This window comes from Rhizophagus irregularis, chromosome 29 (assembly GCF_026210795.1).
Source record: "Rhizophagus irregularis chromosome 29, complete sequence".
Classification (NCBI taxonomy): Eukaryota; Fungi; Glomeromycota; class Glomeromycetes; order Glomerales; family Glomeraceae; genus Rhizophagus; species Rhizophagus irregularis.
The window spans coordinates 2,326,995-2,471,173 of record NC_089457.1 but is presented as its reverse complement, the minus strand read 5'-3'; the positions used below and the strand labels follow the sequence as shown (position 1 = coordinate 2,471,173).

General features: G+C 27.6%; 33 protein-coding genes across 33 annotated transcripts; 14 read left to right on the top strand and 19 right to left on the bottom strand.

The window, feature by feature from the left end:
• Positions 1-2,154: 2,154 nt before the first annotated feature.
• OCT59_019881 (uncharacterized protein) lies at positions 2,155-2,523 on the bottom strand (the record flags this gene model as incomplete). Its single annotated transcript, XM_066143828.1, has 1 exon — positions 2,155-2,523. The coding sequence occupies one exon, from the start codon at positions 2,521-2,523 to the stop codon at positions 2,155-2,157; it is 369 nt and encodes a 122-aa protein (XP_066005539.1).
• A 25,478-nt stretch (positions 2,524-28,001) lies between these two features.
• Positions 28,002-28,544, top strand: OCT59_019880 (uncharacterized protein; the record flags this gene model as incomplete). The annotated part of the gene is made up of 3 exons (XM_066143827.1): positions 28,002-28,053; positions 28,129-28,245; positions 28,318-28,544. 3 exons carry the CDS (start codon positions 28,002-28,004, stop codon positions 28,542-28,544), a joined length of 396 nt encoding a protein of 131 aa, XP_066005538.1.
• A 5,282-nt stretch (positions 28,545-33,826) lies between these two features.
• OCT59_019879 (uncharacterized protein) lies at positions 33,827-35,110 on the bottom strand (the record flags this gene model as incomplete). Its single annotated transcript, XM_025333918.2, has 1 exon — positions 33,827-35,110. The coding sequence occupies one exon, from the start codon at positions 35,108-35,110 to the stop codon at positions 33,827-33,829; it is 1,284 nt and encodes a 427-aa protein (XP_025168257.1).
• A 491-nt stretch (positions 35,111-35,601) lies between these two features.
• Positions 35,602-38,158, bottom strand: OCT59_019878 (uncharacterized protein). Its single transcript, XM_025328085.2, has 4 exons — positions 36,677-38,158; positions 36,438-36,515; positions 36,073-36,357; positions 35,602-35,987 (listed from the first exon to the last, which is right to left on the bottom strand). The coding sequence occupies exons 1-4, from the start codon at positions 37,028-37,030 to the stop codon at positions 35,835-35,837; spliced, it is 870 nt and encodes a 289-aa protein (XP_025168258.1). The 5' UTR covers positions 37,031-38,158; the 3' UTR covers positions 35,602-35,834.
• A 612-nt stretch (positions 38,159-38,770) lies between these two features.
• OCT59_019877 (uncharacterized protein) lies at positions 38,771-40,300 on the bottom strand. The gene is made up of 2 exons (XM_025321644.2): positions 39,382-40,300; positions 38,771-39,236 (listed from the first exon to the last, which is right to left on the bottom strand). Exons 1-2 carry the CDS (start codon positions 39,967-39,969, stop codon positions 39,147-39,149), a joined length of 678 nt encoding a protein of 225 aa, XP_025168259.1. The 5' UTR covers positions 39,970-40,300; the 3' UTR covers positions 38,771-39,146.
• Positions 40,301-40,829: 529 nt separating this feature from the next.
• On the top strand, positions 40,830-42,554 carry OCT59_019876 (uncharacterized protein; the record flags this gene model as incomplete). The annotated part of the gene is made up of 1 exon (XM_025328086.2): positions 40,830-42,554. The coding sequence occupies exon 1, from the start codon at positions 40,908-40,910 to the stop codon at positions 42,552-42,554; it is 1,647 nt and encodes a 548-aa protein (XP_025168260.1). The 5' UTR covers positions 40,830-40,907.
• Positions 42,555-42,854: 300 nt separating this feature from the next.
• OCT59_019875 (uncharacterized protein) lies at positions 42,855-43,647 on the bottom strand (the record flags this gene model as incomplete). The annotated part of the gene is made up of 3 exons (XM_066143825.1): positions 42,855-42,858; positions 43,010-43,038; positions 43,375-43,647. 3 exons carry the CDS (start codon positions 43,645-43,647, stop codon positions 42,855-42,857), a joined length of 306 nt encoding a protein of 101 aa, XP_066005537.1.
• A 488-nt stretch (positions 43,648-44,135) lies between these two features.
• OCT59_019874 (uncharacterized protein) lies at positions 44,136-45,933 on the bottom strand (the record flags this gene model as incomplete). Its single annotated transcript, XM_025321645.2, has 9 exons — positions 44,136-44,209; positions 44,335-44,395; positions 44,477-44,502; positions 44,612-44,744; positions 44,830-45,041; positions 45,126-45,339; positions 45,426-45,497; positions 45,571-45,822; positions 45,895-45,933. 9 exons carry the CDS (start codon positions 45,931-45,933, stop codon positions 44,136-44,138), a joined length of 1,083 nt encoding a protein of 360 aa, XP_025168261.1.
• A 2,760-nt stretch (positions 45,934-48,693) lies between these two features.
• Positions 48,694-50,624, bottom strand: OCT59_019873 (uncharacterized protein; the record flags this gene model as incomplete). The annotated part of the gene is made up of 8 exons (XM_066143824.1): positions 50,423-50,624; positions 50,254-50,339; positions 50,060-50,173; positions 49,726-49,984; positions 49,560-49,653; positions 49,172-49,237; positions 48,962-49,093; positions 48,694-48,798 (listed from the first exon to the last, which is right to left on the bottom strand). Exons 1-8 carry the CDS (start codon positions 50,614-50,616, stop codon positions 48,694-48,696), a joined length of 1,050 nt encoding a protein of 349 aa, XP_066005536.1. The 5' UTR covers positions 50,617-50,624.
• Positions 50,625-51,016: 392 nt separating this feature from the next.
• OCT59_019872 (uncharacterized protein) lies at positions 51,017-51,782 on the bottom strand (the record flags this gene model as incomplete). The annotated part of the gene is made up of 5 exons (XM_066143823.1): positions 51,578-51,782; positions 51,332-51,403; positions 51,264-51,279; positions 51,124-51,178; positions 51,017-51,025 (listed from the first exon to the last, which is right to left on the bottom strand). Exons 1-5 carry the CDS (start codon positions 51,678-51,680, stop codon positions 51,017-51,019), a joined length of 255 nt encoding a protein of 84 aa, XP_066005535.1. The 5' UTR covers positions 51,681-51,782.
• Positions 51,783-52,062: 280 nt separating this feature from the next.
• OCT59_019871 (uncharacterized protein) lies at positions 52,063-54,310 on the bottom strand (the record flags this gene model as incomplete). The annotated part of the gene is made up of 8 exons (XM_025321648.2): positions 52,063-52,671; positions 52,751-52,811; positions 52,880-52,905; positions 52,985-53,120; positions 53,196-53,389; positions 53,496-53,778; positions 53,887-54,144; positions 54,227-54,310. 8 exons carry the CDS (start codon positions 54,308-54,310, stop codon positions 52,568-52,570), a joined length of 1,146 nt encoding a protein of 381 aa, XP_025168265.1. The 3' UTR covers positions 52,063-52,567.
• Positions 54,311-55,937: 1,627 nt separating this feature from the next.
• OCT59_019870 (uncharacterized protein) lies at positions 55,938-57,878 on the top strand. Its single transcript, XM_025321649.2, has 9 exons — positions 55,938-56,080; positions 56,166-56,426; positions 56,519-56,590; positions 56,664-56,883; positions 56,973-57,190; positions 57,260-57,392; positions 57,469-57,494; positions 57,567-57,627; positions 57,704-57,878. Exons 1-9 carry the CDS (start codon positions 56,039-56,041, stop codon positions 57,787-57,789), a joined length of 1,119 nt encoding a protein of 372 aa, XP_025168266.1. The 5' UTR covers positions 55,938-56,038; the 3' UTR covers positions 57,790-57,878.
• A 357-nt stretch (positions 57,879-58,235) lies between these two features.
• Positions 58,236-63,662, top strand: OCT59_019869 (uncharacterized protein; the record flags this gene model as incomplete). Its single annotated transcript, XM_025321650.2, has 26 exons — positions 58,236-58,350; positions 58,436-58,540; positions 58,606-58,770; positions 58,843-58,935; positions 59,280-59,336; positions 59,402-59,476; positions 59,565-59,639; positions 59,705-59,800; positions 59,892-59,951; positions 60,022-60,120; positions 60,192-60,272; positions 60,364-60,420; positions 60,511-60,672; positions 60,738-60,806; positions 60,879-61,013; positions 61,089-61,220; positions 61,291-61,461; positions 61,535-61,653; positions 61,734-62,039; positions 62,139-62,242; positions 62,310-62,445; positions 62,539-62,682; positions 62,753-62,856; positions 62,946-63,133; positions 63,211-63,279; positions 63,355-63,662. The coding sequence occupies 26 exons, from the start codon at positions 58,236-58,238 to the stop codon at positions 63,660-63,662; spliced, it is 3,225 nt and encodes a 1,074-aa protein (XP_025168267.2).
• Positions 63,663-63,966: 304 nt separating this feature from the next.
• Positions 63,967-65,568, bottom strand: OCT59_019868 (uncharacterized protein; the record flags this gene model as incomplete). Its single annotated transcript, XM_066143822.1, has 6 exons — positions 63,967-64,006; positions 64,084-64,129; positions 64,188-64,361; positions 64,528-64,689; positions 64,903-65,359; positions 65,419-65,568. The coding sequence occupies 6 exons, from the start codon at positions 65,566-65,568 to the stop codon at positions 63,967-63,969; spliced, it is 1,029 nt and encodes a 342-aa protein (XP_066005534.1).
• An 8,714-nt stretch (positions 65,569-74,282) lies between these two features.
• OCT59_019867 (uncharacterized protein) lies at positions 74,283-74,820 on the top strand (the record flags this gene model as incomplete). The annotated part of the gene is made up of 4 exons (XM_066143821.1): positions 74,283-74,285; positions 74,375-74,439; positions 74,582-74,677; positions 74,754-74,820. 4 exons carry the CDS (start codon positions 74,283-74,285, stop codon positions 74,818-74,820), a joined length of 231 nt encoding a protein of 76 aa, XP_066005533.1.
• Positions 74,821-77,776: 2,956 nt separating this feature from the next.
• Positions 77,777-78,598, top strand: OCT59_019866 (uncharacterized protein; the record flags this gene model as incomplete). Its single annotated transcript, XM_025311797.1, has 1 exon — positions 77,777-78,598. The coding sequence occupies one exon, from the start codon at positions 77,777-77,779 to the stop codon at positions 78,596-78,598; it is 822 nt and encodes a 273-aa protein (XP_025168269.1).
• Positions 78,599-82,629: 4,031 nt separating this feature from the next.
• On the top strand, positions 82,630-83,922 carry OCT59_019865 (uncharacterized protein; the record flags this gene model as incomplete). The annotated part of the gene is made up of 1 exon (XM_025321651.2): positions 82,630-83,922. The coding sequence occupies one exon, from the start codon at positions 82,630-82,632 to the stop codon at positions 83,920-83,922; it is 1,293 nt and encodes a 430-aa protein (XP_025168270.2).
• Positions 83,923-84,027: 105 nt separating this feature from the next.
• OCT59_019864 (uncharacterized protein) lies at positions 84,028-84,601 on the bottom strand (the record flags this gene model as incomplete). Its single annotated transcript, XM_066143820.1, has 3 exons — positions 84,028-84,090; positions 84,248-84,364; positions 84,434-84,601. The coding sequence occupies 3 exons, from the start codon at positions 84,599-84,601 to the stop codon at positions 84,028-84,030; spliced, it is 348 nt and encodes a 115-aa protein (XP_066005532.1).
• A 5,907-nt stretch (positions 84,602-90,508) lies between these two features.
• OCT59_019863 (uncharacterized protein) lies at positions 90,509-91,812 on the top strand (the record flags this gene model as incomplete). Its single annotated transcript, XM_025321652.2, has 8 exons — positions 90,509-90,512; positions 90,657-90,743; positions 90,846-90,932; positions 91,005-91,091; positions 91,160-91,246; positions 91,327-91,413; positions 91,493-91,579; positions 91,652-91,812. 8 exons carry the CDS (start codon positions 90,509-90,511, stop codon positions 91,810-91,812), a joined length of 687 nt encoding a protein of 228 aa, XP_025168271.1.
• A 1,693-nt stretch (positions 91,813-93,505) lies between these two features.
• On the bottom strand, positions 93,506-100,740 carry OCT59_019862 (uncharacterized protein). Its single transcript, XM_025321653.2, has 5 exons — positions 99,740-100,740; positions 96,481-99,649; positions 95,979-96,402; positions 94,845-95,893; positions 93,506-94,757 (listed from the first exon to the last, which is right to left on the bottom strand). Exons 1-5 carry the CDS (start codon positions 100,108-100,110, stop codon positions 93,759-93,761), a joined length of 6,012 nt encoding a protein of 2,003 aa, XP_025168272.1. The 5' UTR covers positions 100,111-100,740; the 3' UTR covers positions 93,506-93,758.
• A 2,049-nt stretch (positions 100,741-102,789) lies between these two features.
• OCT59_019861 (uncharacterized protein) lies at positions 102,790-104,204 on the top strand (the record flags this gene model as incomplete). Its single annotated transcript, XM_025321654.2, has 3 exons — positions 102,790-103,822; positions 103,871-103,882; positions 104,188-104,204. The coding sequence occupies 3 exons, from the start codon at positions 102,790-102,792 to the stop codon at positions 104,202-104,204; spliced, it is 1,062 nt and encodes a 353-aa protein (XP_025168273.2).
• Positions 104,205-105,450: 1,246 nt separating this feature from the next.
• OCT59_019860 (uncharacterized protein) lies at positions 105,451-106,957 on the bottom strand (the record flags this gene model as incomplete). Its single annotated transcript, XM_066143819.1, has 4 exons — positions 105,451-106,265; positions 106,358-106,441; positions 106,503-106,562; positions 106,666-106,957. 4 exons carry the CDS (start codon positions 106,955-106,957, stop codon positions 105,577-105,579), a joined length of 1,125 nt encoding a protein of 374 aa, XP_066005531.1. The 3' UTR covers positions 105,451-105,576.
• A 31-nt stretch (positions 106,958-106,988) lies between these two features.
• OCT59_019859 (uncharacterized protein) lies at positions 106,989-107,263 on the bottom strand (the record flags this gene model as incomplete). The annotated part of the gene is made up of 2 exons (XM_066143818.1): positions 106,989-107,039; positions 107,108-107,263. The coding sequence occupies 2 exons, from the start codon at positions 107,261-107,263 to the stop codon at positions 106,989-106,991; spliced, it is 207 nt and encodes a 68-aa protein (XP_066005530.1).
• Positions 107,264-112,063: 4,800 nt separating this feature from the next.
• On the bottom strand, positions 112,064-113,431 carry OCT59_019858 (uncharacterized protein; the record flags this gene model as incomplete). Its single annotated transcript, XM_025332708.2, has 1 exon — positions 112,064-113,431. The coding sequence occupies one exon, from the start codon at positions 113,429-113,431 to the stop codon at positions 112,064-112,066; it is 1,368 nt and encodes a 455-aa protein (XP_025168275.2).
• Positions 113,432-118,372: 4,941 nt separating this feature from the next.
• OCT59_019857 (uncharacterized protein) lies at positions 118,373-119,794 on the bottom strand (the record flags this gene model as incomplete). The annotated part of the gene is made up of 1 exon (XM_066143817.1): positions 118,373-119,794. One exon carries the CDS (start codon positions 119,792-119,794, stop codon positions 118,373-118,375), a length of 1,422 nt encoding a protein of 473 aa, XP_066005529.1.
• A 2,751-nt stretch (positions 119,795-122,545) lies between these two features.
• Positions 122,546-123,034, bottom strand: OCT59_019856 (uncharacterized protein; the record flags this gene model as incomplete). Its single annotated transcript, XM_066143816.1, has 2 exons — positions 122,546-122,749; positions 122,957-123,034. The coding sequence occupies 2 exons, from the start codon at positions 123,032-123,034 to the stop codon at positions 122,546-122,548; spliced, it is 282 nt and encodes a 93-aa protein (XP_066005528.1).
• Positions 123,035-123,906: 872 nt separating this feature from the next.
• Positions 123,907-125,484, top strand: OCT59_019855 (uncharacterized protein; the record flags this gene model as incomplete). Its single annotated transcript, XM_025328088.2, has 1 exon — positions 123,907-125,484. One exon carries the CDS (start codon positions 123,907-123,909, stop codon positions 125,482-125,484), a length of 1,578 nt encoding a protein of 525 aa, XP_025168277.2.
• A 4,158-nt stretch (positions 125,485-129,642) lies between these two features.
• Positions 129,643-130,176, bottom strand: OCT59_019854 (uncharacterized protein; the record flags this gene model as incomplete). The annotated part of the gene is made up of 3 exons (XM_066143815.1): positions 129,643-129,668; positions 129,734-129,942; positions 130,106-130,176. The coding sequence occupies 3 exons, from the start codon at positions 130,174-130,176 to the stop codon at positions 129,643-129,645; spliced, it is 306 nt and encodes a 101-aa protein (XP_066005527.1).
• A 1,248-nt stretch (positions 130,177-131,424) lies between these two features.
• OCT59_019853 (uncharacterized protein) lies at positions 131,425-133,145 on the top strand (the record flags this gene model as incomplete). Its single annotated transcript, XM_066143814.1, has 1 exon — positions 131,425-133,145. One exon carries the CDS (start codon positions 131,425-131,427, stop codon positions 133,012-133,014), a length of 1,590 nt encoding a protein of 529 aa, XP_066005526.1. The 3' UTR covers positions 133,015-133,145.
• Positions 133,146-136,411: 3,266 nt separating this feature from the next.
• On the top strand, positions 136,412-136,878 carry OCT59_019852 (uncharacterized protein; the record flags this gene model as incomplete). The annotated part of the gene is made up of 3 exons (XM_066143813.1): positions 136,412-136,583; positions 136,725-136,751; positions 136,844-136,878. 3 exons carry the CDS (start codon positions 136,412-136,414, stop codon positions 136,876-136,878), a joined length of 234 nt encoding a protein of 77 aa, XP_066005525.1.
• Positions 136,879-137,152: 274 nt separating this feature from the next.
• OCT59_019851 (uncharacterized protein) lies at positions 137,153-138,454 on the top strand (the record flags this gene model as incomplete). Its single annotated transcript, XM_066143812.1, has 3 exons — positions 137,153-137,531; positions 137,648-138,025; positions 138,162-138,454. 3 exons carry the CDS (start codon positions 137,153-137,155, stop codon positions 138,452-138,454), a joined length of 1,050 nt encoding a protein of 349 aa, XP_066005524.1.
• A 550-nt stretch (positions 138,455-139,004) lies between these two features.
• OCT59_019850 (uncharacterized protein) lies at positions 139,005-139,884 on the bottom strand (the record flags this gene model as incomplete). The annotated part of the gene is made up of 3 exons (XM_066143811.1): positions 139,005-139,419; positions 139,720-139,733; positions 139,882-139,884. 3 exons carry the CDS (start codon positions 139,882-139,884, stop codon positions 139,005-139,007), a joined length of 432 nt encoding a protein of 143 aa, XP_066005523.1.
• A 1,173-nt stretch (positions 139,885-141,057) lies between these two features.
• OCT59_019849 (uncharacterized protein) lies at positions 141,058-142,647 on the top strand (the record flags this gene model as incomplete). The annotated part of the gene is made up of 1 exon (XM_025328972.1): positions 141,058-142,647. One exon carries the CDS (start codon positions 141,058-141,060, stop codon positions 142,645-142,647), a length of 1,590 nt encoding a protein of 529 aa, XP_025164470.1.
• Between the last annotated feature and the right edge of the window lie 1,532 nt (positions 142,648-144,179).

Here is a 144,179-nt window from a genome sequence, read left to right as displayed (position 1 = left end):
TCACAAGTTTCTTCCGCTATTCTTATCTTTCATCATTTCATGTATATATTTTACTGCGCCATTAATTCAAAAATTATTCTAAGTCCACAATCTCCTCAGACTGCGGAGGTTTTTACTGCGCATTCTAAAAAATTTCAAAAATTTTCTAAGTTTTTACTGCGCCTCAAAATTTTCTTTTATCATCGAAATTTATAATTTTCGCATTTCACGAACTTCAAAATTCCCATAACTTCTAAAGTTCGTGAATTTTTAGTTCTTTTTCATTATATATGTAATCTTTACATCCATATGTTTAATATTACGCAAAATATCTTCTCTGTTTAATCTTGTACTAATTCTTATTATAACCATTATGTCGACACACAACATATTATACTTTATGCGACACACGCATTTACAATTATGCGACACACGCATTTACACTTATGCGACACACGCATTTATACTTATTTAACGGTGTTTCTTCTTATTTATTATCTTTTACAATTTAATAACCTATACTCGGCTTGCCTTTACCTTTACAATGAAGTATAGTAGTTTCGAGGTTTGCTATTCACATTTTATCATTTGACCAGCAAATATTCCTAAATTTCGCATTATTCCATAATATTCATCTTCTTTTCGTGAGTTCAGTTGCGCATTTTTCTAAATGCTTTCAGTTTTATCTGAAGTAGTTATACTCACGATGATTTCTCTTTTTGCCTTGTGAATTCGATTACGCATTTTCAAAATGCTTTCAGTAGGGAGATGTTCCACTCACGTCTGAGTCCAGTTATTTCGATTCCCATCTGAAGAAGTTATATTCACAGCCGGTGTTTTTATAATAGGTTCCCACGTAACCCTTGTGTTTTAAATAGGTTCCCACGCAACCCTTGTGTTTTGGTAATAGGTTCCCACGTAACCCTTGAGTTTATAGCTTACTCGTCAACTTTTCGTTACAACATTGTATCCCCATGAACTTCTGGCATCTGCAAAATACAATGGTGCCCCTCCCAGAATACCACATCTTACGAGGGCTTCCTTAATTTCTTGGTTTTACAATTATTAGCGCGAAAACTTTAAAGACGACAACTTTTGTGACTTACTACAATACTTTTTCGGATATTCTTGTAACAAATCTATTACTTTGAAACGAGTTCATTATTTTCCATCATATCACCGCATCTTTCTTTTTATAATTCCTAAGGTAGGTGTATAATATCGCTATTTCGCCCGTTCCCATTTTAAGTTTTTCAGGTACTTACAACCTTTTTCCCCAATATTATATTTTAATTCTAATACCTCTTTTCTGAGTTCAGATTCTTCGGAATACCACGTCGGTACCATGATCAGAACGATCCTTCCCTTCGCGAGTGATCAATTCACTTAGTTGTTAACCGTTTCCTTCTTAATACCGCATAGGTACTTGACTATATGAAGATAGTCAAAATGTCGACGCAAAGTCGACATTTCCTTTCTCGGAGCATGCACCAAATTGTCACCCCCGTCTGCCACCCGGCGGTAAACAATGTTTTCTGCTTCTGTTATATGTGCTCTCAGCGAAACATTAATATTCTTGCTTGGTTTAGTTTTATTACTACTTAACTTTCAAATTGCGATAGCTCTCGCCACGATATTTCATCCATTATCTTCTTTCAAAATACGATAGTTCTCTTTACAAAAGTTTATATTTTATTCATTTCATAATTCTCGTTATGACATTAAATTCACCATGAATTTGTCCAATTAAAATTAATTAAGCGAACATTACAGTAAAGTTTAGGGCGAACCTATTACCTTTAGAATAACATTACGCTTTACTAACAATTAATTAAACAGAATTACTTTTTCATCATAAGAAAATAGTAACAAAAACAATCGAAACAATTAATTTTCATATAAAGGGTATTTTATTTATTCTTCATAAAATTCACAACTAACTAATTTACTTAAAGTTTTACATCGTATCTGACGACTGTCGAATTCACCTCCCATTCCGCTCCTATTTAAACCAACTTTCTTATTCTTTCTTTTCTTACTTCTTATTTCTTTCTAATATTTTATGTTATGTTTTTCTTTTTATGCGCTATCTTATATGCTATTTATATATTATCTTTTCTAATATATTATACTATTTTAATACGCTATCTTTTCTTCAAAATAATCTTTCAAATATTATGTCGTAAAGATATAATCCATCTTTTGTGGCTGTGCTATCTTTTCTTTAAAATAAAATAATCTTTTAAATATTATATCGTAAAGATCCATCTTTTGTGGCTGTGCTATCTTTTCTTTAAAATAAAATAATCTTTCAAATATTATATCGTAAAGATCCATCTTTTGTGGCTGTGCTATCTTTTCTTTAAAATAAAATAATCTTTCAAATATTATATCGTAAAGATCCATCTTTTGTGGCTGTGCTATCTTTTCTTTAAAATAAAATAATCTTTCAAATATTATATCGTAAAGATCCATCTTTTGTGGCTGTGCTATCTTTTCTTTAAAATAAAATAATCTTTCAAATATTATATCGCAAAGATCCATCTTTTGTGGCTGTGCTATCTTTTCTACTGCGTCTCGTCAGCTATTCTTCTACTGCGGCTGCAGTTCATCAATATTTTACATGTTCCTATTTTTTTGTTCCTTTAATTCGCTATCCTTCCTTTTTATATGATTTATCATTTGTGGCTTATGATTACTCCTCCTAATTGTTCCTATTGTTGAACTTGATAAACTGGTTGCTAAGCCACATCGATCAACTTCCTACTGGATCTATTGGTTCTCCGTTAATCATTTAATAAACATTACATCATGTAGATCATTCCTTCTCCTAAGAGTTTATCCTTTCCGGTTAATTTTATCCAATCATGTGACTTTCTATCGTTTGATCTTTTATTCCATATTATTCCTCCATATTATGCGATTACTCCAGTATCTATGGCTACACCGTCTTTAAATGATTCTTCAAGTCCTTCTCTTGATCTGAAGATTAATAATTTAGTATTTATGGATGACTCTACTCTTATTTCCTCGTCAAAAGCTGGCATGGAATTTATGTTATCCATTACTGAAGAATTTTATCAGCTCAATAACACTTCTGCCAATCATAATAAATATGTGTTAATCACTAATTCGTTACCTTTGACTCCGAATTCCACTTTATCCCCTATCACTTTTAATTTGGGTTTATCCTCTTTAAATAGTGTTCCTTCCATTACTATTACCCCAATTTCCATGACAACTTCTTTTCGTTTTTTAGGTGTTTGGTTTAACATTAAGAGCTCCCGTGATTTTGTCAAGAAGCAACTCAAACGCGAATGCTGCTCCTTTGCTGCGACCATCCGACCCGCAAAGCTCTCTTCTAAACAAGTCGTGTATTTATATAATGCTGTTCTTGTACCAAAACTTGAATATCGGATGCAAGTTACCCACTTGTCTGAATCTGAATGCCACCTAATAACGAGAAGTATACGATCTGTTGTAAAGCACAAAGCGAACTTTTCTCGTTCTTTACCCAACCTCATTCTATTTTTGTCCCAAGCTTTGGGCTTGATTAATTTGTTCGCTCATCAACGACAATGTCATATTACTAATTTATTTTTAATGGCTAATTCTTCTTCTTCTTTTATTCAATCTCTTTTTATTTACAGATTGTGTTTAATTCAATATAATTTTTTGATTCCTATTTCTCCTTTATTAATTAAGGACTGGTCTATATGGTCTTCTTTATTTTCTTTTAAGAAAGATTATATCGCATGCACTATTGCTCTTCTAACTTCTACTCCCTTTCGTTTGCTTCATACTCAACTTTCGAAGCTTCCGAATTTATCTCTGCCAGATGGATGTGTTCCTTTATTCGAATGCATGACGCCTAAAGCCTTTAAAGCTTATTTCCCCATTTTGCGGAAACGACAACTGTTTTATTTATCTCAACTTGTTACTCCTCAAGGAACTCATTTAATTTCTTGGAAGGCTTATTATGACAATTTGGTTGGACGACGTGGCCCTGGCCGTATCCCTTATTGGTACAAAGATATTCAACAAGTTACCACTATTTCTGACTCCAACAATCGTCTGCTGGATCATTTCACTATTACGCCCAAGATTGTCTCTTCATCTTATGAATTGGCTCCCTGTTCATCCTCTCCTCCTACTACAAAAAATTGGATTGTCACGTTGGACGATTATGGTTCTCCCATCTTTGGCAAACAACTCTTGGTCCAAACAAGTCGTGGTACTTGTTCTATTGTTCACTGGATTTCTCCTGATTGTGAATCTTCGCCTGGTGATCTTATTAGACTCTCTCCTTGCCCTGGTTGCGCTGCTCATACTTCTTTGCCTCCTTCCAAAAAACGGAATGCTGATTTAACCCTTTGTACGCCTACGGTCTCTCTACAACATTCGCTTATTTTGCCCACTACCAATGAACGAATTAGACGTACTACTTCTGAAGTGGCTTCACCTTTTACCTGGGCTGATATAGAAGATGGTGTCCGTCTTTATTATAGTAGATTGGATTTTGATTCCGATTCTTCTTCTGCAGATACCGCTATAGTCTCTAATACTCCTGTCACAATTGAATCCTCAGCTGCTGCTGTCTTTGCAAATTCCCCGTTGGTCGTTTTCTCAGATTCGCGCTATACCTTTTTCACTGATGGGTCTCTTATTAATTTAGGCACTCCCGATGTCTCTATGGGCTGGTCTTGGATGCAAATAGTCCCTGATGCAGGTTTTCCTAACTCCATCGCCACTTATGCTCACGGCCTTATACGAGATAATCCCTCTTCTTCTCGAGCTGAGGCTGCTGCTATATATGCAATTTTAACTATTTCTCCACGCGACTCAGAAGTTACTATTTATACTGACTCGCAAACTGCCATTGATGACCTTCGAAGTTGTTCTTCTTTTGTCTACTCAAACAGTCGTCTTTACTACAAAACTACAAATTTTGAGCTTTGGGCGATTATTGAGCGAACCATCTTTTCCAAAAATCTGACAGTTTTTCCTGTTAAAGTTAAAGCTCACTCCGGCAATTATTTAAACGATTTTGCTGATTCCTTGGCCAATACTGCCCATACCGCGTCATCTAGTATTCTGATCTCCAGAATGGACCTGGCCTCTGCTCATGATTTTGTCTTAGTCTATGATAACGATGTTGTTTGTGAATCTAATCCGCGACACCTTCTCAAACTATATTATCAAACGCAGTTAATGCGTGATTTGTTAAATTTAACGCGTTTTCACTTCACTTCTTTATTGACATCTAATATAGATTATATTATTGACTGGGAACTTACTTGGTTTACTTTAAATTTCAAGCCCTCTCATAATGCATCTTTTACTCCTGACCACGCATCAAGACACTTAACCTTTAAATTCAAACTTTTCTTGGATGATTTGCCTACTTTGGAAAGCTGAAACGGACTCGACCAGATTTATACATGGACGAATTAACTTGCCGTTCTTGTATCGACCGCATGGAAGACCTGATGCACCTTTTTATGTGCAAAAATCGTCATCTACCTATGCAACAGATTCTTCAATCTTATCAAAATCATTTGCTTTCTAAACTTCTGGAAGCTGGAAACATGGCTGATATTGACCCTACTCCACTTATCGCTAAACTTACCTCTCTTTCATGCTGGTCCTTTTCTTCTACTAATTGGTCCTCCTATGCCCTTGTCCGTGGTTGTTTGCCTAAACTCTTTATTGACTTATTTGTCGATTTATCCATCTCAAGGAACTCTGCGATTAAGGTTATCGCTGCTATTCACAATAATTTTGTTCAAAAATTCAGATGACGAATTTGGAATCCGCGTTCTTATGATAAAAGTAGATGGGAAAACGCGATGAATATTACCTACCAGATGAAAACTACTCCGATACCTTCTAATTTGCCTTTGTCAACGTACATACCTTACTCATCTTTACCACCTCCGACCCTACACGATTCACGTGACTCCAGAACCGATTGGTTGAAGAACTCGATGAAATATGGTTTGCCTTGGTTTAATCACTTTTCGGGTTTTATGGGTCGTCTAACGGTGCTACTTAATAACAGCTTTTGCAGGATGGAGTGTCGATTTTTATAGTGGGCGCGCTATTCATTATTTTGTTAGCATAGTTGCTTCTACTTTGTTTGAAATATATCAAGGGGGAAGATCTGGGGAAATTTAGTGTAATGCGATTTTTCTTTTTTTAGATTAATTTTTTTACTTTATTTTTTCTTAGGAGACTATATAGCTTTGTTTTTAGTTAGTTTTATTTTTATATTTTTCTTTTTATTTTTGTAAATTGTAAAGTTCGAATAAATTTAATAAAGATAAAGGCTACTATGCCATGTTTGCCTGGTTTTTGACCAGTGTATTGATATTGAGTTGATATTGAGTTCAATATTACGAATAATGGTCGTTTATATATAAAAAAAAAATTGATCATAATCTGCAGCATAATCAAAATCCAAGAGCTAACCATATATTGACATCAAGGAATTATGAATTGACTGGCCAAATATCTAAGAGTTAACTATATATTAACATCAAGGAAATATTATACATTGTTCAGGAGGCTAATTTTTGTGATTATAATAGGAATTGAAGGTCAAAATATATATATATATATATAAAATAGGGAAAATGTAATTGGCGACCCGAATCACCATGGTGACCCCTGATTATGTAATAAATTTATATTTTTTTATTGGCTACACAAATATGATTATCATGTCATCTGATAAATGTTTATTTTGTTTATTAGATAACGATAAATTTTTTCCTTTTTTTTTATTGTAGTGCTATTTCAGCTTGAAAATAACTTTTTTTTAAGGCAATTTTTTTTGTTTTTTTTCATTATTTTATTGTATTTAATGACTTTTTACTTTTATTATTAACGCTAACTTTATTTTTTTCTTTAGATAATGGGATGGCTTCTTTTTATTTAATGTATGTCTTTCTTTATTACTTTTTATATCTTTCTGTTTTTATTACTTTTTTATTTTATTTGAAATAATACTAACCAGTCATTTCTTTGTTCCTTTTTTTATGGGTGGTGTTTTTGATTATTTTTTCTTCACTTTTTTTCATCTTTCTATCATTTTTTTCACTTCTTTTTTACCCTTTATTATTTTATTTCTTTCTCCTTTTTACTTCTTTTTTATTCTCCATCATCCATTCATCCTTTTATTTCTTTTATTTTTCATTATTATTTTCGCTTTCTTTTCTTTTCCTATCACTCTTTACACTTCCTTCTCACTTCCCGTTGTAACCATGGATATTGAACTTAATAGAATAGATGAATAATATATCGAATAGAAGATTACATGGTAGAAAATCACATGATCGAATAAATAATTAGCCAGAAAGGATAAACATTTAGGAGAAGAAATGATCTACATGATGTAATATTTATTAAATGATTAATGACGAACCAATAGATCAATCAGGGGGTCGATCGATGCGGCTTAGCAACCAGTTTATCAAGTTCATCAACAGGAATAATTAGGAGGAGGAGCTATAAGCCACAAAAGATAGATTATGGGACAATATGAAAAGATAATATAAAAGATAATATAAAAAGATGATACAAAAAGATAGCACAGCCACAAAAGATGGATTATTTCTTTATGATATAATATTTGAAAGATTATGTTATTTTAAAGAGAAGATAAAAAAAAAGATAACACAGCCACAAAAGATGGATTATAAATTATTTCTTTACGATGTAATATTTGAAAGATAGAAAAGATAACTTATAAAATAGTATATAAAATAGCATATTAGAAAAGATAAAATAGCATATAAAAATAATATAGAAAAGATCATGTATAAAAGATAGCGTATTAAAGATAACACATAACATAAAATATTAGATAAGAAGTAAGAAGTAAGAAAAGAAAGAATAAGAAAGTTTGTTTAAATAGGAGCGGAATGGGAAGTGAATTCCACAGTCGCAAGTGAGGATTTTAAATTTTAGGTAATTTAGTTGGTTGTGAATTTTATGAAGATCAAAATATAAATAAAGTACTTTTTACCCATTAATTAATGATTATCGACTCTTTTATACTGTTTTCTTATGATGAAAAAGTATGTTAAATAATGAGTTCCTTTACCATTTGATATATGAGAAACGCACGAACATAATAGTTTGGTTAGTCGGAATGTACACAATCATATGGGTGAAGGGTTCATAAATGTTTGTAAAAACGTTAATTATTAAAAGTTATTTCGAATATACTTATGGTTCACCTAAGTTTTAATTAATGTTAAATAAGTATTCAAATGATGAAGTAGATATGAATATAAAGAATTAGAAAATGATGAAAATTAAGTTAAAGCTTTAAAACTAAACCAAGCAAAAATATTAATGTTTCGCTGAGAGCACATATAATAGAAGCAGGGAACTTTGTTTACCGCCGGGTGGCAGACGGGGTGATACCGTTTGTTTACCATCATCTTTCTTACTTCTTTTTTATCTCCTATCATTCTTTTTACTTTCTTTTCACTTCATTTTTGTTCACCATCATCTTTTTCACTTCTTTTTCGTCTTCTATCATCCTTTTTTACTCCCTTTCTACTTCATTTTCGTTCACTATCATCTTTCTCACTTCCTTTTCATCTCCTATCACCCTTTTACTTCCTTCTCACTTTATTTTCGTTCACTATCATCTTTCTCACTTTTTTTTCATCTCCTATCATCCTTTTTACTTCCTTCTCACTTCATTTTTGTTCACTATTATCTTTCTCACTTTCTTTTCATCTTCTAACACCTTTTTCACTTCTTTTACATTTCCCTTTCACTTCCCTTTCATCCTTATCATCTTATTACACTTTCTTTTGTCCTTATTATCCTTTTTACACTTTTTTTCATTTCTTTTCTTTTCATTCCACGTCATTTCTTTTTGTTTCCTTTTTTCTTTCATAATTATTAACGTTATATCTTCTATTTCCTTTTTTTGCTTATTTATTAGCATTTTTTTCATTTTATCATTGTAATTTTTCTTTTTTTTTTATCACTAGTATTTACCATTATTGTTAGTTTTTATTTCTTTAATCAATAAAATATATCCACTAAGTGTATAATTTTATAGTTTTAATATTGTATTTAACAAATAAAATTTTACTGTAAATAAAATATTCTTTAAAAATTAACCGATCAAAAATGAATCAGCCAATTAAAATTTTATTAAGTCATGTGATAGAGTCGCCATGGCGACAGATCGCCAAATAATATTACCCAAATATATATATCCGAATTAAAAATAAATATATTTGAATTTTATTAAAATATATATATATCCAAATTTTATTAATATATTCGAATTTTGTTAAAAATATATATCCAAATTTATTTTGTTAAAAAAAATACATATACCTAAATTTATTAAATTTATTTATGAAAAAATATTATACAAATTTATTTTAAAAAAAACATTATATAAATTTATTTATTAAAAAAAAACATTATATAAATTTATTTATTAAAGAACAAAAGCATTATATATTAAATAAATTTATTTATTAAAAAACATTATACGAGTTTTATTTATTAAAAAAAAAGCATTATACAAATTTAGTGATTATTTAAAAATATTATACAAATTTAATTATTAAAAAAAAATTAACGAGTTTACTTATTAAAATATATATTACATGAATTGATTTATTAAAAAAATTATATACCTGAATTTATTAAATTTTTTTACTAAAAAAATATTATACAAATTTATTTTAAAAAAAACATTATATGAATTTATTTATTAAAATAAAAGCATTATATATTAAAAAAAAAATTATTTATTAAAAAACATTATACGAGTTTATTCATTTAAAAAGCATTATATGATACAAATTTAGTAATTATTAAAAAACATTATATGAATTTAATTATCAAAAAAAAGTTATATGAATTTACTTATTAAAATATATATTATATAAATTGATTTATTAAAAAAAATTATATATATTACACAAATAAAAAAAAAATGTGGACATAGAATCATCCAAATTTGATTTGTGTAAAATAAATTTTATTGAATAATTTTATTTTGAATATGAATATAAATTATAATATACGTTTTATATAAAATTTTTAAAAAGTTTACTACAGCATGGTTAGAAACTGAAAAAATTTTTTTAAAAAAAATTGTTAAATGTTTTTTATAAATTAAAAAATTCAAGCCAATTACAAGATGATTAAATCAAAATGCAAAAAAACAATAAATTAAATTTTTTTTAGATGAAAAAAAAATAAAATAAATTATTTATTTATTTATACTGTATTTATTACCAATATTATTGTTTCTGCAAATAAGTGTTAAAATTTATGGTATATATCCTACTCTTAGTAAGGGCTGGTCATTGGCCCTAGGGTAGAGGTATGCTCTGGTGGAATCCGTTCAATCTGTCATCCGTTTTTTGACTGGATCAGATGATCCGGATTAAGAATGAACAGATTTCAGAAAATCCGGATGGATCCGTTGGATAATACCGGATTGATCGGATGTTACACAGATGATCGGATTGACCGGATTGATCAGATAATCTGGTCAAATCCGGTATTTTTTTTTGCTTTTTTTTTTTTTTTTAAAAAAAAAATATATAAAAATATAAAAAAAAATATAAAAATATAGAGCGTCTTCGGTCATTCTTCCCTTCGAAATTCGGCTTAAACGGCTTAGGATGTTCCCTTTACTTCATTTTTCTAGGGAACACCTTCCTGGAACTGGATTTCAGCTTGAAGGTAAGTTAGAGGAGGTCTTTTTGTTTTTTTTTTTATTTATTTATTTTTCTAACATTTTTCTTTATTCTTTTTTGTAGATTTTGGCTTCCTGAGTTCTTTGGGATAGTGGGTAAGTGTTTGTAAGCGCGTTCTCTTGGAATTTACTTTGAAGAAACGTACTAACGTTTCTTTTTTATTCTTTTTTGTAGATTTCAGCTTCCGGGTTCTTTGGGATATTGGGTAAGTGTGCGGCAACGCGTTCTCTTGGAATTTACTTTGAAGAAACGTACTAACATTTCTTTTTTTTATTCTTTTTTGTAGATTTCGGCTTCTCAGGTTCTTTGGAATATTGGGTAAGTGTGTGGGGGTGCGTTATTTACGAATTTACTTTGAAGAAACGTATTAACGTTTCTTTTTTTATTCTTTTTTGTAAATTTCAGCTTTTCGGGTTCTTTGGGATATTGGGTAAGTGTGTGGGAATGCGTTCTCTTGGAATTTACTTTGAAGAAACGTACTAACGTTTCTTTTTTTATTCTTTTTTGTAGATTTCAGCTTCCCAGGTTCTTTGGGATATTGGGTAAGTGTGTGGAAGCACATTCTCTTGGAATTTACTTTGAAGAAACGTACTGCCCTATAAAAAATATATATACGGTTAGTATACTGTATTTTCGTATTTTGCGAACAGTATATTTATAGTATTATTACCGTATGATTACAGTATTTTCACATACTGTATATATTCGGTATTCTGCATACCGTATCATATATACGGTTTGCGTACAGTATATTTTTCCAGTTTTACCCGTATGTTTTATACTTGTAAACAGTATATTGTTTTATATTTTATATTGTGAACAGTATACTTTTCCAGGATAAACCGTATATTTTATACTGATAAACAGTACTTTTTTCCAGTTTAAACTGCATATTTTATACTGATAAATAGTATATATTATTCAATTAAATCGTATATTTTATATTTGCAAACAGAATTTAAAATGCATTTATAATCAATAAAATTTTTATTAAATAATATTAAATATACAAATATTTTTTATAAATAATATAAATAAAAAACTAGTATAAAATAATATACTATTTGTAAAAAAAATAATATTAGCAAAATATAAACAAAAAAAAAAGAAATTTAATTAGTAATATTATCATTATTTTAAATATAAAAAAGGAATAATAAAAGGTTAGTAAAAAAAAGAAACTTAATTAGTAATATTATCATTATTTTAAATATAAAAAAGAAATAATAAAAAGTTAGTAATATTATTAATATATTAGTTAGATATAAAAAAGTAATAAAACGATAGTAGTAATGTTAGTAATATATTAAAAAAATTAAATAAAATACATAAAAGTAAAAAAAAATATAATTAATATATGTTAACATATAATATTAATATAAAAATAAAAACATAAAAAGGTGTACATATAGTTGTTTAATTAATATTGTTAAAATTCACCATTACAATTCCAGAGAGATATTAGCGAAAGTAATTGTTAATTGATATACGTGCGTATCACTTTTTGTATAATTAGTAGTTTAGTACAAATATATATATTGTATATTATCAAAATAAGTTTTTTATTTAATTTTTATTATTATATGTTAAAATAGTTTTGGTATTCATTTTTATTGTCTTTTTTTTTCTAAAAAAAAGAAGAGAAAAGAATATTTTTGAAAAAATAAACAAAAAATAAACAATAACGTGTTATTAATGCATGTGATCAGCGATCAGCTGAATTTTAATTGGTTAAATATAGAAATGCGAAAATTAAAAAGCAGAAGTATTTTTTTAAAATTTAAATCATACAGATTGTTTTTAAAGTTCAATTAGTTAGTAATTTAAAAGTTCTTTTTTTTAATAAGAAAATTTGTAAAAATTTTTTTTAATACTGCTTAATTTTTAAATTAAAGCCTTAATACTAAATTAGTTAAATTAGAATTAAGAAAAATTTGTAAGAATTTTCTTTGATACTGCTTAATTTTTAAATTAAAGCCTTAATATTAAATTAGTTAAATTAGAATTAAGCAGTATTAAGAAAAATTCGCAAGAATTTTCCTTAATACTGCTTAATAGTTAAATTAGAATTTATTTAGGGAGCTTACACATATTATGTAATTATTATAGGGGGGAGGGGGGTAGTTAAAATTTTACGTTACACTTATTTAAATCATATGATTTATAAATATTATAATTTGATTGGTTATGAAATCTAACAGGGGGGGGGGGTAAGGTTTATAAGAAAATGAATATTACGTGATATGTGTAACTCCCTTAACATATGGGCTGATTTATGGAATTAAGTTTTTATATTCAAAAAACTAACTTTATTAAGCAAATGCAAATACAAGTTACATGAAAATGATAGATTCACACCAGCTGACATAAATAAAATTGATTTGATTATATTATTTTTTAATAATATCATTAAAATTAAAAAATTTAAATATAATTGTCATGACAAAATATTGAATAACTTAACGTGTATCTGTGCTAGATGAATGAATTTATATTCATTAGAAAGAGGTAATCAAGAGCTATCTATAAACCAAATATCGCATGAATTGAATCACAAGTTGCTGAATAATTACGTTCAATGTATTTGTTTTTAACTTTTGACTTTGATCGTTAATATCTTCACATCTAGTAATTCAATTTGAATGATCTTTTTTCGTTCAGGTAGTTTAGGTTCTGGCCTTTCATATGAATATAAATATATGTGTTTAGCATGTATTTACGCTGATATATTAACGATTTTGTTAATTGAATAAAACTCTGATACAAAAATTTTTAAAATTATAATTCTTACCAAAAGATGATCTTTACAGGTATTATTGAGCTCTTTTTACTTTACTTAATAAGGTTTTATTTGCTATTTCTGTTTTAAATTGAATAAATTAATAAAATCAATTTTAAAAAGTAATTAACAAGTAGAATAAAATCAGTATAGTAAAAAACAAAAAAAAACATCTCAAAAACTCTAAAGCATAACTCACATTTTTATTTTGTATATTTTTACTAAAAAAAAGAAGGAACTAAGGTTAAAAATAAATGAAAAAAGATTTTTCTTATTAATATAAATTATTAATATTTGTTTTCTTAATTATTGATTAAAAAAAACCTGCTATATATGCCTATAAACTTTTCTAAGTCACCTAACAAAAATCTGATTGAAAAGTGATTGAAAAGTGATTGAAAAGTGATTAAAAAAGAAAGTAGTTGCCATTGTTATTTTTGAATAAACGTTAAAAAATTTTTTTTTATTTTTTGATAGATTTAAATCATCTGATTATGTAACACATATAATTTAAGCTTGTGAAACATAATTCTTGTTAAAATGTGCAAATCTTTATGAAAATCTTAATTTTGGCTAATTTCACAAATTGGCGAATAAGCAGTATTAAGAAAAATTCGCAAGAATTTTCCTTGATACTGCTTAATTTTTAAACTAAAGCCTTAATACTACTAAATTAGTTAAATTAGAATTAAGCAGTATTAAGAAAAATTCGCAAGAATTTTCCTTGATACTGCTTAATTTTTAAATTAAAGCCTTAATACTAAATTAGTTAAATTAGAATTAAGCAGTATTAAGAAAAATTCGCAAGAATTTTCCTTGATACTGCTTAATTTTTAAATTAAAGCTTTAATACTAAATTAGTTAAATTAGAATTAAGCAGTATTAAGAAAAATTCGCAAGAATTTTCCTTGATACTGCTTAATTTTTAAATTAAAATCTTAATACTAATTTATAAAAATGATTTATAATTGAGTTTTGAATTTAGTATCAATCAGACTTTGAACTTAAAAATTAAACAGTATTAACAAAAATTCTTGCGAATTTTTAATAATTGTGATTTTACATCAGTGAGTTTTTGGGTAGTATATATTAGTGGATACTAGTATTGTTTGATGCTTTAAAGTGTAGAAAAACTTACGTCAAATAAATAAAAACTGGCAAAAAAATCAGATAGCCAATTTTTGGCTATATTTGTCTGATTTGTAACTTTTTGTAGCTGATTTTTTAGTACGAATTGACAAAAATTGGATATGCCAATTTTTAAATTGCATATTCAAATCGGATTGCTGATTTTAGCTATATTTGTCTGATTTGTGACTTTTTACAGCCGTATTACCAATTCTTAACTACATTTTTCAGTTTTTTCACTATACAAAAAAATTGTATATACTGTACATTATGAAATATATATTTTTATAAAAAATTATATTGTAATATTGAATTAAATTTTAAAAAATATTTTATTAAGCAATATTAAATAAAAAACTAATCTTAAATAATTAAATTTTAAACAAAATACATTTAAGAATATAAATTTACTTGTAATTCAATGTAATATGCACAATTATAAAAATTAATAATTCCACAAATATTAACTGTACCTTCATTAAAATAAATATTCAAGTAGATTCTAAGCTGCTGAACAATTTTCAATTAATAAATGAAGTCGATTTGCTTTGGCTAAAGTGCTCAAAATACGCTCTGAAGTGACAAAACGGAAAAAAATAAAATTCGTGAATGAGTACCGTTGTGAAAATCGTGAATAACTCATCAAGTATTAACTGTACCTTCGTGAAAATTAATATTCAAGTAGATTTTACATGCTGAACAATATTCAATTAATAAATGAAGTCGATTTGCTTTGGCTAAAGTGCTCAAAATACGCTCTGAATTGACAAAATGGAAAAAATAAAATTCGTGAATGAGTACCGTTGTGAAAATCGTAAATAACTCATCAAGTATTAACTGTACCTTCGTAAAAATTAATATCCAAGTAGATTTTGACATGCTGAACAACTTTCAATTAATATAAGAAGTCGATTTACTTTGGCTAAAGTGCTCAAAATACGCTCTGAAGTGACAAAATAGAAAAAATAAAATTCGTGAATGAGTACCGTTGTGAAAATCGTGAATAACTCATCAAGTATTAACTGTACCTTCGTAAAAATTAATATCCAAGTAGATTTTGACATGATGAACAACTTTCAATTAATATAAGAAGTCAATTTACTTTGGCTAAAGTACTCAAAATACGCTCTGAAGTGACAAAACGGAAAAAAATAAAATTCATAAATGAGTACCATTGTGAAAATCGTGAATAACTCATCAAGTATTAACTGTACCTTCGTGAAAATTAATATTCAAGTAGATTTTGACATGCTGAACAACATTCTATTAATATAAAAAGTTAGTTTACTTTGGATAAAGTGCTCAAAATACGCTCTGAAGTGACAAAACGGAAAAAAATAAAATTCGTGAATGAGTACCGTTGTGAAAATCGTGAATAACTCATCAAGTATTAACTGTACCTTCGTGAAAATTAATATTCAAGTAGATTTTGACATGCTAAACAACTTACAATTAATATAAGAAGTTGATTTACTTTGGCTAAAGATCTCAAAATACGTTCTGAAGGTAAAAAAATTTGTAACTTAATACTACTGTATTATATAAAAAATGTAAATAATTCCAAAAATATTAACTGTACTTTTATGAAGATTAATATCTTAACAGTTTTAAACTTACTGAACTACTTTTAATTAAAAGAATAAGATTTACTTTAACCAAAATGCTCAAACAATACTTTGAAATATGTGTAAAAAAAATATAATATTTGTTTATATTTTAAATTATGAGTTATTTAATTTAAATGTGTTTATATTTAAGAAAAAAAATATTTTAATTCTATTTTATAAAGTATTTAAAAAGTATTTTAGTAAAGTTTTTGAGGCAAAAAAATAATTATAACTGAAATAAAAAAAAAAATCTAAGTTAATAAATAAATATTAAACCGTAATACATAATCACATGTTATATATTAAAATTAGAAATTTTATATTAAAATCGAAAAATCCTACTACAAATAGCCAAAAATCGGCAATTTCATGTTAAAAATCAGAAATATTATATTAAAATCAAAAATATTTATTAAAATCGGAAATATTATATTAAAATTGCCAAAAAATCAGATAGCCATATTAAAAAGGGCAAAAATCTGATTTTTATTTATTTGACCTGTGTATATCTGTAGAAAATACGTTATAAACGTATGAATTTTAATATACTGTAGAATAATACGTATACCATATCCTTCATTTACAATATTTTTGTGAACCGTATACAAAATACTGATATACAGTAGAAATGGTATACGTTGTAAACGGCCGAATATCAAGCACGAAAAGATGATAAAATTCAACCGCCAAATGTAATTATCAAGTATTAAGAACGAACAAATTAATCGTGGATTGGTGTGAATGGATAAATAATTAGCCGAAAAGGATAAACATTTAAGAAGAGTAATGATCTACATGATGTAATATTTATTGAATGATTGACAAAGAACCAATAGGATAAATAGAGTCGATCATTTGCGGCTTAGCGATCTTTAACAATAAGAACGATAAGAAAGAATAATTATAAGCCACAAAAGATAAATTATAAGCAAAACACATAAAGTGGATTAAAAGAACATATAAAATAATGTCGGAAAGATTAAAGAACACAAAATAACATAAAAGATAATATGAAGAGATAGTATAAAGATGGAATATAAAAGATAACATATTAAAAAGAACATATATAAAAAGATAACACAGCCACAAAAGATGGATTATATCTTTACGACATAATATTTGAAAGATTATTTTAAAGAAAAGATAGCACAGCCATAAAAGATGGGTTATAAATTATTTCTTTACGATGTAATATTCGAATAATAGAAAAGATAATATATAAAATAATATATAAGATAGCATATTAAAAGATAGCGTATTTAAAATATAGATAGTATATTAGAAAGATAGTTCAAAGATAATATGTAAAAGAACATAAAAGAAGTATATTAGAAAGATAGTTCAACGATAATATGTAAAGAACATAAAAGATAGTATATAGATAGAATAGAAAGTAGCATAAAAATTGTATATATAGAGAGCGGAATTCAAAGTAATTCCATAGTTCGCATCCACAGAACTCAATAAAATATAAGTTTCATTTAATTATTTGTTAATGAAGTTTAATTTTAATTAAAGGTAATAGGTTCGCCCTAAACTTTAATTAATGTTTGATTAATTAATTTTAATTAATGAAAATTTAAGAAGAATTAAATATATGTTTTGAGAAGTAATAATTCGTAGCGAGAGCCATTAAAGGTAAAAGTGGATATAATTTGGGGAAAATTTAGAGAAGTTAATTTTATTTTATGTCGTTTAACGTTTTATACTACTAACGTTATCCATGTTGTGAACCAAGAATGTTGTTGTATATTGTTCGTTGATTTTGTTGTTTGTTAATTATGTTGTTGATTAAATGTTCGCTCGTTTAATTGTTCGTTCGTTCGTTTATTCATTCGTTCGACCATGGGAATGCCCGTTCGATGTGGCAACTCTGTAAATTGATGACAGAGGGAATTGGGGGATCTCAACGTTATAGACGTATGAATTTAATATACCGTATCACACAGTATGTTTACCGTATACTTTATTGTATTTTTTACTAAACACATTTTGCAAACAGTATACATTATACTGATATGCCGTATGTAAAAATGCGAACTGTATCAAAAATACGTATATACAGTGTAAAAACCGTATACATATTTTTTATAGGGCTGACGTTTCTTTTTTATTCTTTTTTTGTAGATTTCGGCTTCCGGGTTCTTTGGGATATTGGGTAAGTGTGTAGGGTGCGTTATTTACGAATTTACTTTGAAGAAACGTACTAACGTTTCTTTTTTTATTCTTTTTTGTAGATTTCGGCTTCCCGGGTTTTTTTGGATATTGGGTAAGTTTAAGTGTGTGGGAGCGCGTTCTTTTGGAATTTACTTTGAAGAAATGTATTAACGTTTCTTTTTTTATTCTTTTTTGTAGATTTCAGCTTCCTGAGTTCTTTGGGATATTGAGTAAGTGTGTGGGGTTTGTTCTTTTGGAATTTACTTTGAAAAAACGTACTAACGTTTCTTTTCTATTGTGATATGGGTAAGTGTGTGGGGTGGGTTTACTTTAAGCAATGTAATAATTTTATTTGGTTCAAATTAATAAATAAATTTACATTACTATATATTAAACTATAAACAATAAATATGAATTATGTTTTTAAGAAAAAAAAAATTGAACGGATTGAACGGATTGAACGGATATCCGGTGAACTATCCGGTCAATCTGGTCAAACTGGTAATACAAGGATTGAACAGATATCCGTTGATCCATCTGGTCAATCCGGTGACACAACTGGATCAATCTGAATCCGGTCAATTTTCGGATGGATGACTGGATATCCGGATTGATGGATTTCAGAGCATATCTCTACCCTAGGGTATGACTCTAGTTAGTGATCATCAAAATTCAACTTAGCCATCAGAATCACATGTATATTAAAAAATGATCTTGATGATCATCTTGATCATACCACCCGATTCTAATACAATCCTGGTTAATTAAATACTGATCAAAAAAATTTTAATTATTTGGCGTTAAAATCAATGGATTATTTTTCTATTTTAATAATAATTGAACAATAGACCTTAAAAGCCTTTAAAATACATCAATAAAAATTATAAAAATACAATCCAATCAGAATTTCACGTTAGTATATTTCTGGATTTATTCTAAATTTTTTTTACCAAATTACCAAAGATATATAATAACCAATTTATTCTGGTTCTGGATTTATTACTAATTTCTATTTTTTTTATTTACCAAATTACCAAAAAAATACAATAGAGGATTTAAACATCCAACTTCAGCTGATTCAGATCATCACGATCAAAATTTTCTGAATTTTTTTTTTCTATATAAATGACCACTGTTCATATGATATTGACTCAATATCAATTCGATATCAATATTAAACTCAATATCAATATTAACTCAATATCAATATATAAAAAACACACCTTATACTTAGCGCATAAGAGCTAACTAAATTAATAAAATTTTTCTTCCTTTTCAAGATAGCACAATTAGCATAACAACCAATCACAAGAAATGTCACTATTAAAACAAAGATCACCTGATACCATTAACTATATAGCGCGATCTGTATATGATGTCAATTATTTAAATTTAAGAGCGTAAACTTTTGTAATATTACGTTTTTAGTGTAATATTTCAAAATTTTACACCACCTTCGAAATATTACACTAAATTACGCCTAAACAAATTTCCTGATGTAAAAATTCTGATGTTATTTTTTTGAGATTAATTTGTGACTAATTTCAGTGATTAGTGGTCATTAACCACATATCAATATTGACAAACTTTATATTTGGATATAAATTTATTTTAAAAAATTGCAGGCAAATTTGCTGGCAAAACCGTTTAAGGGATAATATTTTATTGTATTCAGTCAAAGACAGTTTGATGATTTAGAGTATTTTTAGCAAAATATATAAATAAATCAACATCATTGCTTAAACTGAGTTTGAACATGAGCTTTAGTTGAAATCAAAGAGAGTTAACTTCATTCATTAAATGATTATTTGAATGCATTGGAAATGATTCCTTAAATTAATAGAGATATTCAATAATTCAATATGCTCCAAACATGCTTCAATCTTGCTTAGCAATTTATTTTTGATAAATTTAAGCTATTTGTTGTGTAAGCATCATGGCGGATTTATGAAATACCCTAAATTTGTCCGTCATGTCAAATTAAATGAATATTTGCCAGTATTTTAGTCACCAAATTTCCCAAATTTATTAGTAAACAGTCAAAAATGTGCACCAAAAAAATTTCTTTGTGCCCCAAATCTTGCATCTAAACAATTTTCTCACTATCTAACCAATTTTTCCAGTGTTAAAGGCGCGTCATTATTTGACATTCTTTAGAGTCCTGAGGACGCAGCAGGGTTTTACCAAATTTCATAAATCCTCCGCAATGAAAAATTGTTAAGGATGAATCAATTGATATATATGAAATACCAATTGACTTCATTTGATTGATTACACAGGAATTGGCGTTATTTCAGATTTTTCTCCCAGAACCAAATCTGCAATATTAAAACAGTCATGATATATGATACCAAATTTTATTAGTAAAGTCGTAAATATTTCATAAGTCGGATTGATTCTATATATATATCAAAAAAAATTTTTGATATATCGAATTTTTTCGAATTTTTTAACATACCTTTATATTATTGTAATTATGCTTAATTCCAGTTGAAATGATTAATTTCGACCAGAATTAAATTAATCATTTTATACGTTTTATACCAAAATTCTTTACAAATATCACACACAATTTTTTTTTTTAAATCAAAGTTTAAAAATAGCTTCACTTTTCTATATACCTTAATATACAAGAGCCTAACATAATTTTGATATATCTGATGTCTTGATATACCGGATATTTTCTCTAAAACAAACCAATCTAATTAAATCATCTTCAAATATATTATAAGATACTGTAATTCTCATTTCTGTGTTCTGAAATTTAAAACGATCTTGAATCCTTTATTAAGATTAAAATTAATACATTTGAAATGAGAAGTATGTGTGTATTATGAAAGAGTAAAAGAACTGAAAATTATAACCATTAATAGTTTCATACATTTTTTCAATTAACGTTTTTGTATTGTACAAAATGCTTCAAAAATTTTTTTATTTAAAAAATAAATCTTTTATTCATATGGCTACCGGATTTAACCGATATTCTATATAATTTTTAACTAACTCTGAAAAACCATAGTCGTACTGGCTCAAATAAATAAAATACAATCAATATAAATCAGATTACAGTCACACTTTACACACATTGGATTCCACTTGAAAAGAATGTTGCAAATTTCTAAAAAATATCTATAATAACTCTCTTCCCAGAACAGCAAACTTGTAAAATTACATAATTGTTAGCTTTTTATAAACAATATAGATAGTAGTATTCGCTTTTTATAGTTTTTATGTACAAAGTGCCCTACCTTGGTCGTGCAAAAGTTCTAAAATATTTTCTGCTTATTAGTTTTTAGTAATATTTGGGTTGGTAGGAATTATATCTAGTTGTTGTGAATCCAATCGTCAAGTATTCTAACAAGTTGACCAGCAGTTGGTCTCTTTTTTGGATTAGAATCCCAACATAATTTTATTAGTTCAATGTAGCAGGGGGGAGTGGCGGGAGGAAGGCCATGTGAACTGTAACTGGTAAATATAAAAGTGAGAAAATACTTTATGTATTATGATCAGCGTGATGTTTAATTTATTATCGTGAATTTGCAATAAAAAAATATATATAATGCGGTCCGTAAAATAACTTCATACACCGCATGTGTATAAGTAAACTTTGGTAAACTTTATTAATATATATACAATACGAGTGTATAAGAATAATAAACGAGCCATATATTCATTGCAAAAAATATTTCGCAAAAATTTATTCACGCCAAAACTTCATCAGTGCATTATGCTAACCGCATGGAATGCATAATTAAGCAGAGAAAGGAGGCTTAGTGCCTCTTTGATTTAATAAATTAAAAATTTCAAAATTAGGGATGCCAAAAGTTCGGTTATAACCGATCATAACCGGTTTTTATCGGTTCGGTTTCAGTCCAAGACTGACCGGTTAACCGTCGGTTTTATATATAAAAAAAGCCGGTCAAAAAACCGATCGGTTAATTGTAAATTTTTAATGTATTCTGAAAAAAAAATTGTTTTCTTTCAGAGAATACCATTAAAAATTTTGGGTTTAGTAATATCATTACTACATTGACGTATTGACGTACAAGGTAATTAAGAAATGTCCGCAATCCTAGATATGAGCGAACTAAGTGAATTCAACTAATAAAGTCGCAAATGATTTAGATTAAATAATGACATATTCTCAATATTGGATAGATAGTATTTTCATATGATGTGAGAAACCTATTATATTTAGAAGTTGTGATTATACGAATAACTGAAGATACAAGTTATATGTTAGTATTTCATTTATATATATTAATATCATAGAAATTCTGTGGCTTTTCCCATAAAGATGAATTCACGCATAACACTAAATTTACTAATAGTTACGCGTAAAATTAATATCATGTGTGTATTTACTACTACCAAAATTTCTGCCTAGAATTTAGTATATATTAAATATATCTAATAATCTCAAGGTAAGAGACTAATTGAAATATTAAATTATTAAGTCTATTTTTTTAAAAAAATTATGTGATAACGAAAATATTATAAATTTTGATTCATTTCGGTAAATTGTTTGGTTTCTCTTGTTAAATAATTTTCAAATGGACGTTAAAATCCAAGTTTTTTTCTTTTGTTTTACAAATGTTTTAATCAATAATATAATTTTCGTATTATTAGCTGTACGCATTTTTTCAGGACGGAACTATGATAATTTAGGCCAGTATCCAAAAAAAGTAATAACTTTCCACCAGAAATTATCTATAAAAGGAATGATTTCGCGATTTTTTATAGTAATATCAAAATGTGTAACGTGACAACGATTCATTTTTTTTAAAAAAAAATTGAACTTGTGTAATTTACTAAAATAATATTCACATTTTGCTCTGAAGCGCAATACAGCACCTCACTGAGCATTATATTACTTAACAAGCTTAACAGTTAACAATGATTCATATTCGTTTAATTAAATATAAAATCCCGATCTTTTTTACAGCTCTTGTTCAAATATCTGATATCATTTATAATTATGCTGATTCAGTTCCAAGAGAATGCATAGCGCAAAAGGCGTTGCCGTCTGAGCCAACTTTGGGAATATTCTAAATTGTTAAATTATTCTGGATCGCTCAAAATTAAGTTAAATTAACGTTTTTTATTCAAATGAAAGTTTTTTTAATTAAATCATATAAGCATAAATTTACAGTAAATATTCTCTCTCTACTTTTGAATACATATTGCTTGATAATAAATTAAATAAATCATACAAAATCTGAATATTTTATTTTACAAAATCTGAGATAAAATAATTTTTTTAATAAAAAGAGAATTCAGAATCTGTATATCAAATGATTTATCTTCATTCAGCGGATCCCTTACCTTCCATGTAAACAGATACGCATCTCAAACTTTGTTCTACTTTAAGTAGAGCAATTAAGATTGAAAAGTGAGAGTATTCTGATTATGGGGATTTCCCACCTTATTATTACATTCGAAGCTAGAAGCATCGTCACTAATTGCTAGAATTTCATTCAAGGGAGTAGTAGAATCCTGGGAAGTTACGAGTGTCTCTTGATCTCTCTGTTATTTATTTCTCGCTTCCTCTGCTTATTCTCATTACTATCAATTTTCAAGTTCAAGAAAGCATCCACCTCTTTATCCCCAATGATTTTGATTGGACATTAACATATTAGTCTGTAACTAGGGATGAGGACGACTCCCTCAGTTCGGTTCGGTTCCGAACCGACACTATTGAAAAAACCGAGTTGAGCAGAGTCAAACCGAAAAGCCAGTTCGGTTCCATAATCGGTTTTTGTCACCTCAGTCCAGATCCGAGTGAGTATATAAAATTTATTAAACCCTATTTGAAACCCAAGTCGCTCAGCCCAAACTTTTTCCATCAGTATATGTAACTGAGCTAGGAATATTAGTTTGATCTAATGGAATTGAATCAAAGTCCTAAGATATAGGACCAACATTATTTTTCTCAGATTGATCCTCAATAGGTGGCAAAAATTGATATGCATCACCTTGCGCCAAAAGGTTAAATAACAATTTACTCCTGTTTTATTTTCTTGATATCATCATCTAATTTAGTAATAAGGTTGGTCTTTTCTTCATATCTCTGCTCTAGGTTCGTGAATCAGGCTTCATGTTCTTCCAAAACATGCTTTAACTTCGACATTCTCAGCCTTAACTTAGAAAGGAGAATACTCAAGTACTACTCAAGTCAAGTAACCTCAGCTAAGAGCTCCGAATTTAATTCTCTCGACGAATCAATTTCAGATTGCATGTTCGATAATATTTTTTTATACAAGATGAAATAATTAAAACTTTCATCTGCGTAGGCCAAAAAAAAATGAAATGTCATCAGAATCTCTGTTACATGCGACCTTATTGACACAGAATACAAATAAAATGGTTTTCGCTTTCCTACACTACTAATACACATTCTCTCACTCTATTGTCCCAATCATCGATATTCTGGATAAAACAAAACCGGTTGCCAGTTATACTGTTAATACGAGATATGCAGCGTCAGAAATAAATTAACATTAACCTTAGTAAAAGCCCTGCTATTCTCCTTCCATGATTCAAGTAAGTTCCTCAGCGCGTTTAGGCTCAAAGAAAATAATACGACGGCTTTGGTGGTCGGAGTAAGAAAAAAGTTGTATACGTGGAAATTTTACATGGAGGCACATAAACTGTTAATATAGATAAAGAGAAGGAAATAAATCATTGAGCAATCTTACGAAAAAATCAGATACTGTAGATAGGTCTTAGCATAGAAAATTCGTCATGACGGGTAATAAGGTCCTGAAATAAAGCGCAGTAACTCTGTGCCAATAACTATGCAATATATCCGAGAGCTCTTCCAACATTACCTCTCATATTCTCATTATCATATACAACTTACAGGCTTCGATAGTTTGAATCTTAGCCTTTCTTGATCATCGAGTGAACATAAAATACCATTTTTCCGCATCTGTAACAATTAAGCCAAATTTATTATGGCCTGCCGTAAGCACAAAAAGTATATACAAAAGTTATCATTTGAATATACAAAAATGTATATTCAGATATTAACTTTTGTATATTCAAATATCCACTTTTGTATATTCACATGTATAAAGTGGTTATTTGAATATACAAAAGTGGATATTTGAATATACAAAAGTTATCATTTGAATATACAAAAATTATCATTTGAATATACAACATAAAGTTAACATTTGAATATACAAAAGTTGATATATGAATATACAAAAGTTATCATTTAAATATACAAAAGTTATCATTTGAATGTACAAAAGTTATCATTTGAATATATAGTAGATTTCCAAATTAAGCAGTAATTTTTTTTTAATTCTAGATTTGGCCAAATTGGTAGCATATTGAATTTTGTATATTCAAATGATAACTTTTGTATATTCAGATAACAACTTTTGTATATTCAAATGACCACTTTAATACATGTGAATATACAAAAGTTGTTATTTGAATATACATTTTTGTATATTCAAATGATCACTTTTGTATATTCAAATAATAACTTTTGTATATTCAGATAATAACTTTTGTATATACTTTTTGTGCTTACGGCGGGCCATAATTTATCAGTTCTCATTTTACATAAGTGTATAGCTATGATTTAATTAGTATTTGTTGAAAGACTTCATAATTCTCGCTAATTCATAAAAAAAAATCATTAATTTGGAAAAGCAAAAATAAATAAATATATAAAATAAATATAAAATTAATAAAACAATATAAATATAAAATAAGTAAAATCAAGCGTTAGATAGAATTTTAATTTATATATATACAACGAAGTAAAAGAGAAGGAAAAAACGGCTCTCCCGTTTCCTAAAAATTTCAAAAACGCCGACTTGAAAACTTATATAATAAGCTCTTATTTTGTTTATAGAGTAAAGAAAATAGAAAATATTCTTTGTTTCGACCAGCAGTTAATAAGAAAATGTTAACTGATATAAGAAAATCTGAGCAGGAGAGCGACTGGAACAAATCTATAAACTATAAAATTGAATGTATAAAAAGACGTTAACTGATATTTTATATACAGTAATATATTTTCTTTTAAACAAGAAAGGAAATCATAATATATATATATATCCAGTCAAATTCATACAGATTACTTTATATTGAGACAGAAAAATAAATCGAGGTAAGAAATTAGGCGAATGGAAGGAGATACTATACCCCATATAGATACGGGCATTAGAAGGATTGAATACTTTTTGTTTCATATAGAAATGCATTAAATGATCGATACGAAAAGTACTTTTGCAAAATCACACGATTATGCGGTAAATTGTCCGAGCCATTTCCACTGAAGTGGTTGTGAAGCGAAAAGTGAAAACTGATGTAACTTATAAATCAGTCATGGGTTTGATATCATACAATTAATTATACACATGATTTGATATTACCATTTTGAACATAATTTTTTTTTTATCATCTATTCCCACATTAATTCTATTTGGATTGTGGCGCAATGTAAAAGAAACGTGGCAAAAAATACTCTCGTAACGTCTCTTGTTAATAAAAACAACAATTTTACAGATGATTGCGGCTCAAAATAATTATTGATATCAAAATCTCGCATTCTCAAATTATTAATTTAAAGTAAAATGGCTTTGTTCTTCAATTGTAGATTTTAATATGACAAAATATAGTAAAAAGTAGCTAAAATACTCTTGTACACCTCCTTCCCTATAAAAAATTTTCTGGGGAAAATTTCGATAAATGATCATTTTTCTAGTTTTCATTCCTAAAAAACTCCGATATGTGATCAATTTTCTAAAAAATTTTTTATAGGGCTTTACTTCGCCCTCGTTAATAATCTGCAACTTTACGGATGACTGCGATTTGAAATAATTACTACACAAAAATCTCGTATTTTCACATTATTAATTTAAAGTAGATTCACTCTATCTTCGATTGTAAGTTTTAACATGGCACAATGTAGAAAAACATGGCAAAGTACTCTTGTGTACTTCCTTAAATTCGTCCTTGTCAATAACCTATAATTTTACAGATGAAATGCAGTTCGAATAATTATTGTTATCGTTCAGCCCAATAGGATCATGCAGATTTTCATAGACCGATATTTTTATTAGCCATAGCAATAACACATGATTGATATAATAAAGTGGAGTAAAAAAATGGCGTAAATGAATATTTCGTAGGAAAAGTTTAAATAAAGCTTATAAAATGGATTAAAAATGAATTTTTAATATAGATAGCTTATTTATGATGTTATTAATTAATGCATAATCAAAAACGTCAGAACGATAACACACTTATTGGATGTGGGGCTATATCGGTCCTGTGACCGATATAGCTACTCCCCCACCCAATAACTATTTAATATCAAATCTCGCATTTTCACATTACTAATTTAAATGGCTTTGCTGTTCAATTGTAAATTTTAACATGGCGCAATATAGAAAAACGTGGCAAAATACTCCTAGATGTAATCATGAAATAATCATGAAAAATTTGTTATTATAGAAAAATTTCAAAAAATTTCTTATATAAACACTGAGAAAATGAGAAAATGAAAATTTCTTCAAATTAACAAACAACGAATTAAAAAGTTGATATATCACAAAAAAATAAATTACCTGAATCATGAAATTAAAATATTTTCTGTTGATTTTCGTCTTTACTACTGTTTTAGCGAGTAAATAAATATTAAAAAAAAATTTCTTTTTTAAAACGAATTCTTTAATAATATTTTAATTCATTATTTACGCAGAACCACAACATTATAAACGCGACGCAGATGCAGAACCACAACATTATAAACGTGAAGCGGATGCGGAACCACAACATTATAAACGTGAAGCGGATGCGGAACCACAACATTATAAACGTGAAGCGGATGCGGAACCACAACGTTATAAACGATAAGCGGATGCGGAACCACAACGTTATAAACGTGAAGCGGATGCGGAACCACAACGTTATAAACGTGAAGCGGATGCGGAACCACAACGTTATAAACGTGAAGCGGATGCGGAACCACAACATTATAAACGTGAAGCGGTTGCGGAACCACAACATTATAAACGTGAAGCGGTTGCGGAACCACAACATTATAAACGTGAAGCGGTTGCGGAACCACAACATTATAAACGTGAAGCGGTTGCGGAACCACAACATTATAAATGAGCGTCCATAACCTAAGGTGGGGTGTAGACCTTTCAACCTAAACTGGGGTGTACGATAAAATTTTATGAATTTCATTGGTCAAGTTTCGTTTTGTGTTTTATCTTAGAAAAATTTTCGTGATGTTTTTCGCGCGAATCTTATATAAATAAACTATAGTGTTTTTAGAAAAATAGCAAAGAAATATTTATCTAAAATAACTTTCATAATTCTTGCAATTTTTATTTCATTTATAAAATTTGTTTTAAATATATTGTTTATTATTTTTTTTTAAAAAAAAAAAGATAAATAGACCATATTTTTGAACTAGATATACAAAATTTATATATTTTATGTCTTTTACTAATAAAACATGACTAAAGAATTTATGTAAATTTGGGACCTTTAAGCTTAACACTAATAATATATTTACTTTTTTATCCTAAGTTTTCAATAAAAAATATTTCAGTATATTTTATATTTAAAAATTACTTCAACCGTAAAATAAAATAAAAATAAAATAATAAATTAAAAAATTAAAAAAGAAAGTGACGTACCTTTCAAGACGAAATTAAACCCAAATGCGTACAGAGCGGAACTAGAATATATGAATCGAAAAAAATAATAATCAACTTATTATATATACCAAATCTTATCATACATCCCAGTTTAGGTTAAATGTCTACACCCCACCTTATGTTAAGAAGCGGATGCAGAACTACAACACTATAAACACGATGCGGATGAAGATTAAACGGAAATTTGAGAATGTCAAACGTTAAGCAAACCAATAAAATTAAGTTTAGAGGAAATTATTAGGGTAAAGAGAGAGAGAATAAAAATTTTAATTGTATATAGTTTAAACAAATATAATTACTGGTTATTGAGTAAATTCACTTTAAAGTTTTCCAAATAATTTTGCTCACCACTGTACGTTTCGTTAAAGAATAATTAAAAAAGGAATAAAATCCCACCGCCCAAATTTTGTGGTTTTTATTTTTTCACGTTCTGTTAATAAAATTATACAGTATAATCATGTTAAAATGGTTTTTTTTAATTGGCCAACAGTTTCTTCATAGTTCCCATTGTTAGCATTAGCGAGCGAATAAAATATTTTTTTTATATTAACAATCATGAAAATACTTTTTAATTAATACGCTAGAAACTGAACTATAATAAAATCTAGTGATCGTATAAAGTTAAATTCCACTTAAATACTGCACTTCTTTGACTCGCCGAGTTATTTTTTCTAACCAACTGATTTGATATTGATCATTGAAAAAATTTTTAATATTTAAAATTCAAAAACGTACGAGAGCGATAACACGTGACACGCTCACGTGACGATTCCCAAAAATTTTGTTGAAAATTTCCATGTTATTGAAATCAAAAAAAATTTATTTCCATTTTTTTATTCGTAATTAATCAGATAACGTATAATCATATATGAAACTTTAATTTTGAAATTTTGAAAAGTTAGAAATATCCCATTGATAACCTTGTAATGAGAAAATGATTATGCCTACATTACTTTGACAGTGCATAGTCGCTTGATTCTATTTGACCTCGATTATATACAATGTGATTATTTTTGATCATGTGATCAACACAGCCAGTATTTTCTTCGCCAATTATATTTACCTGAAGTGTGACTGCCAAGTGCAAGATTGTAGAAATATACTTGCAACGCATAGCCTCATTACTATCTACAACTTGCCCCATGCTTTCTTATCCTGTGAAGAATACAATATTAATGCAGAGCTTAAATTTTATCAATTAGTGAGAAAATTGAAGAGTTCGGTGCATTCGATTAGAATATACAAACCTCCATTACTTATTTGAAAAATGTTAGTGATATCCTCACTTACTATTCCATATTTCGCCACCACTTCACTCATGGATAATTTAAGCCATTTTCCACTAATAAAAAACCATTAATATGATGCAATTAATTACGACTTGGAATAAAAAACTTAATTTGATAAATTATGAAAGAATAAAAATTTTATTAGTTTAATAAAACCTTGTCAGAAAAATTGCTTTAGATATTGGTGATCCCCATATTTTACAACCTCTATTCCTCTAAAGAAATCTGTGAAGCTGGTAATTTTCTTATTATTATATAGAAAAGGACCAATTATCATGAAAATCAGGAAAACTTGTCCAAATGTTTTGATTTCTACATAATTTATTCCTGAATTCTTGGCAACTTTTTTAGATGGTCGTTTAGTAAAAATTCCGATGCTCTTGGAAATCAGTCTGGTATGGCTATTACTAAACGAATGTAACCAAAATATGAATTATCTGTTATATTTATAAGAAATTTTTCATATTTTTTTATGAAATTCATTTAATGAATAAGACGAGAGATTTTTTTCAAATCGTCTGAAGAAATTCGTAAAGACTGTGAAGTACGCGACTGATCAGCCGACCAGTGAGCTGGATCGAGTCTTTGCAAAATTCCAACTCATTCTGAAAGTTTTTTACTTAAATATATTCACGTTATTGATAAATTAGACTTACTATATAATACCCAATTTCCATCCAATTGCACTACCAAAATGCTTTTATAAGATATCGGCCAAATTTTAGGCGAAGCCAAAATTGAAATTAGTCTACCAGTTTAGGCCGTTTGTTTAAGCGGGCGTTAGGCAGCAGCACTCACTCCTGAGGTCAGAAATGATGCCATGTCTTAATCATATACTTGGATTTGGTGGAAAAAACATGATGTTACCGGAAAATCATTAAGAACGATATAATTATGTATAAATAATCGTTTTTATCCAAGTTCACAAAATATATAGTTCTACTTGAAATCGTCAGTCATTTAAAAGAATGTTTCTTTCCTCTCTAAGGATATAATGTATTAAAATACATCTCAATTGCCATTTCAGCGTTCGCGTAATATTGTTTTATCATTTAGGGTAGTCCACTTAAGTAGCTTTTTGATACTACAACATATTTCTAATACTACTCTTCCGTTCACATGCGGATTAATCGTTAAAGGCACTAAAATAAAGATGTTATCGCGGTCCTATTGGTCCTGCCCGGTCCTTTGCTGGTCTTTGGAATATTTGAAAAAGTAGCAACAACTACGCCTTAAAATTTTGTGGCACAATAGGATAGATTGAGGGCAAAAAACGATAAAATTTGGTCTTAATCAAGAAGAATCTAAGGAAAAAAACATTTTTTTACCCGGTCTTTTAACATTTTATCCGATATTGGTCTTAGAAAAAGTAGGACTGGGCCCAAATTTTGCAACTTGACGGTCTTTGGTCTACTATGACACAAAATTCTAAAGGTACAAACTTTGTTACTTTTCCAAAGACCGGCCAGGATAAATAAGACCGAAAAACTGGCAATACAGTACATAAATGATTATATAAATATCGATACTTGAAAAGTTTCTACGTCCTTCCTATATACACTAGCAAAACTAACAGGATGCATTAAGTAGTGGACATCCCAATTTTTTTGTAAAATAATAATTAAATCTCACAGTTCTATGTGACCAACCGTTAAAAAAAAGCATGTTATAAAAAAAATTATTGTGAAATTGAACCCAAAAACATACATAATATAATTATTTCCTGGCGGGCATACCTCAAGTCACGTGGTCGAGAATATTTTGGACGTCACGAGTTCTGATCAAGTGTCCTTAAAATAGACCAGAGGTTCAGGTTCTTATCCTAGACCGCAACTGTATTAATCACGTGACGATCACTCTGTAAAAAACTTATTTATATAGGGTTTAGGATAAAGAAATTTGCCCAAAGATTACACGATTTAATTGTACTATATATTATAAAATTTTCTTTTTTATTTCGAACAAAGAAAACACATAACGAAGGGCAACCCTTGTCGAGCAGTTATTATTAGGACAGTTAATTCATGGTTTAAAATACTTTGTATTCTTTCTCCTCCATGTAATTACCATAATGACCAAATATATATATTAATAATAACAATTATTAATAAATGTAACAATTTTTTTAGGACGATCAGACTAAATTGGTTCTTAACAATTTAAGACAATAAAATATAAAGATGCATTTTACCTTGGTATAACATCATTATCGTTATTTAATCAATCCATTTAATCCATTATCGTTAGAATATAATTACGATTGAAAGAAAGAACTGGTATTTAGGACACCTTATAATATTATAATAATTGTAATATATACGCTATAAAAGATTTAAAAAAAGATTTACTAATTGCAGTTTCATTTCGGTTAATTAATAATAATTTAATTTTTTTTTTTTATGAAAATTAATGAAAATCTATTTGTAATTTTTTTTTTTTTTTTAAAAGAAAAATATATATAAAGGATTTGAACGTCAAAAATATTTTTTTTTCAAAAAAAAAAACAAATCATCTCTTTTTTTTATTTGAGTCTTGTTAAAAGTAAAAAAACCATGAATAAAATTAAAAAAATTCAAAAAAATCCTCTTAATAATTCCACATATATACTATTAATAGTTTTATTAAATATCAATGTTGTTAAAAGCGAAGATCAATATGAACAATTTCGTAAATATCAACCTTTCATTATAGCAGCATTAATAACTTCTTTAATTATTATAGTAATATTATGTTTAGCGTGCTTTAATAGAGTTTGGAATCGATTAAAACTTTCAAGAGATCCAGGTTTTTGTTGACGGCAGGACCGGCACCTAAAACAACTGATTGATATACTGTATAATATATCCACAGAGAGACGCGAGAATTTCAAGATTACTGTAGAGTGTAGATTCAACCACGATTATAATTTAATAGATTTAGCGCCGTAGATTCCAAAGTATTTACTTTACAATGAGAATAAATTTGATTTGTTGGTAAAATTGTGAATTGGATGATGCTTGAATAAAAAACGCTTACGATGAACAAAGAACATCATAAAAAATTATGATAATTTAATCAAAAAAAGCCGTACAGCTAACGACAAAAGAAAGCCCTACCGAATGAAGCTGATCATACTTGAAGATCAAGATGTTTTGATAATTCTACGCCATAAAAATTAATTTGTAATTACAACGCGATTATTCGATAGATTTAATTTATTTATTTTTTTTAAGATACATCTTAGACATTAGAATGAATAGATTTACATAATATACAATTAAAAAAACTTGATTAATTATTCTAAAAATTGATTGAGAACATCTAATTAATGACATTAATAAAAAAAGGTGGTAGTAATATATATTTTTATACATATATAAAACGATAAAATACAAAATAAAATACAAACACAAATAAAATACTGTACTCTATAATGACACTTCACTTACTGGCTATCTCGTTATTCATGTATTTCAACAACCACATCATTAGTTTCCCTATCTTTTTCTCCTCCACTATCATCAACTTTTTGAGTAACCTCAAATACTTCATATTCTTCAATTTTATAATTCTCACCATCTTGTAAAGGTATAACATTTGGAACATAACTATTATGTTTAAGTCTAATCCCACCAGTTTGCATTAAAATATCAAATTTACCAAAACTTGGACCGGTACTTCTCCATAAATTTAAAGCAAATTTCTCTTCATCTTTTTTTATTCTCGCTATTCTTCCTTGTTTATCAGTAATCACATTTTCGGGTTGAATTTCATCTCGTTGATTATTATTATTAGTACTTCCATCTGAAGAAAAACTAAATAAAAATGCGTTACCATTATGTTTAAATTTAGGCCAATAAGGAGCATCCCATTCGTCCGGATTATATCCACCAATAAAAAAATCATCATGATTTTTTAATTTAAATAGTGTGACGGTACTTCTACATTTTTTAACCTTACTATGAAAAGTAGAAGATGAAAAACCATCTTTACTACCTCTTAATAATAATTTGAAATTATAAGGATTATTTTCCGTAGTATAATAAACATTATCTGTTTGTCCTATATCTTTTCTATCGATCCAACTTGAAATTATTGCTCCTTGTTGTAAATTCATTATTTTAGATATTATCGCTCCACGATTTGGTAATAAATTAATGAATTTTTTTGGTTTAGGAATAGAGGTTCCATTTGTAGAAGTTGTCGTTGATTTATTATGATAAACTTCCATTTCATCATAAAAGTTCGTTCCCAATACCGCTTTTAATGGTGTAACTCTTAAATAAAAATCATTACTCTCCATATGATAAAATCTAATATGTTTAAGTAATTTATCAAGTGTAAGAGATAATGAAGCACAATCCTTTTCACTAAATTTATTAATATTTGTTTGAGTTAAATCTTCTGTATTAGCTATACCCCATTCAATTAATTTTTCGAACAATTGTAATTCACTAATTTCTAAAAGATCATCTTGAACCAATTCTTCTAAACATACTTTTGGTAATGTAATAAATTCTGGTGAAATAAATAATTTTAAAGGATATTTTCGAATCTGATTTATACAATATTCTTGTAATTTCGTTAAAGAACTTGGTGGAAATGTATCCCGATACAATAAAAATAAATTCTCTTTTAACCAATCTTTACGTCCTAAAAGACAAGTTTGTGCATAATCTAAAAATTCGTCAAGACATAATTCATCTGCTGCTTTTAAACAATCAAATATTTTTGATGAACTCATCTTATCGGTAAAATTTATCTTTCCTCCATAAATGAACCTGAAAAATATAAAAAAATGAATTTGTTTTTTGTAATCAACTTTTAATCAAAAAGAAAAAGATTTATCAAAAAAACATCATTCAAAAAAAAAATAAAATAAAATAAATAAATATTTTCACCTTAATATAATATCAAATACATCGCTTTCAATATTTGGTTTACTAAATAAAATGATCCCATTTTCTTTTCTAGCCCAATCTGCACTAACGGCTTTAGAAAAATATTTACTTCTAACTCTTAAAATATTTGAATGAACATGATATTTTTTTACATCAGGTTCTTCACCTACAGTAATTATCATATTATAATCCGATGTATCCGTTAATAACATCGTTAAGTCCTTTGAAAGGCTCGAGTAAAATTCAGCCATATTGAAAGAATTTAGAAAAGATTTTAAAAATTTTTTCGTTTATATTACTGAGTAAAAAAAAAAAATTAGAAAAGAAACTAATTAAGAAACTGAAAGAAGATCAGGAGCTTTATTTACGTTTATATATCCGAAATTCTGAAAGTGATCAAGTGATGATCCGTTTCACAAAAACATTTTTTCTGTGCCATTTTATTATTATTATACCAAATAAAGTTCTATGAAACCCTATGACTATAACAAAAATAGAAAATTTATATTTTTACTTGTTATATTTTTACTTGTTGTATTTTTATTAGTTATATTTTAGTCTTTTTTTTTATTTTAAGCAATCCATGACTTCCTTGAATCGGTTTTCGCAATCTTTTTGTACTTCACATCCAGCTAAATTCACAACAAAATCACCTTTATGCCACTTATAGCGATAATCATTACCACAACTACTATTTAATGGTAAAGAATTCAAAGTTCTCTATTGAAAGAAAAAGTATATATATATATTAATGTGTGTTAATTCTTAACCCCCTTTTAAAAGAACGTCTTTTAATTTAACTTACCAAAGGGACAAATAAAATTCTTGAACCCACTTCAATGTCTTCAAAATCGATCAAAGCTTGCATTACAGTTTCTTCATATTTAAAATCTTTGAATAATCTAGGATTATAAACGGTTTTCAAAAATTTTCTAGACCAATGTGAATTATGTATGAGAAATGATGCTGTGTTAATACCAAAACAATCATTTCCGATTATAATTTCTTTATTATCATATTCCGGTGATAATGTAATATCATGAAGTATAGTTGATGTAAGGCTAATAGAAGGATTCGAAATGAATAAATTCTATCGAGATAAATTCAATGAAAAAGATTGTTATTAATTTATAAGATTTTATTATCGAGTTAGAGTCTGTTATGTCTTACCGAATCTATCCACCATAGCCAATCAGAGTTTGGATATTCATTCATAGTTTTTAATAAAGCTGGTATATTGGCCCAAGACTACGAAAGGAACAGAAAAAAAAAATTATTAACCAAATCAACCAAAATCTATCTCCATTATCAATATGGTGTATCTTATTAATTTGTGATTAGTATACGAATAGTCCGGTAATCTGGTATTCTTTTTATACAAAAAAAATTACTTAATTATTTTAATTTACCGGTTCTCGATCCCAATCTTCAATTCCCTTAATAACAAATTTATACCCATACTTTTCAGAATAATTCTTTTTATTTCGAATACTCGTAGATATGTTATTATTATTCACTTCTTTTTCAGTATCAACCATGGCAATATCGATGTCATTTACGTTGTTTATAACTGTGACGATAGTTATTCTATGATTATGTTTCCACCAAGGATCTCCTGATATGACAGACTCGGGAAACGGATAAATCAAATCCAAAAGAATAAAAGATATAAATACAGCAACGACGAATATTAAAGCACAATAAAACAATTCAGGTCTTTGCTTTGATTGTATAGGAGATCTTATAGATTTATAATAAGGCATTATAAGGAACAAATGTGAAGGTGAAATTATTGGGAAAATTTGGAACGTAGTAAACTTCAATAAAAACTATGAATATATGGTATATATATGAAGAAATAATATGATTCGAGGATAAGAAAATCAAAAAAAAAGTGATTGTGATAACTATTACGATTACGTCAAATTTGATAAGATACTGATAAGTATTCATTAAAATCCTATTGTTACAAAAAAAAAATTTTCTTATTGCAGTAAACTATACATTATATAATAATATTAATAATATACAGTTCGTTCTTTTTGGCATTCATATTACAAATATGTAATAAGTTTCCCTCTGATAAACAAAATTGATATTCGCAATTCATTGTTGGAAAACTTTTGTCATGAAATATTCACGTGATACTGTAGATACTATTTTAATCAGGTTAGAAAGTTTTCGATATCTTTCTTCAGCCCAATGCCGTACATATGACTAATAAACTAAGTTTTAATTTCAGTTGATATTTATAACGAAAAACGTATCAAAAATTTATCACCATTATCGTCGTTTTCTTCAAAATGGTGTATTCTACTAATTTGTGATTAAAATATTCTATTCGACCGGTTGATATCCAGTATTTGTCTTAAAATCATCCAGAATTCGTTCGGTAATTTGATATTTTTTTCAAATATACCAAGCTAAACCATTTTTAAATACTGTATGTTGCGATAAATTAAAAAATAAAATTTGTGCGTAAGAAAATCCTTCATACATAACCTTCGTACCTTTTTTTCATGCACTCAATATAATTTTCTCTCTCTCTCTCAATTTTTGAATCTAATGAACCAATCACTTCATTGTTTTCCTCTTCTCCGTAAATGAAAGAATAACCAACCATCAGTCCATCACCATTCAACATCATTTCATTGAAATATTGAATGACTCATAACCTTCCCTAAATGATTGTCATTGATCCAATTTTTACAAATTTTGTTACTCATTTCATACATCGCTCAAATTACTTGAAATTATGTTGTAAATGATGAAAGATATAGTTTAATCGTTATAATAATTGTTTATCGAAGCTGAAATCTTTTTTTTAAAATAAATGAGAATAAATTTTATGAGAAGTTGAATAAATAATTTTGACAAAGAAATTAAATAATAAAAAAAAAAGAGAGGGAGACCAATCCAATCTTCTAAAAAAACACTAATGAACCAATCGGAAAATAATAAAATATTATTATTTTTCAATGATATATTGCGGATCATTACCAAATTTACTATTGATTTGGGTTTGAAACCTTTTTAATAACTTTTTAACTTGTTATGGTAAGTATTACTTTCTCCTGGTCGATTGGAAAAACCTGGGTAAAAAAGTAATAAGGAAAAAAAAAATATGAATAAGGTTTAAAGGAAATAAAAACATTCGGACTTAAATGACTTTATACGGTCATTGTAAATTTTTTCACTAAATATGAAATAGATAACGAAATCTGTGCCACAAAAGAATGATTACGTGTATATATATATATATATATATATATCGAAAAGGAATAAATAAAAGTACAAACAAAAAAAAAATGGGATAATGATTATATAAAATGAACCTATATTCGGAAATCATATTCAGAGTTGGATAAATGCATACATGACTTTCTTTTTTTTCTTCTTTCAATCGACGATAAATGAGAAAATAAAATTTAGAAATTTATTCTATTTATTTATTTATTTATTTATTTATTTTTATACAGCAATAAATTTTAAATAATAATTTTTTATTTTAACCTTACAAACATATTTATTAAAAGTTGATACACTGATAAAACAATACAACATGACAATGTGACGACTTTTTGTAATTATACTGTTTTTATTATATTGTATACAAGCGTAGGAAAGAGAATATTGATATTCATATGCATTATAAGCAAATTCTAATATTTATAAATGTAAAAAAAAAATGAATGAAAAATATAATAAAAGAATTATATAATAAAGGTAGAAAAAGAAGAAAAATTTAAAAGGATGCAAAAAACATTCTTTCATTAAAATTTTTATTTTTACGCAGAAGCTTAAAAGTGGGCTTTGTTTGTGAATCATTCCATTGCTTCTTAACAAGTAAAGCTAAAATCAAAGTGAATACGTGGCTCATTATTTACCGGTCATGTCGATCATGAGCCTTGAACGTTCGTTCTTCTTGTAAACAGACTTACGTGAGACATACTTCTTATGTGAAGTATACTATTAAAAAAAAAAGAAAGAAAGAATTTTTTAAACCAAGTTTTTTTGTTAAAAAATTTATAATTCTCGAAAAGATTTGTTCACAAGAAAAGAAAAAGGAGAATGTTTATATTAAATGTTTGTAATACTAATTTTTATATATTACCTGTGGGTCTTTATCAGTTTGATTGATACATCGACTGCACATTTTAGTGCCACGATCTATATTCAATACACCTTCTAATCTTTTAGGCATACCAACTAATTTAGGTGGCTTATCAAGTTTGGCCCGTTTATTATTAACAACCAAAGAAGGGGGTTTATTTTTCATATATTCATCATGTTTAGGATGTTGACATCTTTCAAGCTCTTGTGAAGGTTCTCTTCCTTCTTCTGAATCCGAAGGGGAAAGAGGTCTCTTACGTGAGCTTTTAGAAGTTTTGCTTTTGGAAGAAGCTGCTGCTGAACTTTTGGATGAAGTTGTTTTAGATTGTTTAGAACCTTTAGTTGCCGCTTGTTTCGTTGTAGTCTTTGTAGTAGTAGAACCTTCGTTTTTGGTAGAAGATGGTTCTTTAGAATTTTTGGATTCTTTTTTGATTTTTTGTGAAGTTTTTCCGCTGCCGTTAGTTGTAGTCGTTTCTTTATTTTGAGTTTCTTGAGAAGTTTCTTGACCGCTCGTATCGATAGTTGGAGTTGGGTTAAGAATTGAAGATAATTTTCCGTTGGAATTTATAATTTCTTGTTCGTTGCTCATTGTTTAAAGAAAGTGTGTTAAAGGAAGAAAGAGAGAATTTTTTCTGGGAAAGATTATACTGAAGATCTTTTCTGGAGTAACTTAATTACGATTTACAACCTTGTAGTTGATCGAAAAAAATAAGAAATAGAAGAAAAAGTAGGAAAAAAAATCATTGGAATCAAATAGGTTTTGTTTTAAATAAAACGTTTTTTTATATATATATACAATATATATATAAATATATTATATATATTTATATTATATAATTTTTTTTTTAATTTAAAATTTATTGGTTTTTATACAAAATTTTTTCTTTGTTTTCCCGTTTTAATCCTTAATAGAGATAGAACACAATAATACCTTACCTCTTTTTTTTTTTATTTATTTCAAATTTGCAAAGGTTTGATCAGCAGCTAGTTAGGAGAGGGCTTTGCAAAAAAAAAAAAAAAAAAAAATTATAAAATAAATATAGCAAAGCGGAAAAAAAAATGGAATATATTTTTTTTTTTCAAAAAAAGCAGGTTTTTAAAAATATTCAAAACAATAGGGCCGAAAAGAAAAAAAATTTTTTTTTATATTTTTTAAAGTAAAATTTTGGGGGATCAAGTTAGGATACGTCAAGCTTGCGTATTTTTAGTCACTAATTTTTTTTGGTAATCACCTATCACATAAAAATCTACATACTGTACATCATTACATCACGTCACGAATTTTTATATATGTCACTTGATTATCATTCTATTCGGCCTTGGATCTTTCTCTTTGTAAAGTGAATGTAACAAATATTATAACGTTTTAGGATATTTGTATTACAAAGCCCTGCGTCAAATATATATTACCATTTTAATTTTTTTTTTCGGATTTTTCTTTTTTTTGTTATATCCAACATTCTTTTTTTTTATAGGAATATATATATATATATATTATTTTTATTCCCATAAAAAAAAAATAGTAAAATGGCACAAAATTTACCATCACTTTGTCTCTTTAGAATCTTGGAATTTCATTCAAATAATTTATTAATGTTATACAGATGCGCTCTCGTAAATCGGGATTGGTGTCAATTAACAATTCCATTTCTCTGGAAACGACCATTCAGTTTATTACATTTATATACACCATCAAAACGTCTTATAGAAGTTTATATTTCAGGATTTTCAAGTAAAGAACGTAAATTAATTAAAAATTTACGTGAAAGAGAAGAGGAAGAAATACCAACGAAATCATTATTCAATTACGTTTCATTTTTAAGAGAATTGGATGTGGCACAAGCAATTAATTGTGTATCATCATGGTCATTAATTACATCTGAAGAAAATTCTATTTTAAATACTTTACCAATTATAATAATATTTTTAAAACATTTCGTTAAAAATTCACCAAAAATTTCTCAATTAATCTTTAATTTTAATTTTAATAATCATTTATTTGGTTCAATTCATAATGGATGTAATATGATTAATTGGGAATTATTAACTTATAATAATGCTAATAATTGTTTTAAAAAATTAAAAGTATTGGAATGTATTGGAGATTTTAATCCAAAACTTTTATTAATTTGTTCAATGATTTCAAAACAAATTGAAAAAATTCTTATTTCAATTTATATTGATAAAAATATTATTCAATATCCTAATGAAATGGGTAAATTACAAAATTTATGTACTTTAATTCAAGTACAAAAAAATTTAAATACTTTAATAATTAAAAATGTTAGAAATGGTGGTTTGGGTGAACATGGTATACTTGATATATTAGAATTAACAAATGAAATTCATCATTCCCTTAAAATTTTATATTTTATATTTGTAGAATTTGATAATTATAATTTTATAAAATCTATTAAAAATTTGAGAAATTTGGGTACATTAAAATTTGAATATTGTAATTTATCAAATCATCCTTTAAATTTTAATGATGATAATATTGAGGGAAATTATTATTTGAGAGGTCTTTTTAATTTGAAAATATTTAAATCTAAAATTCAAATTCCATTATTAACTTTTATGATATTACAGGCAAATAATAGATTAACTGTATTAGATGTGAGAGCCGAAGATATTAATTATCATGAATTAATTAATCTATTGGAAATAATTTCTCAAAATTGTAAAAATTTGTTGGAATTTTCGACCTATATTATACCTGATTATAATTTATTACCATTACTTTTACCAATTTTATCTTCAAATACAAAACTTGAAAAGTTGGTTATAGATGCAGAAACAGAAAATAATAATATTATTTCTGAGGATGTTAATAATTTTCTTCCAATACTTGGTAAACATTTACCATCTTCTCTACGCGTATTGAACGTTCTTACTAGATGGTTATTTCATTATGATTCTCTTGATAAATTCTTTCAAGAATCTCGCGCAAAACTTGAAGTGCTTAAATTAAAATTAACTAATCTTATCAAAGATGATCATATTGAAGTTATATTGAAACATTCAAAGAATCATTTGAAATTATTAGATATTGAAGGGACTGCAAGTATTAGTTATGACACTTGGGACAAGCTACAACAAGAAGAACATCTTCATGTTGAATTTCATCCCGATATCGAACCAACGATGCTTTCGAGAAATTATAGATTGTTATAAAAAAAAAAGGTGTGATTAATAATTATGTCGTTAATTATATTGGCGATTTGAATTTGAAAAATTTGACATTTGCTTTGGTTTTGGTGGATTATTTACTTTTAGAATTTTGGTTCAGTTGTTCAGTTAACAAACCTCGCAAACCTCACAAACCTTATAAGCACTTTTATATCAACTTAATCGTTATAATCACATTGTTTTGGTGGATTATTATTTTATTTTAACATAATATTGATTCGGTCATTTATTTTGAATAATAAATCTTGCAAATAAAACTTCTTTCTTTCAACGTTCGCTCATTGGTTAACTACAAAAAGAATAAAACAATGCATCATTTTTAAATAAGAATATTCCAACATCATAAATATTGACAAATTAAATTTCTAAAAGAATAAAAAAAACTTTTTTTTTATGTGCTTCATCAGTAATAAATAACGTGACGAAAATATTATACATACCTCATACATTTTTGTGCATGATTTGTTGACTATTATAAATAAAATAAATAAATTTTTTTTTTTAAACAAACGTAGCACATACACAATACCGTAAATTTCCTTATGTATTACTACTACTCGGAAACCATTTCTTCCTTAGGTTTTAATTGCTGAACTTTGGTGGACGTTTTAAGTAACATGCGTGCTCTATAAATCAAAGAATATTGTCTTGAAAACAATTTTTATGCGTTCCAGCCACGTCGTAAATAAATTGATTTTACCTTGCAGGAGTTACGCCATTATCGAAGAATTTTGAACATTGACAACAATGGACACATCGACATAAGGATTCGTAGAAAATACGCAGCAATAGCGACAATACTTACAATAACTAACACCACAATAGTAGCACATGGCGTAATAACGACAATAGATACAATAACAACAATGTTGATTATTTTCAGAATGACAGCATTTTGAATCAATAGAGGAGAAGATGTAGTTAGATATCTCTCATGAATGGTTCCATGATATTCTTTTGGAACGTCAATTTTGAGCTTTTGTTTAGTTTCATGAGTGTTTTCATGTGTTTCGTTTGTAGTTTTGATTGTGGCAGTTTTTTGTACATCTTTTGAATATTTTTTGACCGAATAATTCATAAACTAGGGTTTTTTTTAATTTTTGGTTTCATTTCAAATTTCAATTTTTTTTCTTGATAAAAAGTAGTTTATTTTTTCGAAAAAAAAGTGGTTTGATTTTATTGTAATTGGAATTTAAGTTTTATTACAACAGTCAAAAAAAGTTTACGAGTAGTATGAGTTTATTGGGCTGTTACCGCATTTACCAGAGACTTATACTATTTTAGCATATATAATAGTATAGTCTATATATACGGTTAGTAAATCTGATTTATTATCTGCTGAATACTAAAACTTATTGTAATTAAATTAGACTAATTAATTACGTATATTTTTAATAAATTTTATATGACAAAATTTTTTCTAATGAAAAAAAAAGTAATAGAAAAAAAAATCATTCTCAAATTATACAATACATTAAAAAGTAAAAGTAAATATCCACAATTATAAAGTAATATATACTGTATATATATAGATATATATATACATATATAATTTTTAAATAAGCATTAATCGAGGGAAAGTTGTCTCAATATAACATTATGCCTGTCATCCATTGGAAACTCCGAGTTTTTTTTATACCCTATTAAAAAAAAAAAGGTGGCGTTACAAATAAATAATTACACAAATTTTCATGTAACGATGGGTCGCATTTATTGTAAAAAACGTTAACACATGACATTTTAAAATAGTAATTAAAATACTCACAAATTTCTTTTAACCCTCTATTAAAGTCTTTGGTAACTATAATGCTATATACCCAGGTAATCTGTTTTTAATAATAATATACATTTGATTAATTAATTAGACAAAATTATTATACGAAAATAAAAATAACAGTAATACTTACAATCGAGACCATGATAGAAAAAATAACTATTCGAAAGCAAAAAAAAAATAATTCATGTTAATATTTCAACGCAAAACATACAAGTTTAATGTTTTTTATTTTTAATCTGGGTGATTTTAATTTAAGATAACTTACCAAAACATATGAGGAAATACCAACTATCTCTTGCGGTTCTAATAGAAAAGCACAATATTAAAATTAAATCTACAACTACAGCGATCCATAAAAATATAAAAATCAACATTCCATATCTCCGCTCCCTTCTCAACTGTAATAATAATAAAAATAATTATTAATATATATTTTAAAAACTTAATTTACACGAATAAAATTTTTTTAAAAAAAATACTTACACTTCGATATACAACGAATTCTAAGAAAATAATTGAAAATGTAACTACTCTATGATAATAATAAATTGTTTTTGGAATATAATAAAGACTTTCAAGTCTCTCTGTTTGATCCTCCAAAGTAAATGTCATCCAAGATTCAATGGAAAATAATAATAAAAAGAATAGATCAATTTTAAGTAAAATCACAAGTATAAGTTGTCTTCTGTATATTGCTAATTATTAAAAAATTGAAGTATAATAAATTAAATTAGAAATTTATAATTTATAAGACTATATAAGATATAAAATTTATTTACTTTGAATTTCGATGCTTCCTCCGATCCTTCGATAAATTATCCATCCAAATTGTTGATATAGTTGAAATGCAAGAAATCCCATAACTGTTGCAAATATTATTAATGTTATTACTAAAGGTATATCATATCCTGCTGGATTTGACGCTTTTTCGAAAACATTTGAACAAGATTTATTTAAGTCCATGTACCAAATTCTAATTTCTTCAATTTGAACCTATAAATAAAAATTTGAATTACTTTGTTTTTTTTTTCTCATTTAAATCTTGAAACGCAAATTAAAATATAAACAAAATAATATACAATGCTATATCCTGCACAAATACCATTCATGATCGTTACTGCTATGAGTTGAATCGTATTTTGAGATAAAATCTAAATATACATATATCGTATATGTTAATAGTTATAATAAATTATTTTTTATAAAAACAACTTTATATCTTACCGCATCAAAGCAAAACCATAATTGATAAAGTTGAAAGATAATAAAGATAACATTTTCCTGTTCAATACGTAACATTCGATTTGTACTATATTGAATATTACACGTCGAACTATTCCCGAATTCTTCGACATTTTCTCTTATCGAATCGTTTCGATTAAATACTCGAATTTCTAACGCAATAACTATTATAGTCTGTATAACTGATACAATAATATATAATTTTGTCCATATTGAATCGTTTAATTTTGCCCACTAGATTAAGAATAAAAAGTTTAGTGATCAATTATAATCCGCAGTGTGGCACAGTCAAAGTAGACGAAGTACCTTGTCCATAAACCATTCGTTACTCAGTATTTTTGGCATGATTTTGATTTTAATCAAAAAGAGTTTTTTACTTGAAAAAAAAATATTTTTTTTTATTATTAAATATTAAATTTTTCTCCACTATCAACAAGAAAGATTGAATTGAAAAAAAGTTAGAAAAAGAGAGAAAAAAAAAGAGTAGCAAACATTTAAAATATTGGGATATTAATATAATTTCATAATAATAAAAAAAAAAAATTTTAAAACAATCTATCCTTACTCATTATGCATGATTACTTTTCGTAAAACCTAAAATGTACCAATTTTTTTTTTATTTGTATCAACTGCATAATTTCATGTACATATCGTTTTTATCGGCTCAACAAAGTAATAATAGTTGAGTTAATGTAGGCGTCTTCTAAAACGAGATAAAAATTCTTTAAGTCTTTAATCGGAAAAAGCTATAAAAATTACGAATTTTTTGGTTCTTTTAACAAAAAAATTGGAAATATTAATAGATATTTTAACTTTATTTAGCCACTGTATACGCCACGCACCCGACCATATTATTACGTTTTTAAGGAAACAAACTATTTTAAACTATACTCCCAATGGGTAATAGTAATATTTATTGTGAACCACAATTATACCTAAATATCCAGATAAACATGCCAAGAAAAGTTTGTAAGTTTTTAAAATATGTAATGTAAATTACCTTGCATATTGCCGAATTACGTACAATTTATAAATATCTACTAACGTACTTTCTGTCGTCGTTTTATTTATTATAATTGTCGCAATTCGCAGGTAAATCCATGTGTGAAAAAAAGTTCTAATTATAAACAAATATCAGTTAGAAAGCCTATTGGAATCCGAATTAAACCAAGTTATTGGGTTCATTGACATATGTATACCAAGAAAGTTTTTTTAGCGTTATTAATTATTAGCGTAATGAATTGTAAATTAAATGGGAAATAATGTAATTAGCATTTATTTATAAATAAAAATATATACATATACAGTATATATTTTATGAATAAAAAAAAAGGTTATTTAGCGACATTTTGTCTTTTAATGCATCCAAAGAAATGTATAAATCTGTGTCAATGACGTTCAATGTTTTTTGGATCTAGCTTTAAATATATATTATTATTGAATTTATATATTGGGTACCAATCAATGAACGGTCATGTGACAAACCTAGCATATGCATGCCCTTTATTCGGGGCTGAACGATAAAAATTGAATGACGTGAAAATTAATTTAATATTATTTACAATCATGTGATTTTATCCTCGTGAGATTGGATGGGTGTCAGGGAAGGAAAATTCTAATTGGTAATAATAAAATTTTTTGTATTCAAACAAAATTTATGAAAGCCAAGAAATTCAAAATAATATGGCGAAATAACCTTATTTTATACAAACACTGTAATCGAACTATTTTTTAATTTATTTAATTTATTTATTTTTTTTTTTGGCTGAATCGCATATCAAAAAAAAAAAGGTTAAATTCGGTGTAATTATAAACTGCACGATCGGATCACAATTAAATCAAGGCTGACCCGGGTCGGGGTAGTCGATTGACCGATCCGACGTGATTCAAATATTATTTGATCAAAAAAAAATTAATCTTTAGATGAGATGAATCACAGATTACCTCAGATTTAGTAAATTGCAAGTAAACTATAAGTATACAAGTTATACAAGTTATACAAGTTATACAAGTTATAAATAAGCATCAGTAAAGTATTATATAATATATCAAAACTTTTGATTGCTGCTACTCTTCTTTCTACTTACAATTTAAAAGTTCAAATTAGAATTCAAGTCCATCTTAGAAGAAAAAAAGGAAGGTTAGTAACGTTCTTAAATCAAAATCAAAATTAACAATGAGATATATATAGGCTTTGGAGGTGTTATCAATCAACCCCATTTCATTTCCCCATTTTGATTGTTTATTATAGAAGAATAGTATGACAGCAAAAAAATACCCTCCCCTTAGAATCACAATAAGAATTTTTTTTTGGAAACCCTCCCCCATCTTGTTATCTGTTTTAAACGTTGAACAGAATTATATTCGGGTGTCACATTGAGTCGATCCGTTTGATAATAAAACGTTTGAGTGACTGCAATGCACAAATTGTTAAGCATAATGTTTGAATGATCAACATAAATATAAAATTGATACCAAAAAAAATTCCTATAATAAATCTGTTACTTTTCAAGTAATATTTCTATTTATTTAAATGATACCAAAATTAGTATTAGTAATTAGGAAAAAAAAAAATCAAATACCTGAAAAATAAATTAATTGTTATTAAAGGAAGAAAGAAAAGTTGAAATTAAAAATGTAAAATGTAAATTAATTTTGTTAATTTTATAACCAAAACAAGAAGATATTAATTTGTGTTACCCGAAACTTTAATTAGGTACGTTTTTGTAATATTGTAAGTATCTCAATCGTAAAGTTTTTGTTTCAGTGAAATAATACCTTAATTACTTATTCTATTTTGTCTGAACATTCTGACATTTCATTCTTTCGTCCAAAGTTACTGTCACCAAATGATTAAAAGCAGTTGTAGTCAATAATTTTTTTTTTACTACTTTCTTTTTATTTAACTGTTAAATAAAAATAAGAAGAAAATTTATCTATAAGCAAAATATGATATAAATTTTTTTTTTTTTTGGTAATGTGATAATCTTGCTGCGGAAACTTACTAAAAGAAAACTTTAACGTGGCAAATTTCCTTAACCTTTATAGTTAAATCATTCTTCATATAATATTTTGTTACTTTTTTCAAGCAATTGGGGATGTAGCTCAGTGGTAGAGCGCTCGCTTTGCATGCGAGAGGTCCTGGGTTCGATCCCCAGCTTCTCCATTTCGTAGATCATTAACTTTTTTTCCGTATTCATCTTTTTTTATCTTTGAAATTCGCAAAATGAAAAATCAATGAATAAATTATCATTTATATAATTTTATATTTAAATGGTGAAATGAATGACATTTTATTTTATAAATTATTAATTCATATTTGCATACTTTATTTTAAATCTAAAGTAAATGTCTTATTTCCAATTTTACAAACCATATTTTCAATATTAAAAACGTGTTGTGTTATTGATTCAAAATACTCAGTTTCTTTAATTGCATCACATAAAGAACGGTCTATACTTGTTTCTCCAAGTGCCCATAGAATGCTTGCATGAAATCGTGGATTCTATTAAAAAGAAAAACAAGAGATCAAATAACTGAGCTTTTATTAATAAATGACTAAAGGATTTATATATTTACTTACCTCGTAAAATGGTTTTTGTCGAAAATCTTCGGCCACTTTATTAACATGATCAACCATCGACTTTAGCTAAATAAAAAAAAAGTTTTTTTTTGTTAATAATTCTAAAAAATAAAATAAATCTATTCTAAGAGGAATATAAACATGGTATGATATAATAATGACATATTTCTTCATTCCAGACTAGCAATTTTACTTTTTTTACGCTTGAACTGAACCGGGTAAAGATGAAAAAAGGAAGGGTATGACATGTTGTGCCAAATTCCCATCTCTATGACTTAATATAAATCTTCCTAACGCTAATAAATAATATTGTGTATGCTACACTCCATGATATAGTAAGAAATTCAAAATAAATTTGATGAAATAAAGAAACTTCATAATATAATACCTCATTTGATCCTTTACCAACTTCTAGCGCCAAGAAAGATCTATTCTTATCATCATTAGAAAAACTAGTAATATTAGCAAATGACAAAGAAAACCTATTTTTTAAATATAAATTTGGACAAATTAGCCTATTATTTTATAAATAATAACTAAAATATTATAAATACCTTTTCCAATTCAAAAACCCATTTCTTAGTTTATTCCAAAAATGTTCAATCTGATGATATTTTAAAAATAAAGGTTTCGATAAACTAATATGTAATTTTGTTTCTTCACAATGACCGTTAGGATCAAGTTCGTTTAACGAATTATTATCTTGATGGTCTTCAATACATGAAATAATTTTGATCCCATCTTTACTAACAACTTCTTTTGCTAATTCTTCGATTTTATTTATAATATGATCCGCTTCCTCTGTAAGTGTAACTAAAATTCCGATTTAATAAAAAAGAAACAAATTATAGATTTTATAACCGTTCATTAGTCATAAGTCATACATACCATCAACATAAACGTGAGTAGCCCAATCACCTTCAACATGCGGTTTAGATCTTATTCGACCTTGATGCTTCGATGGATCATCGATATGTTTAGTGTAATCTTTCCTTTTCTTATCTAAAGAAAGAGTATATGTATATATTATTTTTAGGAAATAGAAAAAAAACTCAAGAGAAAGAAAAAATATACTTACTTGCCTGGATACAATTGTAAAAAATCTGAAGGAAGCGGTGGTAAATCTTTTCGTGGAGTTTCTTCTTTTAATATTGACTCTCTTTTTTTACTAAGAATTAAAAATAAGTTTGAGAACTTAGAAATTCAAACAAATGGGTACATGTATATAAACATTAGAAAATTTAAATTAACCTTATTACTACATGCTCATCGTCTAAATCGTCAAATTGTTTACGTTTCAGTAGCTTTTCCTCTGAACTATTTTCTTTCCTTTCTTCACTTTCCCCTTCTTCATCAGTTTTATAATCAACTGATAATAAATTAAATTCGTTGTTTTCATTATCTGATTCATTATCTGATAATTCATATTCTACTAATCCACTCATAATGTGTTGAAGGTTTTTTTTTACGCGAATTTGAAGATCAAACCTTTTATAATTGGTCACATGTCAGACTTTGTAAGTTTCATTTCGTAGAAAGAAACAGAAAATAAAATTGGGTAGATTTATAGTTATAACAACATTCCCAGATACCTTTATTTATTTTAGTAAAAGATAATTAATTATATTTAAATTGTATTTGTATCTATTGATGATTATGTTTTACTTCAGGTTCATGCCTACAAAAAACGTTTTATGGCCTTAGAAACAGATCATTAATGTCAATTTCATTATGTTGAAACAACAATTTATGTAAAATTTATTTATTTCATTTCATTTACAAATAAAATGTACTATATGCATATGTAAATAAAAGCTATCAATAAAGTAATATGCTATGCTCTTACTACAAATTCTTTAAAACAGAAAACGAATATAAAATGTATAGTAATAAGTATCGCGTCTTTTCATAATAAAATTTACGTGAAATTTAGATCAATAAGCAATGCTTACATATCCGATAATCGAATTTAGTAACAATGCAGAGATGTCCTTAACCGGTTTTATTCTTTATATAAAGAATAATATAGAATATATTTAATATTATAATAAAGATCTCTTTTAGATAACAAGATAATTTAACAACTATTTACCTTTGGATTGTCCGGGCTATCTTTCCAATTATTGGCAGCCAACTTAAACGCTTCCTTGTGATTCATACCAGGATTTTCGGCCTTAACCTTAGGGAGTTCAGTTTTCATAAACCGATTGTAAGCAGTTGGCGCTCTTTTTGCTATAAATTATAAAAAGTTTGTTAGCTTTACACGTTATAAATAAATATATATATATTTTTAACTTAAGGGAAACTTTAAAAATATCTTTATCATAAAATCAATGATAACTTCATACGCGTATCAAATACGGCAAATGAAAAAAAAAAAATTTCATATCTAAATATTTTACGTACTCGTTTCGTTCGTCTCGCTCGTTTCATTGGCTTCATTAGTTTCGCTGATTTCCTTACTCTTACTAGCTCTTGTATCTTTTGTCGTATCTTTTTTTGGTGGCATTTTTACAGAAATAATTACTTATAAAATAAGTCAAATAGAAAACGAGATAATTATTTAAAAGTCTTTTTTTAGTGCAAAAAGCGCGTATTTGAAGAAAGTAAGAGAGAAGTAAGGGAGTATTTTGTTGTGTATTTATAGCAAAACTATTGTACAATAACGTCATGTATTGAAAATGGCAATTGTAAGTATTAACCATATGTCTTACTAACTATAAAATACTATGACCTATAAGTACATTTACCTTAATAAACATAACGTATTGATGAGCTGATCTATTGATCTAGATCATTTATCGAACACGTGACAAATATGAAGTAGGGAAATTTTACTTCATTTCGCCATTTGCAATTGAACTATTATTAAAGGGCCATCGCAGCGTTATAAGCTATACAATATTTTATTTTGGATTTAATTGAATAAATCTAAAAATGTATTGTGTACATTGATTTTTTTTTTGTAGAATAATAATACAAGAATATAAAGATACATAAGAAAAGAAGAAATACAGAAGAAAAAGTATGTCATTTGAAGGTTTCAAAATAAGAATAAATGAGAAAAATTAAAGTTTGATAGAATTACAAATATCAAAAAAAAAAAAATATTACATATAAAGATTAATAGGAAACCTTTCTCTATATTCCTTTTGCTTCTCATTCTTTCTCTGATTCCTTCATTCCTTTTGTTAATGAATTTGTATATTATAAATACAAATTCGATTTTTTTTTTTCAAAAATTACAAAAAGGAATTCGATTTTGTTTTCATCTAATTTTTCCCCTCTTTCAATAATTTGTTGGCACAATTATGTAAATATTATTGATGAAAACAACGGGAAAAAAAAATTTATATTAAATGTTCATTTTTTTATATGGAATATTATTTCCCCCTCTTAATCATCGATAGCCCAGCGGCCTATACGTTGAGGCGTCGATGAATCCGTTGGGTTGGACGTCTGTTGCGTGGGTAAAGTTTCCAAATGGCTTTGCCTAGAGACTATAGATAACAATCAAGATATAATGTTAATAAGTGCATTCGATTTTTTAGTTGATTTTACCAAACAATGATTACATACGATGTGGTTTTAGACCTTTGCCGAAGTTTCTTAATAGAAATATTGACCATAGAAGTGTTACCTATGTAAATAAAGTAATTTTATTAGTTTTATGCAGTGGATAAAAAAAAACAAACGTGATTTACTTACCAAACCCATTATAATCCCAACGGCAACTAGTATTGGAGGGCATAGAAAATATAATTAATTCAAGAACAACAATAATAAAAAGATTATAATTATAATTTTACTTACTAAAACTAGTGAAAAAGTACCAACTCTCTTCACTAGATGGTTTTATTGAATCTACGAGTAATATTATAAAGTCTGCAATACATACTATCCAAGCTCCAATAAAAATTTTCATTCCTAATGAAGACTCTTTACGTAACTAATAAAATCGAACTAGATTAATATAATTTATTATATAATAATAAAATTTATTAAATTATAAAAATTTACTTACCGAATGCCAAACAAGTAACTGTAAGAAAACGATTATTATCGTTATACAAACGTGAAAGTAATATAATCCCTCACTAAGATTTTGGTTTGAACGGCCTGGTCGTGTTACGATACAACCTTCAATTGCCAAATAATTCATAAAGAACAGATCAATCTTTAGTAACATAACGAAAATTAACATTGTTCGGTAAATCCCTATTATTATTTTCAAAAAAAAAAAGAAAAAATTATTATTATCTTAGTTGATTAATAATAATAATGTAAAGAATCGAATACAGTGTATAAAATAAGTAAACTTTACTTTGCATTCTAAGATCGGCGCCAATTTTTTTATAAATATTCCAACCGAATTGTTGATATAACTTCCAAGTAAAGAACACTTGTAAAGTTGCGCATATTACTACTATTACTATTAATGGTACCTCATAAGCTGCAATAATTGCATGATAATCGAAACCAGGTAGACAATTATTTGCATTTTTCGTCCATATATCAATTTCAACAATTTGAACTATAGCAAAAAGTGCACACAGATAATTGATAACAGCGATATTTATAATTTGTATGGTATTTTGATTAAAAATCTAGAAATAAAATAAATGGAGATAAAACATTAATGCACGTAAAAAGATTAACCATTATTAAAATATTAATCACTTTGAATAAAATGATAATATATAAAAAGAACTTACCGCATTCTGGCAAAACCAAAGTTGAAATATATTAAAAATGAGAAAAACTGTATTTTCACCAATTATATTTTGTATTCTGTCACTATTAATAGTTTTACACCTGTAGTCTTTTATATCCTGTGATTCATTATTAAACCGGTTTGCTGCTCTATTATTTCTGTCTAACACTCTAGCTATAAAAACTATGGCAAAAATTGTTTGGATAATGGAAGTAATAATGAAATATCGCGTCCATTTTGATTCAGTAACTCTTTCATACTAAAAAAAAAACAAAGTATTTATGAGCGTTAACATAATTTATCTTTTATTAAGATTCATTTAATTCTTTTAATATACATACCCGCCTTATAAGGCATTTTTTTATTCTTTCCACAGTTACATAATCTACAATTTGATCTTTATATTCCTCAATTTGAATTTTCATATTTAATAAATTCTTAAATAATTTTTAAGAATAAATAATAATTATATAAGGAATAACAATAAACCTTAAATTAACTAAATTATTATTAATTAAATTAAATTTTTTTTTTAAAAAAAAAAGAAAATTAACAAAATCTTTCACTTTCTCGTTCACTTTTCAATAAAACATAAAAAAAGAGAAGGTTTATTAATTTTTATCGTTTAACCGTTTTATGTAGAGTAAGAGAAGTATAAGATAAAGAGAAAGAGTAAAAGAATTAGGAAAGAGAAGAAAAAGGTAAGAGAAAGAGAAGGATTGAAAGGAAATAAAAGTAGTAAATCTTTTCATTTATCGTTTCCATTGTCAATCTATAATAAAATCATGATTTGCATATTAAATTTATACTAGATTTTGAATTACCCCGAAATTCCGAATGATTCATGCGTCATAAATTTCTAATTTAGTATAAGCATACTATGCATGTTACCAAAGTTTAATAAAATAAGCATATAGTCTTATGTAAAGTTCGCTTTGGGGGATAAAATAACTGATAACAAAAATAACAGGTGATCATTACTTGAAAATTTTTGTATTGGAACCTTGTACTTAATTGAACTATCAATCGGTAATGAAAGTTTTTTATTTTTACACGTGTCGAGGTTGTTAATGTACAAAAAAATTTCACCGCATTAATTATCACTCGTATAATTGAAATTATGCAGTAACGTGACAAATAAGGCTGATGAGTTAATTATAACAAAACTGTTACAATAATTTATCTCATTTCGATCATGTGATAATAGTATTAGACTACAGAGTTACTACTAATAGTTAATCTTTAATAGTTAATATGTCTGACAAAAAAACAAATGACCGACATACAACAGTATGGCTAATTTATAGTCCGAAAAGCGTAATAATATAAAAAATGATGCTAAACAGATAATTAAAAATGATCTAATCGTCCGACCGCCACTCTAATATGGATTATGGATGTGAGTTTAATAAGAAAATCAATGGCGTATTAATAACGTTCATTATCTGATTTAATTAATTCAAATTATTTTCACATCGATCTTTTTTCACTTTAGGTACTAAAAAAATATCAATTTTAATTCGATAACATCTAACTCTTCCGCGAGAGTTGACGTGATTTAACAATGTTATGTTGTGAAATAATACTTTGTTTTCATTTATAACATCATTACTAAATTAGAACAACGAGTGAAACAGTTGATTGGTTGATTGTTACGAAATATATAAAATATTTTTTAATTACATAAATAATAATAACAGATAAATAATAATTTATTTATACTTGTTTATATTTTATACTACCGATTTTCATCAATGTCGATCTTTTAACTTTTAAGCCTTAGCCTCTTGGTGATACACTGCCACGATCGATCTTAATAGAAATTCCGTATCATATATATATTCATATATTAATTATTACAATTATTACAAACTTTTACTAAAAAAAGCCTCAGAAAAATTTCATATTTAAGGGCAGGGCAAAATGATGTGAAACATTAAACAAAAGGTAACACAAATCAACAAATTTAATATTTTTGACATTAGCCGGTATACATTTGATCATGGCGGCTATGCGACAAAATTCGATAATTTTTAAACTTTTGCAATAGCCACATGAAAAAAATCCTTTTTAGTTAGAAATGAATTCTTATTTTTTTAATTTCGACAGTTTGTTTCTATTTATGAACTAGGAAAAATATATACATACTTATCATGGTTATTAATCTTGGAATAAAACGCAGAAGTAAAAAGTTGGTACGCGATTTTTTTATAACTGAATTTTTTTTTTGAATTCTCTTAATTCTCTTTAAAAACATGTTTATTAACAATTGTATCACAGCTAGACCGAATCAATGAATCAAGGACAACACAATTATTTATTCTTACTTCACTTTTACAAGCCATACTAGTAATAGCATTAGAAGTTCGAGTATATCGTCGTAATGAAGATACCAGTAGAAGTGTTATTGTTTACGGCAGAAGAATTTCAAGTTCTGCGGCTTGCCTAGAGCCTTCTTTACTGAGATTAAACAATATTATTGAAGAAAATGTTATCTTTATTATATTTCAGATATTTCAAATGTGGTTATGTTTTAATGCGGTAAGAAAAGATAAAGTTGTACTCTTTATTTCATTATAAATATAATTTATTTAATTTATTTAAAAGAATTTTATCGCGAAATATTCCTCTAGATCTATAATCAAAATACAATTCAAATTATTACCATCGCTGCAGCTAATTTTTTTTGTGCATCTTTTGGCATTGTAAGCTTTAAATAAATAATTTCAAATCAGTTACATCTCATCAGAATTCTAATTTATTTATTTATTTTTATAGATTCAGATGCTTGAAGTTCAAAAATGGTACAAAGATTTCGGCAAGACATGTCAAATTCCATTGGAAATAGATTTTAATCCAAGTTTTTCTTCGCTTGATATACCATTAGTAGTAGTATTAATGATATTTGGCTTTATTATGGCTTTTCTAAGTTGGAAATTATATCGACAATTTGGTTGGAATATATATAAAAAAATTGGTGGAGACATTCAAAAACAAGGCATGTTAGATCAAAAGATAATATATCTTCCTATATGTTATTTTTATATTAATCATTATTAACGTGTAAATTTATTGTCTCTTTTTTAGCCATGTTTAGGACGTATTTAATCTATGTAATGCTACTTAAGCTTGATTTATTCTTTATATTGGGATTAGCTTTAGAGGCATGTACAGTATTTAAAATAAATTTAAGAGTCAAACCTACATCTATAAAACACATCAGATATCTTCCAAAACCATTTTATTTGTTTCATATAGCAGTATCAGGCTTAATTTTTCTAAATCAAATAATCGGATATCGTTCGGTATGTTAACTATCTTTTGGGGAGATTTTTTTTTATATACAAAAATGTTAAATCAATATTAATTAATAGGTGAAAAAAGAAATGAAACTTGGTATTATATATGTATGTGTATTTTGGGTGGTTATTATTATAGATTTTGGTATACTCTTATATTATTCGATAGGAAGTGTTAAGGATAGTTGGTACTTTTTCATTATATTTCGTAAGTAATGAATATTTATTTTAATGTTTCTCTCCAAGAAATTTTGTTATTTGTATTAACATATTGCTATTATTAGTTATCGTCGGAATCATAATGACTCTTGTGAGTAATTAAAAAGGTTTAATAATTCAATATATAGTATTTCATAATATTAATTCAAATGTTTTTATTTAGTTATCATTAATTTGGTCTGTATTCGTTTATAAGAATTTTGGACAAGGATTACAAGATCATCGTGAGTCATTTGATTTCATTTTTTTCTTTATATTAAAAGAAATAAAATTAAATTTTTTTTTTCACTCAAATTATAGTTGATCAAAAGAATAAAGAATCATCTGCCAATAATAATAATCTTTTACTTGTTTCAAATGAAAAAAGATGGTCCATTGAGGATTGAAAATTAATTTTTATTAAATTATTTAAATTATTTAACTTATGTAACAAAATTTTGAATATAAATAAATTAATTTATTAGAGTTAAAATTCAAATAAACGTATCACGTATGTCGCGGATTTTTAAAATTTCGTATCTATGACGTAAATCGATTAATTTGTCCTTAAGTAGAAATGTAAATCGTGGAAGATATCCTTTAATTGAAACTATAAATCATTTTTGAATTATTTAAACAACTTCGAAAAAAAAAATATTTCATAACTTCTACGAAATTTTTTTTTTTAAGAAAAAAAGGTAATAATTTATTTTTATATTAGGTACAAAAAAATTTTGTCTTTGGAGAATAAAAGGATGTTCGGGAACCTTTTTTTTTTTTAAAAAAAAATTTCATTTTAAATGACTAATGATTGTTTGTAAGGTTTGACTCAGAGGCCTTTATATTTAAAATCATGGATATTAATAATAATGAAATTGAAGTTGAATCACGTGAAGAAATCTCTCATGAACCGAACGATACTGTGGTTGCTTCACCTTCCAATACACAAGATGATAAAATTGGAATGGGTAATTTAATTAATTTTACACTTTTTAAATAATTTCTTTGCTTGACTTTTTCTTTTGTAATATGATTCATTTTTTTTTTTCATAGATACTTCAATGGACGACAAAACTGATAACCACTCATATGTCGATTCAGATGATGATGATCCAGTAATGAAATCACGTTTAAAATCTTTGAAAAAACAGTATAAGGGTAACTATTTATGTGTGAATTAGTATAATTGATTTTTCACCAGAGTTTTAATATTGATTTTTCAGGAGGATCCAATGGATCCGATAGATCTCAGACATTCGAGTTAAAAACGCCCGAACGATCCAATGGATCCGCTAGATCTCAAGTATCCACTTCCGAACCTTTTGATTTGATTAAAATACAAGAAAGTATGAAGGGAGTGAAAGAAAAGTTTTATAATCGTGGAAAAAGTGAGTTTATTATTCAGTTTATTGAATTGTATTTTATATTAAATAATAACAAATAATCATATTATAATATAGAAAATTCGACAAGCAAGTCTCTATCATCTCATCGTCCTAATTTGGATTCTCGGGAAAAAGGATCACCTAGGAAAAAGCATCGTACTGCATTTGGTAAGTCAGGCACATTTATAATGAAAATTTCCTACAAGGCCATTCCAACATGATTGTTTGTTTAACGTCCAGATTTTCCGAAAAGTTTGAGAGGGGAGGTGGGTTTTCATTGAACAAACTAAATGTAGTAAACCTTTGGAAAATTTGGGAAATTTCGGGAAATTTCAGAAAAATCCAGAAACCTGTAATTTAAATTTAGAGGGGCATTTAAACACATATGGTGTTATATGTTTATCAACATTTTAAATTTTAACAAAAATAGAGGGAGGTGGGGTACGTTAAACAAACAATCAAGTTGGAACCACCCAATTATAATTTTCCATTAATTTTGATAAATATATCAGGCAACGATAATGGAGTTGGGTCCTCAAAAAAGAAACAGTCACCCAAATCATTGACTGGTTAGTATTCGTGTTTAGTTTGCTTAAATGATATTTTCATGAATCTAATCTTTGCCTTATAAAAGCTGGTCGAAAAAATGAATTCGAATCCATTAATTTCTCTTCTGATGAGGAAGATACCCCCAGCAGAAAATATGCCGGTAAATTTTATGATCTAATTCTATTTTGTTAATAATTCCAATTTATTAATAAATGTGAAATTATATTCTTCTTTTTTTTTATCAAAAGCTGGTCGAAAAAATGAATTTGAATCCATTAACTTTTTATCTGATGAGGAAAGCACTTTCCGTAGAAAATCTACCGGTAAAGTTTCTATAATTTATTTCAAAATTATTAATAGATATTTAATTATATAATGTTAATTTTAGATTCTTTTTCGGATGCGGATGACGAAAAATTGAAAAATTTTGATTTTTCTGATGATGAGAATGATACGAAGAAACGTTCATTCGTTAAACCGGATGGTTAGTGTTGTTGTTTTGTATTTATACTAAATTTGATTAACCAGATGATTATTGTTATAATATAGTAATTTGATATATAAATTTGTTTTAGGTGATTCTTCGAATGATGAACTAAGTTCTACTATTTCAAGAAAAAAGTTTAAACATAAATGTATGAAGCTTTTTTTTAGGTTATTTTCATTTGGCAATTTAAATTAATCTATGTTTACATGTAAAAAAAGCAAATTCGTTTAATTTTCTCGACGATCTCGCGGAAGAATCCGCAGATGAAGATTATGTTCCTACAATGGTTATAGATAATAAGAAAGATAAAACAAAAGGTAAAGTGATTATCATAATGTTAACTTGATTATTTTAAATCTCTACTACGTTTTAAATGAGCACTTTATAGATGAATCAAACAGAAGAGAATCATCTTATCTTGATACCGATGACGATGAAATATCAGGAGAAAGAAAGTCAAAAGATGGTGGTATGAAATACAAATATTTAATTAAAGAATATATTTATAAATATATTTATTAAAGGACCTTAAATATAATCTTATATTTCTCGTAATTTAGAAATCATGAGCCCTAAGGATAGTTTACCAAAATCAGTTTCTATTGAGAAAGCTTCTGGTATATATTTTTTACCTTTTATTCTATCTTATTTTGTACTTTTTTAACGAATTAATTACTAATAATGTGGTTTGGATTCGAATATAATAGAGAGTTCAATGGACGTAAACGGTACTTCTGATAAGTTTGACTTCGAATCTATATTAGATAAAGACGCAGGTTTAGATGATTATGTTGCCGTAGATAAACCAAGATATTCACCAAAAAAGAAGCAGCAGCAAAGGCAGATAATAATTCACGAAGAATCAAGTAGTAAGGAAAAAAGTCTTGCATTTCACTATCACTTTTTATTCTTTGTTAATTTATTCATTATTTAGGTATTGCTGAGCTTCAACCGCCTTTTCAGCCTGGATCATCGGTAATGAAAAATAGTCGTCGATATTTAGGTATTGAAACTTTAATTATTCAGTATACTTTTTATTTCAAGTATTAATTTTAAATTTATTTAATATTATAAGCTGTCAATTGGCTTGGTTGTATTCACTCAGTAAATAATACTACTTTTCACTCGGTAAATGTTGAATATAATAACAAAACACAATTCAGAGGATATAATTTTCGTGACGATATTGGTTATACTATGGCTTGTCTTGGTATTAAATTTTTTGGAACATATTTGGGATAAAAAGATTTTAATAAGAAAATCACACTAATATTAATTTATTAAGGCACACACGGAGTACTTTTTGCGGTAGGATCTGATAACGGGAATCCAAGTATATTATATTATAAGCCAAATAATAGTTGGGGACCAAAAGGTGAATGGATGAAAACACTTCCCATAGATGAAGAAATAATAGGTAAATTTTGTTATTCTTTCAATGCATGATCTTGACAGAATAATACTTATTTTTTTCTATTAAATATTAGCCATTGCTTTAAGTGATCAATCAATAGCTATCGCAACTTCCAATAATTATTTGCGATTCTTTTCTCTTAATGGATTTCAAGATTACATATTTGCTTTTCCTTCTATCGTTTGTATGGCGGCATATAATAATTTACTTCTGGTCGCTTATCATTTAAGTATAGCTCATAAAGGTGAATATTTTTTTTTCGGTCATGCATTTATTTAATAATAGTGTTATTAACTTAGGCATTTGGTATGTGACAGGTTCGCAAAATCTTGGATATGTTTTGTATGATATGCATGATCGTGGTGATATACAAAAAGACTTTTTGCCGATATCTAAAGAATCAACTTTGAAATGGCTAGGCTTTTCTGAAGAAGGAGTAAGCTTTATAATAATTAATCTACTGAAGTAGTTAAATTCTGAATTTAATCCTTACATGTTGTCTTAATAAATTATTAGTTACCAACAATGTTTGATTCTAAAGGTGTCCTTTATATACTTCATGATCATCGAGTATACAAACAAGCAAGATGGGTACCTGTGTTAGATACCGCCAATATTGTAAAAGAGCCTAAATCTGATGCAGATAGCTCGAAATCATTAAAAAGAAATTCGGATGTCATTGATTTAGATGACATCTCAGAAAATAAGGCAGAAAAAGATGAAGAAAAAGAGATTGAGGAAAAGGAGAGAGAGAAAGAAAAAGAATGGATATATTGGCCAGTTGCGGTTATGGAATCTAAATTAATGTGTTTTATTCTTAAGGTAATTAATTAATTGCAAAGTTTAATATGTATACCTAATAACCAAATGTGATTTATTTGGTATATTATTTACATATTTTCTAATTCCAAACCTCTTTAGTATGGTGATGATGTTCCCCGCTATCCCCGACCAGCATACGATGAGGTTAATTGGCAAATACCGCTCTTGCATCTTGATAATAAAAACGGACACTATGAAGAAAGGTATATTGGTAGTTTCATATAAATTATATAAAGGAAAATTTAATAAATACTCACTCTTTCAACATAGATGGATGCGTGAATCTATTATATCGAGCTTCCAATATCAAGAAGCCAAGGCAAAGAACGAGTTAAATGAAGAGAAGATTATACAATTAAAGAAGAAAGAAAGAAATGCTAACAAAATTATAATCGAATTAATAATGGTTAAATTTTAAACATTTTATTTTTTCTAAAAAAAATTTTATGTTGTAAATGTTGTAACTAAATTAACTAAATGTATAATATTAAAAATTTAGATGGCTGTCAGTGAAGAAAAATATGAACGTGCCTTGGATTTAGCTAAATTATTAAATTCAGTGAGATTCTTGGAGTCTGCTCTAAAAATTGCCGAATTTTACCGAGCTCCAAACTTAGCTGAAAAAATCAATAAGTTGAAATCAGTGAGTATTTTATCAATTATTTGAAAGATTTGCAATAAATAATTTAATTTTTTTTCTTTATTGCTAAAAGGAAAAAATTAGGGAAAAAGAAAGATCAATATCACGAAGACAAGGGAGAAAAAATACTTTATCAAATAGAGCAACATCGTATTCACAACCCTTGGCAAGCACAGAGTAAGTAAACCAAATGATCCAATTTGTATTTAAATTATTTATTCTGCAAGATTTTACTAACGTGTAATTTATTTTCCTATGTTTAAAAGCGCTTCTACATATGTATCCGATCTTAATCACAACAATATGAGCGAGTCGTCGCAGTATGAAGGGAGACAAATACCTTCATTAAAAAGAAGCGCAAAAGATACGAACGATGAAAAGAAACAGGAAGATAATGATGATTTGCCAAAACTTAAGAAATCAGCCCCACCTATAAGTTCCTACTTTCTGAAAAGTACTTTTTTTTTAAGGAAAAAAGTGTGTTCAATTAAAAAAATTTGTTACTAAACAAATAAATCTTGTTTTGAATAGAGTCTACTTTGGATGCTCCATTTAATTGTTCAAATACAAACCCTTTTATAGTGGACGATGAAAAGCCAGGTGCGATTACAAAATATGGAAACATTTGACTAATAAAAAGGCAATTGCATCTAATTTTTTTGTAAATTAATATAGATGCACTTAGTAAAGAAAGAGCACCTGAAAAACGAATGAAAGAAAAAAATAACGAAAATAAATATTCACAAGATCAGAATCAAGAAAACGAAGCAGGGCACGGATCAGAACAGAAAAAAGAAGAAAATGAACGGCCTAATGATGAAATATCAGAAAGCTATTTAATGGATAATAAGAAATCTGAATTTGATATATCGCACGAAACCGAAAAAAATATAAACAGCGAAGTACTGAATATAGATGTTGTGGAAGAATCAAATAATATGGATATTGATGTGGAAAAGGAAACTATTGAATGTTTTGATTAGATGATAATATATTAGATTTGATAGAATTAATATTGTTTTGATAGAATTAATGTTGTTTTAATAGAATTAATATTGTACGAGTTTTATTGTTTTTTGTCGGTTAACGAATTTTAGAAAATTTGCATAATTTGAAATGAATAAAAGCTTTAAGCGTATATTTTAACATGCTATAATGATAAATGCGAGCGTCAAATTTACATATTTTTCTTGCAAAAGTAAGGAAATAATATTTAAGGACGAAATTCTAAATGATGTTGAATAGGAACTATCAGATATTTAAAAAACTACAAGAAAAAACAAACATTTAAAGTGAAATCATATTTTCCATGAAGACATGGAAGAAACTTCAATTAAATAAATAGAAAATTAGTAATTAAAACGCAAAAGAAAAAAAAAAATCAAAAATGTATAAATGTTCTACCTGATGATAAAGATTGATCGGAATTCGTTTTTTCTTTCGACATCAGCTTTTTTAAATTTAGTTAGTAAAAGTAAAATAAAAAAATGTATAAATGGTTCATTTACCTGTTGATAAATCAGATTGATCAGAATTTATTACTTCTCTCAATTCTCTCAATGCGGAAAATCGATCAGCATTTTTAAATTGACGATAACATTTACCAAGATACCAAAATTTAAATGTATTATATAATTCAATAGCTGGAGGTCTTTTTGATAGATCAGGATTCCAACATCTCTCTATAACAGTTGGGAGTTTCTTCAATAACATTAGGTCTTTTGCCTACACATATTTCCATTTCTAATGAATGATCATATTCATAGTCGTCAAAGGGAGATTGTCCGGATGTTAACATCCACATAATTATTCCAAAACTATAAACATCAGAAGCGAAAGTATATTTACGATTTCTTAAAACTTCAGGAGCAATAAATGGTAAAACACCATAATTAAATTTAGATTGTTGTTCATTTTCTAAACAACTTAATCCTAAATCTGCTAAATATGCATTATTATCATATCCAATTAAAATATTACCAGCATGAAGATCACGGTGTACAAGTCCTGCTTCGTGAATTGTGTAATCCATTAGCTAAACTAACCAGCAACTTTAATTTATCATCATGCCATCTAAGTACTGAAAATTTTTTTTTTAAATAATGACGCAAATTTCCGTTTTGTTCAAATTCCATTACAAACATATATTTCTCCGTAGTCGGATCTCGACTGACGCCATAACATCTAACCATTACTTTTTGAAAATCATTCGCATGTAATTACATTTTATATGTGCTTTTAATTCATTCAAAAAGTTTTCCATGTTATCATCTGAATGATTAAGTATTTTAATAGCAACATTACATGGTCTTAAATAGATTGATATTGGTCCGAATTTATAAAAGTGTTCTAATATTTCATGCAATTGACCTAATCCTCCGTTAAAAAAAGATTGGCTTAATTCTTCATAAATTTGTTCAGATCTTTCAATTTTTCCCCTTATCATAGTTAAAGGGCCACTTTTCCATATAGTACGGTAAACTGTACCAAATCTACCTTCGTCAATTCGTGTCATATCTCCAAATTCACTATAAGGTATCCATTCTATATAATCTGTTAATTCCTTTGCTTTTTTCTGAGGATCTCTAATTAATTCATTAATATCATAATTTTCACTCGTCCAATTTGAAAAATTATCAGTAAAATAATTTTTTTCCACAGTTTCTACACCAAAACAATCCTGTCAAAATTCCCCAACAATTAAAGCATATAGGTAAGAATAATTTAAAAATAAACCACCAGAAATAATTTTAACACAACAAAATATGAATAATATGAATGCATAAAAAGATATGGACTAAGTAAGATACAAATAAAAATTATAATTATTATTGCATATGTAATAGCAAAAGTAGGACATGACTCAAGAAGAGGTTTTAATCCGATCATTGCTAAAAAACCTTTATAAAAAACAATCGCCATGAAGGATTTTCGAGACCAATAACAAAGTATAATCTCCTATAAATACTACTAGTAAGTATTGAAAGTATGCTTCAAAACAAAAGAATAATATCATAAATGTTTTTATATATCCAAGAAATAACGTAATTATATAAAGGGTTGCAAATAAACATAAAATCCATGGGTTTTCATTATATAATCTCCAAATTACCCATATTAATCTTTTGTTTAGACAAATTACTACGAAAATTCCTAGACTAGAAAGTAAATAGGTTTTTTCATCATTGCATAGTAATTAATATATTATGGAAAAATAATATAACAAGTCCAATCAAAAAAAAATTTTCCGTACTCCATAAAGAATATGTTTCAACATTACTGAGATCATTCAAAAAAGGGGTAAAACACGTATACGTTTTTCAATCCGTGGTTGGTGATGAATATCACGCACTTATATACATTTTTCAATCTTGATCGACAATGAAAATCTATCGCATATCGAAACTAGGGAAACGGAAACCGGTATTAATTCCGAAGTGGCGGACATGACAAAAATCATCAAGCGTAGAATATATTGAGCTCTTTGCAATATATAGAAAGGGAGGAAACTGCTAAAAAAAATTTTTTTTAGTTAGTATTAATTCTGAACAAATTATAATATTTAGTATATAAATATAAATTTAATTTTTTTGGTAGTTTCCCCCTTTCTATTGCAAAGAGCCCAATATACCGTATAGAACCCATATAAAATACCCGTCTCAATATATCAAATATATCAAATATGTAATATGTGGATCAAATTTAACAACTATCATAAATCGAATTTATTAAATTTTTCTAGCATTGACAGGGTAGAAGTATATACTTAGGTAAGTAAATTGATTTATACCCGGGTATTTTAGTCAGTGCTATAGGGTAGTCTTTCGTTACACTTCGGACCAATAATTTATTAATTTCCAAGATGCAATACTAATTCGAAGAAATAATTTGAAATCAAGCTAGAGAACAATATTTAATTGATAATTAATAATACCAAATTTTTTGAATAATGTCGCGTCAAATATAAATGTCACACAAACGAAGGACTTGATAGGTTTCGGGTATGCATTTTGATATGTTTATATAGTACTATAGTACTAACATATATAGGCTATATGTTAAAACATATCAAGATGCAGTGATGTGCATTGGAAGGCTTGGAATTGGAAGAATTGGAAGATTCCAATATTCCAATGATTTTCAATACATATTAGCTTTTATATATACGTATATATATTTCTATGTGCATTGGAAGCTTCCAATAAAAATTTATTTGCATTGGAAGGCTTAGAGTTGAAAGAATCAATAGCTTCCAATCTTCCAATGTACATCACTGCATATAGGTCTATCAAGAAGACTGGTCGTACAATATCAAGAACCATACTTTTGTGATTCTGAATTAATTAATTACCATATTTGGATTATAATAATCTTTAACTACTGTATATGAATAAATTTTATAAATTTTCGAATTTGATTCATACCTCATAATTAGTTTGATTTATTGAATATATTATTTGATTTTAAATAGTAATAATAGAAATTTTATGTGAGGAGGAAAAATATGATAAACTGGTGATATAACAAATTGTTCAAGAGAATATTTTGCAATGATCTCAAGGAACCCTAACTCTAATCCTAAATTCCCTTGTCAGTGAGATGATTGTCGGCGAACATTTGTCTGCGAAATGAACCTGTCGGTGAAAAGTTCGGTGAAAAGTTCTGTGGGTAATTGACGGTGAAATGATTGTCGGTGAAAATGAATGCGACAATGATAGTCATAATAACAAATTATTAAATAAAACGTACAAATAAAACGCATATATTGTAATATTAGAGTCAAATTTTACACTTTTATTACTTTTATTATATCAAAAGCTATCTAATAGTAATTTCTAATAAAATAAAAGTTTTTATTATAATCTAAACTACAAGAAAAAAAGCCAATAAATTTTATAATTATACGGGATGATTACCCACATCCAATAACTGCAATATTATGCATGTCAACCAAAATTATGCTTTTATATACATTAATCAATATTTTTTATCCCATTCTTTTTACTAGCAATAGGCTGCATAATAAACATTTTTATTTACTGCACATTCACAATGGTAATAAGTATGATAATTTATGGGTCATATCATGAGAATCGGGGAATCACATTTTGGACTGCATTTTTTATGAGAATCATTAATTATAAGATTATTTGAATTGTTTATATTGTTAAATTTTATTAAAATATCATTTCTTTTGAGATTTTATTAGCGTATAATAATTATTCCAAAAAAATAAATATCATTGCTTATTTTTTAAGGAAAATTATATAAAATAAAAAGAAAGAATACATTTAATTTATCTTACAGGGTTACTAAGAAAAATTAGAAAAAACTATTTTTCTAATATTTTTTTGTTACATAAAAACGAAAATTTTTAAAATGCAACACAACTTAATAATATTTTAATGGAAATATTTTACAAAGGGGAAAAAAAAGGGGAGATTCATTAAGATTTTTAAAAATTAAAATTTTTAAAATTATGATTAAAAGATATTTTAAAATTATGATTTAAGATTTTTTTTGAAAAAAAATAGGGAGATTTTAGTAGTGGAAATAGTTGGGAGAGGTAAAACGTCCTTCGTTATAACCGTCGGTATAAAGTCAAAACCATCCTAAAATTTTAACCGTCGGTATATAAGTATAGACAATCCGTATTTTTTTCGTTAATTTTTTGAACATTCGTTTCCGTTTTCGTTCTACTTTTTATTGAAAAATTCTTTTCCGTTTTCGTTCTACTTTTTGAACATTCGTTTCCGTTTTCGTTCTACTTTTATTGGAGATTATGAATTAACATTTTGTTTAATGATTTTTTTTTGGTTTTTTTTTTTTTTAGAAATTTTTCGATATCATTTTCGTTGATGGAAAAAAATCTCCAGTCGATGGCCACCGTATTTATAATGGTTGAAGCCTATTAATGAACCATAGAAGATTCGAAGAATCATTTTATTTTTAATCATTAAAAATACAAAAATAGATAAATTGTAACATTAAAAAAAAAATCATACGATTATTATTATTTGTGCATTCGATTGTTTCGTTTATAAAAATTATAAATTATAATTATAGCACAACGTTATCCATTTAATCATGACTTTTACTTAAAATGAAAAAAATAAATGAGAAGATTATGAAAAAAAATCATTGTACAATTAAAATTTCTCACAGTTATCCGATATATGCTTACTTTATTTGGTACGTGTTTGAACTCCTATTGTTTCATTTCATTATTTTAATGAAAAAAAAAGTTTATGTTCGCGTTAAAGTTTGATATCAATATACCAAAAATGAAGAACAAGAGATTTTGAAATCGAAAAAAAAGGAAAAAATTAAACAAAGTTTAAGTTTCAATAAATAATAAACATTTTGAAACTTAAAAATTATTTATATTTGGATTTTTATTTTTGACGCGTTAATCATATGATGATATCTTCTATCAGATGTGTTTGTTACATTATTTAAATTAAAGTTAGTACGACAACATTTTTTTTTTTCATAAATGAAATTTTCGTAATGGATTGTTGAAAATTCAAGGTTTTGATCTTTTAGTAACTTATTACTTAATTAAGTATTTCTTGAATATATTATAATAGGAAATAATTTTCTTTTTACTTTTTGGCGTTGTCATGAGAGTTTCTTTTTTTAAGGTTTTACAGATTGGGAGTCATTAAGTAAATCATACATGTTGAAACAAACAAATTCTTTCATTCTAGGTTTCGTTTTATTGGTCGATCTTTGAATTTGTTTAAACTTTTATTTATTTATCCAATAATAATAGAAAATTCGGGATTCAGGATTCGGGATTCGGGATTCGGGTTCTCTCATCTTAGAATCTTTTTTAAGAATATTTGAACAAAATTAATTGGTTATATTTAGTAGATACACTAGTTTCGCTATGATATAATTACATATTTTTAAGGAGTTATACAACCAATAAAATTTAATTAATTACATAAAAAAAATGTATATTTTATTTTCTTGTAATTAATTTACATAAAGAATTAATTATGTAAAGAAATGCGTTAAAAAGAATATTTTTATTTATGAATTAATTAATTAAGGAAATGCGTTACTAACAAAAAAATTTTTTACTTTTTTTAAAAAAAATTATTTTTAGAATAATAAGATCTTTCTATTTTAACATTTGAATTATGATACCATTTTTAAATTGTTAAAACTTTTAAATATTATTACAAATTTAAATAATTTTCTAAATATGTCAATATAATCAAGGGTTAATGTAACGCAAACCGATTTTTTCAGAAACAATGGACATTAAATTTTCCTTTATTTCTTTTTTTTTTTATTTATTTTTATGGTTTCTTTGGCTTTTTTTTTTTTTTCTTTGATAACTTTTATCCATAAAAAATTTTCAAAATTGGAATTATTTATTTATTTATAATAATCTTTATCCTATTGGTTTCGAAATTATTTACAAAAAGTTATTCGTAAATATAAATATTTAGATATTTTTTCGATATCTAAAAATAGAATTATTTTTCCTGATAAACTTTCATCATCTAAAAAAAAACCAGAAAAAAAAAAAATTTTTAAATTTAGTAATTAAAAAAAGTGGAAGCCTGAACGGGGCGGAATGTTTATTATGTTTATCAATCGGAATGTCAATCCGAACTTGTGATTAACAAATAAAGCAATTTATTTTATCAGTTTACAAATCGGGTCTATTAATTTTGTGGTCTTATATTCGAATATCTCAATCCGGTATTTTTTTTTTTTTTCATTCAAATTTACTTAGACTGTTACACTATATTGAATATTAAATTAACCAAGAATTATGATTATTTAGTAAAGTCAGAGGGAAAGTAGAGAAGTTTCATGAAGTCAATGTGGCTGAATGCACCTTATAAATAAAAATACTTGCGTTAGAACAATTATTTGTACCAAATAACTTCGTCAAGTGAACGACTCAAGTATAAGCGTACATTACGACACGATAGTAGAACGAACGTTCAATATTTGAAATGTATCTTTACAATCCATCTTACGATGAGGGTGAATATTAAAATCTTCCGGACTTCATTATCCCTATGGATGGGGACAACTCGCTCGGTTCGGCTCGGTTCCGAACCGATACTATTGAAAAACCCATGTTGAGCAGAGTTATAATCGGGTTTGGGTCCTTTTTTTTACATTGACGATCAAATATCTTATCCTCAATTTCATTCTCTAAGATTTTCATTATAAAATAATAGGTATAATATTAAAATGTTTCCATTTATCAATTTATTATTTAAATGTCATAAGAAATTGCTACTATTGTGAATTGCCATTTATATTTCCCAATTATGAGGTCTTGACTTCTCTAACTAAATCACGTGAAGTCTTTGGATATCAAAGTTCGTATCATTCTTATCTTCAATATCAATTATTAGTAGTTCCGGTTTTGTCTATATTATTAAAAAAAATTAATATCGATTCTTAAGGTAACATGCCTTTACCAGACCTTAGTGGTACTTACTTGCTCCGAGTCTGTATATATCAAAATTTATTAAAATCGATTTGGAACCGATGTACACTCAGTTCACCTTCACTATAGTGAATCCCATGGGCTGGAGATTAAAATTAGTGAGAAATTCACTATACTGAGGGTCATTTTATTATATATATAAAAAATTCTGTACCTGCAAGTTATTCACTATATAAAAATTCGCTATAGAGAGGGTGAACTGTACCAACCGAATGGAACGAACCGACTCAAGTCGCTGAAGTTTTGATCGGATGAACATGGATAAACCGTTCTATTAAGAGTAAATGTTTTCATATTATTATAATTCTTTTTTTTTTAATTTAAATAATTTACTCATCACTTCATATTAAAATTACTTAGTATATTGGCGGAATATTACTAGTCGAATAATTTAAATCTCAATGGAAATATAGCGTATTAAACGCTACTTTTTGCGACAAGTTACCCATGTTAACCCGACTACAGGTTACAACCCGCCATAAAAAATAACGTATCCACGCTACATAATTTAGCGTGTATACACTGTATTTACTACGCACTTTTGATCATGATGGCTTTCCATAGTAAGGACACTAGAAGGACACATATAATAACACAATTAACCGAGTGTGCAGGAATTTAGTAAATGATAAACCAACTCTACAAACCAATCGACGATGGTGACGTTAAGCATTTAACTAGCAAGAACTAGATTATTAGAATAAGAATGCTTATAATAGAGAAATAATTACTAACCATTAATTGTTTATATTCAAGATGATGGACATATTGTATACTGTATAACTAACTGGTCGGCAGTCAAAATTGACCTCTGTCGACGGTCAATAACGTAAGGTAAATTTGCATAGCTTCATATATACGTTTATAATGTACGTTTTTATTGTAGGATTGATGCCTAAAAAGTTTGTGATTGAGAAATAATAATTAATCTTGATATCGGAAAATTCTTCCCACTTAAGATCCGCATGGAAATCCACTTCAAATATTGTGAATAGTTCCAATATTTTCCAAGTACTCTGTAACAAAACACATGGTATTTTAGATTAAAAAAAAAAATAATTTTAAAAAAAGTTTCGAAGCGTTGGAATTGAAGTTATTCTCGACGGTCAATAACGTAAGGTAAATTTTCACAGCTTCATATATAGGCTTATATTGTAAGTTTTATTGCAGGATTGGTGCCTAAAAAATTTGTAATCGAGAAATAATAATTAATCTTGTTCATTTTCCCACTTAAGATCCACATGGAAATCCACTCCAAATATTGTGAATAGTTCCAATATTTTCCAAGTACTCTGTGACAAAACACATGGTATTTTAGATTTTTTAAAAAAAATAAGTATAAAAAAAGTTTTGAAGCGTTGGAATTGAAGTTATTCTCGACGATCAATAACGTAAGGTAAATTTTCACAGCTTCATATATAGGCTTATATTGTAAGTTTTATTGTAGGATTAGTGCCTAAAAAGTTTGTAATTGAGAAATAATAATTAATCTTTGATCATCAGAAAATTCTTTATCCACATGGAATCCACATTCAAATATTGTGGATAGTTCCAATATTTTCCAAGTACTTTGTGACAAAACACATGGTATTTTGAGATTTTTTAAAAAAATAAAAAAATAATAATTTAAAAAAGTTTTGAAGCGTTGGAGTTATTCTTGACGGTCAATAACGTAAGGTAAATTTGCACAGCTTCATATATACGCTATAATGTTACGTTTTTATTGTAGGATTGGTGCCTAAAAAGTTTGTTGAGAAATATTAATATTCTGATCATCAGGAAATTAAGAACCACCTGGAAATCCAATATTTTTCAAGTACTCTGTGACAAAACACGGTATTTTAGTTTTTAAAAAAAAAAATAATTTTAAAAAAGTTTCGAAGCGTTGGAATTGGAGTTATTCTTGACGGTCAATAACGTAAGGTAAATTTGCGCAGCTTCAATATATACGCTTATAATGTACGTTTTTATTGTAGGATTGGTGCCTAAAAAGTTTGTTGAGAAATATTAATATTCTGATCATCAGGAAATTAAGAACCACCCGGAAATCCAATATTTTTCAAGTACTCTGTGACAAAACACGGTATTTTAGTTAAAAAAAAAAAAATAATTTTAAAAAAGTTTCGAAGCGTTGGAATTGGAGTTATTCTTGACGGTCAATAACGTAAGGTAAATTTGCACAGCTTCAATATATACGCTTATAATGTACGTTTTTATTGCAGGATTGGTGCCTAATAAAATTTGTGATTGAGAAATATTAACATTCTGATCATCAGGAAATTAAGAACCACATCAATATTCTGAAAAATAATTTAGAAAAGTTTTGAAGCGTTGTAATTGGAGTTATTCTCGACGGTCAATAACGTAAGGTAAATTTGCGCAGCTTCAATATATACGCTTATAATGTACGTTTTTATTGCAGGATTGGTGCCTAAAAAATTTGTGATTGAGAAATATTAATTAATTTTGATCATCAGAAATTCTTTTCCACTCAAGATCCACATGGAAATCCACATCAAATATTGTGAGTACACAGTGAAATTCGATATAATGGAACCATCCGTTCCATTAGTAAAATAAAAATCCGTTATATCAAGAATTCTGATATATCGAGGGTAAATTAATTATACGTTATGATAATCCGCCAATTCCGATATATCACTTATGATCCGTTATATCGAGGTTCCGGTATATCGAATTTCACTGTGTAGTTCCAATATTTTCCGAGTACTCTGTAACATATTTTTAGATTAAAAAAAAAAATTTAAAAAGTTTCAAAGCGTTGGAATTATTCTCGACGGTTAATAACGTAAGGTAAATTTGCACAGCTTCACATATACGCTTATAACGTACGTTTTTATTGCAGGATTGGTGCCTAAAAAAATTTGGGAATGAAAAACATTAATTAATCTTGATTGTCAGGAAATTCTTTCCATTTAAGAACCACATGGAAATCCACATGGTATTTTTGGCGTAGATTCACGAAATTCGAAGATTAAAATATGTAGGATATATGGGAATGTATGTAATTTCCACATATTTCTGAACTGGACCGATCTACCTAAAAATTTCAGATGACATCAAAAGATGCTCATCAGTATATCAAGACAATAAATAAATGGTAAGCAAATTATCCTATCTATATTCTATATTTACTGCATATTACAGAGATATTTTCATATAAGATTGTTACTGTTTTTTTTCGTCCAGAAAAAAATCCTGAAAGGAGCCGATGGAGCAATTTTTTTCGCCATATATCGTCAATATTTTTCAAAGTTTACATTTTCGAAGATAAAAAAAATTTTTTAACATTAAAGAATTACTTTTCTGATATAGCTTTTGTGAACCAATAATTTTTTTTTTATAATAATGATCAAATTGGCAAATAAAACTTATTACCATTCATGCGGATCACAGAATTAACTTTGTTTATTATCCAAAATCGGGACAATCGGACGCATACCGGACAGATCTTCACTCATTATCCAATCGGTTATTGAAAGTTCTAAAAAGGTAAAAACTACTGAACTATTATCAATGCTGTGTAATAAAATATTCTTTATTTTTCATATTCTATTGTTATTTTCAGTCAAATAGGAATAAGCAAGAATGATCGATATTTTTATGAGAAATCCAATATTCGAAATCAGTATTAATAGTATTAATTCGGGTCCGTCCAAAATCCCATTAATTCCTATTTATCACCGCAGTATTTCCAGATATTGAATTGAAGGATATCGGTCGAAAACCGATATATCTTTATTCCCCCTATCCAATAACTAAGATATACAAAAAATATTCATCATGATTTTTAACATCGAAACCAGAAAAATTTTAACACAAATTATACCAAAATTTTTTGCTAATAAGATCAAAATTTTTTTTCACTAATTCAGGTTCAAAAAAAAACACATACAAAAAAAGGTAATTTTGACGAAAAAAAAATTTATTTTACCTATTTTACCTTTGAAATCTTTGAAATTATAGAATTTTCTGAAATTTTTTTTTATTTTTTTTTTCAGGAAAAATATACTCATCATTATTTCGTCTCTCTCTTTTACATTTCCTTCCTACATTTTGAATTTTGGGGATAACTGAAGAAAAAGAAGTTTTCTGTGAAGTTTTCAATGGTGTTTCTATAAATGATAAATAATTATAATAAATAAAATTAAATTATTTAATAATTTTAGTAATTTTAGCAAATCATCTATAAAGTTATAAAGTTCGATTGGATTTGAAACCACGAAACCATAATATTCGCCTTTATAAATCTAAATTATTATTTAAAAAAGATAAATTTCATCAAATATATATAAATTTATCGCGAGGAAAAAAAATGATGAAAGGCTCATCACGAGAAGAAAAGAAAGAAATAAGTAAAAAAAAAAAAAAAAGAAATGATGGGACTAATAACGGAAATTCCACGATATACACAAGCATCATATGAATGATATCATAATTCTTCCTGATCGGTAATTTATTGTAATATATTGTCCGAATTAAAATATTGAATTTTCATCCAATTCTTACTAAAAATGCAAAACAAGGGAATTTTAAAATATTTCCAAAATTTTTAATTTTAATCGATTGAAAATATTGAACTTTAAAAATCTCTAATTCTAAACTGAGTAATGAATAATTGGAGGACAACATTATATTCTATATACATTTATACATCCAAAATAAGTTAGTCAAACATCTTTACAATGAAATTTTTCGCCTCTGGATTATCATTTTTCTTAAATAAGGTAAGTTTAATATATTGAAGTAATTTCCTTAAGCAAATATGATAGACAATTATATCATAATTAATTATTAAAAAAAATTTTTTGAATCTCCATTTTAATTTTTCCAAATTTGATATTTTAATTTTTAAATTTATATTATTTTTTTAAATAAATTCTGATTTTTAACGGAGAGTGATTCCTTTCGGCTGTATAATGTATGTAATACAGATGTTAATACAATATACATTGTACTCTTTTTTTTTTTAAGGTTATTTTAAATTAATGAATGGCGTATTTAAGGGTGATTCCTTAGCCGATTGTCGGTTCAACTTTTTTTTTTCTTTTAAAAAAAAAAACAAATGAGTAAAAGAAATTCATAAATTTTTTTTCTTGAAATAAGATTATTGGTTGGGAATGTTTTCGGATCTAAAAATGTTGCTCTTTCCAAATATAGAATGATGTGATCTTAGAATTAAAATTCGGAAAAATTAGGAGAATTATAATCAAAATATAATCAAAATCTCTTTAACTTTTAAAGTAATTTTCATATTCTTTATTAATTATTAATAGGAATAGATCAAATTTCGCGATTTCAAAAAAAAATTCGAACTTTGAAACAAATTATGCAGAAAAAATTGACAAAAAATTTCCATTTTCAAACTGGCGCCCTTGGAAGATATTCCGAAGAGATGTTCTCGTGAACATTTTTAATGCAAAAGAATTGACCCATGACGAACGATGGCAAATGTAACAATTATTGTGTTCGGGTCAGGCGTGTGTATTTAAGGGATCTTCTATGTTGAAGTAATTACCATAAACATACTTTCACGTCACAATTCATCATATTAATGGCTGACACCTGTACGAATCATATGAATAATATAAATAATATATACTATCATGTGATGATAACACAACAGCATCATGTACTGTACATTTTTTTAGTGTAATGTATGAAAAAAAAAATGTACGTGTTTCCTATTAGTAAAAAAAAATCACTTTTTTTTACAATGAAATTCATTTTAATTTATTTAATTTTAAAATTCTAGAAATATCAATTATATAATAGATACAATATATATAATAATATCATTAAATTAAAAAATCTAATAAATCTATTAGGAAATAATTTTATGTAAATTAAATTGACTAAAATAAAAATTCTTTAGAGAAAGTGTAACGTAAAATGACAAAAACATGAATTCCTGGTGAATATTTTAAATATTACTAACGGAAATTTGTGAGAGATAATTTAAATGGAAAACAAAATGAAATAAGATATCCAAGAATTAATCAATCAAAAAAAAAAAAAAAAAAAAATTTTTTCAATATATTGTGAACATATTTGTAAAACAAATAAAAAATCTCTTTTTCTGTATAATAGTTCCAATGGAAAATATTTTAACTTTTCCTAGTAAAGAATGATATCCAAGTACACAAGTTATTCAAGTAATTGATTTTTGATCAACTCTTGAACAAAGCGATATGTCTGAGATCTACATTTATGTATTACTATTGTATATATTTATTTATCTAGATCTACATTATATGTTATTATAGTATAATAAAGTTAATACTAAAACGCGAAATTTCTTACCAGGTAATTCTGTTCCCAAAATGTTCTCTAAAATGATAATTACGCTACTTTTGGAAAAATCCCAAGGAAAATTTCTTACATCAAAGTTGATTGTATCCTGTCAGATTCAATTGTGAAAATTTATAAATACTCGGTTTTTTCGATCCTTCTTTGTTTAATTACCAAAAATACATATTCTTAATGTTCGAATTTCGTATATAAAAACACCGGTTTTTTCCTGCTGTTTTTTTTCTTCTTCATATTCAATATTGATCTTATATAAGTTATTTTCTTAAAGAAAAAATTATCATGCGTACTGAAAAGATCGTAGAAAAGTTCGTACAAAAATACGAACAAGATTTTTATAATCTCATAAATTCGAACCTATCCCCCAAGCTACCGCCAATGAAAAATGGAAAAATCCCACGTCCATGCAACGCTTTTTTCCAATTCAGGCCACTTGTATCATCTTATGCATTGGAAAAGAAATTATCAATAAAAGACGAAGATACGCTCATAATTTTATCTTCCGCTCAAGGTTATTTGGGCAAGGTCGCATCTAAACTATGGAAGAAACTCCCCTCTGATAAAAAGGTCATATTTACAAAATTATTTGAACAAGCCAAAGAATATGTTACAACGACTTATCCAGATTATAGATACAGACCTAATAGACCAAAATCCATTTTTAAGGCGGATCCTCAAAAGAAAAAACTCAAAAAGGTCAGATCCGCACGCGGTAATGCTAATAAAAATAGAAACATTGTAGAAGTTGAAAATAATACCAATCCTCCCACTTCAATTGATAATCTTGATCTGCAAATGAACGTAGATTTATCAACTTTTCAACCATCCATCTTTTCTTTACAAGATGATGTTAGTGATTATATTCCTCAAGTAATCCAATATCAATATGATTGGGATTCTGTTTCTTCACCTCCACTTGCTTACCCCACTCCAAGCCTTTCGCCAGCTTCAACTGTAGTTAATGATTCGGACATAATTAATGATCCAGAAGGTTTTCCCTTTGCGGTAGCAAATAACATTTCTTATATCAATAATACTCTATATCCTGTATCTGACGATTTGATATTCCCTATGAATAATTTGAGTTTCGATAGTTTTAACTAATTATTTTCGTTTATTTTTCGTTTACTTTACGTATTTTTACCTTTTTTTTTCGTTATATTATTTATCGCGTGAGTTTTTCTTGAATAAAAAATAATCAATTTTTTATTCCAACCGTATATCGGTTTTTATTTTTCAAACATAGCTTATTTCTTTTATTTCTTTCTTGAAAAATTATAACATTAAGATTAATCGAAACCATCGAAACCTCTATTCTAATTTCCTCTAATATTTAACAAAATCGTTTTTTTTTCTTTTTCTTTCTTTCTTTTTTTTTCATTATCAAAATCGTTTTATTTTCTTATTATTCAATTAGTTTCAAAATTTATACATATGTTAATTATCTTATTTATATATATATCCAGATAATTTCCTACTACTAAATTTATCTAGATATATATATATTTTTTTAAAAATCATAGAGAAAAAAAAACTAAATTTCGTTATCTTAAAAGAACGCGGAGGGAATTTTTTTTTTTAGATCATAGAGGTTTTAAAATTTATGAAAAAAATTAAGTACGCGGTTATAAACCGCGACCAATTAAGATTATAATAAAAAATTAAGATTTCTTTTTTTTTAAGGTATAACATAACATATTTAACTTACATATATATTGTTCAATGAAATTTGATAACGCGTAATTTTTTTTTTACATAATTTTATGTTTAATATTGTGAACAAGTAAAATTTCTTACGATAAAATTATGATATTGAACGAACTGTCTAGCGGATTTTATGACAATCATCCAATCGGCTGCTGCGGAGTTTGCGGAGTTGGTTGGTTGGGATAACCTATATTTTTACAGTTTACGATATGTTAACGAGATAAAAAAAATAAACAGAAATAGCAAATAAACAAAAAAAAATAAATAAATAAATAAAATATAAATAAATTAAAATAAATAAATAAAAAATTTCTTCAAACCTGTTTGGTTGTACTTTTGAGCACGCATTTTAAAATTATTTCTCCATTTTAAATAATGAAATAGAAGAAATAAGGAGATGAAAGAAAATAATTAGATGGAAAAAAATTAATTTTTAATTTGAAATTTTTTTTATGAATGGATGGAATAACTTTTCGTTGAATGTAAAAATTATTTGAATGTAAAAAAAAAAAATTCTTGTTTATTTTAAAAGGAATAACAAAAAATAATAATAATAATTTTTTTTTTTAAACAATCAGTCATATCCAACCCACTTTTTTTTTTTTTCGTAAATACAATGTAACCTTTTTATTTAATTTTTTTTGTTTCAGCCAATATATCAAAATGATTTCAAATGATTTACGTAAAGAGAAATTCATACAACGTATCTTTTCCAAATGGATCTTCTAACATTCTAAATTATAAGAATTCTTTTAAATATAACCTTTAAAAGAACTTCATTATGGATATATTTGGTTTTTTTTTTAAGGTGAAAAAGTAAATAATAAATTCCAATCCCTGGAGATATTGGATGTAATATTATTCTTCTTGTATAACTCAAAAAAAAAGCCGCTTTTACGATCAAATTTTCAATCATTGAAACACTTTCTTGATAGGGAGTTCTAAAATTAGGGAAAAAAAGAAATAAATACATAAATATAATGAAATTAGGAAAGATGAAAAACCATGAGTCAATAATATGAGAAAATTTTGTTTGTTTAAAAAAAATATTCCGAAATTTCAATTGATTGTTTCAATTAAAAATTTCAATACATAAAATAACCGATGGAATCTCTTTTTTTTTCCGGGGAAATTAATGATTTGTATAACAAGGGTTTACTTGAATTACTTCATAAGTTCATAAATGAATCATACTCCGGTGTAACCGATAAAAAAAAAAAATTTTTTCTGATATTTTTCTTTTCGATTAGCATCAACAAGTTAACACATCTGCGATTCTATTATGATACCATATTTATCAAGCTGTGATGTTCATATTTGGAAGTACAATAACCATATTGTTGCATTACCGATTGTGTTATTGTGAAATATTCCTTCTTGTTCTTCTTGCGGTAGTAATTAAAAGCGTAATGTAAATATCATATTGTATACAAATTACCAAATTACTTTGTCTTATGAATTAATTTATGGGCGTTCACGGAGTTAATCAAAGTAGGCAAGGACTTTTTTGAAATTTAGAAATTTTTGTTCCGATGTGCATTATTTAACGCAAATTATTTCTCATTTTGGTTCATGCTTTGCATAAATGCGTAAAATAATGTAATAAAAAATCATTATTATTAAATATTCTTTTTTTTTTGTAATTTCATTTATGAATTTATCGAGAAATGTTGTGAAATACGGTAAAATTCAATTACATAAAAATATTATCTTATTGGGGGACTCATTATTACTTTGTACTGAATTTTAATTTGTCACGTGATTTATCGACGTCTTTTTATGAGGTAACTTTAAAAGGGCAAATCAAAATTCTAAGAAATTAACCGTCGCAGAATATAATAACTTCTTTTTGAAATTCGTTCAATGAAAAAAATTACAATTAATTATAATCAACTTTTTTTCCAATTTATCAGATAATAGACAATATAACGTAGTGGTACAGTATAACTGACATGATTGACATGTGACACCGAGAAAATAAGTAATACATAATATCTTATTTTATTGTATAAATTGATTTTTTTTTCAATCTTTGAATAATAGTAATTATAATAGTAATTATAGATTTATAAAGCTGTTATTCGGGTTACGGGTGAATCTGATTTTCGAAACTAAGGATGAAACCGTTTAAATTCAATTAAAATACTGAATATTATTAGCTCAGAGCGTAACGAAGGACTAAACATAATAATAATTAGTACTAAGACCACGCGCCGCTTATTTGTACAACATAAATAAATATTTGCGTTCCGGACTTTACAACGGTTTTCCGTTTCCTAGTTATGTATCACGTTTTTTTATAGATGTTCATATATATTCACGTCTGAAGGATATTCTTAAGACGGTGGATATTGAACAGATAATTTAACGGATTATCCAAATACACTTTTTAAGTACTAATGCATAGTGTTGAATTATTCGGATTATTTGAATAAAATCCGAAAGATATCTGACAATCTTTTATTCGTCACATTATTATCTTACAATATCCTACGATACTACGGCGACTTTAGCATCTTTTTTTTCTTGTATATCAGCGTAAATTTTTTTGGTAGTATATTGACATAAAGTAGCAAACTTTTCTACCAGCACAATAAGTATAACTTCACCAATAATTAATTGATGTTTAATATTCAATTATACATTATATATAGTATGTATTATTATAAAAAAGTATTACTTGTTACTTTTAATAATTAATCATATTTTTTAATAAAGGTAAATCATTTCTTCAAATTTTCATTTTGATCTACGTATTTAATAAAGGTTGAAATATTTGAATACTTTAAAAAATTTTACCGTATTAACAGTCTGATGGGACATTTGTTTCGGTTTAGCAACTTTTATAATCCTTAAATTTGGTGTCCTAACTGAATTATAGGCTTGCATTGGCCGAGTCTAGATAGGATTTTTGACAAAAACTTATAGGCTCGGACCCGAGTTTTTATGTTCCGTGCCTGACTCAGTGATGTTGATCAATTAAAAATTTTTTTGATTGGTTATCAAACAGATGACTTCCTCGAAACCGGTTCGGAGTTTTGGATTCTTGAACCGACTTTTAAGAAGACCTAACATGCGTCTTCACATGGAAATCATTTGATTACTTTGATTGATAAAATTCGCTGAAAAAAAATCGGTGCAGGTCAAAAGCGTTTACGGTACTTTATATTTTCCAGTATAATTCGCTTTTTATAAGAATGAAAATCTATCTGAATGCACTTTCTATATTATTGAATGTAACTTCTTCAATAATATCCTGCATTGAAAATAAAAGTTTAGAATGGCAAATAATAGAAGAATTTTCGAAATTGGGGTCTTTATTAGTGCTTTGTTTTTTTTGTACGGGAGAAGGATTTCTATGGGCGATTTGGAAATTCTATAATGAAAAACCACGGAATGCATGGTCTTTTATAATTCTTTTTATAACTATGTTATTTTTTAGAAATGAATATTTAAATGGAATTTTGGTATTGTTGGTATTACTTTTATTACATTCACTACTATTAGATACTAATTTTATGGAAGGTTTTGTGAAAGAGTTATGTCGTTTTGCTTCAATTCAGAATATAACTATCTCACTGATTAGATTAATGTTAAGACCCTTTGAGATGTGTTTTACTTTTATTTATCGTTTTGGGATATTAGTTTTGTTGTATATTGTTTTAGAAGAACATGTTTTTCATTCATGTCTTACTAGTATACGTCCATATTGGTTTAAATTGAAGCTTAGTTTGAGTTTACAATTTACAATTTGTTTAAATTGTGGACGATTTTTGACAGGATTGTATTGGTGTCAAAATTGTGGAAAGAAATATTTTACAGATAATTTCTCAAAATGGACAAGTGGAAATGATTATATTGACGAATTAATAAGAGATACTCAGAAAAATGCAATGGATACAACAGATTATATAGAATGGATACCTTATAGTGAACTTGAAATTATGAAGCAAATTGGCGAAGGTGGATTTGGTACAGTTTACTTTACAATATGGAAAGGTGGTGGCCCTTTAACTATGATAAGAAGAAAAATTGAAAGATTATGGCAATTTGAAGAAAAATATAATAGAGAATCTGGGCATTTAGATGAAGAGGTAAGCAATAATTTAAGACAACATTATGCTGCTATTAAAATACTTAAAAATTCAGATACCAATACTATGGAAAAATTTTTAAAAGAGTTAAAAGCGTATATAAAATGTGTTACTACACTACATCTTCAAAAAGTAATGGTTAGATGTTACGGTATCAGTCGAGAACCGACTATGGGAAAATATATATTTGTAATGGAATTGAAAACAAACGGAAATTTGCGACAATATTTAAAAAAGAATTTTTCAGTACTTAAATGGTATGATGATAAATTAAAAATATTAGCTAATTTATCTAGTGGATTAAAAGCAATTCACGAAGCAGAACTTGTACACCGTGATCTTCATGCTGGCAATATTTTAATTGGACATGATAAAAATGCACATATAACAGATTTAGGATTATGTTGTTTAGAAAATGAACAAAAATCTAAATTTAGCTATGGCGTATTACCATTTATTGCTCCCGAAGTTTTAAGAAATCATAAGTATACTTTCGCTTCCGATATTTATAGTTTTGGAATAATTATGTGGATGTTAACAACTGGACAACTTCCTTTTGCCAACTATGAATATGATCAGTTATTAGAAATAGAAATATGTAAAGGCAAAAAACCTAGAAACTCCTAAATGTTATAGAGAGTTAATGGAAAGATGTTGGAATTCTGATTCATCAAAAAGACCTTTAGCTAGTGAATTGTATAATACAATTAAGTCGTGGTATCTTGGTAAATGTTAAAAATGCTGATCGATTTCCCGCATTAAGTGCATTAAGTGCATATGGGCTAATTTGTCTACCTTTAATTAAAATATTGATTTTGTTACATTTTTATTATACAAAATACTATATAATATACAGTAAATTGAGGGTAAGTATTAAACAATTTTATTTAATGTTATTATACTATAATTGGGTAAATATTTCTTTTAAATTAATATAATTCTTAGCACTTACTATATATGTTAAAAATTTGTATCTCAACTTTAAACGTAAATATCTCCAGATCCAATGATCCAATCGGCAAGCTCTTTTTTCGCTCATATAGACCAGATCAAGGGCTTTCCAAAGAGCCTAAATTTATAAAAAATGAATCAGTGGATTCCAAGATATTTGCATTTAAGCATGTTAAAAAGTTCGTACCTCAACTTTAAACGTAAATATCTCCGAATCTAATGATTCAATCGGCGAGCTCTTTTTTCGCCTATAAAGTCCAGAACAAGGGCTTTCCAACGAGCCTAAAATTATAAAAAACGGATCAGTGGATCTTGATATATTTGTGTTTAAACATGGTAATACAAATTCCGACATAAAATAATTATTTTTATTGTTTGAAAATATCTATTATAATACCATCTTTTATATGATATTTTTATTATATTTTTATAAACATTTATAGCTACTAAGACTATATAAATTTTATTTTACTTTATATTTTATTAAAATATACTTACTTTTTAATAATATATGTTAAAAATTCCATATATATGAGAAATGGGTTTTTTATTAGTGAAATGGGGTTTTTCACAGCTTTTTTACATTTAATAATTTAAGTTTCGCAAATGTAAATTTTTGTTCAACTTATTATTTAATCAAGTGATCATCAATCAGATGATTTTTTGGTATTACAAAACAATTTTGAGTAACAAAAATTGTGAAGATCAATTTAATAACTCTTTTTAATGCAGAGTAAACAAATCAGCCCATATGGAAATAATAATTTCTGGTCAATCCGATGTTGCGTATTCATTAGTATTAGTATCAACAGGTATAATCATTTATATATTTTTTGACTTTTTTTTTTATTATAATTTGTTTATTAACTTTTTTAAAAATTTATCTAAGAATCTTCCATGTCTTCGCGTAGAATGCGTCCATGATTTCATTTAAATATTTATTTGTTTCTGGTTCCTTTATTTTTTTCAAAGGTTCTGTTTAACATAAATTAGAATTTCATCGTTATATATATATTATTTACGTTTGTATGAACTGTAAGAACAAGTGTATAAATTTCTCCTCAGTTTGATTTTGTATTTTTCGTTCAATACGAGTATTCTATCTGCTTAGAAGTTGTGGATAAGGAGGTACTACTGTAGAATATGAAAGAACATTTTTTTATAAATAAACTATTTGTTTTAAAAAAAAATAAAGTGTTTATATTGTGTCATTGATATAAAATGTCAAGATAGAAATTAATAATGTAAATATTATTGTTTAATTGCAAAGGAAATTTATTAATTTATGTACAACTCGACTAATCTTCAAAATTTCACCGTCGGTGACTTTCGCTCGGTTATAGTGAAATATTTATCACAATGTATCACATTACCCCGGTTTCCGTTTATATTATTTTTATTGCATGAAACCCTATTTGTCACGTCATTATTTGTCACTTAGGGTTAGATTAGGGTTAGTATTAGTTTAGGTAATATTATCTAAGAGTGAAGATATTATTGGCTGAATGTTACGTACCTTGAATTACGTAGTAACGTTAAAAATCTTTGAAAGGGCGAATTAAAATTCGTCGCGGAATATAATAAACCCTGTGAATTCGTTCAATGAAAATAATGCAATTAATCACTTTCTATTCCATATTATAATCAACTATTTTTTCAATAAAAAAAAATCAAATAATTCGGCACAGTATAACTAATTGACAGGAATAACATGTGAAGGAACTTTCGCTGAGAAAATAATAGTATGTGAAATATAATATTCTAAGCAATCAATTATACCATTAAACTTACCTGAGTTACATAATTATTCGGTATATCTTACGTGTAAATTGATTTTTTTCAATATATAAATAATAATAATTTAAATAATAATAATTATAATTTATAAAGCTGTTATTCAGGCTACGGATGAAACTGATTTCAAAACTAAGGATGAAACCGTTTAAATTCAATTAAAATACTGGATATATTAGCTTGGAGCGTAACGTAAGACTATATATATATTATTGCAGTGTTGTTAAATTGTCATGTCATTTGCCCATTCTTCAAATGGCATTTGTCATTTCTCATACATTTTCATAGTAAAATCGATGTTATTTAATATCATTTGATGTCATTTCAATGTCATTTCCATTTGACGACACTGTATTATTGTACATGATAATAACTAATACTAAGGTCACGCGCGAAGTCGTCCGCGTATAAATATTTGCGTTCCGGACTTTACAACAGTTCGTTTCCTACTAGTTATATATCCCGTTTTTTTATAGATGATATTCACTTCTGAAGGATATTCTTTAAACGGTGGATATTGAACAGATAATTTAATGGATTATCCAAATACATTTTTTAAGTACTGGTGTTTAGTACTGAATTATTCGGATTATTTGAATAAAATCCGAAAGATATCTTCTGACAATCTTTTATTCGTCACATTATTATCTTACAATATCCTACGATACTACGACCCTGTAAAAAATCTGATCCGTGTTTTATCTTTCCATGTTTTTTCCGTGAATGTATCATTTTCATGGAATTAATAGCCTTAAATCATGGAAATTTTCATCTCGCTAACACGGATATCCGTGAATGTATCATTTTCACGGAATTTTTACGAAAGACATGGAGAAATAATGGAAATATTTGGATAAAAATTTTTTATAGGGCGACTTTAGCATCTTTTTTTTCTTGTATATCAGCGTAAATTTTTTTGGTAGTATATTGACATAAAGTAGCAAACTTTTCTACCAGCACAATAAGTATAACTCCACCAATAATTAATTGATGTTTAATATTCAATTATACATTATATACAGTATACAGTATGTATTATTATAAAAAAGTATTACTTGTTACTTTTAATAATAATTAATCATATTTGTTTTTAATAAAGGTAAATCAATTTTCATTTTGATCTACGTATTTAATAAAGGTTAAAATGATTTATTTCTTTAGCTAGTGAATTGTATAATACGTTTAAATTTTGGTGTCTTGGTAAATGTTGCCGTCAATTTAAAAATTCTGAAATATCCACATTGAGAGAGATAATAATCCAATCATATTCATTAGTATATATATCGGCTGGTATAATCATTTAGGTATATATTTTTTGACTTTTTTTTACTATAATTTTGCTAATTAACTTTTTTTTAAAATTTTATCTAAGAATCTTCCATGCCTTCGGTTAGAATACGTTCATAATTTCATTTTAAATATTTAGTTCTATTTAACATAAATTAGAATTTCATCTTTATATATATTATTTACGTTTGTATGAACTGTAGTAAGAACAAGCGTATAAATCCCTCCTCAGTTATGATTTTATATTTTTCGTTTAACACGTGTAATCTATCTGTTTAAAAGTTGTTGTGGATAAGGTACTACTGCAGGATATGAAAGAACATTTTTTATTAATAAACTTTTTTTTTAAAAAAAAAATTGTTTATATTATGTCATTGATATAAAATTTCAAGATAGAAATTAATAATCGTAAATATTCATTACAGGAACCTGTTTTCCTTAATATGCAGTAACTGTATTGTAACTGCATCCAGAGACCGGTAAAATTCCATTTTTATAAACCGGAATTGCTGTATTATGGAATAAACGGAATTTTTATGATTTTTTTAAACCAATTTTATTCCGATACGTGGCAACTAGACAATCATTATTGTATATTTTATTGACTATATCGTGATAGAATTTGTAAAAAACTAGTAAACTGATTATTATCGTTTTTGGCTAAAATTATTGTCGTGACACTAGCGCAACCTACATTAAGATGTAAGCCGGCTAGAATTATCAGATGTTTCTTACTATAATTGGTAATTTTTTATCGAAATAAAATCGGAATTTTTTCTGTTATCGTGATAAAAATTTGCGATTTAATATCGGAATAAATATGGGTCTCTATCCCTAGCATTACTCAAAAAAAGCACTCATCACATCCATTACATCCTCAGTGTTTTCATTGTTTATACATATTTATTTGAGAGACTTTTTTTCGAATATCTTATTCTTCACACTTTATTTGTCACTGCACTGTTTTCGTGACAGTATATAATTTCGCAACCAGTGCTTTTTTTCTTGGTAACGTTAAAAAAAATTTTATCTGTTATTTCTGTAAAAACTCCGTAAAAATGAGCTTTTCACAGATCCATTCACGGAAAATATAAATAATTCGATAAGTTCTAGGATATAAGGTTATTAATTCCGGAAATATGAGCCTTTTACGGAAAAAAGACGGAGTATAAGAACGGATTGCGATAAAGTTTAAAAGCCTATCAAAAGTTTATAGAACAGATGAAATAGACACTATTAAAGCACGTGAATTAGAAATGAGCAAACACAGGTATAAAGATCGTTTATATTGCAAAGTTATCAAATTTCAAGAGAAATTTCATAACAGAGAATAACAGAGAGAACAAAATCCAATCAATTTATTATAATCGCTCCATAAAAAAAAGGAAAACAAAAAGAATGGACGTTTATGAGTCATCTGGTGCGGGTAGTATAGAGGACGACTTTATCATTACTAATTTCAGGTACAGTATAACATTTTTAAATTTTTAGGGTTTTTAAATTTACTGCGGTCCGGAATGACTATTTGAATGATCCGAAATGACGTCCCTATAAAAAAAGAAAATTCGGAATTTGTCCTGAAAGTATGGAAAATGTCCGGAAATTTTCCGTGCGTCCGGAAAACATTCGGAAACGGTCACGTTTTGGAACACTTTCCTGACGCACAAATTCCAGACATTTTCTTGACACTCCAGAATTTGTCCAGAATTTGTCCAGAATCGAGCGTCCGGAAAATGTTCCAAAACATGACCGTTTCCGAATGTTTTCCGGACGCACGGAAAATTTCCGGACATTTTCCATACTTTTCAGGACAAATTCCGCATTTTCTTTTTTTATAGGGCGTTAACTATCAGGTGATTTGTAGTGTAGCCTAAAAATTAAAGGTTATTCCGACAGCTGGCGTGCTAGAAGATCAATTTTTACGATTTTAGAAGTTTTTATTTTAATTGGTTCTTTTATTCAACTTCAATAATTCTGAAAAGGGAAACTTTAAATTTTAATTGGTTCCATAGAGTTTATTTTTATATAAATACGATTTGAAATTTAATTTCTTAAAAATTAACTTATTTTTCTTCTTTTTCTTGAATTTTCACTTTATTAACGAACTTGGAAAACGTATTTTTATTACTAATTAATAAATTTTACCTTTTGCATACCATCTGGCTTTAATGAATCATGCACGTAAAGGTGCGGGATTGTCCATACAGTAGTTCCTTTTCGGATACCTCGGACGATACTAAACCATTAGACAAAGATTACAAAAACGCTCTAATAACTTTTTAGTCATCGTTATTACTTTATAGTAAACCATATGTTACATCGTTTACAACTAACACAATTTAGAATAGTGTGAATCATTCCATACCTAACAGTACTCCTTAATCCTTTTTTACGAAGGACGGCCGGTTTTTTTGGTCGGGAAACTTTAATTGAGTGTTAAATAATTTTTCAGAAAAATGATCACATGTCTTAGTTTATTCGGAATAAAACTAGAAAAACGATCATTTGTCGGAGTTTTTTCCAGAATTTTTTTTGTAGGGTCTCCATTTCTCGATCCTCCATGTATTTAACCAATTCATCAATAAAATAGAATAAAATAAATAAATAAATTAAAAGTGCAAAAATCATTACATTTCAAATAAAGGAGATAGATAATTGCCTACTTTGCATCTTCCAGTGAGCATTGCCCGACACTACTTCCAATTCCAATGAAAATTATTGGTAATTCACATAGGAATATTGATTGAATAAGTTCTTCCATATTATAGGCGTTAAGTCTCTGTTTTAACTGTAACACAGGTTGACTTTTGTCCGATCTGAGTGTTCGGTCTAAATAATAGTAAGCATTTGTTTTATAACACCATAAAATCTTACAAAGATAGCTTATTTACTTTTTTTAGGTTCTTGAGTAAAGCAAAAAATAATCTAAACCTAATTGTATAGCTTTGTCACACAGTTCTTACATTTAAGTTTAAGTCGAGTATCTGAAAAAACAAACTCACTGCTTAACTTGCTTAGCATACATCATAAAACAACCAGCTTATCAAACTGGGTTAATGACTTTGAAATACTATGAGAGGGATACAGCAGCTGATTTTATGTTTTGGCGCGGGATAGAATTTTAGTATCAGTATCCTTCGTGAACTCTTTTTTGACGGTTATTAAATATTTTAAATATAAAATGTGTAAGTAACGTCATTGTTGAAATATTTGATTATCATTTTGTGTACACAAACTATTGCAAACAATATAAACAATATATAATCGTGTTCTTGCGGATTAATAATTACGGACGATTGTTAATAAAAAAAATCATTATAATCTATTAGCTTGCCCTGAATGTTATTCAAGACTTGATTGTTCTATATGTAAAAGATGCCTTTACCATTGTAATTGCGGATCTGCTGGTGTTTGTGGTAAGTAATGATTCTAAAATTTTTTTGAAATTTGTAGCCAATTTTTTCTTTCTTTTCTTTCTCTTTATTTTTTTTTTAAAAAAAGAAAATATTATTTCATAGGATTTTCTACATGCATGTCAGATATTGATTGTTCACAATGCAAAAGATGCCTCTACAATTGTAATTGCGGTTCCTCTGGTGTTTGTGGTAAATAGTAGCCCTGCATGCTTTATTATTATTACTTTTCCTTTACAATTTTGTAAATTAAATTATTATTAGGTCACTCTGCATGTTCATCAAATCTTGGTTGTTCACGATGCAAAAGATGTCTTTACCATTGTTATTGTGGTTCTCCTAGCGCTTGTGGTAAATAATATGTTATTACTTTCTTTTTGCTGTTTTATATATATTAATTATTATTTAATTATTATTAGGTTATTCTATATGTAAATCAAGTATTGGTTGTTCACAATGTAAAAATTGTCTCTACCATTGTGATTGTGGTTCTTCTGGCGTTTGTGGTATAATATTTTTTACTTGCCTTTACCATTATTAAAATGTAATATAAATTACTAAAGAAAATTTTTTTTTTCTTTATTAGCCCAACCTACATGTTTGTCATATATTGGTTGTCCGCAATGCAAAAAATGCTTATACCATTGTAATTGTGATTCGGCTGACGTTTGCGGTAAAATTATTTTATTTACCTTTGGTATTTTACAGTATATACTTTATAAATTAATAAAATCTTATCTAATTATTATTAGGTCATTCTGAATGTATGACAATTGTTGATTGTTCACAATGCAAAAACTGTAACTACCATTGTGATTGTGGTTCTGCTGATGTTTGTGGTAAATAATGAATGATTATTACTTGTCTTTGCTATTTTATATACATTATTAATAAATTTTAATTATTATCAGATCACTCTAAATGCAAGGCAAGTGCTGGTTGTTCACAATGTAAAAATTGTATTAAACATTGTAATTGTAATGCCAATGATGGCATTAACAGTAAAAACCGTAAAAACCGTGCGAAGAATCGTGAAAAACGTAGTAGTAAGAATCGCGGAAAAAAAAATTGAAAATTTTGGCGACTACATAAATTTTAATGAAGAAATAAAGAATAACGTATAAATTAAAAATTAAATTCTAAATATCGTGTATATTTAATACAGTACTTCAAACTTGATCATAAAATAGTTAGCAACTGGATTTTTAATAACTACTAGTAATTCAGAGATGGAATTGGACAAGATTAATCGAAAATCAACAATTGAATTCTTATAGTTCAATACTTTTTTAAATAATATTCAAATAATTATAATTAATAAATTTATTTTAAACTTATTAATAACGTGTTAAAATTGTTAAAATGTTTTTTTTTATTCTTCTAAATCTTCAACATTAAACTTTTATAAATTATTTATATATGAATATTAAGAAATATCGAGTATAAAATTTGGATTGGACTGGATAAAGCCTAATAGTCCAGCTTTCCAATTAGTCCATTATTCCATTAGTTCATGAAAGTCATCACAGAGTCAGTTAGTTAAATTGAAACCGCGTATAAAAATTCTTCTTTATCTTACAATCAAATTTTTTTCGAAAATTTTTTTAAAAAAATTTAACGAATGAAAAATATCAAACATAAATATTCTAATTTAGAAGAACTTGCCCTAAACAATCATTTATAAGGGCATCGCTTTTAATTAAGAATTTTAAAATTTATTGCGACTAAATAAAATTCTGTAATTTCATTATAATAACAGAATTTATACTAAATTTACTGTGCTCACTTGATATGACGGATCAGTCGATTTTTGAAGGATAATAAAGATAATAGCACAATTTATAGAGCATTTACATAACGAATATAACGAATTGAATTGTTTAAGAAAATTCTCTTTAACCTTTACTTTCATCAGTTAATTAAATTACAAATTATTATGGGTAATATTCATTTCAAAAGCTATATACTGCTGTATACACAATATGTATAATTTTTGGCTCTATTTCTTTTTTAGTATCTAAGAATAGTATCCGGACTTTTCGTCGAAGTCCATCTCACCGAAACCCATTTTGCCGAAGCAATTTCGCCGAAGGATGTTTCACTGAAGTGCCATTTCGCTGAAATGCCATGGACATTTCCCCGAATGGCAATTTTTCCGAAGGACATTTCGCTGAAGCCATTTCGGCGAAGGGACATTTCGCCGAAGAATATGTAATTTTTTGATTCTCCTTTTCTTTTTAGCAGACAAACGAATTATTTACTCAATGTAAGTCGCGTTTGTTTATTATTTTTTTAATTAAAGGAAAATTAATTTATTTGGTTTTAAGTTCAAAAAAAGATAATAAATTCGTCGTACTTATCAACTTTCCGAAATATTTTTTATCTTTGTATCGAATTGTTAATGATTAAGGAAATATGTTAATCACTAACATTTTATGTCCTTCGGCGAAGTGAACGATTCGGGTAAAAGGATTCGGCGAAATGTCTATTCGATGAAACGCCCATTCGGCGAAATATCCCTTTGGCGAAACTTCTCTTCGGCGAAGATGACTTTGGTGAAACGTACCATAACCTCTAAGGAATTACATTGTGCGCTAAATTCCATGGTTCTAGCATCTTCATTATCTGTTAAGAATAACCTTAAAGTGTCGTAAATATCTTCGATTGCTGTACGTCACGATAACAGTAGCATACTTGTCAACAAAATTTAATACACTGTATCGATCGTATTGAATTAACAGTAAACAGATTAGTTTATTAAATTTTTTAGGAATAAGATAGAAATGTCTGAATTTTTTTTTCAAAAAACAGGAAAAAAAAATATATGATATAAAGTTAAAATTAGATAAGTACAATAACTTATAATACACAACTAATAAAATATAAATACAAAATAAATAAATTTATTTCCAAATTAATCAAATCTATTATTATTATAATGTTTGAGAAAAAAAAAATAAAAGTAATTTTTTTTCTATTAAAATAAATAAACGACTAATTATTACTTTTTTTTTTACATTAATAACATAAAGTTTCATCATCACTAACACTATTATTATTAGTATTATCAAGTTCAACATCTTCAAAATCAGATTCACTATCTTCTTCTCTCATAACATAACAATCTTTTTTACTATTATGTGAATTCCTATTTATTACACTTTTCACTATTCCAACTTTATCAATAATAGTATTCCTTTCACTTTTTTCTCCTAGTTGATCTTGTATACTATCCTTTGAAATACGCCATTTTTTAGGTGACCCATCTTTACCTTTCCTACTAAATACGACACTATTTAAATATAAATATATTCTATTCAATACACCCGAATGGAATAATCCATATTTTCCGTTATTTGTCCATAATCCTCTTCTTTCCATAAAATCTTCCAAGTCACATCGTTCCATTGGTTGATAACATATGCTTGATCGATATAATGGTGAAAAATCTTGTTCATATTTACGTAAATGTGGAATTTGCTGTCCATTGTTTTTCCATAAATCTTCCCAGAATAAGTACCACCATTGATGTACTTTTGATGTATGAACCGCTCTCATACGTTCATATAAATAAATCATTGTCGGATATTCACGTTCCGGTATCGATTGAACAAGCTGATTCTTTTCTGTGGTTATTAATAAGGATGGAAGTGCTTCCAAAGATATTGATGGGTTATTAAATACATTAATATGAAATCCGTATGTTAGTGTTGTTTCTTTTGATATTGATTCATTCTGACAATATTGGCGGTATTCATCCATAGTCTTCTGTATTTGAACAAGACCCAATCCAATCAATTCACGATTATCCCCGAATAGTTTTTCAAGTTGATGTGTCATCTTAAAGTCACCGGTTATACCAATAACATTATGTCCAACAACTTGAGGGCATTGATTTCCCTTATATGTGGAGTCTGTATATGTAATTGTAACTTTAAATCCGGGATTCATATTATGTTCACGCCAAAGTGATTCTTGTTTCCTTTGAATAGACAAGACACCTCGATGATTATGAACCTAAAATTAAAAAAAAAAAATTTTTTTTTTGAATATTTCTCATAATGTAAGATATATTTTTTTTTTTAAAAAATAAATTATATATACCTTATCCGAATCTGTAAAGCAAGGTCCAATAATATTCTTTCCCTCCAAAGCTCTGATCTTTTGTCTAATCAATCTTCTTCGTTGAATTACTTCGTCTTCATTTTGTTGTAAATATCTTTGAATTTCCCATTCTTGTTTCAATGTTACGATATTATCATTTTCATCATAACAAATTACAATACAAAATGGGAAAGGTATAACAGAAGCTTTTCCGAAATATGTTTCCTTAACATTTGGATATTCTTCAGCATAATACATATCAACTCCAACATAATTATTCAAGATTTTTGATCTTATACTAGACATTGATGATGATAAGGTTTTCAAAGATAAAACATAACTTTGTGAACCTACTTTTGATAATATTTTACTATTTTCAATATGTCTTTCTCCTACGCTTCCGCTAAAATCTAATAAATATGGAACTTCACTTTCCTCATTAAATGATAAAGTTTTTCCCGCTGGCGGTTTAAAATTATCATTAGTTAAAAGTAATTTTGTCCAAGTATCTTGCCATATCCTTTCTTTTATGAATTTATCAAAATCTAAACCTGATGATGAAATGTCAAATGAAAATTCTAATTCCTTTTTTCCAAAATTTCTTCCACCACCAACTACACTTCTGGTTCCATAAGCGCTATCACTTCCCGCATATCTCGTATTAAAATAATTTATCTCTTTACATAGATACCAAATGATTATTGTTAAAACTGCAATGTTAATTACGAATAATCCAATACCATACCCTTGAATAGGTCCTGCTTGTAATACAATAAGCAATCCGACAAAACTTGTTATCAAATATGCAAATCTAGACCAATATTCAGCAGTATTGAAATTTGAATAAACGAATGGCTCGCTCTTCCAATGTGGTATGAAAAATAACACAAATAATACAATTTTTAATGCTTGCGCTATGGTGGAAATTCGCTGACGCGTCGTTGATCTGAATAAACAATTATCCTTGGAAAAAACGACTATCAAGAAAATAAGGAGGAATTTCATTATCATTATGAATGATTTATAAGTACTCCAATTATCATTATAACCTAAAATAAATAAAAGTAGAATAAAGGTGATTAATTAAGAATTTATTATTATAAATAAATAAATTACTATCGAAAAAAATCGTACCATCATATATAAATTTGTGAGGATTTTTCTTATTATCATCCTCCTCATCTTTGTCATTTCTAGCAAAACCAAACCTATTCATGTGCTTATTCACTGTTTTCCTTAATTTAATTGGGAACCAAAAGGAGATCAAGGCCAAATTCAATATCCCCAAAGCAATTATGAAAGGCGAAAGATTCGTATCATTCTTATTCATACTTGTAACATAACAGAAATCTTTTGGAGAACGTAAAGCACCATTTCCTACGTCAACAAAATCTGGGAAATCAACATCGGGAAGGTAAGGATTCTTCACTGGCCAAAAATTATCAGACCAAACTAATGCATCCAATGATAATTTTGTTAACGGAACATATAATGTTGTGAGAATAAATACTATTATGTGACTTTGAAGTAAGGAAAAGCGAGAGGATGATTCAAGATTCTAAGAAAAAAAAAAAGAGGTAAATAAATGAAATAATTTATAATTTATAATTAACAGGAGAAATTTAATATAGTTTACCTCAACGTCTGTAACTTTCTTCCAATTTGCAATTTTCCTGAACATGAACAAGCAAACAAATCCAATAACACAAAATATCAAAAGGAATACAGCTCCAAATCCAAATACTTGATCCATATTAAAACTCATGAAATTAGGTACTGATCTTAACAATATATAAATACGATCATTACCAAGCATTCCTGGTGTTACAAAAGACAAAGCTAATGCTGTGAACTGTATGAAATCTCTTATTATTTCTAATTTCAAAAATCTTTGTTCATACAATATCGAGGTAGATTCTTGACATCCTTCTGAAGAAGGAGGCAAAGACCTAGCGATTCCCCTCTCAGAAGGTCCATCATTTTTACTTTCGTCTTTTCCTTTCACTTGACTTGTAGATGGAGTATTATTAGGATAATTATCCGTGGATTGACTAATAAGAGGGAACAAATTTTCAGGATTTTTAAAAGATTTTCCTTGTGCCAAGAAATTTTCATATTCCTCAGAAGTCATAACCTCTTTTGGATTAGAGAATTCTGTTTTTGGAAATGATCGAATATACTCATCAAGATGTGGTAAATATACCCAAGGAGTTCCAGGTAAGAAAAGTCCATTTTTTTCAAATCCATCAAATGGATTTATGATAAATCTTGAAGAACAAGCAGGATCAAGTGATTCGGTCATATTGGCAACAGAAATATCCAAAGTATTCGCGTTCTCTTTATCATCATTCATTATAGGACTGAAATCTTTTACAGTCATATTATTCTGTTTATCCTTTAGAATAAATTCGAGGGAAAGTGTGTACCTTTGAGGACGTGTCTCCGAGTAAGGATATGTTTGTATTTGTACAGGTTTATATTTATGTTGTGTATGACGACGCCTTTGTTTATATTTCGCAACTGAATCTAAACTTTGTACAGATGTATACTTTTTTTGTTTACGTGATTCATCATCTGAACTAATCATGTTTCCAGAACTATCTATTATATTCACGACAGGATTAATTGGATCACTTTCATCATCAATTCTAGTTGAAGATCTTGAATGTGTTACTTGCATTTCAATAGCGATAGCTTGTGGATATAAAACGGTCTCCGACAAATATTTCTTTCTCTTATCTCCTGATAAACCTGATGGTTCAGATGGTTCTTCAGTATCTACAAATGGATTATAATTTTGATCCTCATTTTCCACATCTGTAGCATCATTATCTTCCTTAGCGTTATCTAAATATGAATTAAATGGATTTAAATCTAATCTCAAATTTGCTGAAGAAGTATTAGGTGATTCGGCAAAAAAATTCCAGGAATCAGTATCTTGTGATAAGAAGGAAAAAATATATGAATTAGCAGTTAGATCCGAAGAATTTGCTCCAGATGATCTTGATACAGGTTCTTGAAATGAAGTTGCAGATTGAGGAAAAAATTCCGGAACCGTTAAAAATGATGCCGAAGACTTTTTGAACCATAAATCAGAAGATTTTCTTCCACTTTTAGTCAATATATTGTTGTTGTCATTATTGTTGATATTATTGCTTTCGATTTCATTCTTTATAGAAGCAATTTGCTGACTTAAAGAATTTAAAGAATTATCCGGTTCAGGTTTCAAAATTGGTGAAATGGGTCTATTTTGATTATCCGGCAATGGTTTCCAAAGAGGAGAAACAGTATTACTTCCAGTTGCAACAGCTGGATTCCAGAAAGGTGAAATTGGAGTGATTTCAGGTAATAATTCTAACGCAAAATTTGAATGTAAAAATTCTGGAGAATTTGGTATTGAACCAATAGGTGTGGAATCTAGATTTGGGGACTGTGCAATTGGTGAAGATGTATAATCAGATAAGATATCCTCCGTGGTTTCCTGATCAGTTGGTGATGAAAGTGAAACTTGTGGCAATGACTCTGTAAATGTTTTTGGTGATGATATTGTGGATCTTTTTTGTGAATCATCTTTGGGAGAAATTGGGGATTTTGGTTCTGGAGTAGGTACTTTGATAGGAACGACGGATTTTTGTTCCAAAATCGATGTCGTTTTCTTAGGGGATTTTGGTTCTGGAGTAGGTACTTTGGTAGAAACCACGGATTTTTGTTCCAAAATCGATGTCGTTTTCTTAGGGGATTTTGGTTCTGGAATAGGTACTTTGTTAGGAATGACGGATTTTTGTTCCAAAATCGATGTCGTTTTCTTAGGTGATATAGGACCTGATTCTGATTCGGAAACAGATTGTTGTTGATTTGATAATGAAGTTGATTTGTTAATGAATGGATTTTGTTCAACCTGTCTCGAAATTGATGAATTTTCTCCTCCTGTATTAACATTTTGTTTCAAAGGTAAACTTGACGTGTTTTCAAGAAAATCAATATCAAACTCAGAAGTTGGTCTAATTTGTGGTAAATTTTCGATATGACGTTTAGTTAACTGAATATTAGATGATTCGAATTTTGGAGATTTTATTTCTGATTTTGGTTTTGATTCAATTTTAGGTTTTTGATCATCATTTGAATTTGATTTTGTGTCTGATTTTAATTTCAATTTGATTGTAGGAGAAACAATTGATTTGATCGTAGAAGAAATAGGAGACGTTATTTTCTTTGGTTCCTTAACGACTTGTTCCTTTTGTTCCTTTTTTGGACTAGAAGGTGATATTATAGTTTCAGATTCATCATTAAATAATTGAACTTCTTTAACTGAATTTGTAGAAGTTGTTGGTGATGGAATTACAATTGGATCAGGAATATTTGATCTTCGTTTCATTGAAGGTGGTTTGATAGGACTATATAAAGGTTCCGTAAATGATAAAGATTCATTAGAAGTTGTTGTTATTGATAAATCAAGTGGATTAATATCTCTTTGATTCAATTTTGATATCAAAGTATCTGAAATAGCATCAGATAATGGTTGCGAAATTGATAAAGGTTCAATTGTTTGATTTCGTTTTACTGGAGACATTGGTTTTGCTGACATTGATTCAGGAATTGTAGTTTGACCTTTTTTCATCGAAGTCAACGTTGTTGGAGAAGTTGGAGGTGAAACAACTTTTTCAAATTTAGATACAATATCTGACACATTTTTTACAAGTGGTAAAGAATCACGTTGAACCAATTGAGTCGCAGCCTTTGCTCTACTTGTAGGATCACGTAGTTGAACAGTTAAATTACTTTCATCTGGAGGATTAATTGGAGAACTAAAAAAGATGATGATGATTAAGATTGATTCATGAGTAACATAATTAATAAGAAAAGAAGGAGTGATATGATTAAATAAGATAACAAACCTTTCTTTTATAAAAGTAACATATGATGATGAAGATTCCGCATCATTTGAAGAAGTTGTGAAATCATTTATTGATATTTGAAGTTCAGGATTATCTTTTTGTATAATACTCTTTGATGTATCCGTTATCGATCTATTTATATTTGTTGGAGAAAGAGGTGGAGAACTTGTAGGAGTATCACGAAAATTTCTTTGCCTTGGAGATAAAGGTTGTTTTGGAGAAGATGGAACAGATGCATTTGGTGATAAAGGTCTTTTTGAAGATTTTAAATCTGAACCTGATTTTTCTTTCTCTTCTTGTTGTTGTGATGCCCAAAATTTTATAAGATCATTCACAGGTTTTGTTTTTGGTGGTATTTTATTACTAGACATTTTTTTTTATATATATATATGTGATTGTTTCTTTTAATAATATTATTATTAATTTTTTTTTTAAATTCTGTATCAATAAGGCTAGCTATTGAAACAATATATATATATTAAGTCCAATTCGTTTTTTTTTTCAATTTTTAAATTACAATCCGAATATTATGTATTGTTCTGTATGCTATTTATAAATAAGAATTGTTAGAAAATTACGGTAATAAAGGTGGAAGGTTAAGAGGGAGGGAAGAAAAAAGTGCGAAGAGAAGAGAAGGGAAAAAAGAAAACAGAAAAAGAATATGTTTTATAAAAATAAGGAAAGAATAAAAGTTGGAATAAATAGCAAGAGAATAATAATAATAAAAAAAATAAAAATTAAATAAGATAAAATAAATAAATATAAAAAAACTTCCTCAAAAAAAAATATATAAATATAAACGGTTTTTTTTTCAGTAAATTTTTTCGAGGAAAAATTTAATTTTCTATAACATATATAATATTCATGATGATATTAAGAAAAGAAAAAGAAAAAGAAAACCGAATAATAACAATTATTATTACCTAAATTAAATTAAATAGAATAAAAAAAAAAATTAATATGGTCTTCTGGAATAAAAATATATAATACAAATATATATGCGAAGAAATTCCTAAATAAAAAAAAAACACTTTTAAAAGGGTTTTTTTTTTAAAAAAAAATAGGATTGAATTGAAAAAAAAAACGAAGGATGCAGAAAAAAAAAGGAGTGACTCAGTTGCGCGTCCAAAAAAAAAGTGATCGATTCTTTTTCTGTATAACGTTATTCCTTTCTTTCTTTACACAATCAAAACAAACGGGAACGAAAAAAGAAATTAATTAAAACTATCATCGTTCGAGTGGAATGTAACGCAATAATTTAAATATTCGAAAAAAAAGAGTAAAGAGCGATCGGGTTATGCAGGGTTAATTGGTTGCAGAAATTTGTTCAATTATCTTGGAATATAGATTTCACCACATTTTGTTTACATGATCATATTAGGAACATTGAAATTACAAATCATGTGATAAGATGCAGTGTAAGTTTTTTATAACACAAATAAGAAAGTTTAATTATCATTTTACTTTTATAACCTTTATTTGTGTATTATTATAGTTTAACAACAGGATATTAAATACTTCATGGCGTATCTTGAATTGGTTATTTATTTATAATAATGCATTTTTATTTTATTTTATCAGTTAGAACAATATCATTATCAGTTATCGTTTTTCTTAAGCTTTTAACCATTCACAATCTTATCACCAACATATTAATGACGTAGCATTTTATAATTATTCGGACATTAGAATTTGATTTAATGTTACGTTACATTACGTCACATAATTGTGTTTTCTTTATATATATATTGTAATAAAAGATTTATTTGTTTAAAACAATTAGTAATTAATAATTGATAATAATTGAAATTTAATTGAATATAATTGAAAAAATTAATTAAATTATTTCCTATCTAAAAATTTAATGATAATACTAATACTCTTTTTTAAATTAATTTAATATTATATTTTTAGTTTTTTTTTAATTAATTTAATATTATATTTTTATTAATTTAATATTATATTTTTAGTAAAAATTCTTTTTGTGGTTAAAACTTGTTTATTTTTTGGAATATCCGAAATTCATCAACTTTATTTACATATAAAGAATTAGATTTTTATTGAGTTTAACTTCTTTTATCTTATTGAATTTAACGAATATATTTTTAAAGGAATATCGCGTCATTGACGTTGTGCTTCGTGTCACATTTACGCAGTGGTTTGATTTGTTTATCAAAATTTATTATTATCAAATTTCTTTTTCTTTGTAGAAGTTCGATTCCACAGAAATTTGAATTTTAATTTATTTCCTTTAATTAAAAAAAAAAAAAAGTTTGTAATTTTTGAGCCAATCGGTTTCTTCATCTTTTTATCGTAACTATCGTAACTTTTTTTTTTTTTACACCAAATTTTGGAATATAATATTTAAGACTCATTACAAAGATTGATTTTCATAGGAAATGTATGTAATTCGTTACGTTATCAAGTATTACAAGGACAGTACAAGGACTATCTGAAATGCTTCTGAAATCGTAATCTGAGGTACAACATATTAGATGCTTGTCAATGCAGTGATGCAGTGATGATTATTTACAAAGATATAACGGACTCTCCGGTTTCACTGAAAAAAAAAATCGTTATATTCGAAATTTAATAAGTTTGATATACCAATTCCTTTTATGTTCATATACAGTATATACTTTATCGTAAAATTCGTTATATTGCATAGTCGTTATTTCAAGTTCTGACTTGAATTTATTTCGAAATGGGTTATTCACTCTTTTAATGTCGGGTAATTGTTCCTACATTTGATATTCCCTTTACTTGGTCTATTTGTCCATCTGAAATTTTTAAAAATAAACTGGTTAAATTCAGTAAATTTTAAATCATCAAAAATTCATTTAATTCCATGGAATTCCATGGAATTCCGTGGAATCATCCGTTACTTATGTAAACATTACATCATAATCATCATGATTTCAATCTAAGTTGTAGATTTTATCCTAATTTGTATATCATGATCAATTCAAAATTCCATGTGTGGTTTGAAAAGTTCCATCGTCCATAAATTTTTTACCATTATCCTAATTTTTATGACCGAAAAAATCACTATGACAAAAAAATCAACATTGTATCAAGGTTGTAATATGTTCTCATTAAATGAGAAAACTAACTATAAAAATCACTATACCGGTGGTTTAGTAGTTCCTCCTTTACCTCCTGATCCTAGCAAACCTACTATGTCTTTTAATTTAAACTTTAAAACTAACGAAGAGGTTTGGTATGGTACAGATTATTCATTTACTATGGATAGAGATGAGTTGTTAATGAATTCAACTGTATCTAGGAGAGCTAAAAGAATTCAGAAATATGGAATAGTCGAAAATCCTCCTCGTCCCCTCAATTCGTTTTTTTTATATGCTAAGAATGAAAACAATAAATCTGATTATAAAAATATGCGAGCTAAAGATAGGTTAAAAAAAATTAAGGAACGTTGGAAGAGTGAATCAAAGGAAACTAGAGAACTTTTCGATTGTGGTGCAAATTTAGCAAAGGAAAGACATGCTAAAATACATAAGGGTTATCAATTTACAAGGAAGACCCGACAAAAAAAGCAAAATACTATAGTAAATATTGAAGATAATTCTTTTATTCCATCCAAATATTCCTCGAAAATCCCAATTACATCATCATTTTCGTCAAAAGAACATTCTCAAAACATTCCTCCTTATTTTCAATTTAATGACAACACTTTACAAATTCCTATTGAAAAATATTACGAACAAACCCCTCCTACAGAATTTTTACCTACTTCCATCCAGACAAATTCAATTGAATTTTCTGTTTATGATTTACCAGCTAATTACAATCAAATTGAGTCATCTATTTCATCCAATTTGGAATTAATGATGAACCAGCATAATCAGCATTCAGATCCTCAAGTTGAGTCCATTCTGGATCAGTATTTATTAAATCCTGCAGATACTTGGATGCCTTTGATGCCTTATATGCAACTGGAATCTAATTTCATTTCTAATCTTACTAATGATTTGTCGATGAATGAAACACCGAAAATCAATATACCAGAAAACTCTTACAATTCCAGATTCGAACTGGAACCAAATAATAATCCTCAATGGATAGGTTGACAGGAACTTTTTGACTAATTTTATATTGAAATCTCATCATTAGATCTTGGAACAGGTAAATATCTCTTTATAATCACATATATTATAATTTTTAAAAACAGATGTGATAGTGACTATAAGCAGTTTGTGATAGATTTTATATATGAAAATTTGGAATTTATGACAATTTGATATATTAAATTTCACACATTTCTCGTTAACTAATGTCTTTTTTCATTTTTTTGATTTTGTGAAATTGAATGCTTAATTACATTTTTATAATTATTTGAATCAAAATATTTAGTGGTGCTCAGTACTAATCTATATAGTTCAATTATTGAGTTTATTAATTATTTTTCAATGTATCATAATGGATTTCAGATTTTTATTACCTGTGATAATCGACACCACACGATTTTTTTTTTGCCGAGGACGATCTTATTTGACGCAGTATTAATTTTTAATGCTGTAATACTGGGAAGGGTCACGCGATTTTTTGGAGTAGTTTCGTACACAAAATACGAATAGAGAGACTTTCCCCAGCGTAACCACGAAAAAATGTCACGAAAATTCATGTGATTTTTTCATCGCGGTATCAGACCCCTCTGTTTTGATTTAGAAATTTTTCAGTAGGAAAAATCAATAATAATGGAATTAAATAAATAACTTACTCCCTATATTATTAAAAATAAAGAATTAATTATATGTAAATATTATATAAATAAGAAATTTTTTAAATCAAGAATTTAGTTAGTTTAAATTACAATAAGTAATAAGAGAATTAAATAAATAACTTACGCTCTATATTATTAAATAATTTTTTAAATAAAGAATTTAGTTAATTTAAATTATATGTAAATATTATAACAATAAGTAATAATCCATAATGCCAGCCATTTCGGACGTTTTTTCGTGGTAGACAAATAGAAATAATGGTGGAAACTTAATTTTAATAAATCATAATATAAAAATATTACTTTTAAATTAAAGCGTAAATAATTATATATATATATTTATTTATTTAATTGTTAAACAATTTAATAAGTTAGATCGTTACTTATTATCAAATGTTCTTTTTTCTACGCACAATTTGGAAAATTCAGATTAATTACAAAATTCAGTTTAGTTTATGAATTAAATTTTGGTAGTATTTATTGAAAGAAATTCAAAATCATACAAAAATCATAATTGATTTATAATTGTTGTCCCTAGAATTGATAATAATACCAATGAAAAATAATTATTTTATTAAGTTGGCAACATTCGCTTCTTCAATATTGTTTCTCTATTTTAATAAATTTTCTTTATAAAAATAAATTAATTAATTATATAAATTAAATCCTGAGAGAAATATCAAGAAGTGACGGTTATGTTAGTACATTAGATAATATTGGTTTATGGATAGATAGTAAAAACAACGAAAACCTAGATAGCAATTCGGAGTAGCGGAAAGGAACTGCCGTTACTTTTACATAGTAAAAGACGTCTAGGGGCGAGCAGGCATATTTTATGCTTTTTTTCCTCCCTTGAAACATCCGCTACTCCATTATCTTTAGACTTATATTTTTTCTAATGTACTACTTTACGAAAAGATGATAAAAACATTTTTTTTAAACATGTGTGTGTTTTATAAGGTCAAATAAGCATTGCATGTAACTCATTCTTGAGTATTAATAATACATCCTTTTTTTCTTTAGCGTCAAGATTTTTATTATTATTTCACATTTTGCTCAAAAGAAACAACGTGACTTTGTCTGATTGAAGAATAAACTAATCTTGAGACCTAATAAATACAGTTTCTTTACCCAAACTCTCTATTTTAAACGCATCGAAATCTTTGGAGCATGACACGTGTATGAAATCCTCCCTCAATTTTTGAGCATTTTTCGCTTCACTGCGAGTATTATCAGCAAAATTTACGCTGCGAATTTCAATAATAGCTATACTTTTTGCATATTTAACAATCACTTTATATTTTCCTTCTATAGGTTCAAATTTGTCCTTGTGCCCTTGCATATCTTCACCATCTCTCAAAAGTTCTATCGCCCATTCTAACTCGTTCACGTAGGAATCTATCCTTCCTTCACATCCAAAAACTGAACCTACATCACACGACAAAAATTTATCATTTCCCAATACCCGTGTACCAATTCTATAAAATTCCTTCTGCCACATTTGTTCCAGGATTCTTCCGTCATATCCAAATCCAAGCGTTTCTCTTAAAATTTTCCCACTATTTTCATTACGCATTGCTGTGAAAACCTTTACAATAAACTGATATAAATCTATGGGAGTAATATCAACACTATTTTCAACTCCATAATTTTGCTGAAAAAATGACCGCCTAAGAAGAGGCGCTGCAAAAGTTAAATATATATCGTCCACAACCGCAAGTACTCCAGTTTTGACTAGATAAGAAGCATCTGGATCCGGGTTATTTATTGAGAAAGGAACTTTTCCTTTTATATAAGTATCTTCACATAATTTTAATCAGTTTCCATTCCCATTCTTTTTAAGTGATTGAAAGGATTTATGATATCAAATCTTAGACTGACGGCAGGATCATTAGGATTAACACCTTCATTGGAAGGTCTTATTACCAGACCAGAAGGTAACGACGTACCACCAAGGCCAGCTGAAAAGACTGAAAGTTAGAAATAGAACAATGCTATTAAAGAATACCAACTTATACGTACCTTGTCGAGGCAGATAGCCAAATTTTGCAATGACACGAGATATATCAGTGGGCCCTTTATCTAGTATAAAGAAAGCAGAGACGAAGGTGATCAATATATTATATAGAAAACAGATAGCGAAATTATCTTTTGTTCGAGAGGTAAAAAATTGGGAAACACTTACCAGTGGTGGTGACGGGCGGTTGTATGATGATACGGATATTCTTGGAATCATACGTAAAGATATCGCCAATATCATCAATTGGAGACAACTTTTTACCTCCGAGTTCTTGTATAATACTATTTTCTTCCTCCATATCACGGGATCGGCTTTGAAGTGTTTTCAGTTTAACGTTCTCTGTATCGTAAGGAATATTCACCAACCATAGGTTCAACTCGTTGGCATCAAATTTTTTGTCTTCGAAATAGTTCTTATTCTTCTCATAAAGTATATCTTTGAGCTCCGCAATGGTCATTTTTATCTGGCCATCAACTTTAAAGACGCTACTAAGATCTGTACCTGCCACAAAACAAAATATCATGATTCCAGTGAAATATCTGCAAACGCGAAAATCGAGGGTTAAAGTAAAATGTCAAATAAAGACCTTTTTGTATATTTTGCATACCAGATAATATGACCAAGGATCTTCTCCGCCGTCTTTCATACCCGCATCTTCGTACGCAACAAATAGAGGTTTCGGCAACTTAAACGACGGTTTCCCTTCAGCATCTTGCGTACATTCCATGAAGTACCATTTCTCCGCATCTGTTACGATTCCCATACTTTATCAAACCCATGTTCATCATCCATTTCATTTGCTTTACGCTTACGGCCTAGTGACGATTCCAACTGTACAGTGGCTTGTGCAAAACCCTGCTTAAAACATCTTTTTTGACCTCAACTAGACCGATAATTCTTCCGGTCGTACGTGATTCAATTCCATAGTCAAGATTTTCGCGTCCACTTTTCCCTTCGATCAGTTTCTCTGGTACGACCTTGATTTGATCCTTGAACGGGTAAGTTGCAGAGACGAGATAAGTATACGAATAGATACTTTTGGTGGCCTCATAGGATACTTGTTGCAACACGAGTCTCCAATTCATCAAAAAGTTTACGTAACGCCTCTTTCTATTTCTCATTCTTAGTGTTCGCACATCCACACGAAAAAATGGGATACACGTCGATGCTTGGGTTCGCTAAGTCCATAGAATTCACACACTTTCGGGAAGGTCCATTCATTGAAGGGTTTCGAGGGAGTCTCAATGAGTACAGTAAACTTGAGGCTGTTTTTAGATACTAGTGATCGCAACATCTCCCGGAAAGCGTCATCATTCCTAGGTGAATATCTCCCTCCGTCATTAATGAAGTTGAGCACTGCTCCATCATTTTCAAGCGCTGGTGGTTGGTACGTATCACGTATTGACGTTTTGAGGTCTTCGAGAAAAGCGTGATCGATATTCACTGCCCATTTGTATGACTTCCGCTTTTGACTAACAACGACGTCGAACTCTATAATGCAACAACCTGGTTAGTAAAGTTCGAACAGTGGTATTACCTCATAACCTGAAGATTTCAGCGAACAATGTTCGCCCAAATTTCTTGGCAAATTTCCCTGACGGGAAGTGGGGTTTTCCGTCACTGAAAAAAGTACGTACCATGCACGGACTTGTTACGAGTTCGTCAAGTAATTTCTGTTCGCGATCCAGTCGAAGCAGGTGGTTCAACTAGGACGTGAATATGTTCCTTAGCCGGTGAGTCAGCGAAGTACTTCGAAATCTTTTTTATTGCAGACAGCTCGTCACTGCCATTGAGCTTGAGATTCTTCAACTGATCGTCAAGGTGATCGCCACCAATTTCTACCTTCCATAGCTTGAATCTATCCGCAGGAAAATGGTCGAACTCTGGTGCTTTTCCGCCTTTACAGCTTTTTGAGTTCACTAACAGGCTCGTCCCTGCTTATTTTAACAGAGAAAGCATTCGCGGTCGTATTTCCTTTGACAAGACAGAATAACGTGATAGACATAACGGCTTTTATAGTATTTTTTGTGAAATGCTATTGGCTCAAAGTGCGGTGTGTGAGGGACAAGAGTAAAAAAGAATTAAAGAATTTTATTTGCCAAGTGGTACTATATGTGACGGTTGTCAGACCCTGTCGTATGACGCATTATTATGTAGTACAGTAGTACTTGAACAAACATCCTCCGAGCTTGTTGATCGACATTCCGGACCTCTAGCGCCTATTACTCTATCTTGTCTTACCCCGAAGGTGCTCCAGAGGAGCTATATTCTTGACCGTAATAAAACCTGTTGCCCTATCGTATATGTGTATATACTCGACCGGATTACACACCGAAGGAGGAGGAATATACTGCGTAGGGTTAGTAATAAACTTACTCATTGTCTTACGCCGATTATTCCTCGATTTAGATTTTAATGTTTATATAGAATATTTTTGTAAATATATTAACTTTTTTGGCAATTATTGCGATAAAAAAAAAATATTGTGTATTTATTTATAAATCAACGTGACAAAATTCGCATCACTCATTCACTCTATAATAAGTTTAAATTTATTTTGCCGTTGTACTTAAATATATTTAGAAATCAATTTTTATTTATTATATATACATATGTGTGATAAAAAATTTTAATAAATTTCCCCACTAATAAAACAATTAAATTCTATAAAAATATCTATTTAAATTTGTTTTACCCAAAAATGCATATATATAAAACCCGCTTCACAATAATTTCTTTTGCATCCTTTTTAGCTTTAATCTTCCATTCAATAGTGACTTCTCCAGAATTATATTTTGATTTGCACCTTTTAGTAGTTATGCCTTCAGCACAATTGGCCACAATAGCTAATGGATTATTTTTTGAGGCGGATCATCAAACAAGACAACATAGGTTTGTTGTTCTTCATTATAAAATCTTTGATTCCATAATGGATTACTCAAGATTTCACTTAATGTTTGATATCTAGTAGTGCCTCAGAAAATACATTTGTAAATATTTTTATTGCTACAATGGTGAATATATCCTTTGAAAATATCAAAAAACTGATGCTCAGTACAAGCAAGAGATACTAATTGGTGACCTCCCTTTTTGAACCCATTTTGAAGTTTGCAATGAATTAAATAAACCAGGATATTTTTAAAACTTTTATTATTTGTTTCTTTAAATTATTTCGCGGAATGTTATATTTTTTCACAATAGTCAAATGCCATGAAAGTCCGCTTTGCTTCTTGAATATTTTTTGACAAGCGGAACAGGAAAATTCTGATGTATTTATGAGTGGAATAGTGCTTGACATATTAATATTACCACTACAATAATCTGAAAAGTTAAGAAAGCATAATGATAAGAATACTTTTTAAATACTTTATTAAAGTTACCATTAGTAATGGTCAACATTTGAAATCGCGAGAAGTTACCTTCTGCTTCTTGAGCTCATCAGTTTTTGGCTCTGCTCATCGGTTTGACGCGTTTTTTCATATGTTTTTTTTATTTTAGGTGAGTTCGCTAAATTTGATCATTTGATTTTTTTTTTTTACTAATTGATGTAGTGTTGATCCAATTTCAATAATTAGCTGATATGAGGTAATTACCTTAAGATATGTCTGCAACCCTACTTATATATCGCTCATTACAGTATCTGTTGTTCTTTGTATTTCTAAAAATTTTGTGATATTACCACTAATAAAACTCCAAATATAGTGTTTGTGTCCAAAAATTTTGCAATTTCTTCGTCTTTAGTCTATTTGTACTTCTGCATTTTCTAATATTGCTTTTCTTTCTTCTTCATTTTTGTTTCCGTATCCTTTTAAGCTCTTAAAATCGTCTTTAGACGGTGAAATACACATTTTTTTTTAGTTAAAACAGCCTTTTATTATTATTTTTTTTTTATATGATTTTCATTAAGATTATTTACGCGAAAAAAAATTTGATTAACGTGACTAATAATGACTGACGTAATTTTGATCATCGTTCATGTGATTCGACTTTAGTTTAGCTTTACGTGCTTAAAAAAGTATTTCGTTATTATGTGCGTATAAATTCATTTACATGTTTCAAAAAATTTGAAATTATTATCAACTTTTATATCAAAATTTTCATTTAAATATAAACTCTGAATTTATTGAGCTTAATTAAAAAAAAAATTTGTCATATAGTATAGATAGTATAGTTTATAAATTTCTCCATGATAATAACCCAAAAATTTAAAATGAAAAAAAAAATTGGTTATAAGATCGTATAGATCTATGTATAGTTTCATCATATTCATGAATAGTTATCTCATTCTCACAAATAAAAGGAAATTCCAACGTTCAGAGAATAAATAAAATTTGATCATATTTATTGATACCAAATAAAAAAGTCTCATGAATTCCCAGGAGTTTTGCTGTAAAAAATAAGAATTCTCATCTTTTGCGTTATGCTCTACAGTTCTTCGTTCTATAATTTTTTGTTGTTGCGGCTTGAATATTTACATCGCAAAAGTATTAATATTGATCCATGCGACGGTTGAGATTTGGCTCATTTATGGTATATATATATTAAAAAAAAAAATTCTTTCGATATATTTTATTGTTCTAGTTTATTACATATATTTTTATTTTTTTAATCTATAATTAATCATCATCATTTGGGCTTTTATCTTTCATTTCTTACTTATGTATTCATTATGATAATGAACATTGATCTTGTTCTTAAGGGTGTGGACTTAAACTTCATGGTTACGTCAACTTTTTTAGAGTCAACGTCGTCAGTGGCGTTACATTGCCATGTGACTTCGTAAATGACTTTTGCCGTAGACTTGACATCATGTTTTCAAGTTTTAATTCTTTTTACATACATACTACGATACCATAACGATAAGAAAACACTAATCGAGTAGTAAGCGTAATAATAAAGGAAATGGAATTTATTTTTTAATACTAATTTTTTGAACTTGTTTAACAGTTAACGTCAAGCCGTATCTCACGTCAACGAGGACCCCGGAAACTTCATATAAAGGTTACCGGTAAAATGGGTAAGTTATTATAAAAAATCAAAAATTGTTATTAGTTAAGTCGGGTAATTTTATTATAAGTGCAATTAAAGTTTTTAGTTAAATTGGGCCAGATTGTTATTATATAAAATGGGTAATAATCTTATAATTCATTTTTAGGTTATTATTATAATGGGTAATAATATAAAACAAAATGATAAAGAATTAGAAAAAGATAATGATATTATAGTTGACAATAAAGATGTTTAATATGAAATTTAATTAATTCATATAATAATTAGTTTTATAATAATAATTGTAATTAGGTATTGTAAATAATTATTTAGGTTATTCTTAATAGAGAGATTTAAGGTTACTAATAAACTGGCTTAACTTTGATTTTGAAACAACCTATATATAGTTTCGTCAACGACGTAACACAAATACACAATATATACGACATTACAAACGACATTCTACCATTAAAATTATGAATTATGTAATGATAATAATAATATAAAAAACTAATAGTAAATAATTATATTAAGAGAAAAAAAAAAAGAATTTTATATCTATCTTTTTATATCTTTATAAACATTTATCTAATAAAGGTAGGGTAGGAAAATTTAATATAGTGAAATCTTCATTATTTACGAAAAAACCTATATTACCATCAAGAGAAGATTCAAAATGTATCGGATGAGTATTACTTTCACAACTACTACCAATTGTAAAAGAATTTTCAAGAGTTCCAACTAATTCAAAACCAACTGTTTCTTTAAAAATTCGACCTTTAAGTACACTTATACCAAAAGCTAGTTGTGGTTTTAATGAAGCAGAAATACTAGCAGAAGCTTCGATACCAGCATTTGGAGTATGTGCATTAACTATAGGGGTAAATCCGGATTGCGTAAACTTTGGTTCGCCTTCAAATGATGCTTGAACATTAAAATTTGGTAAACTAAAATCACCACCAAATTCAAGAGTTTCACTTGTTCCCGTATTAACATCGGCAGCAGCAACAAGATCAATTGAAGGACCGACATTTAATATATCTGGTATGTTAAAAGGACCTAAACCAATACTTAAAATAGTAATATCTTTAGCTGAAGAAATTTTACGATTATTAATACTTGCCTCCTGTGAAGATTCAAGGGCAAAATCAAGGTTCATGAGAAAATTTCCATTAAGAGTAATTGAAGCTTCTTTTACTTTAGGAGGAAAAATTTTACCCCTAATTCTCAATGCAAGAGTAGCATCACCTTTCGTAAAACAATTAGTGCAAAGCAATCTCATATCATTATTACTTATAATTTTTAAATCTGGACTTGAAGATTTACCAGATTTTGAGTCAAATAAGATATTTAAACCTATATTATTACTTATATCAATTGAAACACCGCCGAATCCTTCTTCTAGATTACGATGATAAGTGTTATTATTTGTTTGATTTCCATGGACCCAATTAACATTTAGATCGTAATCTTCTGAATTGTGTGGAAAATCGCTTTCCTCAATAGCAAATGTTACAACTAATTTAGATTCATTTATAACTCTATCAGTAGCCGTAAAAAATTGGGTAGACCTTTTACCAAAACATGTCCATTTATGTGAAATTAATAACATAATTTCTTCAGGCCATTTATTAATATCATCAACCGCTTTTTTGTCCTTTAAGCTGAAAGTAATTTTTCTTTTACCATTTGCTCCCGTTTTACAAATAACACTTTCTACACCACTTTGATCAGGATTGAATGATGGTAAGTTGGTATTTAGATTAAATTCTGCCTTATGATAACCTTCTGAAGGATGACTAACATGTTGACTATAGACAGCACTGAGTGATTTTGTTATTTTAAAGTCTTTGTTACCCATAACAACATCAAAATCTTTTGATGCGGTAACAATTCCAGAAAAGAAAAGGAGTAAAAGCGAATTTAAAATGAACCTGATCATTTTTTTAAGTAATATAATTCGAATATAATAATATTGGGAAATATTTAGACGCGTTTTTGTTGAAAAAAGGAATTATTTGAGTAATGTTTTTTTTTGTCGGATGAAGAATATTTTTTTTTCGATAACGACAGCATTTATATAAAAAATTTCATAGGTTACATAGGTCACATGAAACCAGGATATAATATAATTTTACATACATTATTAATTAACGTGACAACCATTCCTTTCGAGTTCTAAGTTTCCAATTACATTGTAAAATTTAAATGTACTTTTTTTCTTAAATTCAAAAACAATAGAAAATCATTCCAATAAATTTTATGAAACATATATTTAGAATGATTTCTGGATATGTACCGCGTGGTTACTATAGAGTGATTTCTGGATATGTACCGCGTGATTACTATAAATTCCTTACTTTTTTTCATTAAATCAAACGGAAATGAATCAAAAGAATTTGTACGAACGAAGAACGAGATTTCTTTGCATTTTCTAATTTCCGAGTGAATGAACTTTTAATTTGTTCAGATCTTCTATTATTTATTTACAAGTTGAAATTCAATTTCTATTTTTGATTTTTTTTCATTATTACGAAACTTAACAAAGTGCATTATTGGAAATTAAACCTATTGGTCATGTAAATGCATCGAAGTAACGGCTCATATATCGGATGACCTTCGTGTAAGGTCAGGACAATTTACATAATTAATTGGATATTAATATTAGGGAAATTGGAGTTTCGGAAAATGATTTAGAAAAATGATATTCGGTAAAATGACAAAAAAATTCTTTTTCTTTTTATTTATAAAGTTATAAAAGTTAAAAATTAGATAATTTTTAGGATTTTTTAAAAAGAATTATATTTAGAAAAGCTTTTGAAGATCAATTAAAGTTGATCATCCATTCCCTGATAAACATAACAATATAACCGACAATCATTTTACCGACAATTATTTATGCTTATCCATAAACAAATGAGTATATGTCAAAAAAAGTAATGATAAACAAATTACTTCCTCTAGAAAAAAAAAATATCACACTAATTAAAGAAAAATTAATTATAACGATTTATTGTTACAAAAAATAAATAAAGAATCGGGAAAAAAGGAAAAAAGGCAATTGCCGTGGCGGTGCAATATTGATCTGATCACTGATCCAAACATAAAAGGTGAAAGAATGTATTCGGAAAGGTTGAAAGAGAAAAAGCCGAACCGAAAAATGAAAAGGGAAAAAAAATTTCGGACGGGAAAAAAAGTCAACCGAAAAAAAAACAAAAAAAAATTCGAAAAAATAAAAACGAAAAGAAAAAATTTGAAAAGAATGAAAAAAAAAGAGGAAAAAAAACGAAAAATTTTTAAAAAAAAGAAAAGAAAAGGAAAAAAAGGTGGTTCGAAAAGAAAAGAGGAAATTTGAAAAAAAAAGAAAGAACCATTTGTAAAAGATTGGTTAAAGAAAAAAAAATGAAAAGGTAAACGAAATAAATTTACAATTCCCATTTACAAATAAATAAATAAATATATAATTTATTTACAAATTGAAATTCAATTTCTATTTTTGATTTTTTTTCATTATTACGAAACTTAACAAAGTACATTATTGGAAATTAAACCTATTCGTCATGTAAATGCATGTTATTTTAAATTAACAGTACAAGACAAATCGTTAAACTTACAATCGAAGTAACAGCTCATATATCGGATATATCGGATGACCTTCGTGTAAGGTCAAGCCAAGATGGAATGGGACAATATACATCATTTATTAATTCGTTAAAATGTTCATTCTGGATATTAATATTAGCGAAATCGGAGTTTCTGAAAATGAATTTAGGAAAATGATATTCGGTAAAATGATAAAAAATTCTTTTTTTTTTTCTTTTTATTTATAAAGTTTATAAAAGTTAAAAAGTAGATAATTTTATAATTAATATGAACGAATAGGATTTTTTTTATTTTTTTAAAAAGAATTATATTTAGAAAAGCTTTTCCGAATTTAATTGAATGAACTTTATAGTTTATATTATATAATAAAAAAGATCGATATACGTAAAAAAAATAGTCATTTATTGCTGTTTTACACAAAGTTTAAAAAGTTACTTATAAGTAAACTTATTTAAAAATTGAAAATTTTTTCTTATAATTATAATTTTTAGCTTATAATCATACCTCCTTTATTTGAAAATGCAATAAAATTTTTATTTTCACATGTTTTCTCAAAAAATTTTTTTTTTATTAAATAATGCTAGATCACAGTAATTAGAAAATAGCAATAAATTATTTTATTACCGAAAATCTAATTTTTTTTATTAAAAAATTTTGAAAGTTTTAAGCAAGCTTCAACTAATTATTTTTTTCCTGTTGATCATGGTTACAGTACGATTTCCTGAATGCCTTTTTCCTGAATATATCTTTTCCCGAAGTTATTTGCCTGAATGCTAATTTTTCAAACTGAACATTTTCCTGAAATATACAATTTCCCAAATCCTTATTTCCCGAATCCCATTTCCTGAAGTCTAATTTCCCCCAATATCCTGAATCCCAATATCCCGAATTCAAATATACTTAATTCTAATATTCCGAATTCTAATATTCTGAATGGACAATTTCTTGAATTATATAATAAATTGTATATTTTCTCATATGATTTATAAATAAACCATATAATAAATTTAAAAAATAAGAACTATTGATTACCATTTTATATAAAACAATTGAATATGAATTTTATTTGTCATAATTATGTAATTTGGGGAGTGGCTATTTCAAGCATCCCTTGCCTGTACAAGTATTACGATCAATTTAAGTAAATATGAAGTAAACATAAGGAAATATACAATCAATTAGGAAATATTGCATTTTTAGCTAATAAAATTTTTCTCTGACCCACTGAGTTTAAGTGCTTGATAATATTTTCCTAAACAACAAGTAAATATAATTAATTTGCATTTTAGGAGAAAAAGATTTGGTACAGGTACAAATTTCAAACAGATACTTCGACTGAATAATAAAATCTGCTCGCTTTTGCATTATTTATTTTAAGTATTTGCTTTAATACAAGTTAGTTTATTACATATTATATTTATATACATTATATATAATTTATACTAAATAAAATAAAGGTTGAGTTTATGAAATTAATAATTCTAATTTATGATGTAAAATTATACAAAATAATATTAAATTCAGTAAAATGTCCATTCAGAATATCAAGGTTCATGATATTGGAATTTGGGATAAAATAATTCGGGATAAAAGAATTCGGGAAATTGGATGTTTCATATAATTCCAGAAATTGAGATTCGGGAAATTGGCATTCGGTAAAATGGAGTTTCAGGAAATGATCAATTTCTGGAAATAGGCATTCAGAAAATTGGATTCGGGAAAAGGTATATTCAGGAAAATGGTATTCAGAAAATGGTCCGACAAGGGTTGATCATCCATTCCCTGATAAACAGGTTTTAACAATATAAAACCGACAATCATTTCACCGATAATTATTTGACCGACAATGACAATCATTTATGCTATCCATGGTATTTGTAAATTGTAATTATATGTTATATACTTATAAATATTTCTAATAAAGAAACGCGTATATGTATTAAAAAAAAAAGTAATAATAAACAAATGAGGTATCATCCGAACACGAAGAAAAGATATTAACCGCGTACGAAATTATACAATTTCACTGCTATGTACTAATACTAAGAACTACAAAACTACAAATGACGAGGTGACCTTGGCCAATCAATTTGTTAAATCAGATACTAATCGATCAACAAAATTATGGGATCGTCTAAGCGGAGTAGTTTTGACCGGCATCACGGCATTAAGAAGTTACGAATGCGAGACAATACGATCACATGATACCACTCCGCTTCAGTTATCATTAAAATTGTCAAAGTACTGTATAATGCAAATTTTGAAAATGATAATTATAAGGCCGGGCAAAAAAAAATTTTAGATTCTCGTGACCCGGCCGGGTCAGTTTTTCGAAAAATGGGAAATTTTTTTTTATAGTAAAAAATTTTATAACGTGATTATAAGTTATTGGCCAATGTGGCGTAAAAAAATTTTACATATAAAAAAATTTTACAAATATAAAAAAAAATGCCGGCCGGCCGGGTCATTTTTAAAATTTTATGTCCCGAGAATCTAAAAATTTTTTTTGCCCGGCCTAAGATAAGTAATAACCCTATGAAAAAAATCTGAAATATGCCAAGGTAATGTCTGAGAGTAAAGAAAATTCCTTAATTTATTGGCATTTTTCATAAACAATTGCTTTTTTCATATGAAATTAATGGTTTGTAATAAATTATATTTTGACGTGTATTCAGTTAGCAATATTTTTTTTACTTATTTTAAGGAAAATTATCCATTTATTTAATAAATTATATGATATGTTTATAGTTTTAATAGTGGTTATATTACAGTAAATTTTATTGTTTTAACAAATTTATTTGTAAAAAATATTTATTATACCAATTATTATTAATTTAGAAGAATCAAGAATTTCAAATGTATATGAACATTGATGAATTTATCATTCACTGGCAAAGTATGCACAATAATTTTTCAATAAAAGAAACTAGAATACTTTATTTATAATATAAATAATAAAATTAAAAATTACATAATACTTGTACATAGCTATAATCTTTAACTTATGCATCATGTCGGTGTACGATATTAACGTACGCACTGGCCGGAGTTAAGTTTAACGCTATCACGTGCAAGTGCATAACTCCTAAACTCTGGTAGGATGTACGTACGCACGGTGCGTACCTCATAATTAATCATGTAAACTATCATATTATAAGGCACTAGTACTAAAAGTACAGAACAAACTTTTTTAACTCTTTATAATTGTTATATAGAATGCTTAAATTAAAAGATAAATGTATAGATTACAGTTTTATTTCAAAATTTTTATTCAAATAGCTTAATTCATTTGTCTTCCAAAATAGTCATGTTCTTCTAGACTATATTTAGTTAATATAACTTTCTTCTTATAATATTCAAATGCTTTAACGTCATTTTTTTCAGTTCCTATTCCATTCTGATAACAATATCCAAGATTATGTATTGAATCAATCTGACCCTTTTCAGCTGCTTCTTTATATAATTCAAATGCTTTGATTTCATTTTTTTCAGTTCCTATTCCATTCCGATAACAATATCCAAGTTTATTTATTGAATCAATCAGACCTTTTTCGGCTGCTTCTTTATATAATTCAAATGCTTTGATTTCATTTTTTTCAGTTCCTATTCCATTCTGATAACAATATCCAAGATTATGTATTGAATTAATCTGACCTTTTTCAGCTGCTTCTTTATATAATTCAAATGCTTTGATTTCATTTTTTTCAGTTCCTATTCCATTCTGATAATAATATCCAAGATTATGTGTTGAGTCAATATGACCCTTTTCAGCTGCTTTTTTATATAATTCAAATGATTTGATTTTATTTTTTTCAGTTCCTATTCCATTCTGATAACAATATCCAAGATTATGTATTGAATTAATCTGACCTTTTTCAGCTGCTTCTTTATATAATTCAAATGCTTTAATTTCATTTTTTTCAGTTCCTAGACCATTTTGATAACAATATCCAAGATTGTGTATTGAATCAATATGGCCTTTTTCAGCTGCTTCTTTATACAATTCAAATGCTTTGACTTCATTTTTATTTAATGATCTTGATTGAATGTTATCATTCATTTGTCTTTCTATTTCTTCTATTTTTTCTCTATTTGGTAATTTGAATGATGGCTGAAGGCGTTTAAAAAATTGAATAATAAGTGGATTATCAACAAAAGAAAAGGGAATTTTAGCTGAAGACAATGCTTCAGTTAGTAAGTTCTCAAGAGATTTTTGTTCCTCTTCTCTTGCACAGTCATTGAAGTTATCAGTTATTGATATAGTATTTTGTTGTGTAGATCGTAAATTTACATTAGGTGAATTCGGACATTTTTCATCAATATGAGTTTGCATTCGATGTGGAACAGCTCGTTTAAATTCTTTGAAGCAGTATTTGCATTGTACATGAGGATGTGGGTCTTCATATTTATCAATTAGATAAAAATGTTCCCAAATTGGTCCCCTTTTTCTTACCATTTTTCCATTTATATAGTCAATGGATTCAATTGTTGATGTAATATTCTGTTGTGTTGAGTGTGATTTTGCATTATTTGGTGCACTTGGACATTTATCATCTAGATGTGCTTGCATTCGTTCAGGAACACCTCGTTGAAAATATTTTAAACAATATTTACATTGTACAGGAGGATGTGAGTCAACATTTCTATCTCCACTATTAAAATGTTCCCAAACATGCCTCTTTTTTCTCTCTTTTCTTGTCATTTGGTATAGTAGTGTATATGAAATTTAAACCTGTTTCTAGCAAAAAATAAACAACAATGATAAGGTAATGGCGAAAATATCGACTTAAATGATTTGTGACTAAATGGCAAATTCATTGACAATAAGATTCTTTCACTTGTGTCCATTTTGGCTATTAATGAAAGGGTCATTTTTTTGTATAAGGTTTTACGACATTTTTTTTCTGCATAAAGCGTAAGGGGCTATACTAATTAGTTCCATGGTGATCAACATCTGGAATTTTTTGATTTTTAATCATTTGTAATTATCCGGACCCATGTCATTGCATGGACCCAATGGGAACCTGGGATGAAAATTAGTATAGTCAAGCGTAAGGTTCCACGATATTTTTTCTGCATGAAAAGTGTAAGTTTCACAACATGTTTTCTGTATAAACTATGAAACGTATAGTTTCACGGTTGATGATCTTTTATTATTTTGAATTAAAATTATTAGTTGTAATGTCATCACGATGGATTTATGAAATATTTCCGACAAACTCTTGTATATAACTAATTTTTCCACTATCTACTGTAACTAATCTTTTCAATATTAGGACGCGTCATTATTTTGACATATTTTTAGAAAATTTGCACATAATATATGAAACAAACATTCCGTGAGTGATTTCAGTGCAAATTTATGTATATCCGATTTTCATTCTTTAAATTCAACACTAACATATTTTAATGTTTTTAACAATGATTATTCACATAATTTTTTTACTTTTATTTGACCCCACGTCAGAATCGTCAGATTGCCATTTTCCGCAGATCCTTGGCGGATCACGAATTAATGAATTCCCGAAGGCGCAGCATAAATCTGCCGTAACGGTAACATAAATGATTTAAAATGTTGAGATTCAAATTTTCTAAAAGTTACTGATTTCAATTCTCTTAAGCTCATTATAGTATAATGATATGATCAAGTCAAATAAAGAATTGATTTTGTGTATAATTTCTTCGATTTAAATAAACTTAAAAAAGGATTCTGAAAAAAAAAAGTTGAAAAGTTTTAAAATCTTGTTGCGTTGTAGTGAAAAACCAATCAGTTAATTTAACACTTTCCGCTATAATTTTATGCAGCTTCTATAATCAGATCATTAATAACCGGACAATGTAGGCGATAATATCTAAAAATCAACTCTGTATTTTTAATCAATCGGCCCAACTTCCGTCCAATCTCTATTCTTGTTTACAATTCTACAAGTTATGCAATTATTTTGTATTTGGTGTATTATGATGGCTGATTTTCAAGTTTTTGAAAGTAAAAGTAGGTCAGGAGAAATTATTTCAACTTTTACGTTGTAGTTGTGATAGTTGCAATTTAGGTAATGTAGGACGACGCTTTCTATAAAATATTCCTAGATAATATCACTTGGAATTCGTTACTATTATCATTAATAATTACGGATAATGGTAAACAATTCAAAATAATTAAACCTCCATTATTGATGCATAATGTGATTATTAGATATATTATAAGTTACGAATTTTTTTTTTAATTTAATAAATCATTAATTGTATTAATTGTGCGGTGGAGTGATTGATTCATGAGAAAATTCAAATATTTTGATATTAAAAAAATTTTTTTTAATAAAATGACATTGTTCCCTTTTAACTAAAACATTTCCTAAAAGTGTGTATTTCTAACATTATTTATGTTTTTATTTCAATTTTTAAACGATTTCATGTTTTTGTCGTCAAAATACTTAAGAGTATGTACACAAAGTTGTAGGTGAAGTAAGATACTTAAGTCTTAAGATACTTAGTAATTCTACTAACCTAATATTACTCGACATTATTTTGTTATGCCAAAAAACGCCATGGTTATTATTTGATATGGTGACCATCCTTTATGAAAATATTTTTCAAATGTTTTTTATCAATATATTTTGTTCCATGACCTAGAATAGGTTTGCATGCGTGAAAATAACTAAAAGTTTAAAATAACTAAAGAAATCATTTCAAGTCAAGCACGGTATAATATGTGAGCTGCCATCTAGCAGAAGATACAGTATATTTATATGGTAAGTAAAATGGGTACGCAACCGTGGTATATATGAAGGGATAATGCGCACTATGAGGGTACAACCAGATTAGTATTCGCCCAATTACCACTTAATTAGTTATTTTTTATGAATGGACGGTAAATACCATAGTTGATTGCTTGTCCAACTTTCTGTCCATTCGGTCACTCATACCCCTAGGGCATTTTTATTTTTTTATTTTTTATTTTATCCTTTATTTCACTTCATTTATTCTTGTTATTCATTTAGCCCAGGCTCATCCTACCATCTGGTGGTATGCCTGTCAAAATCCTAAACCTTGTTCGCTTAGAGTATATTTGACGCGATAAGATAAAAAAATAATATTAGGTATTTAAATCACGCAAAATAAAAACTAATAATAAAATAAAATTTATTAATTATATATTATATCTCGTGCAATGAATAAAATTGTAACTTATTTCATTGAATAAACAAGATATCGATCACCAGTATAATAATCCTTCTTTGATCTTGTGATGACTTGAGCTTTTGTAAACACTTTTTGATCTGATTTATCACAACCTAATATACTGATGCAAGGAAATCCACAAACTTCCACCTCCAATCTTCTAATATCGAATTAATTCGTTTTAAACGAAAACGAAAGGTTAAGTTATTTGAATCGCTAGATAATTCATTATTAATTTTTTAATCTAAATTTACCTACAATTTATTTGTAATTTCTAAAGAACACGACTACTAAGCATATTGACTAATTTTAAATGATCACCTTTACGATTATCACTAAAAATTTTCGGTGGTATTTGTTGAATCAATTTCCCACAAGAACGAGCGTATTGTATACAGTCGCCACTGGCTATAACGAACCTGTTTGTACCGAAAACTTGTTGTACTGAACCAAGTTTCACAGAACCGAATTTTTTGCACTGGATATAACGAAATTACATAATAAATTACTATATACCGCATCAACTTATTTTAGCCAGAATGATTTTACCGGAAAAATTATTTCCGCTAGTATCAGATAAATTTTTCATTTGAATAGCTGGTAAATACTTAAAAAATTGAATGAACACATAAATTTTAAATAAAACATAGTATTATTTGTTAAAGTAAGTCATGTAATAATTCACCATATATCGAACCAAAACGCTTGGAACGGCAGGTTCGTTATATCCAGTGGCGACTGTATATTGTCGAAATTCTTTCATAATTGTTGTAATTGCGAAATTTTGAAGCACATATCCAAAAACAAGTTCTGCTCTTTTATTTGAGAAATCTACTTGACAGACTTGCTACAGTTTCGACATTAATCATATAATCACGTTCTTGAATCATTGCAAAATATGAAAGTATACTGAATATTTGTTTTTACTATATGTATTGTTGTAATTATGAATTTTTTTCGGTTAAAATACTACTAGGATCCCGGGCAATACTGAAATAGGTAACAAGAAATAAACGCGTAGAATAGGGCAAAAATAATCATGAAAATCTTTCCTTTTTAGATAATTTTCAATAATGTTGGTCAGAATTTTATTACTTATTTTAGTAGTTGACTGACATTATCATAATTTTGGCCCTGAAAAAATGCGTAGAGCTAATAGTAAATATTTTGCTAATATATTACTTATATTACTCGGGTCTTATACTACTTGATTTTTTTAAACTTTAAAGTTTAAAAGTGTTTCTATATTCTATTACTTGATTAACAATTTCGCCTTTTTATTGAAAATTCTATATTATTAATAACATCCAAAATTACAATAAACAAAGAAACATAATTTTCAGCATTTTTTAACGACATAATAAATAAATTCGTAGTACCAGTGCAAAAAAAAAAAATTTCTAACTATTATAGTAAATTTATTTCGTTTTAGTTAAATTAGTCAAACTAATCAAGAAATCTACATGCTTAAAAAAGGTATCGGATAAGATGATCCGGTAATTATCTCATAAACTATTACGTACGTGCATACGTGCAACCATGTGATATCCAAAATTAGACTTATATAAAGCCTTAATTCCGAGACTCCGTGAATTTTCTTTTCCTTCCTTAAAATTTTTTTTTTTTTAAAAAAAGATGACGTTACCTTATTTAACTGATGATTGCATTTATTATATTTTACAACACCTTCAAAATGATCGGTCAACATTATTTAATTGTTTATTAGTTAATCGATTTTGGTGTAAATCAACGATTCCTTTACTTTATGCAAATCCTTTCGTAAATATAACTGAAAGAAATTATCCGATAATCTTGACCTTAATTTTTTGCTTTAATAAAGCGGAAATTTTACAATTAAAGAATCAACTAGGACCAAGTCAGATTAATAATATTAATTTTGATAAAGAATACAAACCATTATTTGAATATCCAAAATATCTAGAAAATTATAATCATTTTACAATAAATTCCGTTATTAACAGATGTTTTGTAGGATATTGTTCAGATTTATCAATTTCTCAAAACAAAATATATGATGATATTATTCCAATATTTCATAAATCAATTTTACGCCAAAGTAGAAACATTAAACAAATAGATATTTTATTATACTTATTTTATGAAGAAAGTTTTAAAAACTTTAATATTAAAAATTTCACTTCAAATTTAACAAAATTAAATTCATTATCATTAACTTTTCATTTAAATGGAACTTTTATTAATAATGAAATCGAGCAAGAATTTTTAAGCAATATAGCAAGAAATTTGAGAAAATTAATAATTAATCTTCCTCGAACCCAAAGATCATTACTTCAACAACATATTACTTTCGATAATTTACATTATAATATTACTTTGGAAAAACTCTGTACTATTATTCAAAAACAAAACAAACTTAAAATATTTAAGATAACGAATTGTCATTCATTATTAAAAAATATTCTTTTATCATTGGATTTTCAAAAGCATTCATTGGCTCATTCTGAATTTACAAAATGTGACTTTAATAATATTAATTTAAAAAGATTTAATAATTTATATAATTTAGAATATTTAACATTTAAGAATTGTAAAGGTACTATATTATTGGATCAACGTGAAGTTTTAAATTTTACTTCATTTAAGCTCAAGGAATTATCATTTATACGCAATAATTGGAGCGTTGACGTCACATCATTAATGATCAAATATTTAGGTGCATCATTACAAAGATTATTAATTGAAAATCCAACAATACCTATTATTGAAAATATTTTAACATATTGTTCAAAACTTAATTTTTTAAAAATAAGAATTGATACCCGTTTTAATTTATTAGTGTTACCTTATTTTAAAAATTTAAAGATAGGAATATTAAATATTAATATTTCTTATTATAATTATATTAATATTAATGAATTTTTTATAAATTTAGCAAATAATATACCTATTAATATTAGTAAAATTTCTATTTTTTGTCGTAAATCCAATAAATTTAAGGAATTTTTAGAAAATTGTCATGATAATTTTGAAATAATTAATTTATATCAAACCATTGAATTAGAATTTCTTAAAATTGTTTTAAATTATATTGAAAGGAATAACAATAGTTTAAAGGTTTTTGGTATGACGAGATTGGATAAAGAATTGAATGATGAGGAATTAAAATTATTTAATCAAATTAAATCTAAAGGAATAAAAATAGTTGATTATTATAGTTTATTATTAACATAGTTATTTAAGATTTTTTTTTTGGATTTATTTTTTTATTTTATTTTACTTATCAAATAAAGCTTAATATTGAATATATATTATTATCATTTACATCATGACGCGATTAAACATTTTTTATAAAATAATTTTAGGTATTAAGACGATAAAGGAGTGACCGCAGTATCGCTATTTTAGCGTACCCTGAAAAAAATATCACAAATATTCACAGGGACAGAAATTTCATGGCATTTTTTTTTTGGTTACACTGAAGTAGTCTGACAGGATAATCATATGTTAAGGGCGTTCACGAGGACTTACAGTAAGTCCTATATTCTCCCTAGTTCGGGCAATAAATGAAATTTTGAAAGGCTGAATTTATTTTCGTTATTAAAATTGCTTTTTGTCATACAATTCCGGCTAATAATTAAGACAATATTAAAATTATAATATTTTTTTTAAAAAAGTGTAATAATAATAGATACGTATATGACGTAATGTTGATTAGTACACTATTTTCGTAAAATCCATCATTTTAATCACAATTTTCACTTAAACTTCCTTGTAGTTAACATTAAGTAGCAATATTTAATAATTAAAAAGGTAAATAATAGCAGTATAACATATTTTAATAAAATATTTATTCAATAGAAGCAAGTTTACATTATTTTCATTATAAATAATACATTTAAAATTTAACCCTAACATGTCAAGAAACATATAATCTATTAAATTTCTTAATATAAATGTTCTACTTTCAAAGTCAAATCACTTATCAACTATGAAATTCTTTTCACCAAAAGTATGGTCATTAGTTATACAACACTTTACTGCAATGATTACTGAGTACTATAAAATTACAAATCATAAGGGGATCATTCACATTATATTTTTATAAGACACTGCTGAAAAATATTGAAAATGACAAAATTTTACAGAGGAGGTCATCAAATTATTAAGAAGCTTATAGAGAAAAAGATAAGTGTAATAAGTTGATAGAAGATTTTGCTCCCTTATTTACATTTTATTCCTGAAAGGTATGTGCAATGGTCACCTTAGGTGTATATTTTCTGGATGCCTATTTACCAGCCCTTGTCAATTCATGTTATGTTCTATCTCCAATATATAGCTGCAAGTTCTGATACATTAATAACAATCTGCATTTACTAATTATTTTTATTTTATTATTTTTTAGACTCATAAATTTTTACGGGATTATGTTGATGGAACCTTCAATGAATCGTCCACGGCCGTGCGGTCCCAAAAATGTGTTTATGAAACGAAAAGGCACTCCAAGATGGACCCTTGCCGGATATTTGCTAACATAAGCTTCTTTGATAAAAGTCTACTGATTCTGGAATTGAATTTCTTCCTTTATATACAATAAAAGCTGGGCTATTGGCATCTTTTGCATCTGACCATCATAATCCTAATTTTACTTGATTCACTTATTATTTTTCACCTGATTTTGCTTTTTAAAATTATTACAAAACAAGACTTAATAATCATAGAAGCAGTTGGTCCTTCCATCTCAAAATGAGGAAAATTACGCAGCAATCATATAAGCTTAGAATTACAATTATAAAATTGGTTGATAAGTTTAATAAGCAGGAGGTAATACTATAAAATAGTTGAATATTATATTCTTTAACTTCTTGCATATTATTTAACAGACTTCTGGCAGTAATCAGTACTTATTCAATTATACTGTATATAAACTTTTATTTTTCAGAACTTAATTTATCCTAAAAAATGTGTTGACTTATATCTCACCTCATATTACCTGCTTTTCTTATGGAACTACAAATAAAAGTAGATAATAAACTACCAAAAAAAGATTCTATTATGAAAGAATTTCGTAAATATATAACATTTTGGTAATAAATAACTAAGATTTAAAAAATCACATTTCATTAATAATTTTAAGGTAACAAATGAGAAAATTGTTCATCAGGTCATAGATAATAATCAATTATCTTTATGGTATTAAATGAACTTACACCCAATTATGAGCACTCAATACATGATAAAGTTCATGGTAATGGCAAGCCAGATTATATATACATGCTATTACTTAAGAAAAACTCTCATCCTGATAATAGAAATAAAAAGAATAGCACATCCTAAATGGCATAAAACCTGTTAGACAACTCTGCTGAATTTTTATGAAAAAAATCCAAGGCAAAGAATATACTTTAACAAATATATTACTATATGTCAGAAAATCAGCTACAATATGGTGTTCTATTAACATATGATAAATACTGGTTCATTAGAAGAGACCATCAGGAAATATCATGGAACCTCTCCTATTAGAATCAACATCACCTATAGAACTCAGGCATACACATTTTTTGCACAGCTTGCAAAAGACTATTCCTTCTTTAAAACATCCAAATATAATTGGAATAAAGAATTAGAACTTAGCTAGTTAATTGTAAATCAAATTCTTAACTATTTTTTAAATAAATGATAATTTTTTTTTCCCCTAGTTATTTTTAATAGTTTAATTTAGTAATTTGGGAATGTTAGCATAATTTATAAAGTATTTTCCCCTTATTTAAGTAAAATTAATATATTAATAAAATTTAATTTAATGAATTTTGCATATAATTTGTTTTCACTTTTAAAGATGGTCAATGGTCCTACTTGGTCCTACTCGATCCAGTTTGCAAAATGAATAAAATATAAAAGATATTAATAGATACAATAATAGAATTAGAAGAAACATATGAAATGGTACAAAAAAATATTGATGTGAAAGAAAAAAAATTATTTATAGTTCAATATGTTCTTACTTTACAATTAGTTAATTCATTTATATCTCAATATTTATTTATTATACGTCCAACTAAAAAACATAAAAATTTTTTTCACATAATTACGTGTTTCTATAATAGTATATGATACACATGACAATAAATTCAGATGCCTCCACATAAAATAAATATTGTTTATTGTATTTTGCACATTTATATCACCAATAAAATACTAACAATAATTTCTGTCTATTGATTGATATTAGTAGTATAATTACTGGCCATATAACCTCACTTATAATTAAATATGAAAAATGAAAATGCGAAAGATATGATATTTGGAAAGCGTGATATGTTTATTTCTAGTAAAACATCTTAATAGCGAACTTCTCTTAATTTACATAAAAAATAATATATGCATTGCAATTGCAATTTGTTTAATCATAAAGGCAATTTAATTTTACACATCATAATTTTATTACATTAATTATTACTAGCAAGTACAACACATCTATTAATTCTAATTATCATTAATGTCTAATAAAATGTTTTCAGGACGCACATCTTGATGAAAACTTCCATATTATGAATATGTTTCAATAAGTGAATGAGCTATATGACCGAAATTGATTTCCAATTTGTTTGGAAATAATTATTAAGTGATTATTATGAAAAATGTATAGAATCGTAGAATTTTTGCTTCATGGTATGGGTGTTCAACATCTTGATTCTTGAAGCATGTTTCATTAAAACTATGGCTAAGAACAGGGAGCACATGCTTATCTTAATAAGTAAATAGGTAATGGTTTACCATCTAACTACACACGATAACTCTAAAAATTATACAATAGAGAATAGGCTTATCAGATTACTTCAAAACAACTTGATGAACCTGGGTCTAAAAACTCCTTCAGATGTATAGATGTATACTCACTAGATGTTAAATATAATTTGGTGCTCCTAAGACCAGTCAGCTGATTCATAGTGCAATGGCTGATAATGCTGATGCATGTAATGCCTTTATCTTCGTCAGTTAGGCCACTTTACATTTAATGGTGTAGCTGTTTGGGTTCAATAAAATATCGCATATTTGAAAGGATATATGCGCAATGCGTAAAAGGTAGACTTTTTCTTTTTTCACCTCTAAAAGTATCACAAACATAGAAATACAAGTTCCATCTCTGACATCATCTCCAAATGCTTAAATCTAGTTTAAATTCGTCAAAGTATGGATTATTGTGTATATCCATCACAACAAAAGTTTGGAAACTCTAACATCAGGTCATTAATAGACCGATCTTGATACTTCTTTTTTGACAGTTGGTATGAGATAATTTGCAGATAATTAGTAACCGTCCACTACTAGAAAAATTACCAAGTTGACTGAGCGACTAGTAAATATTTTGGGTCAGCTCTTTCAAACTTAATATCTTGTACGTGTTATGGAGCCTGAATTGTTCAAAATATAGGTTTAATAAGAGTAAATTGCGAATTTTACATATATAAACCAATACCTGTATCAAAGTCGTCACTAATATCTATTTCTGACATTCTCAATAAAACCAATATTTCCAATTTATTTTTAATAATTTTCGTGTTTCTTTCACAACTTTCAAGGTTTCTTTCAAGTATTTCTTTTATAACTTTCACTAACTCTGTAAAGAAAGTAAGCGGTGAAGCTGAAGCACCTGCACTAGGCACTAGCAGTGTTACTTGACACGTTCTAAAAAATTCTTGTGGAGTGAAATATAATAATTATAATACTTTATCCAAATAAATACACTATTTGTCCAAAAGATTTATGAGTTTCTCTATGAGAACTGAAAATGAAATTGGAAGAATGAAGTCGTGTTTTACTTGCGTTGATTAATCTTACTATGACTCACTTACCACCATTGGATTGTTCTATGATAACACAAATGTGTTTTTTGGATGGTTTTATGATATGAAGAAGCATAAGATTAGCAAGCAGGTATAACTATGTTTGGAAACGTCCGACAAAAAGGTTATAGTAGTTCAAAAATTTCAGGTTAATAAAGGTGATATTAGATATTTGCGAAAAAAAACCAGCCATCGTCAGTGAGAACATACCAGATGCAGAGATTAGAGATTAAATAATCCCGTTTAGCATCATCCGTTTTGTAATTAGGAAGATACTATAACAACTATACTATTTACATTTTTAGTGAAGAATGTGCGTAAAGCGTTTTGTCGGGTCCCTCCACTGTACGGGATGATCATGGTGGCGATGATGATGGTGACGATGGTGACGATAGTAACGATTGTAACGATTGTAACGAGGCATTTTTTATTTTATTTTTTATTTATTTAGGGAAATGATTAAGTTCCGTTCTCAGAGTATTCAGTTCTTCCATACCATAATGTATCGGTGTTACGGATTATATATAAAAATTTTTTGGGTTACTGAGGTATATATATATAATCGATTGTCACAAGACAGGGATGATGCCGCATAAATTACATTACCAATCAAATATAATGAAATGTTTCTCAGAATTCCAAATAAAACAAGCAATATATGTATATATATTTTTAAATCGTAGAAACAATGCAGATTTAGGTTAAATCGCCGGTATATTTTACAAAATCTCTCCGCAAAGCGGTATATTATTTAAATTCATATTAATATAATAAATATATCACTGAATTTAAAAAAATACAAGTTAAATTTTTCTTTAATCTGTAACAATATTATAAAAAAACTAATGATAAATATTTTTCCTAAAATATCACGATTAAAATATGAAGTATGTGTTGTAAAAAGCATAATTTCGTTATGACGTACGTATTAAGACGAAGCAAATGATGTTTGAAGGAAAATACAAATTTGTAATAACGTACTATTGATAGTCCTATGCTACGCCAAACAAATAAATTTTACAATTATTATCTGTTATTAAAATTTGTAATCCATAACACTCCGAACATAGTAAATTAATTAGTTCCAAAATTTAATATTACATGTGATTACGCACACCCGAATAATTATAAATTCGTAGTACAAAATTTGGATAAGCCTCAACCTATATTCTATCCCAGATTTATCCATATTTTATCCCAATAAATCAATCAGCAGCGCCCTATAATAATGTATAAAGTATGTACAACCATATGACTGGGCTTATATAACTAGCTTAACTCCGATAACTCCGTAAAACTTTCTTTTCCCTCCTAAATTTCTAAGATGACGTTGCCTTATCTAGCGGACGATTGTATTTATTATATTTTACAATACCTTCAAAATGATCGGTCAACATTATTTAATTGTTTATTAGTTAATAGATTTTGGTGTAAATCAACTATTCCTTTGCTTTATGCAAATCCTTTCGAAAATATAACTGAAAAAAATTATCCGATAATCTTGACCTTAATTTTTTGCTTTAATAAAACGGAAATTTTACAATTGAAGAAACAACTTGGTCTAAGCCAGGTTAATAATATTAATTTCGATGAAGAGCACAAACCATTATTTGAATATCCAAAATATTTGGAAAATTATAATTATTTTGAAATAAATTCCGTAATTCGTAGACTTTTTTTAAAATTATGTTCAGGTTCATTAATTTCTCGGAATAAAATATATTGTACTATTCCAATATTTCATCATTCAATTTTACGTCAAAGTAGAAATATCAAACAGTTAGATACTTTCTTATATTTATTTTATAGTGAAAATTTTAAAAATTTTAATATTCAAAATTTCACTTTAAATTTAACAAGATTAAGTTCATTATCGTTAAATTTTTATTTATATTACCTTGTTAATAGTGAAATTGAACAAGAATTTTTAAGCAATATAGCAAGTATTTGTTCAAATTTGAGAAAATTAATAATTAATTTTCCTCAAACTCTAAGACCATTGTTTCAACACATCGCCCCCAATAACTTGATCAATACTATTATGGAAAAGCTTCGTACAATTATTCAAAAGCAAAACAAACTTAAAATACTTAAGATAATGAATTGCCATTCTTTATTAAATAATATTCTTTTATCTCTAGAATTTCAAAAGCATTCTTTAGCTCATATTGAATTTACAAAATGTGACTTTAATAATGTTAGTTTAAAAAGTTTTAGTAATTTATATAATTTAAAATATTTAACATTTGAAAGTTGTAAAGGTATTATATTATTAGATCAATGTGAAGTTTTAAATTTTGCTTCATTTAAGCTCAAGGAATTATCATTTATACGCAATATTTGGAACGTTGACGTCACATCATTAATGATCAAATATTTAGGCGCATCATTACAAAGATTAATATTAATCGAAAATCTAACAATACCTGTCGTTGAAAAAATATCAGTGTATTGCCCAAATCTTATTTTTTTAAAAATAAGAATTAGTAATAGTACACATTTTAATTTATTAGTGTTGCCTTTATTTAAAAATTTAAGGATAAGAATATTAAATATTAATATTCCTTATTATAGTTCTAATAATATTAATGAATTTGTTATAAGTTTAGCAAAAAATATACCTATTAACATTAGTAAAATTTCTATTTGTTCTCGTAAATCCAATAAGGTTAAGGAATTTTTAGAAAATTGTCATGGTAATTTTGAAATAATTAATTTAAATCAAATCATTGAATTAGAATTTCTTAAAATTGTTTTAAATTATATTGAAAGGAATAACAATAGTTTAAAGATTATTGGTATGACGAGATTGGATAAAAATTTGAATGATGAGGAATTAAATTTATTTAATCAAATTAAAGCTAAAGGAGTAAAAATAATGGATTTTCATAGCACTTGTAATGATATGTCGTAATATTTAGTATTAATATTTAGTAAGCTAAGGAAGGATTTAAAGAGTTGATTTGATTTATTTATTTATTTTATTCATTAAATAAAGCAAAATATTGCCATCAGTTATTATTACTTTTCTCATTAATTATTATTAAATAAACATAAAATGGAACGTTAATAATAATTGTTTTTTTGTTTTTGTTTTTTTTTTAAGCACATAAAATTAAATCGTTAAATTCTTTTTTAAAAAAAAATTCTGCAACAATGTATATTCTATTTTTTTTATATACATGTAAAATTAACAAGTTTTTATTATAATAATTTTTATAATAAAACTGGTAATTCTTAAAAGTAATTTTATAAGGATTTCTTACTACTGTTCCTCCTTTCCTCTCCAGGGTGATGAAGGCTGATGCGCCACTATCACAGTTCTCAATCCCTACAAAAATATTTCAAAATAAAATTCAGCATAAATCCCACAGTTTGTAATCGAAAGATAGTGTCAGTACGATTGACAAGTTCATTAGCACGATTATTCTACCTGAAAATACTGAAAATACATGTTTTTTACACGTAATATTGGGTTACAGTACATTTCACCAAAGTCCATTTCTCCGAAGGGATATTTCGGCGAACTGGCGTTTCATCGAAGACATCTCGCCGAATCCTATTCCTGAACCTTCCATTTCGTCGAAAGACCTTTCGCCAAAAATGTTAGTGATTAACATATTTCCTTAATCACCGACTTTTTTTACAGAGCGAATAAATTAATTACAGTAAAAAAAAAAATTAAACAGACGCGACTTACAGTGTGTAAATAATCTGTTTGTCTTGAAAAAGAAAAGGAAATTTAATAAATTCCATATCTTCGGCAAAATATCCTTTTGGCGAAATTGCTTCAGCGAAATGTCCTTCAGCAAAATGGTCATTCGGAGAAATGTCCATGTCCATTTCAGCGAAATGGCACTTCGGTGAAACATTCTTTGGCGAAATTGCTTCGACAAAATGGGTTTCAGTGAGATGAACTTCAGCGAAAAGTCCGGATATCAATATTGGGAATGTGGGATTATTGTTTAATGCCTAACAAGGAAATAATTGATAAATGCGTATATTATTTTGGGAATTTCCCAAATGATTATTTCTCCTATGTAATAATTCATAACTCTAATTTATCTCCGACCAACATGTAACCGCTTCGATCTGAGTGAAATCCGTCATCTGGATTAAATAACTATGATTTAATCTAGATAAAAAACTTTTATTTACAGCAAAATTTCAAATATACGGGACTTAAGAAATTTGATTGTCGGGTTGCCAGATAGCCGGGTTGGGTAGTCAGGTTATTAGAAAAGTATAAATAGCACGGGACATAAGTATAATGAACTGAACCAATTTGCGTATGTTACACTATTCTTTATATTATACGGTATATATCAGTGATGTGCATTGGAGGATTCAAATCTTCCAATACTTCCAATTCTAAGCCTTCCAATGCCACAATACCAATAAATTTTTATTGGAAGCTTACATTATAAAAACTATCTTTTTATTATTTATTGTTAAATTTCTAAAATAATAAATAATTTATTCACTTATTTTAATAAAAAAAAATCAATAAATTTTATAAAGTGAAAAGGACTATAACTGATAAGAAATGTTTAAATTAAATGTTTCTTTAATTTTTTTTTATGAAATCTACAAGTATTTTTAAGATAAATGTTCCCTTGCTTATTTTTTTTCTTGAAAAAAGCCGCGAAATTTTTTCTAATGTTGTACAAAATAAATCTGACCAATAAAACTCATCAAGTCACGTTACCGAAAATTTTTTGGTGGTGTTCTTGGGGTAGTTAATTTTAGGTAGAGGTACGATCCGAGTAGAGTTTCGATCCGTAGCGGTTTTATCCGGTTTTTATCCGGATACCGGCTCGGTTAATTTAGGTTGGGACCACCAAAATTAATAAAAATTTATGGAATAATATTATTTTAATTCTGGCCGAAATTATAGTCCACTCAAAGCCGAAATTTGTAACCTTTTTTAATCATAATCCCACGTTAAAATATTTGAGGTTTTATCCGGATCTAAACACTAGATCCGAGTTCTAAAAGACCATCCGGATTGAATTGGCACATCCGGATTCAATCCGGATCGTCAAACTAATCTTAATTCTGGCCGAAATTGTAATTTTGGGCGGAATTGAAGTTTCAATAACGAGAGTTAGCTCTGCCTAAACTTTTAGTACTGGCCCAAGCTAACTATAATGCTGGTCAGAATTAAAAATCGGTCAAAAAATCGGATAGGTATATCCGATTTCAATTCGGATGAACGATCAATCCGAATTGACCGGATTACGGATCGTAGCACTAATTTTAGGATAAATTATGTAATGAATATATTTGCGTAAATAAATAATTAAAAAAATTTTATTAAGTACACGCTTCTTGAAGAATGAATAAATAATTAGAAAAAAAAATTCTAAAAATTCAATTAAAATAATTAGAAACGTAAAGTGTGACCTTCCTAACCTTTTTAGTGTACATAATTCTAGATTTGGAATGTTTAATAAATAATAATAATAATAATAATAATGAAAATTTTCATTAAATGTTGTGGTGAAACTCATATAGCAACTCCTCCAAGTTTCTCCGATTATTGGTTAGATTATGCATAATATAATTATTCAAATATCAAAATCATGGTTTTATCCTTTGTCCTTACGCCAATTTTTTTTTAATATGTAGAAATTGTAAAGTAATACGTCCGGAAAAAATCAAAGAAAATCTTGCAAGAACGTGTAACTTCTGTTTAACCAACCGTCGAAAAGATACAAAACTAAAAAACTTTCTACTAATATACGAAAACCTTTAACCAGTACTAATTAGTATGTATCAAAGTTTATATTAATGATACTTTATTAAACCTTTAAATAATAATAAAGAGCAGGATAATGATACGCGTGATCATTTTTGGTCATTTTTCTAAAATATTAAAATATAGTAAATATAGTACAATAGACGTCTGCTCAATTATCCATGAGGGATTATTCATTAATCCGTAAAGCATCCATGGATATCCGTCAAATTAATAATTATTCACGAATATTTACATAAATTTGATCCGGATAATTAACATTATTCACAGATCGCTTCACTACTCCATTATTTCAAATTATAACGATTTTATATGCAGTGTAACTATTAGTTATTTAATTCATCTTTTACGAGATTATTTTAACGAACAATTTGATCATACGATTCCTAAAAGTAGCACCTGATTCTGAAATAATTAAAACTTCGTATGTTACAAATCAGCCAATTGCGGATCAATCTGTGCGACAATCGATTTCTCATATATAGTCCATCTTTTATCAAGAATCGGACTTGTACAAGTGTACAACTGCAAGTCTTAACAAGAAGTAATTATGTCTATCGTCTATGATGCAATCGCAGGTCTCGATTTGACACCAGATGAAAAAAGTGACCTACGCGCTTACTTCGTTAATAATTCAGATAAAAGAAAGGAATTAGAGCTCTTCATTTCTGGTTGTTCTGATGATGAGGTGGTTTCTTGTTTGAGAAAAGTCTTAAGGCCTGGTACGTTCTCTCACAGATTTTATCAAACATAAGCTTTCTGTCATATTCGCCAATAATACCGAATACTTAATTAATCTTGTGCTTTTCTTTCCTGCTTCTTATCGTCAAACCCGTCCAAAAAACACATTCGCGTTGTCGTAGAATTTGCTACCGTAGGACCTGTTGCTGGTAAGTGAGTCGGAACGGTGCTTGACTTAGCTTTTGATACTTATACTGATTTTTCGCTGTCATAACTTAACTTATTTCTTCTTATTATATAGCGTCTTCCCAGATGACTGAGGATCTAGTTCTATAAGTTTATACAAGATTTGAAAGATACGGAATTTGATGCAAAAACAAGTGAACTTTTAAAGTTGGCCTATGATACCAATTTTTTTGGACTAGATAATCAACCATCAAGACTGTTTATTCGTAATTGCTACAAAGACCTGCTCGACATCGTTTCGAAACCTGAAATAAGAAATTTACGTATCTCGGGTAATCCTGGAGTCGGAAAAACATTTTTCGGCTATTACTTACTTTATGATCTCCTGACAAAAGATAAAACGATTGTATACGAACTCCATACTATGAAAGGTAGTGTTATCCTCTTTAAAGAGGGTAAGGGTTTCTATCTTAGCGAGGCTATAGATCACAAAATTATAAGAAATTACCTGTATAAAAAAGATACTTGGTATATCGTTGATGGGAAAAAACCATATAATGCTTCTGTTGCTAAGACAATTCTTATTTCTTCACCAATGAAGAGTCACTATCATGACTTTGATAAGAGTGAGGGTGACTCAGTAACCATACTAATCATGCCAGTATGGACTTGGAAAGAAATTAATTATTGTAGACAAAATCTTTTCGAAAATCTTGATGAAAAATTGGTTAGTGAGTTGTATGTAAAGTGGGGAGGGATCCCTCGGTATATTTTAAAGGAAGCTCTAAATAGTAGTATTCAACGTAAGCTTACACAAGCGGTTGACACTTGTGATGAGAAAATTTTCCAATACATTGCGTGAGTCATATACTTGTTCATATATGGAAAAACGTTCCGGAGGATAATAATGATTTGAAAGATGAGGAAAACACTGTAGATGAAGACGAGATCAATTATATTGCTGAAGAATACTATACAGAAACAATTATAAAATATGCGTCTGACTATGTAGGTGAAATTATATATGAGAGGCTCAAAGATTCAATAATAAGACGATTACAGGCAGAAGTAGAAGCATGCATAGCACGAGAAAAAAGTATTAATAATGCGTACTTTGGTTGCTATTTTGAGCAGATTGTTCACCGGATATTTCGAAAAGGAGGACCTTTTCGTGTTCGTTCCTTAGAACCCGATAGTAATGACAATCTATTAACTGAAACTTTGAATAAGCAGGATGAGATACTCAAATTTTCTAATGTTGAATCGATTGAAAATGATAAATACTATCAACCAGAAAGTAAAACTTTCTCCTTTTAATTGATGCAATTGTTGCACCTGATAAGCTTTTTCAGATTACTATCGCTACAAATCATCCTATTAAGGTGGTTGGCCTGAAGTTGCTTTATGAATCTCTTTTTACTTTGTTGTGCCAGAAAAGTTATGTGGCAATTACCAAAAGCAGAATTTTGTTACTTCTAAAGATGACGTTTCTCGGAGATTGCCACGTTGGATTAAAAATCATGTTAAGCAATACGTTCTTGGAATTGATTTAAGTTCTGGAGGTTCTAGAAATTTACCAAATTTACCAAGAACGTCATCTACCGCAACAATTGAGGAAGGAGTTTCGAATTTATCAACTGTTGAAGAGCCATCGGCTTCTATCCCTGCAAAAAGGTCCAGTGGAAATCAAAGTGAAGGGAGTAAAGGGAAAAAAAGGGCTAGTTAGTAAGAATACTGTGTGATGCATCACGTGATAGCCTTGGAACTCAATTTAGTATATATGCAGTGTAATAAAAATATATGTATAATTAATAAAATTTTCGAGTAAATGTTTTGTCTACATCGGGCTAGTGATTTTAACATGCTACGTGTATGCGTGTTTTTGACGTGAACGTCATAAATAAATTTTTTATTAATACAAATAAAAGATAAATACAAATTTGGGACGCATCCAATTATACAGGTGATAGAAGTACGAAGTAAAATAATACAAAGGCTCGGGACTTTGCTCGTGATATATGACTAATTTTCTATCCTGACCTATCCCTCTCTTTATCTAAGTTAACAGCTGAATCCGCCTTTTGTGACTCTTCCAACAACCATGATAATATGACCAAGGACCTTTCCGCCATGTCTTTCATCGCATCTTCGTACGCAACAAATAGAGGCTTCGACAACTAAATGATAATTTACCTTCACTGCCTTGCGTACATTCCATAAAGTACCATTTCTCCGCATCTGTTACGATCCCCCATACTTTATCAAACCCATGTCCATCATCCAATTTCATTTGCTTTGCGCTTACGAGCTAGTGACGATTCCAACTGTACAGTGGCTTGTGCGAATCCCTGCTTAAAGCCATCTTTTTTGACTTCAACTAGACCGATAATTCTCCCGGTCGTACGTGATTCAATACTATAGTCAAGATTCCCGCGCCCATTTTTTCCCTCGATCAGCTTCTCTGGTACGACCTTGACTTGATCCTTGAACGGGTAAGTTGCAGAGACGAGATAAGTATACAAGTAGATATTTTTGGTGGCCTCATAGGATACGTCGATAGGAGTTGTTGCAACTCTCGTCTCCAATTCGTCAAAAAGTTTACGCAACGCTTCTTTGTATTTCTCATTCTTGGTGTCTGCACTACCGCACGAAAAAACGGGATACACGTCAATGCTGGGATTCGGGTCATCGCTAAGGCCGTAGAGTTCGCATACTTTTGGAAAGGTCCTCGTTGAAGGGCTTCGATGGCGTCTCTATTAACACAGTGAACTTGAAGTTACTTTTTGACACGAACACCTGAAGCATCTCACGCAGGTCTTGATCGTCACGAGGAGAGAATTTTCCACTGTCATTTAACATGTTAAGTACTGCTCCATCATTTTCGAGTGCTGGTGTCTGATTCATAGCGCGTATGGAGTTTTTGAGGCCATCGAGGGTCGCGTGTTCGATATTCACTGTCCACTTGAAACTCTTCGTTCGCTTCGAACTAACGACAACGTCGAACACTGCAATGCAACAACCAGGTTAAGTAATTTGACGTGAAACATCGTTTCCCGAGGAAACGGTTTCATAACCTGAAGATTTCAGCGACCTCAGGTCGCCCAAATTTCTTGGCAAATTTTCGTGACGGGCCGTCACTGAAAAAATACGTACCATGCACGGACTTGTTGAGTAATGCCTGCAACGAAGCGACTTGGTCAAGTAATTCCTCTTCGCCACTCGAAGTGACGGTCGAGACAGGTGGTTCGAGTCGTTCGACTAAGACATGAATATGTCTCTTAGGCGGTTTCTCGGACCAATAGTCGCTATTTCTCTTGTCGCAAGGAGTTCGTCCCCGTCATTGAGAGTGAGATTCCTCAAGAGATCGTCCTGATCGTCAGGGATCGACACATTCCATAACTTGAGTTCCTTCGCTTTGAAACCAGCAGGAACATCTATTTTATCTTTTATAGCCTCCTTGAGGTCTCCAACAAGCTGGTCACTATCTATATGGACAGGGAAAGCGTTCGCGAGTGTGTTTCCTTTGACAAGACAGAGTAACGTGACTGACATTTTCGGGTTTTATACTGTTTTTTGCGAAATGTTATTGGCTCAAAATGAGGTGGGTGAGGACAAGAGTAAAAAAGGGTAAAAATACTGAGGCAGGGTATATGTGAAAAAATGTAGTTGTTGTACAGACTGCCGTGTATGTACTCCTGTGTAACAAAATAAATGATCACAACATTATCTTAGAAAACAAGAAAAAAAATAAGTGAGGGAACATTTATCTTAATTAAAAAACATTTGATTTAAACATTTTTTATCAGTTATAGTCCTTTTCACTTTATAAAATTTATTGGTTTTTTTTTTATTAAAATAAGTGAATAAATTATTTATTATTTTAGAAATTTAACAATAAATCTTCGTGTTATTTATATAATTTAATAATAGTAATAAAAAGATAATTTTTATAATGTATTAAATGGAAAATTCTTATTCAAAACTTGATAGTTTATTTTATACGCCCAAGAAACGCGGCTTTATTTTAAGTAAGAACTCGATATATCTACTATTTTTAGATTAGTAATACAAAGTCACGTTACCGAAATTTTTTGGTGGTGTTCTTGGGGTGTTGTATTAGGTTTTATACGGATCAATCCGTGATTTGTATTTCTAAATAGAAGAATAGAAAGGTGTACGGTAGTGTTACAGAATTTTACAAAAGATACCTTGGGATGCCAATCATCCTTAAGTATTACAAAAATTACGTACGACCATATTGCTTATAAAAAAACTTAAATTATTTCGATACTTCTTGAAAACTTTCTTTTCTTTTCATAAATTTTCAAGATGACTTTACCTTATTTACCAGATGATTGTATTTATTACATTTTACAACACCTTCAAAATGATCGTTCGACTTTATTTAATTGTTTACTAGTTAATCGATTTTGGTGTAAATCAACGATTCCTTTACTTTATGCAAATCCTTTCGTAAATATAACAGAAAAAAATTATCCGATAATCTTGACCTTAATTTTTTGCTTTAATAAAGCGGAAATTTTACAATTAAAGAATCAACTAGGACCAAGTCAGATTAATAATATTAATTTTGATAAAGAATACAAACCATTATTTGAATATCCAAAATATCTAGAAAATTATAATCATTTTACAATAAATTCCGTTATTAATAGATGTTTTGTAGGATATTGTTCAGATTTATCAATTTCTCAAAACAAAATATATGATGATATTATTCCAATATTTCATAAATCAATTTTACGCCAAAGTAGAAACATTAAACAAATAGATATTTTATTACACTTATTTTATAAAGAAAGTTTTAAAAACTTTAATATTAAAAATTTCACTTCAAATTTAACAAAATTAAATTCATTATCATTAACTTTTCATTTAAATGGAACTTTTATTAATAATGAAATCGAACAAGAATTTTTAAGTAATATAGCAAGAAATTTGAGAAAATTAATAATTAATCTTCCTCGAACCCAAAGATCATTGTTTCAACATGGCACATCCAATAATTTGATCAACACTACCACTATGGAAAAGCTTTGCACAATTATTCAAAAGCAAAACAAACTTAAAATATTTAAGATAATGAATTGTCATTCATTATTAAATGATATTCTTTTATCTTTGGAATTTCAAAAGCATTCTTTAGCTCATATTGAATTTACAAAATGTGACTTCAATATTGTTAGTTTAAAAAGTTTTAGTAATTTATATAATTTAAAATATTTAACGTTTGAAAGTTGTAAAGGTACTATATTATTAGATCAATGTGAAATTTTAAATTTTGCTTCACTTAAGCTCAAGGAACTATCATTTAAACGTAATAATTGGAACGTTGACGTCACATCATTAATGATCAAATATTTAGGTGAATCATTACAAAGATTAATATTAATCGAAAATCTAACAATACCTGTCGTTGAAAATATATCAATGTATTGTCCAAATCTTGTTTTTTTAAGAATAAGAATTGATAACAGTTTCAATTTATTAGTGTTACCTTATTTAAAAAATTTAAGAATAAGTATATTAAATATTAATATTTCTTATTATAATTCTAATAATGTTAATGAAATTTTTATAAATTTAGCAAATAATATACCTATTAACATTAGTAAAATTTCTATTTATTCTTGTAATTTTAATAAGTTTGGGGAATTTTTAAAGAATTGTCATAATAATTTTGAAATAATTAATTTAAATCATATTATTGAATTAGAATTTCTTAAAATTATTTTAAATTATATTGAAAGAAGTAACAATAGTTTGAAGATTTTTGGTATGGCGGGATTGAGCAAAGAATTGAATGATGAGGAATTAAAATTATTGGATCAAATTAAAGCTAAAGGAGTTAAAATTGTGGAATTTTATAGCTTTTATAATTTTTATAATTATGTATAATATATATATATATATATATATTAGCTAATTAATAATTTATTTATATATATATATATATTTTTTTATTTTAATCATTAAATAAAGCCATCATTTATTATTACTTTTCTCATTTAATTATAAATAAATATAAATGAAACGTAAACAATAACAATAATTATTATTGAATTACAGACAAGTACTAAACGGTTAGAGCGGAAGTGTACTTATCCCAGTCATATGGAGAGTACTTTCTATTGTATCATAACACGCTCTATAACTTAATAAACTACATTTAGCAAATTTGTTTTCTGGTTTATGAAATTGTGAGATATCACAACGAGTAACAAGATCAAGGAGCCAGTCTAAATTTGATTATATAATGGATATGGCATATTAATAATTAATTAACCGAAAAAAATCATCAGAAAATAACTTTTTTTATCGATTCTTACCTCAGATCACACAACTCACACACCTCGTGAGTTGCACAAAAAGAGCTTTCATCAGGAAATTTTTTTCACGTAAATCTACACGGAAATCCAAATCAAAAATATTGTGGAATTATATGGAAATCTGAATAGTTTCAATATTTTCCAAATACCCGGTGACGAAACACATGGTATTTTCGGCGTAAAATCTACGTGAATCCACGTAGGATATATGGGAATGTATGGAATTCCACATATTTCACTAATCCATATGGAATTACGTGGACCGAACTAACTAAAAATTTCATGATGTTATAACTGCCATAGTTATGCGGCTCGTTCTTGAGAAGCCAATATGCCACAAACTATCTATTTAGTAATTAATCGCTTTGACCAATTTTTATCGGAGTCTGGATGATATTTTATTGTAAATCATCACGTGTTCCGTATATCGAGTCATTTTTACCATAACCGATATGCTATTTGTTCCATTAAACACGCCAGTCTACGTCTATATCTAATAAAAATTTGTTCCATTAAACGGAAAATTAAAGGAAAGTTATAAAAATCATGGTTTAATTGATTTATGTATAGTATGCAAGCTACTTAATAAGCGGGTGCCAGTCATGCAATGCTAAATATTTTCAACAAAGTTTCAAACAATTGGACAAGTGGTTGAGTTTACTGAAACAACACAACTTAAAGCTAAAAATAACAAAGGAGTTTTAGAGTGCGTTGAATATGATAGAGTTGAAATAATTGAACACTGAATATTGCAAAGAGAAGCTTTGTATCAAAATATAAAGAATTATAGAATTATAAAACATTATAAAACTAATCAGTGGAATAGATTTTACTATTGTTTTTAAAAAGTTTAAATAATTCAAATAGTAGTACCATATGAATTATCATTACTAGATTATTTCATTCACGGCGCAACCATGAAATCCATCGCATAGTATCGAATAGTTTAAGGGCAGTGACATTTATTACGTAATATTTTAGGGGGTGGGAGGGTATTTAAAGGTCATATAACATATAAGTGTAATGTAAGATTTTTCATATTACATGGGGGTGGGAGAGTATGGGCTTATAGTAAATAGATATTACGTAATAAATGTCACT

Excerpts from the sequence above, each read along its gene's own strand:
- OCT59_019878 (XM_025328085.2), bottom strand. The coding sequence starts at position 37,030 with ATGCCTTATTATAAATCTATAAGATCTCCTATACAATCAAAGCAAAGA. Across the intron at positions 36,516-36,676 it reads AAGATTGGGATCGAGAACCG|TCTTGGGCCAATATACCAGC; the intron begins GTAAATTAAAAT and ends TTCCTTTCGTAG. Across the intron at positions 35,988-36,072 it reads GAATTTTATTTGTCCCTTTG|AGAACTTTGAATTCTTTACC; the intron begins GTAAGTTAAATT and ends TTCTTTCAATAG.
- OCT59_019877 (XM_025321644.2), bottom strand. The coding sequence starts at position 39,969 with ATGAGCAACGAACAAGAAATTATAAATTCCAACGGAAAATTATCTTCA. Across the intron at positions 39,237-39,381 it reads AAACTGATAAAGACCCACAG|TATACTTCACATAAGAAGTA; the intron begins GTAATATATAAA and ends TTTTTTTAATAG.
- OCT59_019862 (XM_025321653.2), bottom strand. The coding sequence starts at position 100,110 with ATGTCTAGTAATAAAATACCACCAAAAACAAAACCTGTGAATGATCTT. Across the intron at positions 99,650-99,739 it reads GTTACTTTTATAAAAGAAAG|TTCTCCAATTAATCCTCCAG; the intron begins GTTTGTTATCTT and ends CATCTTTTTTAG. Across the intron at positions 94,758-94,844 it reads GCTTTACAGATTCGGATAAG|GTTCATAATCATCGAGGTGT; the intron begins GTATATATAATT and ends TTTTAATTTTAG.
- OCT59_019870 (XM_025321649.2), top strand. The coding sequence starts at position 56,039 with ATGGTTATTAATCTTGGAATAAAACGCAGAAGTAAAAAGTTG. Across the intron at positions 57,495-57,566 it reads TCGGAATCATAATGACTCTT|TTATCATTAATTTGGTCTGT; the intron begins GTGAGTAATTAA and ends GTTTTTATTTAG. Across the intron at positions 57,628-57,703 it reads ACAAGGATTACAAGATCATC|TTGATCAAAAGAATAAAGAA; the intron begins GTGAGTCATTTG and ends CTCAAATTATAG.